Source organism: Pleurodeles waltl, chromosome 5 (genome assembly GCF_031143425.1).
Source record: "Pleurodeles waltl isolate 20211129_DDA chromosome 5, aPleWal1.hap1.20221129, whole genome shotgun sequence".
NCBI lineage: Eukaryota > Metazoa > Chordata > Amphibia > Caudata > Salamandridae > Pleurodeles > Pleurodeles waltl.
The window spans coordinates 1,217,341,511-1,217,485,689 of record NC_090444.1 but is presented as its reverse complement, the minus strand read 5'-3'; positions in this window follow the sequence as shown (position 1 = coordinate 1,217,485,689).

Here is a 144,179-nt window from a genome sequence, read left to right as displayed (position 1 = left end):
CTAATGTGGCCCAATGAGTCAAATTCACCATGCCATATTTCCAAAGTGGCGCAATGCAAGCATTGCACCACTTTGTAGCCCCTTGCACCACATTATGCCTGTGCCAGTCATAATATATGTAAGAAGGGCATTCCCCCCCTTAGGGGACTGCAACAATGGCAGAGAGATTCCACTGCGCCATTTTTAGCAGCCATTTTTAATGCCTGCACAGAGCAAGTGTTAAAAGGGGGAATGCCATTGTTTTCAATGGGCCCGTACTCTGCAGAACTTACAGTAATCATGCATAGTACATCAATAGTGTCAAATATTTTGATGCCATTGCCCTTACCCTGGGACATGGTGTGCCAAATATTAAATACGGCACACACATGGTGGCGGTAGGGGGCATTAAGGTGTGCAAGGAAAGTGCCACTGCATTGGATGCAGAGCCACTTTTCTTAAATTCGGGCCAAAGTGTTTGTGTGGTTTACTTTTTTTAGGAAGTCTTTTACAAAAAAATAATCACTCTGTGTTTTTTAATCTGGGTATATGCTGCCTTTAATTGCTTTCAGCTAGGCAGTGCTTATTTGAGGCATGTGTTGGTACAGTCATGTCCCTGCGACCCTAGTAATCACATCAAAAATTCCAAGCGTCTGAGGAGACCAGAAGTGAACTGAAACAGTTCCTCTTTATAATTGTAAACAAGTGTTTGCACAGAGCGTTATTTACAATTTTATGTTTCTTTCATGGGCCAGCTACTCCTGCTGGTCCACCACCACCAAAGTCCTAGCAGGAGATTGCAGCCCAGCTCTGATGGCAGAGATTGGAGGCCACCCAGGTGGAGTATCAATAGCTGGTGAAGGAGGAGGGTGAGGTACATGGCCCTGCTTCAGGGCCAAGATCTGCCAGTCAGTCACCTGTGTCTCCAGCCTCCAGGCCACATCAATGCCAGCACTGCTGGTAGCTTGCAGCCATCCACACCCATAGTGCCATTGTTGTCCCACCTTCAGACCATCTACTACATTGCCATGGGCTGCGTCAGCTGGCGCACCTGGGCTCCTGAATGGCATGCCTTAAGGCACAGTTTCAAGGCCCGTGGACCCTCCTGGAGAATGCCCTATTATAAGCCCTTTTTTAATTTGTTTTGCTGGGACAGAGTTCTGTTGTGTGTGGAGAGGGTGGGAATTGGGTTGGGCATTTTATTCTTTTGGACTTTATTTTGGACTTTATGGGCATTGTTTTGGGAGAGGGGTGGGCCTGTTATGGTTGGAGAGGGTGAATTTACTTTTGGATGTTTTTTAGTAAAGGGAAACATTTCTATTATTCTTTATGCCTGAAGAATTTTGTTGTGTTTTACTTTAATGAAGCACAGGTGCCTATTCATGCACCCTGTCTTTTTAAATCTCTTCTTCAAAGTGTATACCAGTTAGTTATAGTTAGTTATGCCCTTGTCCTACTATCCTATGTAATGATATTGACTAGAAGAGGGGTATGCTACTTATATTGCCTACAGAAACCTAGATAAACCATTACTTATTTAATCTTTAGTAGAAGTTAGTGACATACTAACTAAACTAGTTCACTCCACTCATAGTTCTCTTACCTGAATAACCTAAATGTTACCTCTCTCAATCATCCAACAACTTACTGGAGGGTCTCCCAAGGTGCCTTGTTAATGGCAGTGGTTGTGCACTAACAGGGAGGCATCTCAGGTGAAGTCCCACTCACACTTAGGCGAGCTCCAACTGTAAAGTTAATCAAATGGATTATCCATTGCCGGCAACGAAACTGAAAGATAAAAACAGAGTTAGTTGTTTATGCATTTAATTTATAGCTGTGGAAAGACTGAGACCAGACTGCTACCACCATGACACAACAAATAATATGTGATATTATAACAGAAACGAGTAATAGTAAATGATTCTAAGCAAAGGGGAGCATGGAATTTAATGAAAACCAAAGTTAAGAAGTTCTCAAGTCAGGAAAAGTGTTCTCAAAGTCTAGAGTGGACAAGGTTAAGCCTTTACACATAACTAAGTGCTGAATGATGATGGTTTCACATTTTACCACATCTGCCCCACCAAGTGTGTGATCCATTTAGATGTAAATTAAGTCATACCTCAATAAATCACACAGCCTGAGGGAAGTGGGTTTAGGGGTTTGATAAATGAATTGGGAAAGGGGATTTTGGGAAAGTGAAACCACACAACCACAATATTAATCAGATCAGGGCGAAGAGCAGCACATCATCATTAATCTTTTGTGGAAGAAAATGAAGGAATGAGTATGACACAGTTCAGTTAAATGCGTTGCAAACAGTCATTCTGCCCCAGAGACCCAAGTTAAATATTAGGGGCCTTATTTATACTTATTGGTGCAAAACTGCACTTACGCAGTTTTGCACCAAAAAGTTTTGCACCGGCTTGCACCATTTTTTAGCACCAGCTGGGCACCATATTTATGGAATGGTGCAAGCCGACGCAAAGGGTAGGCTAGCATAAAAAAAAGGACGTTAGGCAGGTTGGAGTCAAAATAAATGACTCTAACCAGATTAGCGTCATTTTTTGATGCTAAGGGGCATATTTATACTGTGTTTGCACTGAATTAGCGTCACTTTTTTTACTCTAATTCAGTGCAAAACTAACTCCATATTTATACTTTGGTGCTGGACCCGTTTAGCACCAAATTTATGGAGTTAATGTCATTTTTTTGGAGTGGAAACCTACCTTGCCTTAAGGAGATGCAAGGTAGGCGTTCCCATGCAAAAAATTACTCTATGGCCTTAACTCCATATTTATACTCCCATGCAAAAATGGTGCAAGGGAGGGAGGAGGGGTCAAAAAATAGGCCAAAGCTTGCTTTGCCCCATTTTTTAAAGCCTGGATCAGGGCAGGCGTTTGGGGACCTGTGGGCCTATTTCCATGGTGGAACACCATGGAATAAGCCCACAGGTGCCCTCCCCAGTCCCCAGGGGCACCCGCACCCACACCAGAGGGACTGCAGAGGATGGGGGACCCCATCTCAGGTAAGTACAGGTAAGATTGCATTTTATTTTTGAAAGTGCCATATGGGGCCCTGAAATGGGCCCCCATTCATGGCACAGGGTGCAATGGCCATACCCAGGTGACCCTTGTCCTCTATGCTGGCCATTGGGGTGATGGGCGTGACTCCTGCCTTTTCTAAAGCAGGAGTCATGTGGCATGGTAGGTTCAGCACCATAAAAATACGCTAATCTGGACAGAGTCATTTTGTTTTACTCTAACCTGCCTAAAGTCATTTTTTGGTGCTATACCCTCTTCTTCTATACTGCCAGCCCCACCCGACTAAAGTCATTTTTTTTTACTCTAGCCTACCCTTTGGTAAATATGGTGCCCGGCTGGTGCATAGAAATGGTGCAAGCCGGTGCTAAAGTTTTTGGTGCAAAACTGAGTTAGTGCAGTTTTGCAGCAAAAAGTATGAATAAGGGCCTATATTTTGTCATTTTGCGCCACTTTTGCGTCAAAAAATGACGTTAATGTGGCACAAAAAAGTATAAATCAGGGCCTTGGTGCTACACGGGTCTAGCACCAAAGTATAAATATGGAGTTAGTTTTGCACTGAATTAGAGTAAAAAAAATGACACTAATTTGGTGCAAACAGGGTATAAATATGCCGCAAAGTATTAATATGCCCCTAAATATGGCGTTAAGGCCATAGAGTCATTTTTTGCACGGGAGCGCCTACCTTACATCTCATTAAGGCAAGGTAGGTCTCCACTTCCAGAAAATGACTATAACTCCATAAATTTGGCGCTAGACGGGCCTAGCACCAAAGTGTAAATATGGAGTTAGTTTTGCACCGAATTAGAGTAAAAAAAATGACGCTAATTCGGTGCAAACAGAGTATAAATATGCCCCAGATATCTAAATTTTCTGTCATCTAGGTTTGAAAAATTCAAAGTATCGATGAGTGAATTGAACCCACCCAGTTCTAAAAATATGACTGATAAAAGTAAAACGATACTGTTTTGCCAAATTGGGTGATGCATCTGCATTCTTTTTGGAATATCCATTACTCTTGGGTGACTGACTGAACCAGTCTGGTAGGTAAGCAGGAGTGTTGAGATCAGGTTTCGCCTTTCGTTTGTGCAGGAGAGGAGAAGGCCTGCGGATTGTAAAACAGAAAGTGTATTGAAGAGTCAAGGAGAAGGATGGAAAGAAGGTCAGCTTCATGAGGAGTGTACCAAGAAGACCCAGAGGCAGAGCAAAAACAAGAGGATTTCCACTTTTGCCAGCAGAGCAGCAGATACACTCAGCGGCATTTCCCAAATCAACATGCCTCTCTCCATTCCACAGAGCTGACTACTAGAAGCTGTCTACTAGGCCTCAAAGTCCTCATCATCATGGTTTCCCTTTAAAACTGATAACTTCCATATTCTGGCTAATAAGGTAGTCCCGCCCAGAGTCCTTCCATCCTCCTCCTGATTCTGAGTAACTCTGTCCCACTCCCGACCTGAGTGAGATAGATCTGTAGCACACTGCTGTCAAAGAACAAGTAGAGAAGGAAAGTTGGAATATTTCTGTAGATTTGTGTTTGTTAACTAAAGTGACTGGTCTGGTCTCTGAAAAACCAGAAAAAAGGAGTGAACCCAGCAGTTAAATTTCACCCATCAGGCTCCCAACATTGAAAATCATCAAAATCAAGTTTACTAATTAGTTGAACACCTTCTCTCACTGTCTGCCACCACATAATTATTATCATCACTCATTAATCATGACTCATAATCACTGAAAAATATATTATCATTCATGGGTGCAATAGTTAGTAGCAATCACAGCTCACAGCACGCTGAAGGGATGGGAAAGCGCGTGGGGGGAATAAAATTAAATGTAAAACTTTAAAAATAAACACTCACCATGCGTGCCGCCACACCAGTCCATCTGCTTCTACTCAGCAGGCACAGGCTCCCAGCCTGCCCTTCGGCCAGTTCTGATGCTGCTCAAAGCAGTGTCAGGATTGGCTGGGAGCGCCCAGCCAGGGAGCTCCCTGTTAGACTCTTAGCCTGTGAATGCTCTCTACAGCCCGGCAACACACTGCTGGGTTGGAGAGAGCACACTGCGCATGTGTGTTTGTCTGACCCGAGATGGCCGGCCAGACATACATGCGCAGTGAGGGGGAGTGCACTCAGTGCACGTCACAACATGTGGCCCCGTTCCTTTTACCAAAAACGATAATAAACATAGTTTATTATTGTTTTTGGTAAAAGGTTTGCAGCTGTTGGGGGGGCAACACTCCTCCCCCCAATGGAGGAGCCATCCATGGTTAGTAGTTACCTCTTCCAATCCATGCATGGTAGTAGGTGCACAATTGTATCTCCTCTTTGATGCAAGCAACACATTGAATTTGGCGTTGAAAGTCTTGTAAATCAAAGATCGTCTGGAGTAGCCCTGTTAGGTGATGCAAAGTAAGGATAGGCATGTGAGGGAGGCATGCATTGTCTCCAACGTGTGAGTGTATGTGTGTGTGTGTGTGTGTGCAGTCCACACTAGGTAGTTATAGTTAGGGCCATGGTTCATTGAAAAAATGTTTTTTTACTCCCGTATATCTTTGGCACCATTCTACGAATCTTCATGATATTTTCCATATAGAGTCTCTGGTGATTCTTGTTGTGCACGGATGATCCATCAAGCGGTACCAGAGAAAAAGAGGGGGTAAAAAACATTTACTTCCCATGTTAATTCCCATAGGAGACTTGAACATGACTACAGCCCGAACCACTGGATGGAATTACACCAATTTGGCAGAAAGTTGGCTTTTGGTACCTAGATTGTGCTTTTACTTATTTGGTGTAAATCTGTTCAGTACTTTAGGAGATATTAAAGGGAAAACAAATTTGTATATCTAGGGCTGCGGATGCTCACTTACAACTTTGCCAATAGTAAGAGCTCATGCATGGAGCTGCAGAGCTCGGATTGGCTGCCAGCATTTCAAACCAGGAAGTGTTAGCAGCCATTTTGGGACACAGCTTCAGCCGAGTCCCAGAAAAAAAGTGAGAAAAAAGGGGCAAGGGTAGGTACACCCCGACCCCTTAGCTCTGGTGACCTCACCATGTCCAAAATACACTTTTTAAAAAAATGTTTCCTGCAAATGTGCAACGGTGGCTGAGAAAAACAGGAGTAAAAAAGTTGCATTTCCAATGTTAATTCCCGTAGGACCTTTAGACAGGACTGGAGCCCAAACCGCTAAACAGAATTACACCAAATTTGGCAGAAAGCTGGCTTTCAGTACGCAGTTTACACTTTTGCTTGTTTGGTGTATATCTGTTGAGTAGTTTTTGAGAAATTTAAGGAAATCCAAATTTGGATATCTCAGGCCGCAATGACTTTGCAAATAATTATGAGCTCATGAAGGAAATGCATAGCTCTGATTGGCTGCCAACACTTCAACCAGGAAGTGTTTGTAGCCATCTTCAGACTCAAATTCAGTTGAGTCCCTTAAAATATTGTAAAGAAAACAAAAGGGACCAGGGTAGAGGCACCCTGATCCCTTAGCTCTGGTACTGGGGACCCAGAGGGACCCTGCTAGAGCAAAATAAATATTTCACAAAAATTTTTTTGCCGCATATCCATGAAATCCGTGAATTTGCAGAAAAAAACAAAAGCAAAAAAAACAGGCGAAGGCTCCTGGACTTGTTTTTTTTTTAAAGCCCCCAGGTGGGACAGGTCCCGGGAGCAAAGTGAAATATAAGTAGGGTGTGCATGGGGCCCCCCTCCTGAGCTTGCTGATGCCTAGGGGACTGTCACATCCCCGGGGTAATTATTACATTTAAAGTTGTGGGCCACGCAGCCCCCCTGGAGCCCCAGGGACCACCACCTCCCAGGGCTATAATAGAAATGAAGGGGGTCCGTTTCTGACCCCCCACTGCCCTGGGGACCACTACCTCCCCGGGGCTTATTTGTATTGGTATGCAGAGAAGCTGTCTAGCCCCCTTGCAGCCCCGGGCACCACCACCTCCCCAGGGCTTAATTGTATTGGTATGCAGGGGGCCATGCAGCTACCCACAGCCCCAGGGACTGCCATCTCCCCCCGGCTTCACTGCAGATCTCTGCAGGGGGGACTGTGCATCCCCCTCTGCAGGCCCGGGGACCAGCACCTCCCTATGGCTTCTTTGTTTTTGTGTGCACGGGGCCGCCCACCCCCACTACATTCCCAGGGACCACCAACCCCCATGGCTAAGATAGAAAAATGAAGGGGGTCTGCTTTGGCCCCCCAACCCCTTGGATCACCACCTCCCTGGAGCTATTGATGTTGGGGGGGTGGGGCCCATTGTGAAGTCTGTAATGGCCCTAGTGATGGCCACTCTCCAGGACCAGCTCCTGCCATGTCCCTGTGTGCCCACCTCCAGGACATGGCTGTTTGCTTTTGCTTGGTGGGATCTGATAGCCCCCACCAAGCACAAGAAAATAGAGTCCCCTTTATGCAAGTGAGAGCTATCAAGCAGCTCTCACTTGAAGAAACCAGAGTTTTCATCTGTCTACCCTGCACGTAAATATGAATGTGGGGAAGACAGATAAAAACACTGCTTCCACAAGCAGGGAACTGCTATCAAAAGCAGCTTTCTGTTTGTGGGAGCAATGCTGCTCGAGGAGGATGCAGGCAGCTGACTAGGACCTCAGGGGCCTTGAGGCTCACCCCACGGTCCTATCACTCTTTCTCTCTCTTCCATCCCATAGTGGGATGGAAAAGAGGGACAGAGAGATTGTCATTGCTATGGTCTATTCATGCAGTGACTTCAAAGAGTAAGGCTAGCAAGATGTTTAGGACGAATGTTATAGTTACATCTCTTCTGGCCTAATGGTCACGGTCTTGACTGTCACTCAGGAGGCTGAAGGTTCAAATTGTGTTATCACTTGGCAGTGTGATTGTTTATTTATTGGTGTTTTGACTGTTAAACCTTCCTAGTGATGCAACATTCACATTTCTTGCCAATCACTTGCGTGGGTTTGACTGTCATAGGTATGTCTGGAAGCATCACAGTAAAGAGTCGCCTATGGCCTTACGGTTACAGTCACATACACTCACACTGAAAGTTGATGGTTCTATTCCAAGTGCGCCTGTGGTTGTTTTCTTTAATTTCTTTTAAACTTTAAAAGTTTAAGGTTCATACTGAAATGTGATCTCACTCTTTTTTATTGACAAATAAATGTTTCCTTTCAATTATCTATATTATCAACAATCAAAGCCTCAAAAATTATTCCTCTCTCCTCCTCTCACTCTCTTTCTCTCTCTGTCTTTCAATCTCTTTCTCACACACCCACTCAGACCTTTATGCACACACTTACGTACCCACTCATAGACCCACTCAGACCCTTGTGCACCCACTCACAGCTGCAGGCAGACCTTCTCACACCAACTCACAGACCCACTGAAACCTTCACGCACCAGCCTACAGACCCACACAGACACTGACAAACCTACTCACTGACTCACTAAGACACTAAAGCACTCACTCTCACACCCAGACAGACACTCTCACAGCCACTCTCACACCCAGATATACCCTATGACACCTATTCTCACACCCATATAGACAGGCCATGGCCAACTCCCGTAGCGCCCAACCTGGGGTTGAGTGGTTAGGGGGGTTGGCGCAGCATCTGGCCACTCCACATGGCCAAAGGACATGAGCAGTTTGAGTTTGGGTGGTTAAAGGGGTTGGTCACATTGGCCTAGCCACAGTTGAGGCCCTGTGGGCAACTCCTGCAGCACACGGCTAAAGGCCATTCGCAGCATGGGATTGGTTGTTAAGTGGGTTGGATGCAGGGCCTGGCTGCAAACCAGGTCCTGCGGCCAACCGCCATCCCGCCTTGCGGAAGACCGTGCACAACAGTAGTTGGATTAATGTATAGTAATGAAAATTACTCTACGTTAAAAAAAAAAAAAAAACATAGAAATTCAGTGAAAAAAACAAAAGTGACAGTATATAGTTAGGAAAAAGAATTTAAAACACATAGAAATTCACTTAAAAAAACAAAGTTTACAGGGACGTCACCCCCTCCAGGACCGGCTCCTGCTGTGCCCCAGAGTGCCCACCCTGGGACATAGCTGTTTGCTCTGACTTGGCGGGAGCTGTGACAGCTCCTGCCAAGTCAGAGCAAAAACTCTCCCTGCAGCGGGTGAGAGCTGTCAAAGTGTTCATGTCCACTGGAAGCAGAGGTTTCATCTATTTTACTGCACTTAGAGATGTGGGCAGGGAAAGCGATGAAACAATTGCCCCTGCAGACAGAGAGCTGCATGTTTAGCATCTCCCTATGTGCAAAGCAATGGCAGCTCCACATGAGGCAGGGAGCCAGGTGCGACTGCAGGGGCCTTGCTGCTCCTCTGCAGTCCCATTGCAAACTGGGTGCCCTGGGGGGCACCCAGGACAGATGAACGGGTCCCAGAGGATAGGGTCCCCAGGACTGAGATCGGCCAAGGGAGGGGGGCCATGCGGTCCCTCTCCTCCATTTAATGAAGGCTGTGCTCCAGGTGATGGGCTCCCTGGGGCTGAGATTGTCTCTGTGAGGGGGGCCTCATGGCACTCTTCCTCCATTTAGTAAATTCCAGGCCCTGGGGAGGAGTCCCCGGGACTGAGATCAGCTCGGGAAGGCGGGCCGCTCTGGCCCCATCCCTAATGAAATGCAGGAAGGGTCCCAGGGGATGGAGTTCCCGGGGCAAAATTCGGCCCACGGAGGGGTGCTACATGGCCCCACTCCCCTATAGTCCGTGGGTCTCCCTTTAAATTGCTATGAGTATGCTCCACCCACTTGGCCCCACCCTATCCAACTTACTAGTATGCCAAGGTCTTCCTGTCTTTTACCCGGATGATGTACAGCTTACGAAGAGGTCCCTCAGTGCATTTCCCGCTGGTTTTGGTGTTGCGTTCTTGATGCCGAGGAATATGAAGACTTCTCCACAAAACAAAAAAGCACTCACACCAAATAGATAAGAGGAGCATCTTGGTTTGGTGGAGGTTTACGTCTTGGTAGCCTCATTGGTCTCTCTATAGGAGGATTCATTTTATCACAGAATTCTGGAGAAAAATACATAAGGACGAATCACATTATTAAACACACACAAGGTCTCTGGAGACATTTCCTTGTGGTCCATTATGCAGCTGTTGAGTAGAATACACACTGGACATTTACCCAACGAGGTAGCACTTAATAACTAACCAGTAGAAAGTACTTCAGTAGGGCAAACATTTTGTTCGAAGCTGTGGACTCTTTTGGATAAGCAAGCAGGTGTGGTTCCTTTGTGGCTGTCACTCATGCAGCTACTGACACACCCACACAAGTACTCACAGACCCAATCGGACTCACGCACCCACTCACAGACCCACTCAGAAACTCATACACTCACTCTGACACACTCAGAGACTCATCTACCTACTCACAGACCCACTTAGACACTCATACACCCACTCACAACCCATGCAGAGACTCATGCACCCACTCACAGATCTACTCAAAGACTTACGCACCCACTCATAGACCCACTCACAGACTCACACACCCACTCATAGACCCAGACACTTACACACCCACTCACAAAGACACTCACACCCACTCTCAGACCCAGAGACTCCCTCTCACACCTACTCTCACACCCAGACAGACACTTTCACACCCACTCTCACATCCACATAGACCCTCTCACAGTGGTTGGATTAACGTCTAGTCATTAAAATTACTTTACTTTAAAAGAGCACAGAGGTTACAGGGACATTGTAGTTAAAAAATAGAATTAGAAAAACAGAGAAATTCACTGAAAAAAGTAAGGTTACAGGATTGTTATAGTGAGGTTCTGAATTTACTTGTAGAATACCTTTGAAATTCAGCAGTTAGGGTTATTTTAAGTAACTATAACTTGTGCCCTAAGGTGACTATAACTGGCACCCCTCACCATGCATTGCTAATTACCCCAGATATTACAGCACTCATGACAACTTCTACAATGTTAGTAAAAATATAAATAAAGCACTAGCAGTCAAATTAATGAAGGAAAACTGTGCATGGCAGGGGCATGAGTTATAATTACCTTAGGGCACAAGTTACATTTATGTGAAATAACTCTAACTATTACTGCTAAATTTCTTAGGTTTTGAATTGGTAAATTTAGAACCTAACTATAATGTTTCTGTATCATTTGTTTTCTTTCTGTGACTATATGTATACACATGTAACTCTAACCATAGCTGCTAAATTTCTAAGGCTGCAGAAAATGGCTGCTGGCTACATAGTCAAACAACAACAAAGAGCAAGGAGGCATGGAGAACAAAGAACACATGCAAGCCTATGACAAAACACATTGACTGAGCACACAAAATGGCCTTCGGCCACATGATCAAACCAACAACAGCAAGCCAGGGGGCATGGAGAACAAAAACAAATGCAAGTCTATGGCAAAAGCACACTAGCTGGCTGCAAAAAACGGTTGTTGACCACATGGTCCAACAACAACAGTGAGCAAGGAGGTATGGAAAACAAAGGGCACTTCCAGGCCTATGGAGAAAGCACACTGGCTGGCTGAACAAGATGACCACTGGTCTCATGGTCATGCCAAGCACAAACAATAACTGAGCTATAAGATTTTACAGCACACATTCTGGTATGGCATCAAATAATACCCCACATATACACTTTTTTCAGAAATAAAACATGAAATACAAACAATAGCCAAGATTTTTAATTTAATCCAGTGCAATCCCATCCCTAAATGATGTTTTAAATAACATTTCTTTCTTGCACTGATGGCTAGTACTGGGCCTACTGACTGGATGGTCGTTGGCAGACTAAGCTACATAGTAAAATAAATGAATATTGCAATGTAGCAAACATGTAGAAAAGGTACTGAACCGTGCAAAATTTTCCTATATAAAAGGTGAAAAATGAAATGTAAAAACACAACTAGGCCCCTAATGAAACTCCAGGTCACTCACCACACTGAAATAAAAAAATCACAGGAAAGAAATACTAGTGCATGCCCTATCAAATAAACAGCGCTCTTATACAATAGTTTTTTAACTTACTTGTATGATATCACTAAAACAAAGTCCTTAATCCAAGGTATGTCTTCAGCAGACAAAGATAGTGATCCTTCCCCCTTAAAATCCAAGTGAAAAGTGACCAGAAGATGGACAAAGCACTAGAAGGCACCTGCTGGACAGGAACAGGATGTCCGAGTCTCTGGAGCACTTCCTTCCTCTTGGAACAAAAAGGTAAACAGAAAAGGCTTCCATCACTAAAAACAACTTGAACAGCACTTTGGAGTAGAAAATCCACTCAAAAATGTCTTTTTAAGTAGATTTAACTGCTTCTCAAGTAGAGAATCTGCTCAAAGTTTCCACCTGCAGTCGTTCATACTCACAAGCAGCATTATATTGGCATTGTCACAGCCGGATGCAATGTGAACAGGTGTGAAATCTTCCATGTGCTCACAAGCAGCCTGAGGCTATCTTGGCACTCGAAAACCAGCGGCAAAAACACTTCTCGCACTTGCTAATGGGAAAACAAATTTCCGCCATGCCCCGGATGGCAGAACTTGGGAACTTCATGTTACTCCGCAGAGTGCCCGAAATCCACAAACTCTGCGAGCGGAGTGAATTATACTGCCCGGACCAAGGTACAAGACATATGCAGCAAGGTTAACACACATCGGTTTAAAATACACACTAAAAGAAAGTGAGTTGTTAATTTTAATGGAAGGAAGTCCACCACAAGTAATAAAGTCACTAACCACTTAGTTCCAGTTGGAGGATTCATAATTTAAATTTCAGTCCAGCCCCTTATAGGTATGGTACAAAGCAGACAGGTTTTGAAGAAATAAGACATATGAAACATTAAGCAGTACTAAAGCAGTTAAAAAGTCAAAGACATAATACAATAAAAATCCTACTTTAATTTATAAAAATAGAGACTCATTTAATAAGCAATATTACATAAAAACAGCAAGTATCCAATAAAGGGACCTGGAGACATGATTGTTTAAAGTGGAAAAAGAACCAAGAAAAATAAACCGGATAATAAGTCAATGGACAGTATAAACTGGGACCAAGGAGATAGAGCCCTGGTCAGATATACCAAGGGGCTGATTTCAGAAAAGTGGTGCTATATCCAGTGCAGCGCCACTTTCCTTGTGCCTCTTAGTGCCCCCCTACCACCACCATGTGTGCACCCTATTTAAAATATGGTGCACCATGACGCAGGGTAGGGGGCAATAGCATCAGAATTCCTGACGTTATGGATGTACTCTGCAGGAGTAGCACCAAATGTTTGACACTACTCCTGCAGAGTACATAGGGCCTATTGCATTCAATGGCATGTCTCCTTTTAATGCCTGCTCTGAGCAGGTGTTAAAAGTACCAAAAAAATAGTGCAAGGAAATCTCTTAGATTTCCTAGTGCCATTTTTTTGGCCCCCCTAACGGGGGAATGCCCTCCTTGCATACATTATGCGTAGGCATAATGTGGCTCAAGGGTTTACAAAGTGGCACAATGCGTGCATTGCGCCACATTGTAAATATGGTGCGTGTAAAAAGCCACTTTAGTGCCAACATAGCATCAAGAAAATGACGATATGCGGCACTAAGGTGGTGTTAGGGCCTCTTAAACAGGCCCTAAGTAGATTGATCCTGGTGCAAGTCTGGAATTCCAGAAAGTCAAAAAAGCTTTTAAGAGCCAATTCCGAAAGGAGATTTGTTACTTTTCTGTAGGAAAGCATTGCAATGTCTTCCAAGTCCCAATATAGAATGGGAGTAACTTTTTGAGAAGAACAATTCACCCCTTGTGGGCTGCTGCTGAAATGTGGCTGCCAGCGTGGAACTGAAGGCTGGATAACTGAAGCAGTTAGGGTGCGCTAGAGCTCGAGCTTTGGAAATTTCTTGCTGAAATTTTGCTAAGTCCCAGTGCAGAATGGGACTTGGTCATTTATTGGCGTGCAGAGAATTTTTAGTGGAACGAAGGTGGATCTGCCAGTCTGATACTTTTTTCCATGGGTCCCTTTGAAACTCAGCAGGAATGTTTTTTTAAAAGATACCAAGCTTTCTTTTGTCACTCAGACAACTATAGGAGTACACTTCTAAGACCCCAAGGACCTTAGGGTAGGCACTTAGAGACTTTCAGGGTGACAGACAGAAGTCAATAGCTGGGTCAAGTTCAGGTCAAGTTGCCCCTGGCCAGATCAGGAGAAAAAAGGCATCTTGCAGCATCTTGTGTCCATGTAACCACACATGAAGTCAACTAACTGACCCTTGGAGTGCACATCTTTGTCAAGGGTGCAGCTAGGAGCAGATCCAGTCCTTCAGGTTCCTTCACAGGAGATATGGTCATTCTTCTGTTTTTCCACAGGCCCAGAAAGTGTTCTGGGGATGGTGTCTTAGGTGTCACATTTATGCCTGACACAAGCTGTAGGTTGATGGTAACTCCTAGCTCTTCCCTAACCAGTGGGGTTAATGTTCCCAGGAGGAACCCCACCCACTTTTGCAGCAGTTTCTATATGTCCTACTGTAAACTATCTCATCCACGATGTGAAACCCTTCTCCACTTGTACAGACATAGAAGTATGCCCATGGTAATGAGCAGTCCCCTCCTTTGAGGTCCTTCAAAACTGGTCCCTCCCACCAGGTTTGATGCCAACTGGACTAGTGGGACAAAAGGCTGCTCCATTCACAACTCTTAATACATTTAATCATGAAGGAGCAGAGCCCTTTTCAAGTAAATGAAGCTCCTAGGTCCACACGTAATGCCTCCCACCATCCAGGACAATGTCTGTTCTCTGGGAGAAGTTTTCAAATATCTTTTACATTTAATTTAGGCCAAGTACAGGCTAAGCAATTGCTGAAGTGCTAATCCAAATTAGCCTTCAGCGGCTTCAGGTAACATAAAGATAACTTTTGAAAGTTATATTTCCCATATATTTAATAAAAAGAAGACTTCGCCATTAGATTTGAGTTTTATTAAATGTAAAAATAAGGGCCTTTTTACGGTGTGGCGGTCCAAGGACCGCCACACTTGCAGTGAAGGTCGGACCGCTGCAACTTTGGTGGTTTGACTGACACATTATGAGCCCGGCTGTCGGACAGACATGGTTCCCAAAAGCATGAATGCGCTATGAGTGGTACTCATCCAGTTTGGCATTGAACACAGTGCTGCACGGCTGATTACAACTCCTCTTACTGCTAGCCTTTCCATGGCGGTCTAACTGGTGGTAAGGGTCTGCTGGGGCTGGCAGGGGGGCCCACGCGCTCCCCATGCACAGCTACATCGGAAGGCAGACAGTGTGCATTCCGAGGGTGCTGGTTGGCCCCCTCTGTGCTACAGTATAGTACTCGGCTACCTTAGGGGAACAAGTCCTATATCGTAGCACTGTTCCCACCAGACTGACTGGCAGGAAGGTTCTATTACAATGTTCCTGCAACTCAGCCTGGTGAGAACATTGTAATAGGATGGGGGAGGAATGCCACCGGTATGACAGTGACGTCCTTCCTGCAGCATTTGCGGTAGGCTGTTCTGACTGCCAATGATGTAATGAGGCCCTTAGTCTTTTCCTATGTGACAGTTATAGCCTGGCAAGTGACAAAGCCATTTTGGGCCTAGACACTAGGGAAACACGCATTTCTAATGTCACACATGTTTCACTCTTAAATATTATGCATTCTCCTTTGTGGGAAGCAAGGTGTGATTAGGGGGACATATGTAATATTTAAAATCAGGTTTTCTTACATATCAAAAGTGTGATTTTGATAGGTGTGTGCAGTAGGGTAAAAGCTGCAGCTTTCAAGAAATGAAGACAGATTTTCACTGCCCCTTTGGGGGATGGCACAATAGGTGCTGTAGTCCACAGATGACATTTAACTTTCAGTGCCATGGGTGTAGTTTGTGCACAATGTGTAATGGCCATTTAGAAGAGTAAAATAATGAATCATGTATTAGCCTATTTCTATGTTTAAGAGACCAGATAAAATAGTCACTGCACTGAACAGCACTGCAGCAGTGTGCAGAGTCTAAAAAACATCAATAGAATTAAGCAAAAAATGGGGGTGACCATGTAAAACAGGCATTTTCTTCTGCACACCAAATGTGTCCACTTGGAATTAATCTCAAAAGATGTCTTTCGGAATCATGATAAGCTGTTCCTCCCTGGTCCCGTGATATTATTAGAATTGCTGGAAGACAACAAGATGAACATGCAAATCATCATACTGATAACATTTAGATTGACTTCTGCATCTGACCTAAGATTTACTTCTGTGTCTTCTAAGCATGAATATTGCCTTGTCCAAATATAAGTAATGGGTTCCATCTGAAACAGCATAACAACCTTAATAAATGTAATTAATAATCTTCTGGAATATATTATGCACTGGAAAAGACCTTGTGTTCATGCTCAAAAGGGATTTCCCCTTTGGGAGCCCACTACTGTACCCCAAAATCATGATATCCCAAAATATACCTTGACCAGTGTTCCCACATGTATCTGGATTATAAACAGTGTTAACCTCAGTTTCATGAGGCAATGTGTCCCCGTGTTAAGGCATGCTCAAAGCATCAAAATCAGGAAAAATACATTTTATTGACTAACTCAAATTTAGAATTAATTGTAACTGAGTTCTAGATAAAGAGTTTAAAGAGTTTTGTCACAAAATTCAAAAGTAAAGTGGACCAAATTAGGGCCCTCATTATGAGTCTGGCGGGCATGAGACCGCCAAAATCACCGTGGCTGTCTCACCGCCGTGCACCCGACGGTGAAGACCACCATATTACCAGCTGTGGGGTTTGTCTAAAGCCACATTTCTACAACTCCGCCTGGCCCGCAGTTACGGTCGCACTGCCGCGGCCGCGGGGACCACCTCCAATCTGGCGGCAGGCCTCAGGCCGCCGTTCGCATTACAAAGTTGCACACCACCAGGCTTTCCGTGGCGGTCACCCTGTCCTGAAAACCCCGGCGGTCACGCACCCTGCAACCGGTATCCCCATTCCTGTCACTGGCACAAGCACCCCAACATGTTCCCACACATTCACACATGCACCCACATACAGCCAAGCACATTCAGACACGCACCCCACTCATCATGAATAGGGAAATTACCAGCATCCCTAACAGCATTTAAGTCTCCAGGAAAATCTTCTGGCTCACTCCCCACATATAAGGGTTTTATACGTTATTCCGGCACATAAATCAACATTTCTGCAGATTCATCATAGTATTAGCAAATGTATAATTTCTTCATCAAATCACACCACATGTTAAAAAGCGTCATACTGCCTAAACTCCTGAGAACTATCCCATTTTAGGAATATTTTTTTTACATCTTCTGTGCTAATGCCATCTGGATGCGTTCGAAAAGAATTTGAGACATCAACAATAAAGTCTTAACTGAGTGATACAGATGAACTTGGGAAGGTTCATGTAAGCAAAATAAAAATAAGTGGAAAATAACTCAGTAAAATGCAACGTGACTGTTTTCTGGGACGCTTGTGAGGAGATAATGTGCACATGGGAGGAAGCACTGAATGAGAGAAAGAGACAACTTCCTTCTTGTACAAGATGGTGATTTACACAGAAATATGGCAAAGTGATTAATCATTTGAAAGACTCAATTGTGCACCTCAAAATCATTTCCAAGCCAGTTATTCTATATCACTCTGTACATGTGAACTTGTGTGCTTAAAAACATATTTCACACTGTTACTGATGCACAAAAATACAACCCCATGCAAATATCTAACATCCTAAGGGGAACTGGGACATCAGAATGCCATAGAAACTATCAGCTATACACATGCGCCACACATCCAAAAGGAACACAAGTTAAAGCATGAACACTTGGACTTAAACCCTTCTTCTGTGTGCTTGCAATCGCCTCTCAGTTGCAAATATTTTGCCACTTTGCACACATAACCAGACCCTGGAAAGTAAATGAGTATATGCTCAAAATGAAAAAATACAAAATGTATTTTTAGATATTTCTTTGGGCATGCATAATTTAGAACTTCCTTTTAGATAGATTTAGTTGTTAAGATTACAAATTATTAAACCCAGGCCAATGTTGAAAATATCTAGATTAATATTTACTATTAATAGCAATACCCAGTAGCATAACAAAGGCCACCGCAGCCCCCGTGGTTCTATGAAGGCAAACTCCAGGAGGCCCCTCAGCACACTAGTCTGGCCTAGGAGCTCCTCTGTGAGTCCGGAGAGGGTCCGTCCATGTACTGTGCGGGGGGGGGGGCTCAAGTTTCGTTATGCCACTGGCAGTACCATTGCCTTTGCGAAATACTATCTGCCCAAATTCCTTACTGAACATTTTTATGTTAGATGTTAAGTAGTTTAGTATAATATTTTAAACGAGCAAGATTGTAAATACTATTGAACATGTACCAGATTGTAAAACCCCAGGTTTTCATGGTTTCTTGTAGGAATTGCATTCATTACTCAGCGTGATTCGGTATCTTACTAATATTCTATAAATATGTATCCCAAAAAAACAAATAGCAAACACATTCATTAGAACCTCAGATGAGACCCGAAGAGGGTAAATATTGCAAAAATAGTCAGTGTCTCTATAATTCATGCAATTAATAGTAAAACGTTATATACCAGCTATGTTCCACGAATGAATAAACGAATATATGTTTGACCATAGTATTTAGGGCCTCATTACGTGTATGGCGGTCCTACGACAGCTGTACCCAAAGAGGTGGTCCGACCTCTGCAGTTTTGGTGGTCTGACTGCCAGATTATGATCCTGGCGGTTGGACTGCTACCACCACCAGGTTCATGAATCTTGATGGGTTGGCAGCGATGCAAGCCGTGGTCAAGCACGGCAGTGTCTATGTTGGCACATCCATGCTGATCACCACTAGCCTTTCTGCCAGCCTTTTCATGGCAGGGTTATAGCCATGAAAAGGCTCACTGAAAGGCAGATAAGGAACCCTAGGGCGGCCCCTACACATCCCAGGCGCATGTCGTGGGCAGTGCAGAGGCCCCCCGTCAGCACACTCAGAATATGCAATGTCTGCCATGGCAGAAGTGCGCATTCCAAGTGTGCTGCCGGTGCAGACAGTATGGCAGTATTGGCCTCGGCTCTCCCTGAGAGCCAAAGCCAATACCGCAACACTGTTTCCACAGGCCAGCCTGGCAAGGAACTCATGATACAGTGGTGGGGAAGCTGCTAGCTTGGCTGCTGCCTACCCAAAGCTGTATTGGCAGTCCGACAGTCAGACCGTCATAAGTAGGCCATTGGTCACAAGAAATAAACTTTTTTTCTTCCATGCACACTAAACTGTAATTTCTTGTTCTATGCATATTCATGATAGTTCATAGAGATAATGAAATGGCAACTGAAGCAGCACTCCTAGCAGGGCTAGACTGTTGCCTAACATCTGTAAATACATTTACTTCTGCATGTTACATACAATTGCCTAGTATGACGTGACAGTAAATCCCATGCACAGGTTACGGAGTGGCCAGTTCATCTATATTTTCTCTGATAAGTAAACCCCCTTCAAATTATATATGTTCATTTTATTTTGCAAACGTTTCATTTATTTTAATTAACTAGGATACCAAGAGTTTTTATGCAATGAGACTATTGTCTTTAGTCGATTAAATGAGGAGGGCGTATAGCCAAAGGATGTACACAGACTAAAAGCCTTCTCAGAGACTGATTTTACTAAATGTAACATCTGAGGTACTGCTTTTCATAAAAAACGAATTTAGTTGACCCACCTTAATTGCCGTTTGTTTATTGCTTTGACTCATTCGGCTCTGTTTCTGGAAGTCATGAGGTCTAGCGACCCAATTCGTAAAATCTTCACTAGAATGAGCACAATGTATGGGAAACCACTGGGCAAGGTGTTCAAAACCAGTTATTATAAATAGCCTAGTAAAAATTAAAAACCTTTTGTGGAAATTAGTGTGTAATCAAGAACAGCCTGCCTTATTAAGGAAGATGTGAGTGTAGCGCAGATGGGTATCATTGTGAATATGTGCAGGCTCAGACTATATAGACTTTTAGGGTTTCTTCGGCCACATTTCTACGCTGGGCAAGTGCAAGGAGGAATCTTATTTGCTTCAATCTAATCCTCATTTCCCCACCACAGAAGGAGCTGGTGTAAAGTCTCCAGTGATAGTTATGTGTGCCCCCTTCTCTACTGCTTTCATTTTGGATATGTGACTTGAAGTGCCCGGAGGACTTCTTTTTGATTGTTATTGTAGAGCCGCAGGAATGCGTGTCAAAACATTGTGGACAAAAGCTTATGAAAAGTATTATTTTGTAAGAAAATACTGAACATGTAATTGTCTAAATGTTGTCACTGTCCCTTCATCATGGTTATCCCCACGGATATTACCTTTGTTAGTTTTATAATTTTTAATTTATTTTTATCTTTTGAGGGACTCCTTCACATCACAGTTTCCATACTATATCGCATTTTTGCTTTTTAATTATGCCCTCACTCACTGACATTCACGTGCTCCTTGACACCAGCTCCTATTTCTATCTTGCTCCTCTGCCAGTGAAGCCCCTTACTTCATGTCTTCCTATTCCACCTCTGGCCTCTGCCCCCCTATTTTGGTTCAGCTCTGCTTCTGTTTTTCATACCTGATTCCTGTTGGAAATGGCCTTTTCTGCAAGGTCATCCCCAGACTTTTTGCCTGTTCTCTCCACTTTTTGCTGAATTTGTTTTTGTTGGCTTGAGGACTCTGGGCACTTTACCACTGCTAACTAGTGCTAAAGTGCATGTGCTCTCTGCTTAAAGCATGGTAACATTGGTTTAAACACAATTGGCATATTTCATTTACTTGTACGTTTCTATTAAAAGGCCTGTAAATTAAATGCTACTAGTGGTTTTGAAGCACTAATTGTGACACCCACTACTGTAGCACTTTAAACATGACTCGGGCCTGCCACTGCCAGGCAGTGTGTGCAGTGTTAAACTTCCATTTGGACTGGACAAGTGTACCTACCTGCCAAGCCCAAACCTTCATTTTTATTACACATAAGTCACCCCTGACGTGGGCTCTAGCTAGCCCCAAGGGCAGGACACAGTGTATTTTAAAAAATGGATATGTACTTTTAAGTTTAACATGTCCAGGTAGCGAAAAACTCCTACATTTGTTTTTCACTATTGCAAAGCCTATCTCTCCTAGAGGATAACATTGGCATTACCTTAAAACATCTTTTAAGTGTAACTCCCAATTGGCAAATAATAGAAATTGGAGTTTGGTGTCTCTGGGATCAAAATTTTAAAACACAACTTAGGGTAAAGTTGGATTTTAAATTGTAAGTCTGAAAATGTCATTTTTAGAAAGCTGGCATTGTATTACTTTAACCATTCTGTGCCTCTGCCTGCCTCTGAATACATGTCTGGGTTGGGTGACAGCTGGGCTTTGTTCATTCCATTCAGACAGCCACACACAATGGGAGTTTAGGTGTGACGTGATGGGCCTTAATGGGCCATTAACTGGCTTGATGGAGGTGGGTCTTAACACTGCCTCACTTACACCTGAACATACTTGTCTTGTTCACCCACAATAGGGCTTAACAACACTGTAGTGTCATTCTAGCAAGCTTTGAGCCAGGAAAGAGGGGAAGGGCATCTGTACATTTTAAAAAAGGCCTGGAAGTTTTTGCAACCTTCCAGAACCAGGGCACCAAAATATAAATACTGGATGCCAAACCCCACTTAATCAGATCTCTACCGGAACCAAGGACACTCTACCAGGAAGATGGTCGGTTGTGCTGCCAGGATGGACTGCCACTCTGCAACTGCATTGCTGTGTTGGCCTAATGCTTCTGTGTGCTGTGCTGTAGGAGGGATTGACACTTTGCTGTTTGCTCTGCTGTGTTGGTCCGCTCCCTGCTGTTTCTGTTCTGCAGTGAGAAGGACTGGACATGCTGTCTACATCCTTCCACCCAATAGTCTCCAAAGGGTTGCTAGCTTTCCCCCTGTTCCCCTGCAATCTCAGGGACAACAAAGACTACTTCCAAATCTCCTGGTGAAGCTAGACTCTGCCATCTGTGAGTCCTAGACTTGCCTGAGGTGCTGCCACTCCAGTCCTGGGCCTCAGATGTGGGTTCTGCACCTACAAACCTCAAAAAGCAACTCATTACCCCAAGTGTGGTAGAAGAATTGGCGCATCACATCTCCAACAGTGACACAGCGGCTGCCCGACGACAGTGGCTTCACACTGTGTGCGACTTGCCAACAATGGAGCGCGTCCACTTCTGTGCTGCCTTGCAACATCGCATCACATCGACTGCAGCAAAAATATCTAGGCATTGTGTCCTTGCCATCGACACATTGCTCCAACAAAGATATTGTTCAGCAGACCCTGAGTGGGTTCTGTAGCAGGCCTACCCTCTAGCGCAGCCACCCTGGATTTTGGATGTGCACTGGTCCCTTGTGACCTCAAGTAACCTTTTTACTGCTGTTGACCTCTAAGAGCTGTTTTCAAATTTAATCTTAAAAAATTCCCATCTCGACTTCTCCTGATTGGATTTTTGTTGTGTTGGAGTAACTTGTCAACCAATATCTAAATCAGGTCCTTAAAATTAAAAAATGTATTTCTCAACTTCTGCTGATGGGTTTTCGTCATCTTGGTCTTGTGTTATTCAGAAAAATATTAACTCTTTTTCTAAACTGGTGTGGAGTCTTTTTGTGGTGTCTTTCACTGTGTTTCTGTAATTTAAGTGCTCTAAAAAATACTTTACACATTGCCCTTGAGTTAAGCCTGACTGCTCTGTGCCGCTCTGTGCCAAGCTACAAAAGGGTGAGCAGAGGTTAATTTAGGGAGTGTATCTCACTTGCCCTGACTAGGATTGTGGCTCCTACTTGGACAGGGTGCATACCTCTGCCAACTAGAGCCCCAATTTCTAACAATTATTTCGGAGTAAAACCCATTTATCAATTACCTTTAATTTTCTTTTCCAGAAACCCTTTGTGCCAGTGCTCTCTTTTCAATATGTAGAGAATGAAAGAGGCATTTGACCTTGTCTGAAACAGAGTCACCTATACAAAATTCAAAACTAGAGCTGGCTGTGGCATTTTGTATTTGTTGAAGTAATTGCAATTTTTTTTGCTAGAAAGAAGTATACATTTTAAAAGAGTCTATTCATGAGTGGATGAAGGCATTGCTCACTATGGCTTGTAGGCAGTGGCCAGAAAGGAAAGCATTTTGCATAGAGAAAGTACATGAAAAGAGGAACAAATATACACTGAGGATATATGGGTTCCTAAGGTGAGACATGAATCAATAGGAGTGACATAATTTCTGGAAAGAAGATTGGCATTCGCTCATTGACTGATGCCAAATTTAGGTCCCCATTATCTGGGAGTGTGGTCTGCACTTCCATTTCAGAAATGTTCTACATCAGTTAGTCAATCTTCATTAAACTTCTATGCCCATTTAGCACCACCAGGAATTCATAATCCCCAATGATCAAGCGTATCTGGTTATCATTGGTGTACATGAAAAAACGTATGCCTATTGCTCACAAAAACAAGTAAGCATGCACAGGTACAAGTTGATAAAATTTTGAGTGAGTGGTAAACCCTGAGGCATGCTCCACAGGACCAGTCAGGACCACAATATGAAGGTCCAAGCTACTCACATTGATTTCTATCTACAAATATTACGACACACTTTAGCACTGTGCCTCCTATACTGACTTCTGCGAGCCAATGAAGAAGAATATCATGGTTGATGGCATCCCCGGTATCCAGCAAACTAACTTCAGCATCATCTACAATGTTTCTCAGCTCATCTAATACCAAAAGTACAAACAGCTCTTTACTGAGAAGAGGGAGAAACCTGGATATATGTGGGTCCAGAAGCGGACTGTTCTCTTTATAATCTTGAAGTTGTGCTGTCACTGCAATTTCCTAATGTTTTGAAGCATGTAAGAAATGGTATTGCACAACAATTCTATTGCTTGAAGGAGCACAGTGAAAGTTAAGTTGAAAGAAATCTTACACTCACAGTTTTAAGTTTGCATGGAAGATTTCCTGGGTACATAGATGCATTCAGATTACCTTGAAAGAAAGGGGAGATGGTTTTTATCACTTTGCTGGGGCAAAATTCCACATCAAAACTGAATGCTTTGCAATTATTAATAAATTCCTCAACTTCAATAAGGAATCAGGCCTTTTTGCTTCAAAAAGTTGTATTCTACAGTTAGATTGGAGTGAACCTCTCACACCTATTTACAATTGTTTTTTTTATTAGCAGGATAAGGGAATTAAGAGAATACTCATAATGCAGTTAAAAACATTCATGTGGCATGAGGAATCTGCAGAATTGACATAAGATGTTTTGGTGGTCTTGTGACACATAAGAGATAAAGGCCCTGATTTATGCCAAAGTGGCACACAGGGATGCACCGTATTTACAGGAACACTCCCCTGCATTTCCCCCTGCGACAGCGCTGAATTAAGCTGCCTGCACCAACTCAGGAATCCTTGAACCATGGTACAAGGGTGTCTGCATTGAGGGGATAGATTGTTTATGTGCAGGAAGGTGTCCCTTCCTGCACATAAACAATCTATAATGGCAATTTTGCACTTCTATGTGTGCTGCAAAAAGTACCAAAGTGTCATTTTGGAATGATTGTTTATGGGCAGGAAAGAATACCTTCCCGTACATAAACAATCAACCATGGCACTTTGCTCTTTTCATGTGTGCTGCAGAATTCAGCACACATGGAAAAAGCAAAAAACAGGGAGGAATAAAAGCATTCCTCCTTGTTTTGCCGTGCTAGCGCCACCATGTGTGGCGTTAGTTTTTGTAGCCGCTACAGATTTACGATATTTTGTAAATCTGGGGCAGTGTCAAAAGTAATGGGTGTTGCGGTGGAACTGCATCGGAGGGGCCAATATTTACAAGGAAGCGTAACACCATAAAAAGTGGCATTACACCTCCTTGTAAATATGGAGCAGTGGTTACCACCACTGGGGTGTCACGAAAAATGCCGCTAGGTGCTCTTAAATCTGCCCCAAAATATCTTATCCACACAGATTCTCCAGGGACCTGATTTTATGGACCAAGCCAAACTAATATTTGGACTACACACTTAAATTGACCATGGATTTGAAAAATGAATAGGAATACCTTCTGTGCTAAATATCATGTCTAATGCATACTGAGCCAATTGACTCGGCCCAAATACACATAAACAAGCTCCAAAGACTCTATATTGTACAAGGATTAAAGTGCAATGAGAGCAAGACGGGTTGTCAGCAATTTGCAATGGGTTCATCTAAAGAATAAAAAAGGGAATTAAAGGGATGATGAATTGAAGGCAAGAAATTCATCAAATATTCTTACAGGACAGGGTGTTTGATTGGAAGATTGTATTTAAAAAAATGAAATCATCTCATCACCATATCCCCACCCAAAATAAATGGGGCCCAAGTTGTTCTGCCCCCCGGTGGGCAGATGGGGCAATTACCCCTGATTCACTCCCTGGTTATGCCCCCACCCCAACTGAAGGGGGTAACAGTCTTTCAGCTCTCCCCCCGCACACTAAAAGATCTTATCCTACGGCAAGCAAGAGGACATTTGATTATTTTGGGTTTTTGTTTTACATTTGGGCCATGAGAGCTTGTCTAACTCTCAAAATCGTCCCACTTGGAATGGTCAAGGCTGCACTTTTTTGGACTTTGGGGCACTGCCATGTAGAAAAATCCTCAAGACCTAGACACATCTGAAAACTAAACATCTGGGTGAGTCCAGGGTGGTGTGCTTCACATGCACCATTTTCTTACCCACAATGCCCTGCAAACCTCCAACTTTGCTGGAAAACACACATTTTTCCCAAATTTTTGTGATGGAACCTTCCGGAATCTGCTGGAATCCACAACATTCCTACCACCTGGCATTGTCTTGTCTATTCCGATAACATTTCTGCCTCACTTGTCAGCCTAAATTTTTTTTTTTTAAACTGCCGTTTTGGACCCACTTTGGTTCCACCTCAATTTCGACATGTTTTTGGCTCTTCCCTGTCACAGGCACTTGGCCCACCTATACAAGTGAGGTATCATTTTTACCGGGAGACTGAGGGGTATGTTGGGTGGTAGGAAATCTGTCCCGGTGCGGTGATCCCACACACAAGGGTGGGAAAATGTTTATATTTTTGCAAAATTTAAGGTTTGCTGAGGATGCTGGGTAAGAAAACACTTGGGGATCCACGCAGGTCACACCTCTCTGGATTCCCTCGGATGTCTAGTTTTCAGAAATGTCTGGATTTAGTAGGTTTCCCTGTATGGGTGCGGAGCTCAGGACCAAAAACACAGGTCCCGCCCCCCCAGCAAAAACAGGTAGTTTTGAATTTTGATAAATTTGATGTGTCCATGTTGTGTTTCCTTTCGCGGGTAGTAGGCCTACCCACACATGTGTGGTACCATTTGTATTGGGAAACTTGGGGGAATGCTGGATGGAAGGAAATTTGTGGCTCCTCTCAGATTCCAGAATTTTCTGTCAACGAAGTGTGAGGAAAAAGTGTTTTTGGGCCAAATTTTGAGGTTTGCAAAGGGTTCTGGGTAACAGAACCTGGTGAGAGCTCCACAAGTTACCCCATCCTGGATTCCCCTAGGTGTCTAGTTTTCAAAAAAGCACAGGTTTAGTAGGTTTTCCTAGATGCTGGCTGACGTAGAGATCAAAATCCACACCTAGTCACTTTCCCAAAAAAACACCTTAGTTTTCAATGTAAAAATGTGATGTGTCCATGTTGCATTTCCTGTCGCAGGCATTAGGCCTACCCACGCAAGTGAGGTACCATTTTTATCGGGAGACTTGGGGGAATACATAATAGCAGAACAGGTATTCCTTGCAAATGCAAGACAGTGTGTGAAAAAGACGTCTTTTGGGAGATGCCCAGTAATTGACATGCTAGAATGGGCACCCTGGAATTTAGAGATGTGCATATAACCACAGCCTCTCAGCACCTTATCTTGTGCCCATTGTAGAAATAAAAAGGTTTTCTATATACCTATTTTTCGCTCTATATTTCAGCAAATGAGTTGCTGTATACCCGGTATAGAATGAAAACCCATTGCAAGGTGCAGCTCCTTTATTGGCTCTGGGTACCTAGGGTTCTTGACGAACCTACAAGCCCTATATATCCACACAACCAGAAGAGTCCAGCAGATGTAACGGTATATTGCTTTAAAAAATCTGACATTGCAGGAAAAAGTTACAGAGTAAAATGTGGCAAAAAATGGCTGTTTTTTACCTCAATTTCAATATTTGTTTATTTCAGCTGTTATTTTCTGTAGGAAAACCTTGTAGGATCTACACAAAGGACCCCTTGCTAAATTCAGAATTTTATCTATTCTTCATAACTGTTTAGCTTTCTGTGATCCAGCATTGGTTTCACACCCATTTCTGTCACTAACTGGAAGGAGGCTGAAAGCATAAAAAATAGTAAAAATGGAGTATGTCCCAGTAAAATGCCAAACTTTTGTTGAAAAATGGGTTTTTCTGATTTAAGTCTGCCTGTTCCTGAAAGCTGGGAAGATGGTGATTTTAGCACCACAAACCCTTTGTTGATGCTATTTTCAGGGGAAAAAAAACACAAGCCTTCTTCTGGAGCCCAATTTTCTCACTTAAAAAACAAAACAAAAAAATGCTGTATTTTGGCGAATTTCTTGATCTCCTTTAAGGGAACCCACAATCTCTGGGTCCCTCTAGAATCTCTAGGATATTGGAAAAAAAGGACGCATATTTGGCGTGTGTAGCTTATGTGGACAAAAAGTTATGAGGGCCTAAGCGCAAACTGCCCCAAATAGCCAAAAAAAGGCCCGGGGGGCCTGAGGGGGTGAAAGGCCTGGTAGCGAAGCGGTTAAGGATGTAAATTATATGAAAACAAGTAACTAACTTTTTAAATATACTTACATGTTAATTTCTCAACAAATAAAATATAATGTATTTCTTTCAAATCGATACGACTCATATCTTGCATCACTCAGTGCGTTTAGAGTAATTATACTTCATCGGAAGTCAAACAGTTCTTACAAATAAATAAAAACAATATGTGAGGAAAATATTTACACTTCAGAGCATAAATACACATTTCCATGCCATGTCCGCTAAAAGCTATACGTCTAGAAATTTCAATTTTTATTGCAATTTTTCTAGATCTCTTTCGACCGACCTACCAATGTCACATAAAAACATATAATAACTGCAACTTATGAACTGGACACAAGTTCCACATGAAGGACGCTGGCTCTCTATGTAGTATGCAAAGCTAGACATAATGTTCAAAGAGTCCAGGCAACCACATGGCCATCCTGAAGATTTTTGCTTACTTTCTCCATGTACTCAGCCATTCTTGAACATAGGCCTAGTACATAGTCCACAATATCTTGCTTGGTCTCTTTGAGAGGCTTCTCCCAGCCTTCCTCATAAGACTTTCTTGTCCCATAAGCGGGTGCACAAACAAAAGCTCAAACGGAGAGGAAACTTCTCCCTTTTGTGGCACTTTCCTATAGGCAAACAGCAGGCAAGGAAGACATCCCATTTCCTTCTGAGTTTTTTAGGGAGTCCTTCAATCATGCCTTTTAGTGTCTGGTTAAATCTTTTAACCAACCCATTTGTTTGAGGATGGTATGGGGTGGTGAAACTATAGGTCACACCAGATTCCTTCCACATGTGTTTCAAGTATGCAGACATGAAGTTTGAGCCCCTGTCTCACACTACCTCCTTAGGAAACCTTACCCAGGTGAAAATACCTGGGAGAGCTTTTGCAACTGAAGGTGTAGTGATGGTTCTAAGGGATATGGCTTCAGGACATCTACTGGCATGATCCATTACCACTAATATGTATCTGTGTCCTGAAGCTGTTTGAGTGTCAAGGGGGTCTAAATGTTGATCCCTACCCTTTCAAAAAGTACCTTAACCACAGATAGTGGGATTAAGGGGGCCTTTAAGTGTCCACCTGCCTTGCCACTGGCTTCAAAGATAGGGCAGGACTGGCAACCGTCTTTCACTTTTTGGGACATTTCTGGCCAATAAAAGTGGTTAACTAACCTACTCCAAGTTTTATTTTGGCTCAGATGCCCAGCTAGGGAAATTTCATGGGCTAAAGTGAGACAAAAGTCTCTGAACTGCTGGGGCACTACCGCACTTCTAGTTACACCAGGTTTGAGGTCTCTGGCTTCTATGTACAGGAGACTCTCTTCCCAATAAACCCTGTGGGTACCACTGACATTTCCTACCTCTTCCTATGAAGCTTTCTGCCCCAGGTCTTGAAGAGTGGGGCAGGTCCTCTGCCCCTGGCACAGATCTTCCCTGGAGGGCCCCCCCTGGACCCAAGAGCTCTGGGTGATAAGCCCAAGCTTTACAGGCTCATTTCCCTCCAAGAAGCATGAATCCTCTTCCTGAGAAGTGGGGTCCTGATCGGAGATCTATCTTGAAGCTGGTTCCCCAGTCTTCTTGCCTTTTCCCTTAGGAGGCTGGTCTACTATTTCAGGATCCAGCTTTCCTTTTCCATCTAAAGTTTGCCCCAAGCCCTAGTCTTGACACATGCCCATTCTGGGATCTCACGCATTGCTGCATGGGTCTTCTGTTCCACTTCAGCCCAGGGGGATTGGTTCAGGTCATTTCAAAGCAGGCAATCTACTTCGATGGATGAGGACACAACCACTTCTTTTTGCCCTACTACTACCCCCCAATCAAAGGTTACCATGGCCACGGGACTGAGCTTTGTCTCATTGTCATCATTGGTGACAGGATAAGCTTTCCCTACCCAGTACTGATTTGAGTGGACCAACTGCCAACTTACCATGGTAACACTAGCCCCTGTGTCCATCAGTGCTTCAACTTTCTCTCCATTAATCAAAGGGTGCTGCCTGTATTTTTGCACATTATGTGACCAGGCAACACAGGATAATTCTACATCACCCTCAGTGATGAATGTTGCCTCTGTGGGATCACTGACATGAGCAGGCCACACCTCTGATCCCGTCTGGAGATTAGCAACTGCATTTACTGCAGGCTGATTAGAAGCTCTCTTTTTCTTTTTACAGCTGAAGTCTCTAGTTTGGTGCCCTTTAGTTTTGCAGTCAAGGCACCAAGCCTTGTTGTGATCAAAGTTCTTACGTTTGTACCCACCCCTAGACTGTGAGGAGTCTCTTGGCCCACCCTCCTGTGCCGCTATTTGGGGACCTTGAGAAAACTCTTTGTTATTTGCTTTGGTTCCCATCTTTCCCTTGCGGGGCTTTTTGGTCTCCCCCACCAATGGTAATTATGGTTACCCTTGTCTTGACCCAATGGTCTTCTGGTTTCTTGTGGTTTTAGAGTGGTATTTCCACTTGGAGGAAGTTCTCTGGCAATTTTCAAAGTCTGGAGGTCCTCCGGGGTTCTCACAGTTCCTCACCTCAATCCCTAAAATTCCCATGGTGATAGATGATTTTGGTACCCTCAAACATCACCATTCCAACTCCCAAGGAAGTTGTGGAAACAAATCTTACCCTTCCATTGTTTACTCATACATTCCCAGTGTAAACACAAGAAAGATACAAATAAATGTTTTCAAACATTTATTGAAACAAACATATTCTTGCATAAGGAAAATGATCTGCAATTGTTAGACAGATGAAACAAAACACTGTAACCGGATTATTAAGATGGTGAACAGAATAAACAATCCAACTAAGGCAATATTATATCTATATCTTCGTACTTATCATTACCTACATAGGTAGGGTGTACCCTCTGCCAGATCTAGATGGATAGCCTGGTCCCCCATTCCTGGATAGTTGAGCCAGGGAGTCAGTCTAGGGTGAAGTTGGCAATCCCTCTATACAAAGTGAAGAGTCAGCAACAGCAGAGCTGCATATCGAACACAGGATCCCTTTTAGGACAATCATGGTTGGATTGCTTCTCTAACATCTGTAGGGCAGTGTACCATTTATATAATCAAACCACACTGTGTTAGAGGTGCAGATCTGATGATATGTCTAGATTCCGGGAGCTGTCTCCAAATGGTTAACACAAGCATTATGATATGTAGTTCTATGTTTCTAGCACTGAACAGTGTGCAGACTTCATGGTGAGAAATGCTTACTGGAATCAAGCAACATATACAGCATATTCTCAGAATAAGATTGTGCAAGCATAAACATGTAACATAACGTTTCTCAAACAATGTCAACCTGAAAACGTGTAAAATGGAAAACTAAAATGGAGAACCAAATTTGGGTCCAAAGAGGCCTCAGAACACCTTCCTCTTGGTGTGGGATGCAAAGCTCCATGATGAACTAAACTAAAAGAGGCAAACCTTTCAATAAAATGTTCAACTTAACAACCAAAGCAAACAAAAGCCATCTAAAAATTTGCCAATTAAAATATATCATTAAAAGAATATAATGAAAAAAAAATACAAACATGGTCCAAGATAAATATCAAAGGAGGCTTCCAAGATGTTTTTAAAGTTCTCACTGTCAATGGGATCGTGAATGGAACCTGCACCCACAAGGTATGGCATCCTATATTGTGCCTGCATTCGAAAAGCCAGTATTTAAGTATCCAGGAGCCATAACATCCATTTCCAATGCGGAGAATGGCTCATACAAAACATCCTGTAGCAAAGACAGTCTCATGGGACAAAACCGCAAATGATCCCTCAACGGGCACATTTGCAGATCAATGTCCATAGATTGTACCAATTGTGTTGCAAGACAGATGTCGAGTGCACACTCCAAAGGGCACCAGATACAGCAGAACACAGGCTGCACTCAGTGGAATCACGCCGGTCTGAAAGACTGGAACTAATTGTCATTCAGTTTCTCAAGCAAAGACTCTCCAAAGTACTGTAACATGCGTTCATGACACAACTGGACGCGTAGTAGTTCCATCACCATTTGGCCATGATGCGGGACATCGATTAAGGAGCAGCAAAAATAGGACCAAAATATGACAAACAAAAGTAGTATGCCTCCAAATATACTAGAAATCAAAATGTGTATAAAACACGGTATTACTCTGAAAACAGTCTGAAACATGCTGACAAAGCCAGACCCAACCGCTTTAAAAAAGTACATGACACTCACTGTGTTATAAGCGTTAAATATGTGATGCACAAGTTCACCAAAATGGCGAGAATAGTTTGTGCTCGGTAGCTTCTGTATTTCAGAGGACGACCTTGCAACTTGTAATTTAAATGTTTGATTAGAAGATGTAAGTGGTACGTCTTTCTGAAACAATAATGCTTAAAGTCTGCCCAATTTGTCAAAGTAACCTTAAATGTTGTACTGGAAAGCCACAGACTAACTATCCAACTGCATGCATTGGAGGGAACAGCACATTATTACAACATATCATGTGTGAGAGGCTGAAATAAGAAATGGGACACCTGTTGTCATCCCACAACAGCCTTAATCGTTCAACAGCAAATAACTTCCATTTGAGAGTAATGAAACACTGGGTGAATCAAGGGAATCAAGGAAACTGGTCCTCCCTTCAAGCAATGCACCACGTTGGCCCCTAAGTGAAGTTTAAAAAAAAAATATTCTAAGAAATACTTCTTTTCCCCACTCCAGAATTTGTAATTAAAGGGTAAATTCCACCTTGTGTATGACACTTTCCTACAAAGCTTCAGATCTACCTACTGGAAAATGTTTCAAACATGATGTGAATAAAAACATTGACAAAATAATGATAACACCACATGAATCATCCACACTGCTGACAATAGGTCAGCCAGTGTAAAGGGCAGTTTTTTTATATTTAACATTGCATCAGTGGTGTATTTCTTTGTAATTAATTGTTGCCTGTCTGTTAAATTAAAAGGCATAAACAATTCAGTTGCATTCAAGTGCTTCCAGGACACACGCTTTCATTTTAAAACCCAGAGTGTCCAACTTAATTGCACAATTGATCTATGCTGACTCTGCCCATGGTGTAAAAAAGACATGTTATTTTGTATAATATCAATTGTAGATGATACAATGTTGTTCAAAGTGTAAATTCGAGTTGACAATGTATTTATTCCATTATCAGTAGCAGCCAATGCTTTTTCCAAATTAGCCTGATCAATTTGCCTGATCCGAGCAGCAGCTTCTATCTGGGAAAGCGTCCATATTTCATTATAAAAAGCATAAAAAAATATTTTGGAATGTGGTGACTAGGACCTAACAAGAAATCATGAAAATTCATTTAATCAGAGAGGAGACAGCAAAGTACTTTTACTGCAGGCAAAGTAGAATGCTTCCATTTTCTTACGATAATGGCATTACTCCTAGTCCTACTCCCTCGCCTTCCTTTTAACCAATGAGGCCTCCCGCCTCCCCCCAAGACCCTCCCTTCCCCTTTCAAACCCCCCCCCACCCTTATCCCCTCCTGTACAAAAACCAAGCCCAAGCCGCAACTCGGACAGTCCGTACCGGGAGGGTGGGAGGGAACGGAAAAGGAAGGCGAGGGAGTAGGACTAGGAGTAATGCCATTATCGTAAGAAAATGGAAGCATTACCTCCCGTCCCTCCCTCGCCTTCCTTTTAACCAATGAGACATAGCAAGAAAAACACACAGGAGACGGACATCGAGTTGCAAGACCCTTATTTAATATCCTGCACCAAGAACATCCCAAACAGTATCTCATAGAGGATAAGACCCGGTGACCAAACACCGACTCCAAACCACCCAAGTCCGACAGCCTATAATGACGCACAAACGCCGAAGGAGAAGCCCAGGTGGCGGCCCTGCAAATATCCACCACTGAAGTCCCCTGAAGCTCTGCCACCGTCGCTGCCATGCCTCTGGAAGACCTCCCCTGAATCCCTAGAGGAGGAACCACCTCTTTCAAGGAATAGGCCAACAGAATCAAAGATCGAACCCACCGACTCAAGGAAGCCGTGGAAGGTTTCTCACCTTAGCGCGCCGGACCAAAAGTAACAAACAGAGAATCCCCTGTACGAAAAGGAGCCACCACCCGCAGATACTCCAACAAAACCCTACGTACATCCAACGAATGCAAACGGACCTCCTCCCCTGATGAGGGATCCGGACAAAATGAAGGAAGGATGACCGCCTGCCTGGAATGGAACGAAGAATTGACTTTTGGAATAAAGGAAGGCACCGGAACCAGAACCACCCTACCGGGAAAAACTTACAAAAAAGGAAAGGAACATGCCAATGCCCCCAATTCCCCCAACCGACGAGCCGAAGTAATGGTGTCCAAAAAGAACGTCTTCAAAGATAGACGTCGCAAATCACAGTCCCCCAATGGGTTAAAAGGGGCCCCCGTCAACACATCCAACACCAAGGACAGATCCCATGAGGGAACAGAACGTACCGGGCGAGGAAATAAATTAATAAGCCCCTGAAAAAATCCAGGCATCAATCGCCCTTCAACTTGAAGATTACGCCACGGTCCCTAAATGCCCGAATAGCCGCCCACAGTACCCGAAGAGAAGCCACTGACAACCCTAAACGAGCACCGTCCTGCAGGAACTGCATCACCTCAAAGAGAGAAGCGCAGGAAGGATCCAACTCACGACTTAAGCACCAAGATGAAAACACCTTCCACTGTCCACCATAAGAAAGCAAAGTTGAACGTCTCCATGAAGCCAGCAAGGTAGAACTCAAAGCCACTGGCACCTAACAGAAACGCCCTGAATAGTTGAAACGGAGGGAACGCATATAAAAAGGCCCTGTGGCCAAGGACATGACATCCCGTCCACCTCCCATGCTTGGGGACACCGAAACCGGGAGCAGAAGCACCCCACTATCGCATTCTCTACTGACGCAAACACATCCAGCACTGGAAGACCCCAAAGCCGAACCAGATGCCGAAAACAGAGACCTCTGGAGAGAGAAAAGTTGAGAGGAAGGAAACACTCTGCTCAGTAGATCCGCCCGAACATTTACCACTCTCGCCGAACGACATAGGCCACGGCCACTAAGACGTCTGTGCGAACCAGAACCGCCAATCCCCTCAGGAAATCCTGGAAATGGACCAGAGCCAGGAATATAGCCCGCAATTCTCGCCAATTAGATGACCGACTCGCCTCCCGAGGGGACCAAAACCCCCGAATCTGAGCTGACCCCATCCATGCCCCCCAACCGGAGAGGCTGGCATCCGTCGTCACCACCACGGGTCTCAGAGGTGACAAAGACACCCCTACCCTCAGGTGGTCTGCATCCAACCACCACTGCAACTCTCTGTGAATCAATCCGAACCCTGGAACCCCGTCCCTCAGAGAACCGGAACCTGGAGCCCACCTACTCAAGACCCACGTCACCAAGCACAGGGGATGGAAACGTGCCCAAGAACCCCAAAATATCACTGACGCCAAATGTGCAGTCGCAACCATAGAAGAGCTCGGGGAGCAGACAGTAACCATACCTTCGTTACCAAAGCCTGGAGAGCATCCAACCTATTTTCGGACACAGTCACCAACCCTAGAATAGGCTGAAACCGAGCCCCTAGAAAAACCAGATCCTGGGACGGCACATGATTACCCCCAATTGATCAAAAACCCGTGTTATTGCAGGACCCCCAGAACTTGGGCCACCTGCCTTTGCAAAAGGTCTCGTGAATGGGCATGAATCAAAATGTCGTCTAGATAAGGGTGCAGAAACACCCCTTCAGAATGAAGCAAAGCCACTAGAGGAGCCAGCACCTTCGTGAAAATTCAGGGAGAAGATTTCAGACCGAAAGGCAGAACGCAAAACTGGAAATGATCCTGCCCCACAGCAAACCTCAGGAACTTTTGAGAGGACCATGCCCCCGGTACGTGTGGGCAAGCATCCTGCAGATCCAGTGACACCAGAAAATCCCCTTGCCTGACCAATGGAAAAATAGTCTGAATGGACAGCATGCGGAAATGCACTGTCCTGATCCAGGTATTCACCTCCTTCAGATTGAGCACCGGTGGAAATCCCCCTGAAACTTTCCGCACAAGAAACAAGACCGCATAAGTGCCCTGACCTCGGGCCTCTAGCGGAACGTGGGAAATGGCCCCCATGACCAGTAAGTCCCGCACTCCGTCCCATAATGCTCCACTCCAAGACCCCTCTGAAGGCAGAGGTGTGGGATGCACCCCGGAATCTGGAGGAACCGCCACAAAATCTATGACATAACCATTGGTCACCATGTCCAGTACCCAATGATCGGTTACACTGGCCTCCCAAGCTGAAAGAAAGTGACACAGTCATCCCCCAACCGGCCCTCTGCCAGGCCCACAGCGAATGCCAGGACCCCTTCTTGAAACCACCCCGGGTCCCAGGAGTAGACTTCATAGGTGAAAAACGCGGATGAAAACGCCGTTTCCTAAACGAAAAGGATTTAGCAACCCTAGTAGGAGAAGAACTGGAATGCTTCTTCCACCCTTTACCCGAAGAAGAAACCCCTTTATAAGGTAAGGCATGCTTCCGCTCCTTAAACGCCATGGAAAGTATGGATGGTAATAGTTCTCCAAACAAGTTACAACCCTCAAACGGCAGTCTCAACAAGGCCGCCTTTACCCCTGGATCAGCCTTCCATGAACGCAACCAGAGGGACCTACGAGCCCCAATCAAAGACCCAGATGCCAGAGCCGAAGTACGGACTATATCTGAAGACACATCCGCCAATAATCTGGCCTGCTGTTCCATACCAGCCAGGAGCTCCGAACATTCCGCCCCTTCCTGGACAGCCACCGCCAGTCTATCAAAGCCTTGAACCAATGATTGTGACGCATAAGCCGAATAAATCCCTTCCTTCAGCGCCAGATCCTCCGCAGCAAAAGCCCTCTTAAGACCTGAATCCACTTTACGGTCTGTGGCATCCGTAGGCACACAATCCTCCGGATTGACTGCCGTTTTGCCAATCAGAGTAGCCAGAATAGAGTCCAGGCGTATTGAAGGAGGAAAAACCCCCTCACCCTCAAGTAAGTAAAGTTTCTGAAGGAATCGCGGAACCGGAGCCTTCTCCACATCCTTCCACTCACGAAACACCAAATCCTTCACAGGTCCCTGGAAAGGCATGGCAAACATAAAAGGCGTCTGATATTTGAGGAAATAAATGAGATTCTGAGTTTGTAGGTAGAAACACAGGGAAACCTAAACTGTCCCGAACATGTGTCATCACTGCCCACATTACCTCTTCTGGAAACCTATTTCCCCCCAGATGACGTTGATGGGGCCTCATCCTCACTCTCCGATGAGGATTTCCTTGCCGCTACCGATGAGTGCGCACGCTTAGACTGAACAGTCCTGGCCACGCCAGCCTGCAGTGCCCTGGTGACCGCCAATTCAACCATATCCTGCACCTCCTCACCAGACATGAGGGGAGTACCCCTGTCAGGTACCTGTGGGTTCACAGGAAGAGCAATGCTACCCTCCCCTCCCACCTCCGAGGAGGAAGAAGAGACAACCACGTCTCTTTGCTGGAGCTTTAGGCATGGTAACCAAAACAACACTGTCTTACATTCCAAAACACTATCCTACATATAGGACCCTGGTCCTCCCCTAACAGGGCTCCACCAAACCCTAAAAAGGTTACAATCCTTGTAAAAATCCAAAAATCCACGGGCAGAACGCCTGACCAGCATCCAAAAATTGAAGTTCCTCGGTCCTCGCGGCTCCGCGGCGCGGAAACCCGGAAACTAACGCCCCAGCCACAGAGGGCCGGCTGACCCCGTCAGCCGGCCCCCAGTACACGCCTCTCGAGCAGCCATGCCGTTCGCTCAAGACGTGACCCAGCCGCAGCACTCCTCGCGGAGCACCGCGTCCCGAGGAGTGCCTCCATCGACGACCTCCAGGCCCCGCCGTGCAGGTAAGAAAGGGAAAGAAAACCGTCTAGCGTGGACAAAAGAACAGGAGGGGATAAGGGTGGGGGGGGGTTTTGAAAGGGTAAGGGAGGGTCTAGGGGGGAGGCGGGAGGCCTCATTGGTTAAAAGGAAGGCGAGGGAGGGACGGGAGGTAATGCCATAACCATTGCTGGCATTACTTGACTATGTTAAAGGTAGTGACAACCCCTGAGTGTTGGGACTGGATGTAAAGAGGGTCTGGTCTGCTTGCTTCAAAACCCTGTGAGGAGTTTAAAAAATATGCATTGTAACCATTTGTTTCCACTGACCACAATAACCACTAGTATTGACCTGAAAGTGTAGATTTGTATGTACCATTTTGTACCATGTCATTGAGCTGTCCTTATGTTTATTTTAGAACGTGCTGCCAATTATCAAAAAGTACAATAGTGGGCATGTTCATTTCTTCAATCTTTGCTAAACCCAAGCAAGTTGTATGCTGAACTGTTTAATTCAGAAAACTCATCTGTATTGGAATCAAACATGTTCTAAATAAGGAATATGTGTCCTGCACTTGCCAGTATTTTGTTTAAATCAATAGTGTCTTTCTAACAGTCATAGCCTTTTATTGTCAGGAAGGAGTGAAATTGAATAAATCAGTTTTTTTAGGTCAGCATATTTTTCTTTCTTTTGTAGGGGTAAGGTTAGAATACAAATACATGGGATCTAAGGTATTATGACCAGGAAGTTATGCAATATTGCCCAAATATGTCTTGGATCTACCCACTGATGTTGTCCGGCAATGTTCCCATTGTGTGAAATTAAAAACTGCACGTGGAGTACTAGCTCTGTGTCAATAGCGATGGGCATAGTGATGGTAAAAAAAATGTCACCATAATTAACAGAGTTCACATACAAGTGCTCACTTTCAAATGCTGTATAATAGTCGAGCTCAGAAAGCATAGATGGTATGTTTTTGACATCCCAATCATTAGAAATAGAACCTGGGGTAATCACGTCAACCATGGCAACCTTAAATACATAAGAAATCTGCAGAGTTTTTCTAGAACCAAAAATATCAGATGGGACTTTATCCCACACAACTCCATGAGGGCTGGAAAAGCAGAAATGTTCACAAGGGACAGGTCTCTTCACACTGTGAAGACACATGAGGTCTTAACACCTCAGTTATTAGTTCTACGGTGGAGTGTTTTTGGAGATAATGTCCATTTATAAACAAGAAGAAAACAGTCACAAATCCAATTCAAAAGAGCAGGAAAAGCAATGAAATGGTAATTCACATTTGAGGCCATGGAGGGACCAGAGAAGAGCGTTTCAACCAGCGAAAAAAATCACATACATCAACATCATGTACCCTAATATGTGAATATTCAGCATTGATAAAATAGCCAAACTCAGTCTGTGTGCAAAACAGGGACCTCAATTGATGAAAGAAAACTGGTAGACACTTCCAAAGGTGGTTCATTATAAACAACTTTGTTGTTTGTAGTATCAGTAGAAAATTGTGGACTGACATCTGATGTATGCCTTGCATTTGCAGCTGTAACAGGAATCAACAAAAGTTCATTCTTTACCCTAACCAGCCAAGGGGAACTGATATTAGTATTATCCAATGCTTGTAGAGCTATTTTCTGTAAGGTAGTGAAAGGAGTTAGGGAACCCCTAGGAGTCCTCGTTACCTACTATGTAGGATGGGCCACATGATAAAATGTTACTTGATCAATTGACACAAATCATTTGTCATTATAATCAGCAAGTGGTGGCAAATCACAGTTCTGGTATCTTGAATGCAGAGGACTTGCACTGATGCCAGTTTGATGGTCCAAATTCCTGTCCTATAATCATATTTCCAGGCTACAAAAGGATGGTGCAGCAACAGGATCAGTCCTTCCACACTACCAAGCAGTGCTTCCCCAAGTTAAATATTAATTACATGCTCCTTTATCCCACAAAGCTCAAAGTGATCTACCAGTCGCAGACACATATCTTTGAATCACTGAGGGAGGTGTTTCAGTGGACTGATGAAAGGATTGATGTTAAACCTCGCTCCCCTCTGAACACAAACTCAGATTCCTCTCAAGGCAACAAGCGGGTCAAGACTGCAAAGACTCCGGCCAAATGCTGCAACAGGTCTCATTCTTCATGGAGGGTTCCAGATGAGCAGCTGACAACTCAGAGTCTGTAGAGGAGCTCTCAGACATTGGGTGTGGTTTTCACTGAGTAATATGGCAGGTAGCCACATCCTAGTAAATGCCATCCACGAAGTAAGACAAGTAGACACATATCGTGCAAGAGTACAAGTGTGCACTCGTTCCCCCAGATGGGTTGTTAGTGTGGGTATGGGATCCACTGGGGAAGGCTGTAGGTTAGGGTTTAACTATGGCAGCTGTGTCAGAGTAACCCCAGATTGTCCCCCTTCCTCCTAATTAGAGATCAATCTGGTACATTACTCACATACTGCAGAGAGATAGCACAAAGATTTGCTTCTCATTATGGGCGGGTGTATGCCAAGAGGAAGGTGTTGTCCAGGACACAGATCAAGGCATTCATGTGGGTGTTCATCCTTCAGATGCTCTCCATAGTGGCCTGTGAATCATTGTCATCTATCTCCAAAATGGTATCCCTACCCAGATTTCTCTACTAGGTACAAAACTTCCCACATAATACTCCACATCAAGGGTTCCGCAAATTGAATTCTATTCTTAATGCCTTCTTGTGGGAGGGTGGGACTCCTCGCATAGCCCTTAGCAAATGTTTCCAGTCCTCATACTGTGGGGGCTTGGCAGCAGCAGATGTTGAGACATGTTATCTTGCATCTCACATTCTGATCATAAAAGAGTGATGGTAAGATACAGAGGGTGCAAGAAAAGAGATTGAGCTACAACTAATGTCCACTGCTATCTACAATTGTAGAACAACAACAACAATCAAGATAACTGAAATACACAAAATGATATTTATTACATATGTATGTACAACAACAAAAGAGCATAATGATCAAGATTAAATATAAAATATTTACATATTCACAGGGAACGACACATACATTTATATATAATGAATAGACAGAGACAAAGAATAATGTAAAACAAAACACAACAAATAATGAAAAATAATAGAATCATAACATTGAAAAAAGAAGCAAAAAATCCAAGTTGTCCAAAATACAATACAATACAATTTAAATATATACTTTCTCTATAACATTATTTTAAAGCCTTACTAGTATTCACAGTTTTAACATATTAACTTAGAACCAGATCGCGTCTCCACCTAATTCAAAAAAGAAAAATTACTTGGACCCTAAAATTCATATTCCATTATAACAACTGTAGGAACTAAGCCTACGCGCGTTTCGGCGGTAAACCTCTGTTTTGTAAAGCCGCCTTCATCAGGGCAGTTCCTTTTTGATGTTAGGTAACTGATATCGCAGATCTTATAGATTCTCTTCTTTCCCATCCGAATCACATCGGATAAACATAAAAAGTAACAATAAGGAATACCATGGTCATGCATTTAATCTAATTCCTTGAGATTCCGCCATCCTATCTACATAGTACCACAAACCAAGAATAATCAAAAGAAATACCAAAGTGCACAAACGAAGAAATCAAGTGAAAAGATTAAAAAACAAAAATTAAAGAACAATAGAAACCAGGAAAAGATTCCACACCAGGAAACAGTGCAAGAAAATTCAAACACCCACTACATGCAGAAAACCATAAAACCTATGTGGTTTCCCAAACTACTCTCCACAATTAATGTATTAACAATATTAAATACCGGATGACAATGTTGATACGTTCTCTCTAAAGAGAACACGGAAAGGTTGGTTCTCTAGCTTCAACTTTTGGTCACACGGGGCTCCCCATATAGGCCCACACTCAGATTCACAAATCCATCTCTATTTCAAAACAGAAAACCTTCAAATCAGTCGAAAAGATCCATAAGTCTAATAGGCCAATCTTATACCTATAGGAGCAGTAGCTTGTTCCTAAACATACCCAAATGGTCTTCAAAATAACCGGATTCCTAGAAGGATAAATATCACAGCTTCCATCAGTCTTTCATCTATATATAAAAAAAGGAAAGAAAAGAAAAGAACGGAGAAAACGACAATCACAAATATAACAAAAATAAGATTCCCCTATCACAAATATTCTCTCTTATCTCTTATTTTATAACATTAACTAGAGTCCCTTATTCCTAATAGTACAGAAAGCAGCTCAGATATATTTGGAACTTTCTTAGATACAATTTCACCATCCAACTTAATTCAAGATTGAGTGGCCAAAATTCCTCAATGTATACCAGATAGTGATCGCATGCACTGAAAACCTGCTCCTTTCAGATTCAGCAATGTTATAATTCTTGAAGGGGAAATACCTTACCTTCCCATGCACCGATTCTAAATAGCGAGTGCTAAACAAACACGCCAGATAAAAGATTGCCGAATGCAGCGTTCTCCATTTTAAAGTCAGGCACTGAATTACCAATCGCGGTAGAAGCCGCGAAACGACTAAAAACCGCGAGATTTCGTACTAAAAGAGCCTCATGGGATAGCGTTGGCCATCTTGGAACGGTTATAGATGCAGCCTACTGATACGGCAAAAAGACTAAAATTAAGTCAAAGAGATAGTCCGGATTGCAACGAACATGCCGTCAGAAAACAATATCGGCCATCTTAGAATGGTCATAAATATAGCCAACTAATAAGGGAAAAGACACCTTACCATAATAGATACAGAGGGTGATCTGGCATTTGAAAAATAAGTGATGGGCACTACTCCACTGATAACATATATGTATGGTCGAGGCAAAGGCAAGCACCTCTCCCCAGCAACAAGAGTTGTGCTAAATATATGGCACCTAATACTTAGACGTATGAAATGGTAGGGCAGACTGATGGAGGAGACTCTGCTGTGGCAAACTAACCTTTATCCACAGATTCCTGCCTTGGAGAGATTCCAAAGGTAGGACCTTTTGGAATGTTTACCTTAGAGGATGTGATACAAGACACAGTACTCAAATTATTTCAATAACAGTCAGAATATCAATGTCACTGTAGTCAGTTTCATAGATATCTTCAGCTCTGCCATGCACTGACTCCATATATTAGCACCTATTAGACCTCCCCAAATGTAATCCCTTGGAGGGAAAACTATGCGGACCTACGTCACCACAATGTCACACAAATTTATCAAACCCTCATCTGTAAACAATCTGAGGTGTTTGGTGATCCTCATGCGGCATGGAAGACCAATGTTGGAGAGTTTGGGAATGACAAATGGACTTTGGTGCCCTGGGGATGCTGAGCGGGGCAGCCATAGCAGCCAGGCTTGGCTGATCCAATTCAGGTTCCTTCATCAGGTCTATCTCACGCAGCATCAGCTTTGGTGCATGGGGATGATAGCCTCCCCAACCTGTCTCTGACGCGGTGCTGGAGAAAGCACATTTCTTCACACAGCATGGGGTTGCCCTGATTTGGACAGATTCTGGCAGCGGGTATCTGCATGCTGGAGCTAGGTCCTATCATGGATCCAAGACTGGTCCTCCTTACCCTCCTGGCAGATGATTTCAGTAAAGATAGGTATAAATTGTCCTTATTATACCTCAGATTGACAATAGCCAAACAAGACTTTGCCAGAGAGTGGAAAACAATAGCCCTCCAGTCATTGGTGGTGTAGAAGAGGGGAATAGACTATTGCATGGGTTTCAAGACAGCGGTCTACAAGGCTAAGGGCTGCTCCCACAATCATCCCAAAATATGGAAAAGGTGGGCAGAATATAGGGGAGTAGAAATAGAATCAGTTCTTCCAATGACCCATCTAAGTGATGAAGACAACCAAGCATTCTGGGAAATTGGGGAATGTTTAGGGGTGAGGTTGTTACTTGTACTATATTTTACTACATCAGGGAATGGGAGAGGGGCGATGCGAGGGAGTTCAGAAGGGCAGATTTTTTTTTTGGTTTTATATATATATATATATATATATATATATATATATATATATATATATATATATATATATATATATGTGGCCATGCTGGAACCTTTAAATTCAAAATCAATAAAAAGAGGAACTATATAATTGAGCACGGGGTATTCTTGTTCATATTGGAGAACTTTTGGAGCTTGTAACATATGATCAAAGACATAGGGCCTCATTACGAATACACTCTTGTCATTCGACTGCACATTACGACCCTGGCGCTCAGACTGCCAGGTGACCACCATCCCCACCAGAAACATGGTTCTTGATGGGCTGACAGCAGTTTGACTTATGGTCAGCCACGGCGTACTGAGTTCAACATCGCCTTGCTGATCAGAAGTCCCCTTCCTGCCATCCTTTTCATGGTGGTTTAAACACCATGAAAAGGCTGGCAGAAAGGAAGTGCTGGGGGCCACAGGGGAGCCCGTGCACTGCCCACAACCATATCATGGGAAGTGGAGGGACCCCCCTGCCCAGCACTCTTGGAATACACACTGTCTGCTTTGCAGACAGTGCACATTTCAAGGGTGCTGTTGTATTATGATATTTGCCTCTGCCCCCTTAAGGGAGCCAATACCAGTTCTGTAGCACTGTTCCTGCTTGGATGAAGGCAGGAATGTGGTATTATGATGATCCCCCAGTCATCCTCGTGGTAACATTGTAATATGACTGGGGGTGAGGCCATCAGGTTGACAGTGGTCTCATCCCTGCGTGTTTGATGGTTGGCTCATCCGATGACCAAATTTGTAATCAGGCCCATAGTCTACATCAGCAGCTGTCAGGTGAGTGGCCCATTGTATCCATCATGGATGTAAGGATTGCACGTTAGGAACACAGGCCTTTGTGACAGCCTCTAAGGCTAGACCGGGAGTAGCGCCAATTATTTGTTTTCCTTGAGCCAAAGGTCTTTCTTTTATGACATACATCTGCACTGCAGTCAGTATTTTTTCAGTGGATGCAAAACACATTTCAGCATTTTAATATAAATGTGAGTTATATGCAATGGGCACTGTGTCATCTTCATTGAATGTGACATATGTGAAGCCAATGGCACCCACAATGATGCTGATTACCAAATGTATTTTATTGAAACGTGTGTAAGTGTTCAGATGCAAGCAAGTCAATGTGTAGTGACCTAAGAATTTATGTATGTTCGGATGTCCAATGTGTACTGGAGAAATCAGTGCAAAGGTTTTATGCATTGTGCATAATCAGGGATGTATTTTCTATCAAAGTTGAGGAAATGTAGTGATTTTTGGTGTTGGGAGGTTGTAAAAGAACTCTTTCACTAAGCAATGTGGTGCCAGGCTCTTGCCCTCATTTTATAGCCCGTGTCTTACAATTAAGACACTGAGGCCCATATTTATACTTTTTGACGCAAAACTGCGCTAATGCAGTTTTGCGTCAAAAAAATTAGCGCCGGCTAACGCCATTCTGAAGCGCCATGCGGGCGCCGTATTTATTGAATGACGTTAGCCGGCGTTACCCGCCGGCGCCATCTGGTGTGCGTTAAAAAAAACGACGTACACCAGGCAGCGCCGGCGTAGGGGGATATGGGGCTTGGGCGTCAAGAAATGGGGCAAGTCAGGTTGAGGCAAATTTTTCGCCTCAACCCAATTTGCGCCATTTTTTTTCACTCCCAACCCCCATAGAAATGACTCCTGTCTTAGCAAAGACAGGAATCATGCCCCCTTGCCCAATGGCCATGCCCAGGGGACTTCTGTCCCCTGGGCATGGTCATTGGGCATAGTGGCATGTAGGGGGGCACAAATCAGGCCCCCCTATGCCACAATTTTTTTTTTTTAAAAACACTTACCTGAACTTAACTTAATGTCCCTGGGATGGGTCCCTCCAGCCTTGGGTGTCCTCCTGGGGTGGGCAAGGGTGAAAGGGGGTGTCCCTGGGGGCATGGGAGGGCACCTCTGGGCTCCTTCAGCGCCCACAGGTCCCTTAACGCCTGCCTTTTGCAGGCGCTAAAAAACGGCACAAAATCGGCCGTACGTAATTTTTTTTGACCCGCCCACTCCCGGGCGTGAATTTTGCCTGGGAGTATAAATCCGACGCACATGCCTCGGAGTCGGTTTTTTAGACGGGAACGCCTACCTTGCATATAATTAACGCAAAGTAGGTGTCCACGCTAAAAAATGACGCTAACTCCATGGACTTTGGCGCTAGACGCGTCTAACGCCAAAGTATAAATATGGAGTTAGTTTTGCGTCTAAATTGCGTCAAAAAAAACGACGCAATACCGGCGCAAACGGAGTATAAATATGCCCCTGAGAACGGTAATTTTTGTTCTTCTGAAATTGAATTTACAGCAATGTTCAGCAAATCCCCAGGCAATATGATATCCTCTGGCTAAATGTGTATTTAAGTCACCATCCATGAGATATATGTAATCAACATAGGAAAATGTTTCTGGGATCAATTTCAAGAAGAATTAATGTTACTCAGGCAGCAAACAGTCCAGGACTGTTCTTGTACCCCTGAGGGAGTCAACAAAAGTGACTATATGAGCATAGCGCTGAGAACACAGTTAGGTTTCTTCTTTTTGGCACAATATTTTGGCAGAAAAAACCCTTGGTTGTTTTGTGGACAATATTGTTCACTAAATCTGTACTGTGTGAGTTTTGAATTGAACATGTGCATATATGACTAAATGCCGGTAATCTAAGACTATGCGATATGAATGATCTTTCCTAGTTACTAGGAATAAAGGATTGTTCATAGGAGATGCACAACGTTCAATTACTCCATAGCTTTTGCTTCATGTTTTATTGGCTATTGTGGTTGCACTTGCGTGATGGACCTTAAGGATATAATATGATAAGGTAAATCCTTATCCCAGCCTACATGGTCATGGTAAAATTCTGGGGCTTGTGCAAGAGTCCGTTCTGCAGCAAATGCTTATTTAACCTCTTCAGGGACAAACATGGAAAAATATGGTATTACTACATCTTCTCCGTGTGGGACTTTTCTTATAAACTATGGTGGGCAATAGACCTTAGCCAAGCTAAAGTCATGGTTAATTGTTCAATTTTCCCAGAATATTATGTTAACTGCACGCATTTTCACCCTCACTTTGTATATTTAGGGCCAGCTTTTAGAAAAGTGGCACTACATTACATTTAGCAACACTTTTCTTACAGCTGTTTGTGCCCCCCACCACAACCATGACGCACCATGGCGCAGGGTAGGGGGCAGTAGCAGAATTTCTGACGCTATTGACCTACTGTTCAGGGTTAGTGCCAACATTTTGGTGCTAACCCTGAACAGTGCATCGGGCCCATTGAAAACAATGGCATGCCCCCTTTTAACTCCTGCTCTGAGCAGGCATTAACAGTTCAAGAAAAAATGATGCAAAGAAATCTCTTAGATTTCCTTGCGCCATTTTTTCGGTCCCCCTTAAAGGGGGAATGCCCTCTTTGCATGCATTATGCATGGTGCATGCATAATGTAGCGCAAAGGGTTACAAAGTGGCGCAATGCATGCATTGCATCACTTTGTAAATATGAAGCGAGGAAAAAGGCATTTTTAGTCCTGCATTAGCATCAAAACAATGAAGCCATGGCAGTGCTAAAGTGGCACTAGGGCCTCTTAAATCAGGGCGTTCATTTGTATAGTCTGTCCGAAGGCTGACTAGCTGATCTGGGGTTTCTACTTTGATGAAGTTATTAGTTGCTTTTGCATCCTCAAATTCTTGAAGATTCTGGCGAACAATCATGACCTCAGCAGTGCTCTCTAGCAGTATCACTGCCCACGTCTTATTTTGAAGAAGCGTTCTCAATATGTGTGACATATTTAGCCGAAATACCTCCAACCTGCATCCTGAAAGGAATGAGAAGGATATGAGTGTACTTACCTATCAAGCTGTTTAATTGTATCACAGGCACGTAGATCATAACGTCAATCAGAGGACTCCGTTTGCACAGATCCACCTTTCCTTTATTTTTCAGTTTGTCCTAGTGTTTTTAGAATACCCAGATGCTTGTTTAGTATTATCTTTTTCAGAACTACCATTAAGCTGTGGCTTGTTTGGTCTAGCACCCAAATTATCTTGACCTATAGATGTCTAGGTGTCAGCAATAATTTTTAGTTGTTCATGCTCCTGGTCTGCAATTACGAACTGCTAAAAGCTTGGGCGTATTGCTAGCACTGCTGCTTCACCTTTAATATCACTTAAAATGACTGATGAGACATTAGCAAAATTGCCAGTTCATATCATCACCAAATACAGCGCAGAGGCCACCCTACATTCATTTTGAATCTGCTTTAGCAATTCAGGCAAAACAGCAAGTGAGAGTGTACTATGTGTTATGATATATGTTGTAGCAAAGACTGTACCTCAAGTTGCAAAGTCATCAAAAGGGGAAACCATTCCAAGTGGCAAGCACATGGTGAGAATTCTATGTTTATCTTGGGGCCCCATATGTGAAAACAATGATTCAAGCTGGTTTGTTTTTTTGTGCAATCCGTAATGGAATCTCCTCCCCTCTAGTGGGAATCTTGCCCATAATAGCATTGATAGTTACAGTACTAATCGCAGGCACAGCTAACTATGTCTAGACAGCTTGTACAGTCCATGCTGTGGCAGTTGTCATTGTGTGTATTACAGACAGTGTTGAAAGTGTTGAAGGTCTAGACAGTCTAAGCACTCCGTTTTATATTATACGTAATTCACCCGCATTTAGCGCTGCTAAGTTTGGCTATGGTATGTAACTGACTACGACTGGCCAGGTAGCCCCATCATTGCTGAGATTACCCAGTCTAATGTTTTGTAATACACGAGGTAGGGCATCTTGGAATCAATTTGTTTGTTCCTGATATGTTACTGGTAAATTTAAATCATTATAAGCTCTATAATGGCCTGGTATGTCAGCTACCGTGTATGTGTGAAATATATGTGTGTTCGCATTGACTGCAGGAAAAGTGACCCATGAGTAAAATACTTCAGTTATATAAGCTGTGTGAGCCTCAACAATGAAGGTAATATCTCCACCCCATTAGGGAGCCCATGTAATGTTAAATATGCTGCAACAGCATGTCTGCAATTAACAGGAAAAATTATAACATTCAACATTTTAATAAATGGAATTCAGAGAGGAAAATACCATAGAGGGTTATCTTTGTAAATGTTCAAGCTTCAACAACCTACATACAAAAATAGGTACTTTCTGTAATGCTGAAAATAATTAATCCCTAACACCATGGACATCTCCATTTTAAAGGTAAACAGGGGACCTTGGACACACACAAGAACTACACAGGAGACCAGTTAAATAAGTACATGTATTGGATAAGTATAAACATTGGTGGTGCCATGGTATATGGTATTAGGATAACAGAATATCAGGATGTAGGAACTGAGTCCATCTACACCATCAAGAAATGTTACCCCAAGTCCTAGCTAGCTCACAGTGCCTTACCTGACCCTCTAACCTTCCGATGGTAACAGATGGTTTTGTCGAACTCGAACATGACCACTCTGACTCCCAAGGAAGTTGTGGAAACAGATCATACCCTTTTGTTGTTTACTCATGCATGCCCAGGGTAAACGCAAGAAAGATATGAATAAAGGTTTTCGAACATGTATTGAAACAATTGTACCCTTGCATAAAGAAAATAAGCGGTGATTATTAGGCAGATGAAACAAAACAGTGTAACCAGCATTAGTAACATTGTGAACAAAGTAAATAATGCAACCATGGCAGTATTATATCTATATATTTCTACCCATCACTACCTATACTATAAGACCATAATGAGTGTACCCTCTGCCAAATTTTGACTGACAGCTTGACCCCCCATACCTAGATAGCTGAGCAAGGGAGTCGGTCTAGGATGACATTGGCAATTCCTCTACAAGGTGAAGAGTTAACATCAGCAGCGCTGCATATTGACCACAGGAACCATTCCAGGACAACCACAGCCAGAGTGCTTCTCTGATCCCTGTAGGACAGTTAACCATTTATATATTTAAAACCACACTGTGTTAGAGGCTCAGCTATGATGTGTTGACATGCCTAGATTTCAAGATCTGTCGCCAAACAGTCAACGCAAGCACTAGGACATCTTGTTCTATGTTCCTAGCCTTAAGAGTGTGTGCAGACGTCATGATGAGCAAGCCTTACTGAAAATAAGCAACATGTACAGCATATTCTAAGAATAATATTGTGCAAGCATTAACATGTAACAAGTAACTTTGCTAAAAACAATGTAAACTTAAAAATATGTACAATTTAAAACTAAAATGGAGAACCAAAGTTAGCCCAAGAAGACCTCACAAAACCCCTTTCTTAAACAATGGGATGATTGTGGAGAAGAAGGGCCAAGAAGAGGGGACACCAGCAGAGGGGGCTGCATTTAGAACATGGGTGTAAATCAGACCCCAGATAAATAAGTGTGATTTCTATAAATCACAAGGAACTCCTTTGGGTTGGGACCTTTTTTTTCAGTAACCTCAATATTACTTTGCTGACCTCCTCTAGGGTGAAAGTGATCTGATAAGCCCCGGATGTAGTAATTATACGATAAGTTGATGGTACAGTATCTATCTCTATATAATGTGTGTCAAAATAGACATTCCGGCTAACCTCAGAGATTTGACAAGTTAGTATTGGAGCATCCTCAATACCTAGCATTGGGTAATATATTAATTCCCACAAAACAAAGATATTTCAGAGCACACTAGGTTGGAGTAGCTGATCCCACATTTAATTTTCAAGTAAGTGTTTCTGCTCCTTGACCATAATTGTATATATTAAAATGCACGTTTTCAGTTCCCCATCTCTTGGCTTTATTTTAATGCCCTTAATTGTAGGCCATAGGACAAAAATGGTCAAACCATCTGTAATTTTGGTAGAGGCTACGTTTGGCACTAAGAGTTGGGGCCTTGTTTACCTTTTTACAAATATACCGAAAGGATGCTAACATTTTTGTATCCTTAGAACTCATGTTTATACATACTCTCAACTCAGGGTCACATCCTGAAAATAATGTAAAGCAAAAAGCCTATGGTATTATGTTAGTTCACTTTATTCTATAACCCTAGTCCTACGTTTTCATACCTGGGTCTAAAATGTCACTCATACTCCTGCATCTACGTTCATTGACAGAGTAAAAGGGTTATGGTCACTAAATCTACTACATATAACCTTAAAAGCACTATTCTTGTGATCCAAAGTGGCTGATACAAACATAAAACCAATAATAGAGGAGATGCTTCTTCCTGTGAAGGTTAGTCTAGCCAAATGAATATTATGAACACCATGGTCTTTAATAGTAAACACAGTATTAAAATCTTGAGTTAACATGTCACCTTGATGCATGTGTTCTAGATGTAAAGTGTTACTACAGTAACTAGGAAAATAGCTATTGAGTCTTTGGCAGCTTTCCTTACAGGGGTTAATGTTAAACTCACCCAGGCTAATCAAGGGTGTATTTAAGTGCTGACTCTCCTTCACTTGCTCGAGAAGGTCTCCTAGGGAATGCATATGCTCTAAGTGGTCCTCATAGGAATTAGGGCTATAGAAATTAGCAATTAACATCCCTTTACCATTTTGAATTTATAACAAGACTGTCCCCTAATACGGGGAGCAAGTTGATAACTGATTCATCCTACAGCCAATAGACAATGATACTAAGTTGACAAGGCCTCCCTGACTCTTCCAAAAGAGGATGTGATTCCTGCATAAAAAGGCAACTAAAACCATCCAGAAAGAAAGAGTTGTTGACCTTCCGCTTCTCTTGAACACAAATTGTATCGTACTCTTTAACAAAATCTACCCATAATGGATTATCCTGCTTTGGCCTCAGTCCAGCGATGCTCCTACTTAAAAGCCAAATGAAGGAAGACGTTCTACTATAATGCAAGAAGCCTACTCGGCCACCGGCAAAAGTGACTGTAGGCTGCCTTGTTTCAGTTTGACCAAGTCAATACACCTTCTCCAAGGGATTGAAAATACCAAACCTGTTGCTCAAGGTTTATGTTTATTAAACCATTGTAAACAGTTTTACAAAATCCATAACAAAATGTGAAATTTTTGAATTATTAAAACAAATTCAAAAAATTTAAAATAATTCAAATACAGCAATAAAAGAATTCTAAAGTGGAAGGAAAATAAATAAAAAAATACAGAATTTTAAATTAAATACACTATAAATATCTTAATAAACTTTTAGTAAGGTAGTATCAAAACACTAATCCAAAATGATAAAAAACAAATAAAGTATAATTCAAAAGCACTATTACACCTACAAATTTACTATTTTAACTACAAAGTAATAAATATTGGGAAAGTGAGTATGTGGCACTTTAACTAGTTTAACTCCAGTCTCACAATCATTAGAGAAAATACATAAATGGGGGTTGGTGGCAGGTTTAGGATTCAGTCTAACAAATATTAGGGAAAATGTATACAGTGGAGGAATCAGAATCAGTACACCCAGATAATTTAAGTATACTTTAAATTCATTTAAATACAAACATTTAAAACACCTACATTTCAAGCAAAATCCATAATATTTCAAACAATTATTGACATAAAATTTTAAAAAATACAGACATCAAATATTTACATTTTTCTTTTGTTTTTAAGTAACCAATATCCCCCAAACTCCCCATAAATATACAAACCAAAAAAGTCCTGCTGTACAAGTTTAAAATTTTACATATTTAATTATGTAATTGTAATTATATAATATGGGTATTCAGAAATTATAATCTATCCCCCATATATCTCACATCCTTTAATGATAATTTATTATATGTAACTATATATAGGAAAAACATGTAATGTCAAGCTTCAATAAGTGAAAAATAAACAAATTAAGCAAAACAAACTCATTCAAAAATTCACATAGTTTATAGAGAAAAACAATTAATATAGACTACTTAATTGTAAGTATTTAACCCACCAATAAACACCGCATTCCCCAAAATGAAAGTGAATGATAATACAATTATAAAAAATGAAAAATTACATTCTCAAGCTCCACAAATTAAACCATTAAGCAAACAATTAACAATAATTGATCTACACTTACAAAATGCCCTTTCTGACCAAACCGCAATACACCCCACAACTTGTACATAATACATTAAATATATTTTGCTCAATAATACTTATAAACAGAGTTTTATATTTTTTAAATTCATTATAGAAATGAAAAATAATTCAATCAATCAGTCACATCTTGTAGAGCACATGATTGTCACAATGGGGAGTCTTCAGGTGCTGTGGTGGAGCTGCATGTCTCATCCTGCTGGTTGCTGTGGTTGAAGAGCCAGGTCTTGAGTTGCTTCCTGAACACAGTAAGAGAGGGAGCAGTGCGGAGGTGAAGGGGAAGGCCGTTCCAGGTCTTGGTGGTGAGTTGGAAGAAAGATCGTCCCCCAGTGCATTTGCGGCAGATGGGAGGGATGTGTGCCTGAGCGAGGGTGGATGAGCGAAGCTCTCTCTTTGGTTGGTGAAAGGAGAGGCGTCTGTTGAGGTAGGCAGGTCCCATGTTGTGAAGGTCCTTCTATGTGTCGGTAAGGAGTATGAAGAGGCAGCACTGTTGTACAGGGAACCAGTGTAGTTCTCTGAGGTGGGAGGAGATCCTGGTTCTTCTGGGGAGGTCAAGGATGAGTCTAGCTGAGGTGCCCTGGATTGTCTGGAGGCGGTTGAGGATCTGTTTTGAGATTCTGGCATAGAGAGCGCTGCCATAGTCCAGATGACTGGTGATGAGGGTTGGGGTGACAGTCTTCCCGGTGTGGAGGGGGATCCATCAGAAGATCTTTTGGAGCATGCAGAGGATGTGGAAGCATGACAAGAAGGCATAATTGACCTGTTGCCTCAATGTACGTTTTTTTCTTTTGATGATTCCGAGATTGTGTGGTTGGCTCAAAGGAGTAGGCCAGCGCCCGAGTGTGGGCGGCCACCACAAGTCATCCCAAGGGGATGGTTTGCTTCCAAAGATAAGGATTTCAGTCTTGTCTGAGTTACGTTTGAGACAGTTGGACTTCATCCATTTGGCTGTGCCACTCCTGGTGGTTTGAAAGTTGAATCTATTTGCGTCTGTGCTGTCAGAGATTGACAGGACCAGTTGGGTGTTGTCAGCATATGAGACGATGTGGAGTCCGTGGGAGTGTGCGACTTCTGTGAGCATGGTCATGTAGGATTTGAAGATGGTGAGGCTCAGGGAGGAGCCCTGAGGAATACTGCAGATGATGTCCTTTGGGGCAGAGGAGTAGGGAGGAAGGAGGATTCTCTAAGTGTGGCCAGAAAGGAAGGAGGTGATTAATTTGAGCGCATTGTCCTTGATTTCTGTGCTGTGGAGTCTGGTGATGAATGTGTGGTGAGAGACTGTGTTGAAAGTGACCAAGAGGTCGAGAAGAATAAGGTCAAGGAGGCATCTGATGTAGTGGGCGACTGAAATGGGGGCGGTCTCTGTGCTATGGTTTGGATGTAAGCCGAATTGGGAAGGGTCTAGTCGGGTTTTGTGTTTGAGGTATTCTGTGAGTTGGCAGGTGGTGACCTTTTGCAGTATTTTTGTGAGGAATGGGAGGAGCAAGATGGGATGATAGTTCTTGAGGTTGTTGGGGTTGGATGTGGGGCTTTTTCAAGAAGACTTGACCTTCACATGTTTTCAGTAGTTGGGAACGGCGGGTGTGGAGATGGAGGTGTAGGATTTCTGTGAGGGTTTCTCTGATTAGTTCTTTTCCCAGGTTGTAGAACAGGTAGGGACAGGGGTCTGTGTGGGATCCAGAGTGGGTGGAGGATATGATGGAGACTGTGTCTTCAGTGGAGATCTGTTTCCATTCGTTGATCCGATGATTGGGGTGCAATGTAGGGCGATGTCAGTGGGCTGCTGGTCGAAGTTGCTGCAGATGTCAATGTTCTTGAGGTGGAAATAGTCTGTCAACTTGTTGCAGAGTATTTGAGAGGGGTGGATAGTAATCATGTATTAAACAATGTTTATTCACTGGGGGAAGTGATGTAAACAGCATTTGGAGTCATTGTGATTTCAAGCTAAAAGTTCTGATTTTTGATGAAAATCATTGGCCTATGGACTAACGAAACGCCTCAGGGAGGTAAAAATTTACTGTTTTCTGTTGTTTCATGTTTTAACTCTTTATGACTTGTTGACATGAGTCATCAGTTTTGGGGCTTAAATTACCATATTTAGAACTATTTTCATACTCTTGAGGGGCCAAAATGCATAGTTTTTATATTTTGTAAAAGTGAATGAAAATGGATGATTTGGAAACAATGAGGTCTTAAATAGTGTTTATACATTACAGAAAGTGATTTAAACAGCATTGAAGAAAAGGGCAGGAGAATTCCTTGACTACTCTGAAGAGTTCATTGGTGCGGTTTGCACTGGTTTTGATGCGGGTGGCCAGGTTGGCCTAGCAGGACTCCTTGAGTTAATGGTAGTAATTGCAGAGGGCTGACATGAAGTGGTTGAGGAAGTTGAGGGTTTTGTTGGTGTGCTAGTATCTTTCCAGCTTTCTGCAGTTGCGTTTGAGGGTCTGTGGTTTGGTGATGAACCAGGGAGTATGTTTGTTAGACTTGCTGTTGGAAGAGTCTTTGAGCAGGGTGACAGAATCGGCAGCTGTGGAGAGGTGGAGCCAGGTGGAAACGTTTGAACATGGTGTTCAAGGGTGTCGGTGGTGTTGAGTTTGGATTCTTTGAGGGAGGTGACCCATTGGGCTTCCTTCACTTTGGCCCAGCTGCGTCAGAGGAGATGGAGAGTCTGGATGAGGCGTTAAGCTGTTAGTCGATGGTGAAGTGTGTGATGTTGTGGTCTGTCCAAGTTACCTTGGTGATGTGGGAGAACTTTATTCTGTCACTCGAGGAGAAAATGGGGATGAGGGTGTGTCCTGCACAGTGTGTTGGTGAAGATACCAACTGGGAGAGGCCTATGATGTAATTTCCAATATAAAAATGCATAACTAATACATTAGTCATTTATTAACAATTTGTGTTTGTTTTATTTAAAACACTACCAACCTCATCCACCCATAAACCCCACAGACTAAAATTTATACTTATTACGAAATTACAAAATGTAAACAAACAGCAACTAAAATGATTGCCTAATTAGAATATTAAAGATTAGAAAAATCAATTATTATATAATTTTATTAAAATACTATCCTAATAATCTAATAAATTCAAGAGCCCACATGAATTCTACATTACTATAATACATTAAAAAAATAATTAAGTACATTTCACAGAAAACTATAATATTGAAATAAAAATTTAGGGCCTCATTAAGAGTTTGGTGCTCCTACTGTTGGACTGCCAAAGTCACTGGGAGGACCCGCCTGCCATTGCGGAGGCATCCCCCTCCCTATTACAATGTTCCCGACGGTCTGACTGGCGGGAACATTACGATAGAGCATTCCCACCGGTGAGACTGGCAGGAACAGTCCCTTGAAGGAGCCGAGTGCTACCCTGTGGCACAGAGGGGGTCTACCAGCACCCTCAGAAGATGGTGCTGAGCAGGGGGGCACCTGCACTGCCCATGCCATAGGCAGTGTAGGGGCCCCTGTGTCCCCCTCACACCCTCACTGCCAGCCTTTCTATGGTGGTCAGACCACCATGGAAAGGCTGGAGGTGAGGGGAGTTGTACTCAGTCAGGCGACGCGGAGTTCAGTGCCACCCTAGCTGAGTACAACTCTGACTGCCATCATGCTATCAGGAACCATGTTCCAGGTTGGGATGGCAGTCCCCTCGTGGGTCCACCCACCAGAGTTGTAATTGGGTGGCTAGACCACATGGAGTGAGGAGGTCCGACCATCAATAGAAATGTGGTAGTCCTCAGACCACAACACTCATAATGGGGCCCTTAATGTTCTACAATAAAATACAACAATACATAACATATTAGAGTAAAACATTTTTAGACATCAACAGTATTATGAAATCGTAAAAAATAATATTCTTATTTTGATATTTGTTTCTCCATGTTACTTTTGTAGTCAGAATATGTTGACCATGATGACATGGTCAGACAATAGTTATGAGTTGATATTTATCTATAATAACACCAGGTGTGGTAATTCTCCTATTTGTTTGGCAAAAGTGGAGTCAGGATTTAGGTGTTTACATATAACATTACTCATGCCGGTTCATCTAACTTATATTAGAAACATTCTTCACAACTGTCCAGGGCAAGTTGTTATGATACTCTCATTATTTAACTTAGTTCATCCACTTGTTCGAATGTAGCCAAGAAAATATGTATGCAAGGGGCCAGATGTATGAAGGGTGTTTGAATTTCTTAATGGTCTGAATTTGTATTCCGGGCTGTTAAGAAATGCAAACTGGGCTTTTCTAAAGTACTAAGGACCACATTAACAAAAATCAGGTGTTGCGACTCAGAAATTGCGAGTCAATGACACTGTTTGCGATTCCCAATGGGGTCGCAAATGACCTACTTCATGAATATTCATGGGGTAGGACGCAATTTGCGACTGCATTGGAAATGGCCGTCCGGACAGGGATGGTGGCCTGCTGGAGACAGCAGACCACCATGTCTGAGACTACTTTTAAATAAAGCAGTTGTTTTATTTAATGTAGCCCGTTTTCCTTAAAGGGAAACGAGATGCATTTCAAAATTAAAAAATGAAAAGTTTTCTTTTAATTTTTTCAGAGTAGGCAGTTGTCAATGGGACCACTGCCTGCTCTGAAAAAATATTTTCACTGCCATTCACAAAGGGGAAAGGGTCCCATGGGAAACCTTTCCTGTTTGCGAATGGGTTAGCACAAGTTTGAAACTGGTGCTAACTGCGATTGTTTTGTGACTCCATTCGCGGTCACAAAACAATCATACATATCATCTGGATGCGGTATTAGGAAGGGACGCCCTTGTCACGCCCCTTACTTATACCGAATCGCAAAACCCAAACTGCGATTTGGTAACAAGTTACCGAATCGCAGTTTGAGCTTTGTACATCCCAAATAGCATTTTTCAAGTCACAAACGGGCCGATTCGCCATTTGCGACTTGAAAACTGCTTCGTACATCTGACCCAAAGCCCTTTAAGGAATCGCAAATTGCGATTTTGACTCTGTAACATTTGCAATTTGTGAGTCTCAGAATGGGAAATGCAAATAGGGAATTCCTATTTGCATTTCCTATTCTGATTTACCATGCATTTCCAAAATGTGATTTGGGCATTTTGGAGATGCAATTACCACTGACTTGAAGTTGGTGGCAACCAGGTGCAATTTCAAAAAAGCACCTCAAGGTGCTTTTTTTAATTTGATTTAATAAATTTTTAATTGTTATAGAACACACATATGCCCTTTAGGCATATGTATGCTCTACATGTGCACCCCTATTTTTGGGGTGTAACAAGGGGGCCTCATTCTCATTGCCATCCCTGGTTTTACATTCCCTAAATAGCAATTTCTTAATAAGAAATCACTATTTAGGAAATGCAAAACCAGCCCATTGACTCAAATGCAATGGGATTTCCTAATACCGATTTCCTAATAGCCATTCCTAAGAAATGCAAAATTGCATTTTTGAACGTCTAGCCCTTAGTCTCAAAGTCAACGAAGCATGCAATCACATACTTTATGTACACCTTATGGAGTTATTTTTTAGATGATTTTCACCGTGGCCCTTTCTTTAAAACGTTAGATAAGAAGGCCTCAAAAGAATTAACTACTTACGGGGCTTACTTTACCCTACCTTATTTTATCTTACCTTACCTTATCTTACCTACCTACCATGATCCACTTTGCTACTGTTACACAATGCAACACAAATAGATAATAAAATGGTATATAATCATACAAAATGATAGCTTGAAATTTATATTCCTTTACCCTCTGGTTAAATAGCAGCACAACAGAGCCTATCCATATTCATGAGAGTGCAGATGGATGTCTGGACACAGAGGAAATCCCTGGCCCATCCCACTCCCCTGGACAGTCACCCTCCGGAAGCCCCACCCAGGACACGATTGACACCGCTATCAACCAGCCACCACCATCAGCTCTGGTCCAATGCCCCCACACCAGTGTTCCCAGGCCATGGACTGGCTGCCCACATGTACAGAGGCCTGAGTCCCCACCCACCACCACAGAGGATGATGAAGGGACCACTTCATGTGGAACTGCTAGACTTGTGCAAGGGACACCTGCACAGGGGGCTAGGGTCAGTGGGAGGGTATCAGTGGCCCAGGGTGGTGGCCCAAGGAGGGACACTGCTGCCCAGAAGGCCATTGCTGAGGTACTGGGAGCATACCACCATTCCCAGGACAGGATGGGCCAGAACCTGGCCACCTGGGAGCAGAATCAGAGGCTGCACGTAGCACACCACCAGGAGGCCATGGAGCAATGGAAACATGCCAATGATACCATGGCCACCATTGCAGGGTGCTGAAGTGCCAGACACACATCCAGCCTGAGTCCTCCACCCACCTGGAGGCCCCCTCCACTAGCTAGGACACTGCCCTGCCATTTACATCTGCAGCAGCTCCTGGACTGGTGGAATTGGTGGCACTGCCAGAGGACTCACAGGCCACTAGCACCCCTTCCCCTGCAGCCCAGCTTCACCCTCACAAACGTGACCTCAGACCCAGACAACCCACTAAAACACCAGCCAAGACCAAGTGTACCACCAGGAAGTGACTCTGCCCTGAACTGTCGACCCTTGGTTGCCACTGAGTAACCTTGTTGACATGCCACTTCCACTTCACCCTCTTTCGATGTCCCTAAGAACTGTGCCCCTGTGATACCCACAGCTGTGCAAATGTTTGTTCACCATGTGCCCACTCCCTTCCACTGTCCCATCGCTAATGGGTGTTTTGACTTGGATAAATATACTTGTGCATCCTAAATCTCTGTCCTTATTTATTATGAGCAATCAAATGTGATTGTGTGTGCAATAGCCAGTTACCATCATGATGTCGCTTGCATTGTAGGAGGGGGTCTAACAGACTGTAGTGTCTGAAGTATTCACACTGTACATTCCATAGCGTTAACTCACATCTGCCACTTCAGTTATGATTTTGCTAAATCATTGGTAAGGGACGCCCCAGCCCTTACTACAGGAGTCACCCTGAAACAATGCAGTGAAGCCATCAGCATCAGAAGAAATGTACCTGAGAGTCACTGGAAGTATACCCGTATTAGCTGGGTCCTGGAGCAGATGTCTTCCCCCTCTTCTTCACCATCACTCTCATTCCTCCTCTGAGGTGGCAGGGCTGGTTGGACAGCATCCTCCTCTTCCAGAAGTGGGATAGCTTTCGTCACAGCCAAGTTGTGCAGCATGCAGTAGGCCACCACTATCTTACACACCTTGTCAAGGACATGGCACAGGGATCCTCCAGAGAGATGCAGGCAACAAAATCTTGCCTTCGGGAGTCCTATGGTCTGCTCAATCACCCTTCTTGTTCGATCATGAGCCTCATTATACTGCCTTTCTCCATCAGTCCTGGGACTGTCAGGAGCCATTGCATGTTTGGGTAGCCAGAATCTCCTGCAAAAGTGGGTGAAACACACATTATCTTCTTGCATACAGGCTGCCTGTCAGCTATGTCACTGAACCAGTGTCATACACACTCACCTAAGAGCCAAGTTCTGTCCCCCTGTAGTTGTCCCATCATGTGTGGCACACTGCTGTTTCTCAGGACAAACGAATCATGGACAAATCCTGGGAACCTTGCATTGACATGTGAAATGTACTGATCAGCAGTACACACCAATTGGACATTCATGGAGTGATAGTTTTTACGATTCTGAAACACCTGTTCATTTACTCTTAGGGGTATGAGGGCTATGTGGGTACCATCAATGTCACCTGTCACATGGGGGATAGTTGCAAAGGCATAGAATCCAGATTTGATGGTGGTGAGATCAGACTTTTGGGGAAACTGGACATAACTTTGCAGATGTTTTACAGATGTATTCAGGAAATTGAACTGGATGCGGCTGAACACTGGCTGAGATACTCCTGCAGCCATGTCCACTGTCACTTGGAATGAGCCTGTGGCCAGAAAATGGAGCACAGATACTACCTGCACAGTTGTAGGTATGGCATGGTGATTTCTATTAGCTGGCTTCAGAACAGGCTCCATTTCTGCACAGAATTCATGGATTGTAGCTCGATTCAGGCGATAATTTATGATGATGTGGTGTTCCTCCATGGTGGCCAGATCTACCAGGGGTCGGTAAACAGATGGGGCCCTCCCTCGCCACATGGGTCTGTACCTATGGGGAGAAAGGAAGACACATTGAGTTGGGACACACACTTGCATCACATGGTGACAGAATTCATGTTTTACATGTGACACAAATGTACCGCTCACAGACACAAAGAAGGAGGTAATCCTGTCAGGCTAATGCGTGGTGAGATGTCTCAGTCATAATGGCATCACAGTGTAGACACACTTCCCACCATGGTTCTATGGGGAGGACCAGTACTCATGTCAGGACTCGATAAAGGGGAGCCATGGATGAGGCCCCTGGCCAGGCTATGGAGGCGTGGTGGATGCAAAATTGCAGCCTCCTGCCATACAGGTTGTATAGTGTGGAAGTTACCTAATTTTGCTGGCGCAACTCATCATGGCGGTAGGCAGTGTTCACCACTGTGCACCTGATCATTGGAAAACATGATTGTCAATGGGGAAGCTGGGCCAATCATGATCCCCGCCATTTTAACATGCCCTTGACACTTGACTCCTGCACTACGAGAAGGGAAAAACTCCACTGCATGTGCTGCTGTGTCCTGATTCTGGTCCCTGAGATGGCACTTGTTATAGGAGAACGAGCCCGGCCTTCACCGCGGAGGGGCTGGAGAAGCTGGTGGACAGGGTCTTACCCCTGTATGCCAAGCTGTATGGGTGACCAGAGGAGCAGGTGAGTTGCTATTTGTCCTCCTTAGATGTGTGAATGTGGTGGATGCCAGTATGCATTTTTGTTCGCTTTGTGAATGCTTTCCCGTAGTGTGTCTGGCAGGTTTTGGCTTGTCCATAAGTATGTCTCCATGGGCCATGTCAGTTTGAACAGGCATGGCATATGTGTATGGGGCACCCAGACTGATTTCTATTTCTTTACTCTGTGTGTCCCATGCAGGTCAGCACCCATCAAAAGAGATGACTGTGGCAAGCCATCACCAAGGAAGTGCGGACCCTGGTGGTCTACAACCGGTGGAGAACCCACTGCAGGAAGTGGTGGGAGGACCTGTGGCGCAACGAGGGAGGGGTACACATCGGACCCTGACCCCCCTAATGGCCCGCATTCTGGCGGTGGCCTATCCGTATTTGGATGGGCGCTTGAAGGCAGCACAGCAGCCACAAGTGGGTGAGTACCAACACTGTTATGATGCCACTATGATGAGTCTAGTTAAGTGCTAAGGAGTGCATGCATAGTAGTGCCAGGCACATAGACAGGTGTGTAACCGCACTCCTGCCCACCTCCACATCCGTGGGATAGTGTCCTAGGTAGTTTTTGCTGGGTCTGTAGGCCTGTGAGGGGTCCCCTGTTTGGGCCATTGTATCCAATGTAGCCTCTTGGACTTGCAGATGTGTTGGCTTGCCATCGTCTCTGATTGGTTCAGTTTCCAAAGTGTATCAGAGTAGTGGGGCAGAATGGGAATGTAGGGTACTGTGGGGTCATGCCTACTAGTCAGGGCACATTCATAACATGTGTTGTGTCTGCTGAGGGTCAGTGCCTGAGCTGGGTGGGAGTGTATGTGTTAACATGTACATATTTCCTGGAATTGACATATTTCTTTCTTGTTTTGTCCCCCCTTGCTCTTGTGTCCTTGTGTACATTAGCATCATCTGGCGAGGGAGCTGAGGCACCGGTGAGTCTGAATGCTGCAGCCCACAGGACCCATGTGGCAGAGTCCACCGACACCAAGGGAACCAGTAGGTTGGAGGGCGAGGGGAGTACCACGGGGAGGCAACTACCATTGGAGGTAGTGACTATGATACCTCCTCCAATGGCAGCTCCCCAGTGGTAGTGGACCCTACTGGGCCATCCCATTCTTTCCATCTTCTGCCAGCCCTTCATACCATCACCGCCCTCCCAGTAGATCCCCAACGAGTTGCCCGTACCCTCTCACCCAGGAGGGTGGGCGTCTTCTTCCCTCAGGCACCATATCCCGCCCCAGTCATCCCTGCTGCCCTAACAGAGGAGGATATTGACCTCATGAGAACCATCTCTGTAGGGTAGACAACCATTGTGAATGCCATCCAGAAGCTAGCATCCCAGATGCAGCAAAGCATTGCATACCTGGAAGGCATTCACAGTAACATGGCTGGCCTACAGAAGCAGCCAGTGTCCCTGGTCTCTATGTCCCCCCTCCCACCACCTCTACCCCTTCCAACACCCCACTCCCTTTACCCATCCCAAGCACATACAGACAGCCATGCACACAGATTAACACACAAGAAGCACACAGAGAAACACAAGCACCACACTTCCCACCACAGGCAGGCACACACACAACATACCAAAGCACACACAACAACATCCACTTCGCCCACTGTGTCAACCTCGCCCATCTCCCTGTCTGTCACCTCACCATGCACACCCACATGCACTGCACCCTCAGTCACTGCTGCTGACCCCATTCTTGCAGTCAGCACAACAGCTAACATCCAGTTATGCACCCCAGACACCACACCTTCACTCACCACGACTACATTCACAGACACATGCAATACACTCACCAGACCTGCAGGCACCCGCACAACATCCATATACACTGGCAGCATGTCTTCTCCAACTCTGTCCATCCCCCTCCTCCCAAAACACTGAAGCGCTCACACTCATCCACACCACACACATCCACCATACATAAGCAGACTAAACAGGCACCTGCATCCACGTCCAGCACACCTACACCTCGTGCCACCACTCCCTCAACCTCCACTCCCCAGACCTGGCTCCAAAACCACTCCTACTGCACCTAAGAAGCTTTTCCTCTCCTGTGTTGACCTGTTTGAACCCACTGCCCCCCCATCTTGTCCCTAAATGTTCCCATGCCCTAGCCCAGTCCACTCCTTCCTCTTCAAAGTCCTCAACAGTCTGCCCTTCCCATTCCTGTGCCTCTTCCCCAGGGAGGAAGAAGCACCATGTTGCCCCTGGTCCCTCTACCACCCCCGGCGCACTCCACCTCCTTCCAAGGGCAAGCCCAAATCCTCTCCACCTCCACCTCCTAAACCTAAGCCCAAGACCCCCACTTCCAAACCTGAGTCCCCAGCCCTGCCACCCCCTGCCACCCGCTGCCCCTGATCCCTGAGGTGCCTGGCTGCCCCATAGATGCCCCTTCTCAGTGGAGTTTCCTTTGCCATCGTAGGCAGGGATTGGGCAGAGGTAGGATAAGGAGGAATGCCGTCCTTTGTCTTGGAGCTCACCGTAACAGGAAGCCCTCATCAAGTCTGGATGATCGGGCCAGAGAGAACTGGGACTTCTGAATAGAAAATCAGCCGTAGATTGTTGTGTTCCCAGGATATGAAGAGTCTGAAAAGAAAAGGGTTGTAGGGCTAAGAACCACCTCAGAATATGGGGATTGGCATTTTTATGTCTTGCTAGCTAGGCCAAGGGGAATGGTCTATTAAGAGATTTAAAGAGTCTGCCTTACAAATAATATTGTAATGCATCTATGACCCATTTAATACAAAGACATTCTTTTTTGAAGATATGACGTTTTACTACCCGAGGTAATAGCGTGCGGCTTATGTACACTATAGGGTGTAGGTGTTCAGACTCATCCGGTTAAGACAAAACCGCACCGAGACCCTGGCTTGAGCGTCTGTTTGAAGTACAAAAGGTCGTGAAAAATTCAGACATTTGAGGACAGGGTCTTTGCAGAGACAAGTTTTCAAGTATTTAAACCTGGTTCTCTATTCTTCTGTGAGTGTTGATATCTTATTGGGTCTATTGTTCCTTAATAGATCTATTAAGGGGGAAGCCTTATCTGCACATTGTGGAACAAACCGTGGGTAATAGCCAACTAGACCCAAGAAGGACCTCACTTCTTTTTTTGTGGTGGGGGAAGCTATTTCTCTGTTGGCTGTGCTTTATAGGTACCTTGTGAGATGGTATATCCTAAGTATTCAATGTGGAGTGTCTGGCCAAATGACATTTCTCTGGGTTGGCTGTTAAGCCAGCCTGCCTTAGGGTATTTAACACTTGATGTAGGGGCTTTAGGCGAGAATTCCAAGATGGGCTGTGGATCACAATGTCATCCAAATAAAAGGCTGCATAGGGTTTATGTTTCTGAAAAAGAAGATCCAATCCATTGCTTTCTGAAAAATAGCCGGAGCACTGTGTAACCCAAAAGGCATCACTTTAAAGTGATACAGACCTGAGGGAGTGATAAAGGCTGTTATTTTGTAGTCTGTATTTGCTAGGGGTACCTGCCAATATCCTTTGGTTGAATCAAGAGTTGACAGGTAATGTGCAGTCCCTAATCATTCAAATAACTCATCAACACGTGACATGGGATACGAATCGAACTTGGAGATGGCGTTTAACTGTCGAAAATCAATACAAAATCCGACACTGCCATCCAGTTTTGGAACTAATACAACAGGTGAACACCAGGAGCTTTGGGACAGTTCGATAATCTCCCCTGTAGCATTTTTGTCACTTCCTCTTCAACGGCTATCCTGCTAGCCTCAGGGATCTGGTAGGGCCCGAGGTTGTCCACTTTTCCTGACTCTGTCCATATCTTATGTTGAAACACAGAGGTTTTGCCTGGTTTAGGGGAAAATACACCTTGATAGTCAATAATCAGTTCAATTATTTGTTCTGTTTGGGTTTTCAACAAGTTTTTTTCTATCAGGGGGATTTTACCATGAGAGTTTGGGTTGGTTGGTGGAAATTGAATTTCTAAGGCTAGATTGATGATGAGAGAGATAGCTCATCCTTCCAGTGAGGGTTTTTCTTCTTCTGCCACACACTCCTTCAGCAGGTTAATGTGGAATATTTGCCATTTTCTTTAGTGCTTGGCATCTCTATTCTATATGATACTGGAGTGACCTGTTCCAAGACTTTATAGGGTCACTGCCATTTTGCCAACAATTTCTTATTTGTTTTAGGGAGCAGTATTAGTACTGGGCTACCAAAGGACAACTCTCTAAGTTTACTTTTTTCAGTTGTATAGGCGTTGTTGTCTATCCTGACTTGCTTGGAGATGTTGGTGGATCTTGTCCAAAAGGGTGGATAACCTGTGTTTGAGGTCCCTAGTATACTCTAACAGATCATTGCCCTTGTCTGCCTCCTCCTCCTTCTTTTGTTCGGCTGCCATATCTAACAGACTTCTAGGATGTCTATAAAAAAAAACAGCTCGTTCATCTCCGCGTTTTCTTCCTGCTCTCTCTCTCCCTCTTCCGTCTCCTTCTCCTCTCTTTTCTTCCAGGCCGTCTGCACCTGAAGGGAACGTCTGGGGAGCTGCTCTTCTCCTGAGTGCCCCCAGGGTATTCTTTTAGTGGCCCTGAGGTGGGACAGCTCCCTATTATAGTGTGCTATGATGGCATTCCTTTCATAAGTTATTATGCAACATTTACTACATATTGTACAATATAAAGGCATGTGCGAGCCTGTTCTTGTGCATGTTAGTGCTATCTAGGCTCACTTTGACATAAAACAATAACATGTTCTGTGTCAGCCCGAATGCAGTTTGTCTTCATATATAACATTTTGATTAAAACCATTGTTTATTAATTTCTGGTAGGTAAATTATCTTAACACTAAAAGTGTAGCATATGGCATACATTATGGGAAAATCAAAACAATTATTAGATTATGATTATCTGTAGTATTCCAGTTTTGAAAACTTAGGACCTCAATACAAGTCAACCCATGGGGCGGAGAGCACCGCAACATGGCGGGCTCCTCCCCGGCGCCATTACAAGGTTTCCACTAGACTGACTGGCAGAAACATCTTAAATTGGATATTTTGTTGGTCAGTCTAGTGGAAACCTTGCAGCAGCATTGGCCTCCTGATGGTGCCTAGGCCAAAGCCATTGTACAGAGGGTGCTCCCACCACCCTCGAAATACACATTGTCTGCAGTAGCAGGGTGCTGGGCAGGGGGGTCCCCGCACTGCCCATGATATGGCTGTGGGCAGTGCAGGGGCCACCCTGTGTTCCCCAGCACTGGCTTTCCACCATACCTACCATAGCAGGACCCTGCTAAGAAGAGGCTGGTGGAAAGTAAATTTGTGATCAGCACAACAGTGCAAGCCCCATTGTGGCTGAGAACAACATCAGCTACTGTCTACCCATCGGAATCTATGATCCTGGTGGTGGGGGCAGTCCTCTGCTTGTCAAAACACCAGGGTCATAATATGGCAGTCAGGAACACCTGCTGTGCGGCGGTCCCATCACCATCGCCGGTTTGCCGGTTCTCGGACCGCCAAACTTAAAATGAGGTCCTAAAACGTAGCCTGCCTATAGCTCAGCTTCAGAGTTTCACAAATGATCATCCACATTACTAGTTCACCTTTTGTCAATCACATTCTAGCTACCCTAGGCTGGGTTGTCCAGCACCTGGACTTCAAAGGAATCCCACACAACAGAACAAAGCATAAGGAGAAAATGTACTCAAAGGCTTTTAAAACTCACATGCATGGAAATAGTCCCTCTGAAATGTTTTTTTTTTTTTTTTTATCTAGGAGCCATACCTGAATTATCAGTGCCACAGGCTATTGTGAGAGTAATTAGGTCCACCTTGGAGGCGCTTTGAAAGAAGGAACAAAGGTTGTATAACATTGATTTTTTTGTTGTGAAAGGGATTGCAATATAGCTTTAGTTTATGAGTATATCCCTGAAACCAGAATCCCTTTGCCAGAAGGCTTATAGAAAGCATTTGCCAATTTCACCCGCTCCAAGTAGAAATTTGACTGGAACAAACCAAAACAGAAGAACTTTTCTACTGATGCATTGAAGGTTTAATGAGTACATGAAGCTGTAGAGTGCAAAGGTTACTGGGAATAGAGTGAGCTATTAAAGAAAACCAGCTGCTCAGGTGCAACAGTAAATTTTTCAGGATTCCACCTTTGAAACTTCTGCATCCTGCCTGCAAAGTGCAGGTGTTCCTGTGGAAAAAGGATACTTGTGGTGTTGCAGGAAGATCACATGAGTCAGTTACACTAAACCTACACTAAAGCTTAAAATGTAAACCCTTTTTGAAAGTACAGAGACTTTGACATCAAGAAAACAAAGGTACAGCACATTTTTGTAAAAGTTAGGACTCTGCATGAACAGGATAAGGGGCCAGATGTAGCAAGTCGGCAATTTGCGACTTGCAAATTGCGAGTCCCTGTGACTCGCAATTTGCAAGTCGCAAATTGCTATGCAGTACGGTGTCTCAGACACCGACTGCGACTCGCAATGGGGTCGCAATGACCCACCTCATGAATATTCATGAGGTGGGTCGCAAATTGCGGCCCCATTGCGAGTATAGGCACTCGCTAACATGGAGGCCTGCTGTCGTCAGCAGACCTCCATGTTCGCGACCTGCTTTTCAATAAAGCAGTTTATTTTTTTTTTGAAGTGTAGCCCGTTTTCCTAACAGGAAAACGAGCTGCACTTCAAAAAAAACGAAACCTTTAGTTTCGTTTTTTTTTTTAGGGCAGGGAGTGGTCCCTTGGACCACTCCCTGCCCTGAAAAAATAATTTGGGGTCCAGTCACAAACTGGAAGGGGTCCCATGGGGACCCCTTCCAATTTGCGAGTGGGTTACCATCCACTTGAAGTGGATGGTAACTGCGACTCCATTTGCGACCGCGTACGCGGTCGCAAATGGAATTGCATCCCACTGCGAGTGCAAATAGGAAGGGAACACCCCTTCCTATTTGCGAGTCGGAAATGCATTTTGCGAGTCGGAGCTGACTCGCAAAATGCATTTCTGAATGGCAAAGTGGCTTTTGCGCCTCGCAAACGGCGATTTTCGCCGTTTGCGAGGCGCAAACACTTTGCTACATCTGGCCCAAGGTGTCTTCTGAAAAAAGCATGGTAGTGGCACTTTTTCAAGGTCCTCGCTTTTAACAGCAAATTGTAAGGCTATAGTGAGAATTTGCAACAGACTAATTTCAGCTTAGGTGTTTAACCTTGTCCATTGGGGATTTCTTGTTTGCTATTCAAAACAACGGGTTTATTACATGGGTAATGTATGTTCACCAGGCCAATGCCCATCACAATAGGTCACAAAGGTTTCCTAGGTCCTGGACTGCCCCACCTCAGAGACTAACATAGTTTCTACACTTTCCAGAGGTTTTATTTGAATATGTTTTTTGAGTTCCATTTTGATCTATGCACCCAAATTTCCCATTTGTTACATTTTAATCTCACATTTATCTCTTTTCAACTAATCTTGATTGGAATTATTGCTTCATAACAGTGCTGTTGTTTTGATGTTATTGCATATGTATCACATACTTTTCTCTGTGGAAAGCCTTTTAAGAAAGAAAGTGTTTGGGCTTGATGCGAAATTGTAATCATGAGATATTATACAATTCTGGACTGTGTGTTTACATTTCATGTGAAAGAGAACATGAAATCCACCTGTTTCTCTTGTTTCCACTGTATCTGCATCTTTGGAAGACATGGTTAATGAATTGTTTTAGAACACATAGGGCTTCATTATGACTTTGGTGTTCTGAATGATCCGACCACCAAAGCGGTGGGGAGGAGGCTGCCGTCATAGTGGTGGCCTCCCCCGCAATCATATTATGATGTTTCCACCAGGCTGACTGTCGGAAGCATCCTATTATGACATTTCCACCAGTCAGACCAGCAGAAACAGTGCCACAGCATTGGCCTCTGCTCTAGCCGAGGCCAAACCCATGGCACAGGAGCACCCTCAGAATGCACACTGTCTACACAGCAGACAGTGCGCATTCCGAAGGTGAAGGTCTGGGGGGGCCTGCACTGCCCATGCCATTGAGACCCCACCATGAAAAGCCGGAGGATAGAGGACTCGTGATAAGCATGGGGCGATAACTCAGCACCATTGTGGATGACCACGACTCCAACCACTGCCACAGGTCGGGATCCATGACCCTGGCGGTGGCAGCGGTCCCCTTGCGGTCCGACCACCAAGGTCATAATCTGGCAGTCAGACCACCAGGACTGCAGTGGTTAAACCACCACTGCAGGTTTGACAGTCCTCAGACCACCAAACTTGTAATGAGGACTAGAGTTTCAGAACCATTTGTGAGGCACCAAATTCCCTCTCTTTGCTCTACTGGTATTAAATATTTTTCAGCCTGATAATAACAAGAAATTCTATACACATTTTCAGGTCTTATATTTATTTTATGTTTACTTCACTCTATGGATCAATATTTGGGTATTTAATAGAATCCTGCACTTAACTAGGGCCCCTTTATCCTTTTATGGTTACTTGACAGGAGGCCATAGTTTTAAATCTACCTTTACCATCCGACCATTAAATGTTCTAATCAAAACTATGCACAATTTTTCAAAGATTTCTCTTTTACATTGTAATTTTAATAAGTATGGTGTGCTGTGTTTCTTTTGATTACTATGTTTTTTAAATGTTGCTTAGTCTGAAATATACAAGATATGATGAAATTTAAATTGTACTAAAAACTCTCTATATAAAAAGAAAATTAAATATGCAGGCAGTTCTGTGTTCATTAGATTGAGATGTGTACTTTAAGCATTGTACTGGCAAATCTACCTCCAAATATGTTTTGCATTCTTTCCTTCTAATTTCTTACTTTTACTTCTGACGAGGGCATTCATTCCTTTATCATTCCCATGCACTTCTACTAAATGAATATAACCTTCCTCCTCATTGCAACTCCCAACATTTTAAAGAATAGGATTAGGCATATTTGATCTTCTGTGCATCTAAATGTGGACCTACATGAAAATGAGCTCTTTGATCTTGATTTTCATCAGTTGACTTAGAGCTTGTACAACAGTTGTACTACTTTTAAATGTGCATTACAAGAACTTGGATTACTAGTTGAGAAGGATATGAGTATTTCACAAGTGATAGCTCCACACTTGTCTCCTTACTGGGATGCAAGTACCCATTGAAGCACTCAGCTGTCTCTGAGTAGTGAAGCAGAGCAGTCAAAGGCAACACTGGGGAATCCGTTTGCAACAAGCATATATGGTTCAAATGAGTGTATTACTTTTATCTTTTTTATCCTTTCTTTGGGACCTCAGCACAGAATCACAGGTACTTGAGTTCAGAGATCAAGGGTCTATGCCGCTCCTGTCCCCATTAAGGTAACAAAACAATTTTGCGGTGACTCCTGGGCCTTGGCCCACCACAGGCGAACAGTAAAAATGTCCTAACATTTCCCTGGTGGAAGATCACATTCTGTTTCTCAAAACAGAAAGGTGAATTTGACTTTTTAATGACATTCTGATTTTCAAATTAGGTTAGACAGAGCTTGATTCTAGGCGCTTTATTTTTTAGAAGATAATAGCAATACAATGTCATGAATAGCTCGACCCAAAATAGCCTATCGGTTTAGAGCTATCTCAGTTATTTTAATGCTTATTTTTGCAACTGGTTTATTTGGTAAAATCCTTCTGTCTGTCTATTTAGTTATCCCTGTAGGTCAGTGAATGCAAATGCACTAAGCAATTCTAGTATACCCCTGGCATCCAGGTGCATTTAAATAAGTTTAAAGCCAATCCTTTCTAGGCAAATATTGGAGTAATTATCTCACAGCCACATCTTTCTTGTTCTTTCTTGTGCCCATTACAAGAGCAGTGTTTGCCTCTATCCCTGAGCTGTACTATCTGCAGGACATGCTCTAACACAGAGAAATTTCAAGTTAAATGCATATGTTACAGCCACCATATACAAATAGGTGCACAGCACGAGCCCACCTGTCCAGAATACTGATCCTGTTCCCTTTCTTCAACTTTTAGTTTTACTCAGCTGAGCTCTCTAAAATCGTCAGTTGAGATGTGAGCACTGTACAAACCTCCGTAATAAATACACAAATAACTTTTCCTACTGAAAAACATTAATCCTGGAAGCAGTGTTACACAAGGCACAGAGTTTCTAGATGAAAACGTCAGGCTTGTGAACAGTTAGCAAGAACTTCAGTTCTGCCTTCGGTGAGAAAACACCTAAAAGCAAGGTCAATGATACGGCAAATTTATAATTCCATACATTTCAAGCACATCTCAACTGTTGTAACTAAAGCAGGCTCAGTGACCCTATATTATATGTGTAGATAATATCAATTTGCATTCAGTGGCATTGAATAACGCGTAAGGACCTCTTTCTGACTGAGCTGCCACTTCTAAGAGTACATTTCTGTTAATCATGTTTTGGATACCGTATTGCTAAAACCATTGCTAACACAACAGAATGTTGAGAATAGGGAATGTGCAATGCACGTGTTGTAGTGCGCAGGTATGGCCTCATGGCTGAGTAGATGGCTTTGTAGCCTGGATTTCTAATCATGGCACCTGACTGAAAATCGTGTGATTTGGGGCTAAAATATTCCTGTAGCAAATATGTGAGCTGCAACGTCATTGGACAATTTAAATGTGTAAATCTCAGATTTGTGTATACGACCCTATGCAGTGTCTCTGGCCCATGTGATGTACAGGGCTCCATCGCTATCCTGCTAAGGTCTCTTAATATAAATAACAATACATAAATACAAGTATTGGGCAAACCACTTGAAGGTGGCAGTAGCCGGTTTTATACGACAAGGAGATGTACAAAAAATGATTCGGAATACTATTTGAAATGTGCTTGCCTGCCTCTTCATGTCTTTAGGAGCATGTCAGAATAAGGCCTTGCAGAGATAATGTAAAGATGCTCAGCTAACAGTCCCTTACTTTCAGGCATGAATAATTCTATAATATTGTCATCTACTATTAGCCATTTGGTGGTTAGCAATTTAACCTTTTAACTCTGTTAGGTAATAATTAAGTTGCAAACAACATGACCTTTCGTTAAGTGCTAAATGAACAAATGTGGAGACAGATGCACCCATGTACACGCTTATTTCACTTTAGAAAAGCAACACCGTTCCCTATAATTTGTAATACCTTCTTTTCTGATAATGAAATCTAACCATCTGGCTGCACAGTTCTTGTAAAAAGGATTAACAAAAGCATGTGACCATCAATATGTTCCTGTACTCCAAACGTGTTCTTCCTTTTCTTAGGAATTCGTTTTTATAGAAACGCTCCCTAATGCAACCCCCTTTCTATGTGTGGTTGTTATTTATATGGTACGAGGTGTTACTTCTACATTCTCTCATCAAAGGAAGCACGACACACTGAGACAGGAGATGTGCCAAGCATTATTCAGTGTGTCAAGTCTGAAGGTAGCCAGGAATTGAATCCAGTCCTTTAACTAAAGGTATTATTTTCTTGTAATTGCTTCTGCCTACCGAAGAATTAACAGAAAAGTGAAAATCACAAAATGAAGAATATGTACAAAATTATGCATGTCCAGGCCTAGAAGAAACGGGTAAATGACTAAATATCGAGCATAAAAATATCATGGTACATTTCGGTAAAACACTGACCACAAAAATATTGACTTGTATGTTTATAACGTTCAGTATAGAACTATCAAGGGCAAAAATAATAACCAAATAATTGACAGATATAGATATTTCATTACAATAAAAAGCATAATGTAACATAGAGGTTACATTATTTTTCTAATAACAATATATTACATTTTATACATAGATAAACAATAAGCTTATTAAAACAATAAACAATATAAACAATAAGGGGCATATTTAAGTGCCCCAGCGCCACCTTAGCACTGCCACAGCGTCATTTTTTTTACGCTACGGCAGCAATAAAATTGTCTTTTCCCTGTGCCATATCTACAAAGTGGTGCAATGCATGCATTGAGCCACTTTGTAAACCCTTGGGCCATATTATGCCTGCATCAGGCATATTGTATGCAACAGGGCATTACCCTGTTAGTGGGGCTGAAAAAATGTTGCAAGGAAATCTCAGAGCAGGCGTCAAAAGGGGGCATACTATTTTTCATAATGGCCCCTATGTACTCTTCACGAGTAGCGCCAAAATGTTGGTGCTACTCCTGCAGAGTACATCAATAGTGTCAAAAAAATTACGCTATTCCCCCCTACCCTGTGCCATGGTGCGCAGTATTTTAAATACAGCGAACACATGGCGGTGGTAGGGGGCACTAAGGGGTGCAAGGAAAGTGGCACAGCTCTGGGTGCTGTGCCTCTATCCTTAAATCTGCCCCTAAATATATTAACAAGTTAAATTTTTATATGTAGATAAACAATAAAGTATTAACTTAATTTAGTAAAATAAATAACTTTATGAATTTATACATTTGATTACCATTTACATTATAATTTAAAATAGCAACTGTTATTTTTATAAATGTAATAATACATATACATTGAAAATATAATACAAATATTACAATATGATTTAATTTAAAAATACACATACCTTTCCAAAAAAAGTAATTAAAACGTAATTATAACATAATTAAAAATTGCAATTTAATAATAAACTGTAAAGTACACTTCACTATACACATATAAATATGTCCCAGATCCTCCCCCTGGGGGTCAGATTCCTTCTGGGACATGGCAGTTTCTCATGCCTCTTTCCCTTCCTGTTGTTGGTGGGAACCCTGGCCATTGTTTCAGACTCCAGGCTCCTGCTGACGCAGATATGTTAATTAAAAATATTAATGAGTGTTTATGCATTTTGATCAACAAGAAAATGGCAGAAATACATAATTTAGAAAAATTTTGTGCACATTTGAAAATGTGCCCACGGAGAGTGGTCACCAAGATCCACGAATTATACTAAAAATGACTAAACACATGTGAAATGTTGAAAATGCATAATAATAATGTAGTGATATGTCATATTGAGATATATAACGTATATATTGTAGAGCTAACTTAGCCGAAGTTATGGCCTAGTTTTTGCCAGGCCTCATGCAGAAGCTGAATAATCATGCAATGTAGAGAAACTAATGTGCTGAACTGATCTTGAACTGCTCATGTTAATAAAGCCTGCTTAGCTAGAATTTTCTGCAATGAACCGATGAACAGGAGAGGATGGAACTAGAGTTTGTATCAAAATCTGTGTAAAGCAGACGTGATGTACTTTCCCAGGACTGAAACAATAAAGACACTGACTAGAGAAGAAAATGCAACATTTTCGATACCTGATGAGCCGGATGATGAGGACATCATCCAGTGAACCAATCGACACCCTGAGAAGGGCGTAATATTAGAATTCATAGATTTGTAAAATTAAAGTTATTGGGTAAGGAAATAACTGGTGATCAACTGACCAATTAGGAATTAGTGGATGGACTGGGCAACTTTAATATAATGTAATGACAAAGGGAGAAAACTTCAGAGATCCGATGGAGAGATGTCAGATGTCAGAGGTTAGGCGTGGATGTTCAAAGAGATTCAAGATTCTGTCATTGGGCTCATGCTCCTGAGAGCCTGATGCGTTGCTGATCGATTGATTACCTGAAGACGAAGACTGACTTTGTTACTGATCGATATCGTGGATAGGTAGCTATAATAATGTGACTGGTTGACCTTTTCTGCCTTTTCTTTCTAGGTACCAACTGCACAGTTTTAAAGTTTTTCTCCTAGCTAGATATTTTTCCAAATTCATGTTCAAACTCTTTTCACATGAAGTCCCACATGCTTATGCTAATCAGGGTTAGGTAGGGTTCCTATTCTGAGACGTTGACATAAATGGTGACGAATGATTGACGGACTGATTTGCTGAACTCTGCAACTCGTGTTAACATACTCATCATTATTGGCTTATCTTGAGGCATTAGAACACGTTTTCTCAAGTTCTGATTAGATTATGTTATTGGTAGTCACTAATGAATTATTCTTGAATTGATTTGAATAAAGTTTGAATTAACCTCATGAATTAATATTGTAACTAATAGGAAAATAAAATTGATAAAACATATAATTGAGATGTGGTTATTCATGAAATGTTGACACTATTCACTGACAATTAATGTTTCTCTTAGTGGTTATTGATTTGTGTATTGATTACAGATGTACATTGGTTACTACATAGCTAGGATGCTCCATGCGAATCAAAAGGTTCATCAACCTATACACCTCCCCATGTAGGTTTACTTACTAAGGACCCGGCGCGCTAGCACTCCCTTGATTTCTCTGATGAGAGGTCTGAGCTCTTGTGGACACACATACCCACTCAAGCAAACCTAATAATTCCACGTTAGTCTTCCTTTTCATCTCAGAGCAAGCAGAGGTTTCTAGGTCTTTTCCCAACAGGCATTCCACTGAAATGGCAGGACTCACAGTTAACTTCTTCAGACTAGCAGCCACTTCTACTCAAGGGTGATAATTGCTATGAGATGACATTTCACCTTATTGTCAGAGGTGACTGCCCTATGGAGAACAACTGGGATAATCAGCTCTGGGGAAACCAGCCAGTCCACCTGTGCTTACACTAGGGCCCATATTTATACTTTTTTAGCGCCGCATTTGCGCCACTTTTTGACGCAAAAAGTGGCGCAAACTTACAAAATACAATTGTATTATGCAAGTTTGCGCCGTTTTTGCCGCAAAAAATGACGCAAATGCGGCGCTAAAAAGTATAAATATGGGCCTAGGTCCTGTGTCCTTCAGAGCTTCTGCCTTGTTCCAGTTGATGATTGCCCATTGCCTCTACTTTACCATGCTGGAAGATAAGGCAACCAGGGCTTCAACGTCCACCACACCCACAGAGAGTAAGATCGCTTCTGTCCAACCCATTGCTTCCCCAGGACAAACATCTGCCCCACTTCCTAGACTTTCAATACTTTGGGGCTGCCCACCTGTGGGGCACTTCTTGGAATGACTGTCATACCTGCCCTTCATGCGATCAAAAGTTTTACCCCCTTGTTCCCTCCCCACATGAGTTTGAAAAAAGCACACTTCTTCCCTGAGTAGACATTTGGGGTGCTTGTGAGAACTTCTTCTTTCAGCCCTTTTTGCTTCCCTCATTCTCCAGAGGAAGGAGGCTGAACCACCTTTTGGGGATCCCCACTCAGAGGAATTTTAGGCATCCTAGTGTGCATTCATACATCAATTTACTTATCATGCTTCTTGGGATCAGTCACTTAGAACCCACTAAATGCTGATATAACTCTGAATGACAATAATTCAAGATGTGCTCTTTCATGATCACATTGTATAGCTCTTCAAATGCAGAGGCTGTATAGTCTTTCACCTAGCCCTATAATGCTTCTAATGAAACTTCTATCCAGGATTGTTGTGTGCCTTTGCATGTATCCCTGAACTTCATTTGGTACTCTTCAGAGACCAAACTTTTACATAAGGGCGGCCTTTGTGTGAGTATAGGAGTCAGATACATTCTCTTCTTGAGTCAGGAGTGTTTCCCTCCTCAGTGGTGGTACTAAGTTTCACTGTAAGGTTCCACACTGCTGCTGGCCCACCCTAAGCATTCTCAATGCTCTTTCATAGGAGGCAAACAAATCTGTCAATATCTTCCCCACCACAAAGTTAGGCACAATACGTTTATGCAGACAAGGGTGGGCTTTTCCCCTGTAGACAACTCTACATTGCTGCCAACTTCTTCTTTGGACTCAGGAGTCTTTAGCAGACCTTCTCCTACAAAGCCAGTCTATCTTCATCCAGTGTTAGTGTAAGAAATTGGATTACTAGTTGGGGGAGGGAAGCACTGCACAAGCAGAAACTACAACCCTTCTGAGGGTGCAGCACAAGCAAACTCCAAAGTAACCTGGTTCAGCTCTCTGGTAGCTCAGCACAAAACAGTCAGTCTTAACCTAGAGGCAATATGCAATGTATTTATGCAGCAGTACAAACAGTAATAAAGTGAAAACACATCACAAGCAAAACCCCACACCAATTTAGAAAACACAGAACAAAATGTTATAAATAATTTGACAACAAAGTGACAAAAATTAAATCAGTAGAACTAGAGATATGCAATTTTAACGATTTAAGTGAAAAATAGCACCAAAAAGTGCAAAGCGCCACTCAGGGCTATTTGTTCATCCAAGGCAGAGAAAAAAGTCACAAGTTCATGCTTCCTACAATGGATTGTGGGTCAGATACAGGCTTAGATGCACTAAAAAGTCACCTTTTCAGTCCAGCGCAAAGAGTCACTTTCACAGTGGAGGGGGCAGTGAGAAGCAGGGAAGAGTCAGGGATGGTTGTCAATGTAACGCAAACAGTAGTACTGGTGTTGAGGATGGTTGTTGCTGTAGCGCGAAGATCCTGGTGTCATGGCAAGTGGTTCAGCCAGAGCTAAGCAATGGCATTCCCTTTGAGCAGTTAATATTGTGAAATGAAGGTTGGGGTTGACAGAACTTCGCATTCGTATACTATGCAAGCGCCACGTTCTTGGCACCAATGGGGCTGTTCATGGCTGCAAAGAGCTCACAAACTTCAATTCAGAGCAACTGAGGCAACACTAAGGGTCCAAGATCTGAGGGGCACCAGTTAGGCATTTACTCCTGCTGCATCTAGTTCAGATGGTTGAGAGCCTGCCTGTTTTGTCCCTGTGGCTCTCAACAGGAGGCCAACAGACTAACCCTTGGGGTGACTTTGGGAGTCCCTGTTTAAGGTGCAGGTCCAATCCCTCTGAGTTAGGCAGGAGGGCAGCAGGGCAGCAGGGTCTCAATCCAGCAAGGCAGCAGTCTAGCAAAGCAGTAGGTGAACAGGCCAGCAGTTCAGCAGAGTGGCAGTCCTTTCAGCAGCACAGTAGTCCTTTTTCCTGGCATAGTCTCCACATGTCCAAAAGTGTATTGAAGAGTTGGTTTCTTAGGTTTAATATTTATACCTGGTGAGTCCTTTAAAGTGGGAGAAGCTTCTAGAGGTATCCCTTTGAAGTGCACAGGTTTCCTGCCTCCCCTGCTTTGGTTCCAGACTGACTACGGATGTAGGAAGCCATTTGTAGAGAAGCAGAACACGGCCTACTCAAGTATAGGTAGAGCTGTGCCCAGGTCCTCCCTCCCATCCTGCCAGTGATAAGCCATTTACGCATATCTAAGCTCTCTACTGTGTGTGGTTGTCTAGGAGGAAAACACAAAGCCCAACTGTCAGCTATATCAGAAACAAGCTGAAGGCAATAAATGACTAAGACAGGAAAATGCCAGCTTTCAAAAACTGTAATTTTCAAACTGTGACCAAAGATCTGAATCCATCATAAGAGAGGCTGTTTCATTACAATTCCAAAGACATCAAACATGAACTGTTTACCTGTTCCCATTCAGAACTTACAGCCTATTCAATGTGATAAGGTGACACACATGTTATACAATGTTTTAGGTAGGCCTTGCAATGGTGAAAAACAAATGTAAGAATTTCGAATACCAGGACATGTAAACTTAAACGCACATGCCCATCTGCACAACCCTGGGTGTGACATATGTATTAAAAAGGAAGGTTTGGGCCTGGCAAAAGATTTATTTGGCAGGTTGACATGGCAGTGCACACACAGGCTGCAGTGGCAGGCCTGAGACATGTTTAAAGGGCTACTTCAGTGGGTGGCACAATAAGTGCTGCAGACCCACTTGTGGCATTTAATTTGAAGGCCCTGGGAAGGTGGAGTACCACTTTGCTAGGGTTGTACAAGTTTTTAATATGGCAATCGGGTATCAGGCAATTATACCAGCAGAGGTAAAGGATGCAGAGGAAAAACAAAGTCAGCAAAACGGAGACTTAAGGCAAAAACTTAGGGGGAAGACCACACCAATGACTCCAGGTCTAACAATATGTTTTCCACACCAACATACTCCTTTTAAATTTGTGAATATTTTTGAATATTTTAAATTTCCAAGAGTCCTATTGGGATGTTTGTAAGGCCAAAACTGGATAGTTATTCAAAAGAATATGAAACATTCTACGGGGGGACATTTGTGACGTATTCATCTAATACCAGGATTTAAGCTACTCTTGTTAAGCGTGCCTAACTGAGTCCCTGAAGCTGACTCACATTTGCACTTGCAGTCCAGCATAACAGACCCACAGTCAGCGCTTTGTGTGTTTTTTGGGTCTATTTTCACTGAAATATTTCAAATTTTATATCTCTGGTGCTATGGATTTGATTTTTGTCATTTTGGTTTTGTTTTATTTATTTATTACAAATTGATATATTTTTCTAAATTGGTGTGGGATTTTATATCTGTGATGTTTTTACTTTATTACCATTTGAATTGCTGCATAAGTACTTTGCACATTGCCTTTAAGTTAAGCCTGACTGCTTTGTGTCAAGCTACCAGAGGGTTTAGCTCAGGTTAATTTGGGTTTTGCTTGTGTCTAGACCTGACGAGGATTGTGGTTGCTGCTTGAGTAGTGTTTCACCTACCTCAACCATTTACCCCTTTCGGGCCACGGCTCATCCCGAGGGTCGCCCCCCACCCCTCCCACCCCCCCAGGTCAGGGTTAGACGGGGAATCGCTTCCCCTTCCACCCGACCACCCCAGCCACCCCCCCAGTGACGTCTGATGATGTCAGCACCCAAGAGCGTGCTGACCTCATTAGAGGTCACCTCCCATTGCGCTGGAAGCGGAAGAGAAATGCAAAAGCATTTCTCTTCCGCTCGGAAAGAGAGGGCCAGCAGAGGCATGAAAGGAAAGGAAAGGCCTTTCCTTTCCTGTCTCTGCAAGCCTTTCTGCTGCCCGATCGTGATGCAATCAGGCAGTAGAAATGCCCACTGGACACTAGGGATTTTTTTTTTTTGGGTGAAATAGACATGAGGGGAGCAGCCCCTTGGGCAATGGCTGCTCCCCAGGGGGGCAAATAATTAGGCCATTCTGTCCCCCCTTGGGGGCAGAAAACCCCTAGACTCCAGGGATAATTATTATTATATTTTTTTCTCATTTATGTGTGGGGAGCGACTCATTAGGCAAGGGTCATTCCCTGTGGGGGCAAATAGTTTGTAGGCCATTTCTGACCCCCCCAGGGGCAAATCGGCCTGAGATAATTAGGCCGATCTGTCCCCCGGGGGGGCATAAACCACTAGACACCAGGTAATTGTTTTGTCTATTACACTTATGCATAAGGGGAGTGGCCCCTTTGGCAAGGGCCACTCCCAAGGGGGCCAAATAATTTTGAGGCCATTCCCCCCCCGGGCCGATCTGCCACCAGGGGAGGCTGAAAACCCCTAGACACCAGGGATACTTTTTTTGTTTATTTTTTCATTTATGTGTGGGGAGAGACTCTTAGGCAAGGGTCGCTCCTTGGGGGGGCAAGTTGTTTTTAGGACATTTCTGCTCCCCCGGGGGCAGATCGGCCTAATACAATTAGACCGATCTGCCCGGGGGGGGGGGGGGCAGAAACCACTAGGCACCAGGGAGGTTTTTTTTTTATTATCCTTGCGCATAACAGGAGGGGCCCCTTGGGCAAGGGCCGCTCCCCGGGGTGGGGCAAAATATTTTTAGGTCATTTCTGCCCCACTGGGTGCAGATCGGCCTAATTATATTAGCGACTAGACACCGGGTTTTTTTTTTTATATACTAACACAAAAGGGGAGCAGCCCCTTGGGCAAGGGCGGCTTCCCAGGGGGGAAATGTTTTAGGCCTTTTCTGCCCCCCCTGGAGGGGCCGAAACCTCTAGACACCAGGGATATACATATATTGGTATTTATTTATGTTTTTATATATGGGGAGCGACCACTTAGGCAAGGGTCATTCCCCTGGGGGACAAATTGTATTTAGTCCATTTCTGCCCCCTTTGGAGGCAGATCAGCCTATTTATGGTAGGCCAATCTGCCCCCAAGGAGGGCAGAAACCAAAAGACACCAGGGATTGGTGTGTGTGTGTGTTTTGTTTGGAGGGTGCTGCCCCTTGGGCAAGGGTTGCTCCCCATGGGGACACATTCCTGTTGGCCATATCTGCCCCCTTTGGGGGCAGATCGACCTATTTTTGGAAGGCCCATCTGCCCCCAAGAGGGGCAGAAAGCCCACCAGAGACCAGGGAAGATTTTTTTTCAAAATAAGAAGGTGGGGGTATGGCAATACCCCCATCCCAAATAAAAGGGGCCAAAGTTGTTCTGCCCACCAGTGGGCAGATGGGGAAATAACCCGCGATCCACACCCCGGGGGCAGAAAGTCTACTAGATAGCATGGAATAAAAAAAAAAAATTGTGAGGTGGTAGCTACCAACCAGTTTGGGCCTGGTTATGCCCCCACCCCAACTGAAGGGGGTAACGGTCTTTCAGCTCTCCCCCGCACACTAAAATATCTTATCCCACAGCAAGCAAGAGGACATTTGATTATTTGGGGTTTTGGTTTTACATTTGGGCCATGAGAGCTTGGTAACTCTCAAAATCGTCCCACTTGGAATGGCGAATGCTGCACTTTTTGGTCTTTGGGACGCTGCCAGGTAGAAAAATCCACAAGACCCAGACACATCTGAAAACTAAACATCTGGTTGATTCCAGGGTGGTGTGCTTCACATGCACCCCGCCCCATTTTCTTACCCACAATGCCCGCAAACCTCCAACTTTGCTGGAAATCACACATTTTTGCACATTTGTGTGATGGAACCTTCCAGAATCTGCAGGAATCCACAAAATTCCTACTATCCAACATTGTCTCATCTATACCGATAAAAATTCTGCTGCATTTGTCAGCCTAAAAATGTGTTTTTAGAAACTGCCCTTTTGGACACGCATTGGTTCCCCCTCAATTTCAACATGTATTTGGCTCTTCCCTGTCACAGGCACTTGTGAGGTATCATTTTTACCGGGAGACTGAGGGGAATGTTGGGTGGTAGGGAATTTGTCCCGGTGCGGTGATCCCACGCAGATATGTGGTAAAAAAGTGATTTTTTAAGCTAAATTTGAGGTTTGCTGAGGATTCTGGATAAGAAAATATTGGGGGATCCACGCAAGTCACACCTCCCTGGACTTCTTTGGGTGTCTAGTTTTTAGAAATGTCTGGGTTTGGTAGGTTTCCATAGATGGCTGCTGAGCCCAGGACCAAAAATGCTCCCCTCCCCCAAAAATAGGTAGTTTTGAACTTGATGATTTTGATGTGTACAGATAGTGTTTTGGGGCATTTCCTTTAACTGAGCACTGGGCCTCCAAACACAAGTGAGGTACCATTTTTATCGGGAGACTTGGGAGAATGCTGGGAGGAAGGAAATTTGTCGCCCCTCTCAGATTCCAGAACTTTCTGGATTTCCCTAGGTGTCTAGTTTTCAAAAATGTGCAGGTTTGTTAGGTTTCCCTAGGTGCCGGCTGAGCTAGAGGACAAAACCCACAGCTAGGCGCCTTGCAAAAAACAGCTCTGTTTTCTTTGGGAAAATGAGATGCGTCCAGATAGATTTTGGGGCATTTCCTTTCGCGAGCACTAGGCCTAACCACGCAAGTGAAGTACCATTTTTATCGGGAGACGTGGGGGAACGCTGGGTAGAAGGAAATTAGTGGCTCCTCTCAGATTCCAGAATTTCGGTCACCAAAATGAGAGGAAAAAGTGTTTTTTTGGCAACATTTTGAGGTTTGCAAACGATTCTGGGTAACAGAAGCTGGTCAGAGCCTGAAAGGTCACCCTATCCTGGATTTCCCTAGGTGTCTAGTTTTCAAATATGTGCAGGTTTGCTAGGTTTCCCTAGGTGCTGGCTGAGGTAGAGGCCAAAATCCACAACTAGGCACCTTGCAAAAACTGCTCAGTTTTCTTTTGGAAAAAGTGATGTGTTCTCATTGTGTTTTGGGGCATTTCCTGTGGCGGGCGCTAGGCCTACCCAAACAAGTGTGGTACCATTTTTATTGGGAGACTTGGGGAACGCTGGGTGGAAGGAAATTGGTGGCTCCTCTCAGATTCCAGAACTTTCTTTCACTGAAATGAGAGGAAAAAGTGGGGTTTTTGGCCATAATTTGAGGTTTGTAAAGGATTCTGGGTAACAGAACATGGTCAGAGACCCACTAGTACCACTTCTTGGATTCCCCTAGGTATCTAGTTTTCAAAAATAGGCAGGTTTGGAAGGTTTCCCAAGATGCTGGCTGAGCTAGAGAACAAAATCCACAGCTGGCACTTTACAAAAGCAGCTCTGTTTTCTTTGGGAAAATGTGATGTGTCGAAATAGTGTTTTGGGACATTTTCTTTCACGAGCACTAGGCCTAACCACACAACTAAGGTACCATTTTTATCGGGAGACTTGGGGGAACGCTGCGTGGAAGGAAATTTGTGGCTCCTCTCAGATTCCAGAACTTTCTGTCACCGAAATAAGAGGAGAAAGTGTTTTTTTGGCCACATTTTGAGGCTTGCAAAGGATTCTGGGTAACTGAACCTGGTCAAGGCCCCACAAGTTACCCCATCTTGAATTCCCCTAGGTGTCTAGTTTTCAAATATGTGCAGGTTTGGTAGGTTTCCCAATATGTCAGCTGAGCTAGAGGACAAAATCCACAGCTAGGAACTTTGCAAAAAACAGCTCAGTTTTCTTTGGGAAAATGTGATGTGTTCACGTTGTATTTTGGGGCATTTCCTTTCGCAGGCGCTAGGCCTACCCAAAAAAGTGAGGTTCCATTTTTATTGGGAGACTTGGGGGAACGCTGGGTGGAAGGACATTTGTGGCTCCTCTCACATTCCAGGTCTCTTGTCACCGAAATGAGAGGAAAACTGTTTTTTTTAACCAAATTTTGATGTTTGCAAAGGATTCTGGGTAACAGAACCTAGTCAGAGCCCCACAAATCACCCCATCTTGGATTTCCCTAGGTGTCTAGTTTTAAAAAATATGCACGTGTGGTAGGTTTCCCTAGGTGCCGACTGAGCTAGGGGCCAAAATCCACAGCTAGGCACTTTGCAAAAAACAGCTCTGTTTTCTTTGGGAAAATGAGATCTGTCCATATAGTTTTTTGGGGCATTTCCTTTCACAAGCACTAGGCCTAACCACGCAAGTGAAGTACCATTTTTATCCGGAGACTTGGAGGAACGCTGGGTGGAAGGAAATTTGTGGCTCCTCTCAGTTTCCAGAACTTTCTGTCACCGAAATGAGAGGAAAAAGTGTTTTTTGGGCAAAATTTTGAGGGTTGCAAACGATTCTGGGTAACAGAAGCTGGTCAGAGCCCGAAAAGTCACCCTATCCTGGATTTCCCTAGGTGTCTAGTTTTCAAATATGTGCAGGTTTGCTAGGTTTCCCTAGGTGCCGGCTGAGGTAGAGGGCAAAATCCACAACTAGACACCTTGCAAAAACTGCTCAGTTTTCTTTGGGAAAAAGTAATGTGTTCACATTGTGTTTTGGGGCATTTCTTATGGCGGGTGCTAGGCCTACCCAAACAAGTGAGGTACCATTTTTATCAGGAGACTTGGGGGAATGCTGGGGGAAGGAAATTTGTGGCTCCTCTTAGATTCCAGAACTTTCTGTCACCGAAATAAGAGGAAAAAGTGTTTTTTGTTGGCCTAATTTTAAGGGTTGCAAAGGATTCTGGGTAAGAAACCTGGTCAGAGCCCCACAAGTCACCACATCTTGGATTCTCCTTGGTGTCTAGTTTTCAAAAATGCACATGTTTGGTAGGTTACCCTAGGTGTCGGCTGAGCTAAAGAACAAAATCCACAGCTAGGCACTTTGCAAAAAACAGCTCTGTTTTCTTTGTGAAAATGTGATTTGTCCACGTTGTGTTTTGGAGCATTTCCTATCGTGGGAGCTAGGCCTACCCATACATGTGCGGTACCATTTTTATCAGGAGACTAGGGGGAAAGCTGGGTGGAAGGAAATTTGTGGCTCCTCTCAGATTCCAGAACTTTCTGTCACCGAAATGAGAGGAAAAACTGTTTTTTTGGCCAAATTTTGAGGTTTGAAAACATTCTGGGTAACAGAACCTGGTCAGAGCCCCACAAGTCACCCCAATCTTGTATTCCCCTACGTGTCTTTTTTTCAAAAATGTACAGGTTTGGTAGGTTTCCCTAGGTGCCGGCTGAGCTAGAAGCCAAAATCCACAGCTAGACACTTTGCAAAAAACTGCTCAGTGTTCTTAGGGAAAAAGCGATGTATTCACTTTGTGGTTTGGGGCATTTCCTGTCACGGGCGCTAGGCCTTACCACACAAGTGAGGTACCATTTTTATTGGGAGACCTGGGGGAAAGCTGGGTGGAAGGAAATTTGTGGCTCCTTTCAGATTTTAGAACTTTCTGTCACCGAAATGAGAGGAAAATGTGTTTTTTTGGCCAAATTTTGAGGTTTGCAAAGGATTCTGTGTAACAAAACCTGGTCAGAGCCCCACAAGTCACCACATCTTGGATTCCCTGACGTGTCTAGTTTTCAGAAATGTGCAGGTTTGGTGGTTTTCCTAGGTGCCAAGTGAGCTAGAGGCCAAAATCTACAGCTAGGCAATTTGCAAAAAACATGTCAGATTTCAATGTTAAAATGTGATGTGTCCATGTTCTGTTTCCTGTCGCGAGCATTCGGCCTACCCACGCAAGTGAGGTACCATTTGTATCGGGAGACTTGGAGGAACGCAGAAGAGCAAAACAAGTGTTACTGCCCCTTGCCTTTCTCTACATTTTTTCCTTCCAAATGTTAGACAGTGGCCAAAAAAGATGTCTATTTGAGAAATGCCCTGTAATTCACATGCAGTATGGGCACCCCAGAATTCAGAGATGTGCAAATAACCACTGCATCTCATCTCCTTATTTTGTGCCTATTTTGGAAATACAAAGGTTTTTTTAGTACCTATTTTTCACTTTTTATATTTCAGCAAATGAATTGCTGTTTACCCAGTGTAGAATGAAAACCCATTGCAAAGTGCAACTCATTTATTGGCTCTGGGTAGCTAGGGTTCTTGATGAACCTACAAGCCCTATATATCCCCACAGCCAGAAGAGTCAAGCGGATGTAACGGGATATTGCAGGAAAAAGTTACAGAGTAAAATGAGGAGAAAAATGGCTGTTTTTTCACATCAATTTCAATATTTTTTATTATTTCAGCTGTTATTTTCTGCAGGAAACACTTGTAGGATCTACACAAATTACTCCTTGCTGAAATCAAAATTTTGTCTACTTTTCAGAAATGTTTAGATTTCTAGGATCCAGCATTGATTTCACACCCATTTCTGTCACTAAGTGGAAGGAGGCTGAAAGGACAAACAATAGTAAAAATGTCAAAATTGTATTGAAAAATGTGGTTTTCTGATTCCAGTCTGCCTGTCCTGAAAGCTGGGAAGATGGTGATTTTAGCACCGCAAACCCTTTGTTGATGCCATTTTCAGGGAAAAAAAACACAAGCCGCCTTCTGCAGCCCTTTTTTCCCCAGTTAAAAAAAAAATGAAATTTTCGCTGTATTTTGGCTAATTTCTTTGTCTTGCTAGCGCGCCTTGTCCTTACTAAGAAAATTTACAAGGGGACGCGTTTAGGCCGATTAACCTTTTGGATCACAAGGAGTATCCTAGCTTTGTAGTAATTGATGAACATCAATTATCCATGTAATCAATCAACAACCACTAAGAGAATCATCAAGCATGACACAATACATCAACATTTCATGAATAACCACAACTCACTTATACTTTTTATCAATTTTATTTCCCTATTAGTTACAATACTAAGTCAACAGGCTAGATCAAGCTTTATTCAATCAGCTCAGAATTAGTTCATTATTGACCACCAATAACATAATCTAATCAGAACTTGAGAAAACATATGCTCGAATGCTTCAGCATAAGCCAACAAAGATGAATATAACGGCATTAATAACAGAGTTCAGCAATCAGTCAGTCAATCATTTGTCACTGTCAATGTCACCCAAAGGACCCTTACCTAACCCAGATTAGCACTTAGCATGTGGGACTTCATGCAAAAACAATTTAGAAAACGTGAATTTAGAAAACTTCGAGCTAGTAGATCACCTATAAAAACAGCGCAGTTGACACCCAGAAAGGAAAGGCACAAAAGTTAATCAGTCACACTGTCATAGCCACCCATCCACAGAATGGATCAGCAACAAAATCAGTCTTTGTCCTCAGGTCATCAATCAATCAACAATGCATCAGGCTCGCAAGAGCATGAGCCCAATGACAGAATCTCAAATCGCGTCCTCTGGCCTCATCAACTCACCCCTCGCATCTAAAATTTTAACCCCTTGTCATGACTTTTTATTCGAGTTTTTCAGTCCATCCCCCTAATTTCTAATTGGTCAGTCACTCGGCAGATATGACTCTAGCCTATAATATTAACTGTACAAATCTATGCTTTCTAATATTTCCCCATCCCCAATTTGTTGATTGGTGTGCTGTACAATGTCCTCGTCATCCGGCTCATCAGGTATCAAAAATGTTGCCTCTTCTTCTCTAGTCAGTGATTCTATTGTTCGAGTCCTAGGAAAGTATATCTTGTGCACTCTTCACATAATTGTTTCAATTTTATTCCATCATCTCCTGTCCGTCGGTACATTGCAGAAAATAATAGCTAAGCTATCTTTAACATTGGGTGGTTCAAAGGTCAGTTTATCCTCTCAACTTCTCTCCAGAATGCTTTGAAAATTCAGCTTCTGCATGAGGCCTGGCATAACTAGGCCACAACTTTGGCTAAGTTAATTCTACAAATTAATGCAAAACATTGGTTATACATCTTAATATGACATATTACTACATTATTATTATACATTTTCATTATTTCACACACCTTTAATTCTTTTAGTACAAGTTCGTATAAGTGGCTGACATACCCTGTAGGCACATTTTCAAACATGCACATTAAGTTTTCTCTACAATGAATTTCTCTATGAACTTTTATAAATCATAACATATAAGCATGTATTAATAATTTCTAATTAGCATATCTGCGTCAAAAGTCTCCTTCAGGGGAACCCAAAAAGTCCGGGTACCCCTAAAATCCCTAGGATGTTGGAAAAAAATGACGCAAATTTGGCGTGGGTAGCTTATGTGGACAAAAAGTTATGAAGGCCTAAGCATAAACTGCCCCAAATAGCCAAAAAAAAGGCTTGGCCCCTGAGGGGAAAAAGGCCTGGCACCGAAGGGGTTAACCAAATTTGTTACACATATTAATACAGAATTTCCAACAGCCTGAACATTTTCAAACCAGATTCATAAAACAATTTGTTTACCTAAACTTACCACAAGTGCCCAAAAATATAAAAATGCTAGGTTCCTCTCCAGTGGTGGAATTCTCCCCTCACTTATGGGATTTGTACACAAAGAAATTGCACCAACATTGTGAAAAGTCAGTGAAAATATATGAGCTAGAGTCAGATTATTACCCATTCCAGGGTAAGATTCCAGCAGACATTGGTGGATACAAGCAATCTTACAACTTCGTGCCTATCCTTCAACCTTTGTCAGGTAATTTCCTTAGTCTTGAAGGGATGTTTTTTTTTTGGGTGGAAGTGGAGATAGAATACTGTCTAAAGTGAAAGGGGGTGAGGGAAGATACTTACGCATAGGGAAAATGTTTTTGTCAGGACGAAAAGGAAAAAAATAGTTTTTTAATGTACTTGGCGTCACATGTGCTTGTGCAGAAAGGCAAAACATATTACACTTCCACATGCAAAAATGGTTATGTATGTGAGGCATCTGGCAATCAGTGACAGTTGCCTATTTTCAGGAATACTCCTGAGATTGTTTGTGATTTAAAAAAAATGGCAGAAACTGTAGGTCTATGTTTTTACTTTTTACCTGAATGTTTGTGAATGTTCACTTCTAGTGTAAATGATGCAGAAAATTGCATTAGCAGGATTAAACTTTTTCTCCGTAGGGGAAGGCTCTCATTTCTGGCTTGTGGCGGGATTGATATTGCTTGTGTTTCTAGGGTGACAATCAAACTATAAGATAAATGTGAGTATGATCATCAAGATTTGTTTATCTACTTTTGCATGCCGGCCAACCAATAAACAACCACATTTGATTTCCTATTCCAATATAAGTAAATGCTGAAACTCACCATATTGATTGTTTTTTCTCAATTCTTATGCACATTTATATAATTTCAAATTGCACATCATTTACATGACTGTCATTTACATAAGATGTTTGCATGGATTAATTATGCTTGGTTATGATACAAATGTGTTTATTTAAATTGGAACAAATGCCATAAATTGGTCTGACCATTGGTCAGGCAAAATCTGAAAACTGTGGAATGTGGTGATTATCCTGGGATGGGGTATTTACAAGGTGTGGCATCTACCTCCTTTACTAAAGGCCTCATTACCAGTTTTTGGTGGTCCATGGACTGCAATGGTGGCAGTGTTGGTCCAGCCGCCGTCGGGTTGGTGGTCAGACTACCGTATTATGAGTCATGCGGGCCTATGGAGCAAAGACTGCAGTGGTTCCATCTGTACAGTCATGCAGCACAGACCGCCGCAGTCACGAGGCAGCACAAAAACGCCTGTGGAGACAGTGTTTCCACCAGACACATTATGAGGTTGCACAACACTAATGTGACAGTGGCGGTCTAACCACCATGTCTCAGCAGAGTATAAAGGGAGAAACTCACCTTCAGGCAGCCTTACACATCCTGTGCCATCATGGAGTCCATCACACACGTCCTGCTGATGCTTCTGCACATCAAAGGTGTGCAAAATCCACATCGCCGTAGTTGCAACCGAACGTAAGTACACACACCTAGCTGTGTCATTACGATCAACAACAGATCGTTACACCGTCATCCACATCATATGGGGGTCATGCTACGGGCATCAACTACATGTCATTGTGCTACAGTTCAGAATCATTCACAAAGATGGACACAGTCACAAACTGCCCCCTTTGGGCAAGTCACTAACATGGCACAGCAACACTACACAAAAACACATGCGTGCTAATCTCCTGCACAAGGACAGTGAAGTGTGCACAACATTGTGTCACACAACAACAAAACAAAACACCAACATCACCTCTGCAACTACAACCCACACACTCACATTGTGCCAATGCCATGAACTGCCATCACATTCAACACACATATGTATGGATGTGTCATGGAACACAAACCCCACTCCGATTAAACAGTCCAGCAATGGACACATGCATCACCCACATTGCAACACAATGGAAGGACAACGGAATGCACAGTGGTCACAGAGACAAATATACAAAGCTCACTATGAAAACAATACCTGCACAATAGGCATGGGGGCATCAGAAGCACTCAGGGAAGGATGCTGCACTGGGACAAATCACACTGTGCACACACCCATAAATCAACATTTGCACAGGAACTGGCCCGACATTTATCTTAGGGACAGATAATACTGAAGTGAAGCAACATGCCATTATGCACAGTTTTGAAGTGCAAGTCAACAAAGCAAACACAACACCAACTACATGGGACATACATCTGCATGAAGTAGCTGCAAGGTACACACAGCTAAATTGACACATGCACAGTGAAATGCAAACAGAGGTAGCACAATTGAACACCCTTCATATCTGCACTATGACAACCCAAGCTGCCACACATGAGATGAATCTACAATCCAAATCAGAGGACAAGTCTAACACCATACATGCTCACATTGTACAACACAACACGAAATACTTATCATACCAAACAGAGCACAATGGTAGGATACCACAATTGCATTTACACCAACATATCTATACAGTCAACGGCTACATTCGTCCCGGGTGACACCAGCACTGCCCACAAAGTCAGCTTTTGCTATCAACAGCAAATGGATCTGCAAGCAGGCCTAAACACACACAACTGTAGGCCGACAACACAAGTTAATCAAGAACAACATAGAGGTAGAAAAGGAATTGCAGGACAAATGTGTAGCCAAAAAAGGCAACTATTTGGATTTAATATTAGTCATTCATAGCACAGTATTGTGCCAACACCCGGCTCTTATTACTGCCAGGGAACCTCCACGGGAAGGGGCACCAAGTGGGCGGGCAGGCAACTTAGGGATCATCCTTGGGGGATGTCTCAGATTTGGGACGGTGGGTTTGGGCTTGGGAGGGATGGATTGCTTCTTTGGAAGGGTGGGCTTCCTCTTGGGGGACTGGAGATAGAAGGGATGGGTTGAGCGGTGGGCCGGGTCTCTTGGGTTTGAGACAAGGGTGGAGGCAACAAAGGAAAGGGCAAGGTCAAATAAAAAAACTTTCTTAGTAACACAGGAATGATCAGCAGAAGGGGTGGGGATTTGAAGGTCGAGGGAGTGGTTGTTTGCTGTGTTGGTGTGGATGTCTTGGGTGTATGCGTGTGTGAGGTATGCTCATGTGTGGGTGGTACCTGTTGTGTGTGTGAGTGTGGGCATTTGCGTTTCTTGGCAGCTGAGAGGTGTATTAGCTGGGTGATGGAGTGGTGGATGTGTGTTTCTGTTGGAGTGGTATCTGCTGGTATGCTGTATATGGTGGATCTGTGTGTGTCTATTGGGGTGGTGTCTGCAGGTATGGTAGATGTGGTAAATGTCTGTGTGTCTATTGGGGTGGTGTCTGTGGGTTTGTGGATTTGGTGGGTGTGTCAAGTGGCGGCTGATGTGTGTGTGTCTGTTGATTGCTTGTGTGCCGGTGTGTGTTTTGTGGTGTTTGTGTTTTTGTGTGCTGCTCTTGTCTGTTGAGGTGGGTACATGCAGATCGGTCTGTGTGCTTGGGATAGTTAGGGGAATGGGGATATGGATTGGGAAGAGGGAGGCGGAGAGGGGGAGAAAGGTGTGGGGGTGACTGGCTGCTGTCAGTGAGGAGGCCAGAGCCTGAAAAGAACTCTGTAGGCCAGACATTGCACTATGAATGCCTTACAGGAATACATTTGTGTGCTGCAGTTGACCTGCCATTCAATGAATGGCATTCACAATGGCAGTCTGACTGACAGAGATACTCCTCAGGAGGTCAATAACCTCCACACTTAGGGCAACAGGAGTAAAAGGGTCTGGAGCAGAGGTGCCTCCAGCAAAGGAAGTGTCCACCCTCTTAGGTGCGTGTGCTTGGCCAACTGAGTAGAGATAGAACTGGGGGTGGTAGACAAAGATGATACAGGAATACGTCTCAATGGGTCAGCCACCACTAGGAACTGGCCACTTGATTAGAAATCTGATGACAGGGATGTAGATTCGGTCTCCCCGTGGCACTAACTCATCCTCCAAACCACTGGGTCCCTCTGTGTCACTGGTGCCTTGACCCGATGTCGAGTGGCTGGATGCTTCCCCTCTGGGCTGTGCCCTGTCTCCTTTGCTTCCCTGGGCTGATGTTGTAAATACAAGGTGAAATAGGGTCATCACATGTTCATGATCAAACTTGAACAACAGTTGTGATTAGCAAACATTACCAGGATATCAAGTAGGCCCCAGCAACAAACTCAGCCTAATTGGTCCATGCGTGTGACATACCATATGCATGCATGACATCTGAACTATCAACAGTTGCCCACAGAAAAATCTGGATCTCACACCACTACTATTGCATGGCTGAAGTTGTACAATAACAATAATCATTGAGCAAGTAGGAGACCACATCACCTTCAATGATTTTGCCTCAAGGAGCAAACAACACTTACCTGTTGTCATACAATAGTAGGACAATGCCAACTCCATTTCCACAGATCCCACGCAAAGTCATGCAGACATCTATTTGTCACATACACAATAACACAACATGAAGAACCGATGCTCCCAGAGCATATTATTTTGCTGACTACAGTAAAATAGCCTGGAGAGAGTGACATGGAAATACTTGTGTCACACTGGAAACCTCCACAATGCACACTTCACCAAGTGAATTTTGTCCCAATGGAGTCAAGGAGGTAGTCCTAATGTTGCTCAGATAAGCCACACATTTATCATGGAAATGAACACTATAGCCAAAATGTGCGAAATGTCAGGGAAATATGTCTCTAAAATCCAAAACACAATGAGTCAGCAAATCCCAGGGAAATCACCACTAATGTCTGGCACTCCTTGCAATGATGTACTCTGAGTGCATCATTAGACACCATTAGTCCTTTGGATGTTGGAGAGACCCAGAGATTTGCAAGTCCATGTACAAGGCACTCAATATGTTGTCCAACGAAAGGCCATATCATTGTCTCCATGTTGGTCATGCAAACCCAGATATCTGTGGATGAATGCTTGTACACAACCACATGTGATTGCAACATAACTGCAAGTCATTCCATGGTGCATGCCAACAGTCAGGTACAAACCTTCCCCATTTTACATGTGCAAAGCATTTTACTTTATGATTCTATATCAATGACATAGAAATTCACATTGTGTGTAAAAACTCTAGGTCTACCCTCCATGTCCCTCATTACTACTGCACTTGTACATGCCAAATGACATGCTATGATGGGTGAGGGTATGTGTCAGTCAACGATCATTGGTGATACACCCTTGCCTGTGGCACCACATGAAATGTACCCCCATTGGGTGAGACTCTTGAAATGCCAAGTGAGGACGACAGAGGTGAAGAGGATGGAGCGGACTTGCTGAAAGATCTCATCAAAAGGTACTTTTCATGAGTGTAAGTATGTCATGTGATGTATTGACTGTGAGTGTACAACGAACTGTAGTTGTGAGAATGTGCAAAGTTTATTGTTTTAAGAACAGCTAGAGAGCTGATGATCTACAATATTCAACCAAGGCTGCTTGATGAGATAGCTTTTGACATATCCCCATCTAGGTGATGTTACTTTGTTAATGCCAGTTTCATTGCAACGTACTTTGTTTTCCAGTTGCTTGCTATGTGATTTGTGTCATAGGTATGTATTCAAGTCCATACTCCTTGTTCTGTCTTTGTACAGGTACATTCACCATGACATCTTCATGTGGGCTTTACAGAGTTGTGACATTGGCAGGTTTCTGATGCTGTAACTATCACCCAATCATGACCATGGTGGAAAGAGCTCCAAAAGACAGCCAATGTACCGCACTGACCACCAGGGTGGAAACAACAGCCGCCACAGCCAGACGGATGTCAATGTTATGCCCACCATATTATGACCTAGGAAACCGCTACCTTTTCCGGGGCGCTACCAATGAAATCAAAAGCCTGGTGGAAACACTGCACAGAAGGGAACGGACTCACCATTGGAGACACAGGGAACAACCACACCGCCATGTAGCCTGAACTGCATGTCTTTCCCATGATCTTCTAAGTTCTTCTCCACCACTGACACAAACGCTGGCGAAGACAATGAAGGTGAGTACAGCTGCCTAGCACATAAGGGAGGCAGGTAAACGAGTGACACACACACATGCACAACACAAACCCCCCCAACACCATACACACAATCAGCTGCAGTACTAAAACATATTTACCCCGTAGCTCGGATGAATAATGCAAGGACAAAACATTTTTGGAAAAGTGAATGTAATGAGATCAACACATCAGGGTAAATAAGTGAGGCAAGATTATAGATATATACATATGTACATAAAAAGGGACACAATGTACGATGTCGACATGGCCACAGGCCAAAATCCAAGGCCACACATGGCACCAGCCTCAACACAGAGAGAACACTGCAGGGGCATCATTTGGGATATAGGCAGGCACCTCAGGGGGATTGGAGACAGGGAGCACCTCAGCCGGATTATGGAACAAGACCACTGGTTCTGGAGGAGGCAACATGCCCTGTGCTTGGTTCTGGGAAGTGCAAGACCACAGTCTCTCAGATGGGTGACTTGCCTAGATGCCCTGGCGGGGGCAGCATGCCCTGTGCTTGGTCCTGGGGAGTGCAAGGCCACAGTCTCTCAAGTGGGTGACTTGCCCACATGCACTGGAGGGGACAACATGCACTGTGCTTGGTCCTGGGGAGTGCAAGGCAACAGTCTCTCAAGTGGGTGACTTGCCCACTGGCTCTGAAGGGGGCAACATGCCCTGTGCTCTTGATCCTGGGGAGGATGGGGTCGGTGGGAGTCTTACCCACTGGCTCTGGAGGGGGCATTATGCCCTGTCCTCTTGATCCTGGGGAGGCTGGGGTAGGTGGGTGACTTACCCACTGGTTCTGGAGTGGGCATTGTGCCTTGTGCTCTTGATCCTGGAGAGGCTGGGGTCGGTGGGTGTCTCACCCACTGGTTCTGGAGGGGGAATCATCCCCTGTGCTCTTGATCCTGGGGAGTGCAAGGTCACAGTCTCTCAGGTGGGCAGACCACACAGCAGCCAATGGAGGCAGGATTATATGCCATCCTCTGGCGGTGACGGCTGCTCAATGGTGGTGGTGCTGCTGCTGGTGGGGGGAGGCTCCTGCCCATCCCCTGCAGCCTCGGACGGCTGCCCACTGGAGGTGGTGGTGGAGCGGCTGCTGGTGGGGGGGCGCTCCAGCCCATCTCCTGCATCCTCGGACGGCTGCCCACTGGAGGTGGTGGTACTGCTGATGCTGTTGGGGAGAGGCTCCAGTCCATCCTCTGCAGCCTTGGATGGCTGCCCACTGGAGGTGGTGGTGCTGCTGCTGCTGGTGGGGGGAGGCTCCAGCCCACCCCTGCAGCCTAGGACGGCTGCACAACCATGGTTGGTGGTGGGGCTCCTTCAGAGTTCCTGCCCCAGGCCCCTTGCCCTTCCTGCCTGCTGGCGCTAGCTCCTTGGTCTTCCTCGCAGCTGGGGCAGGCTCCTTAGTCTTCCTGGCAGCAGCTGGGGCAGGCTCCTTTTTCTTCCTGGCAGCAGTTGGGGCAGGCTCCTTTGTCTTCCTGGCAGCAGTTGAGGCAGGCTCCTTTCCCTTCAGGCTGCCTGGTGCAAGCTCCTTCACCCTCAGGACATGTGCCCTGGATCCTTTCTCACCACGAGTGGGTGTGGCGACTACTGGGCATGTGGACTGGGTGGCTGAGGTGCTTGGCTGAGTTTTTCCACCCTGGCCAGACGTGCAGGATGGGTGGGGTAGGGGTAGGAAAGTGGTCAATGGTGGATAGGAAAAGTTTTTTAGGGACTTTGGGGTGGGAAGAGGGAGAAGGTTTGGCAGTGGAGGAAGAGGGAGTGGTTGTAGGAGGTGTTAGTTTGCTGATTTTGGATGCATGGGCTGTGTTCTATTGATGGTGGATGGCCGTTGGGTATCCGAGTACTTGCGTTTGTGTACCTTGGGAGGGGGGGACAGACACAGTGGGAGAGGACAAAGAGGACGTGTGCATGGCTGTTGTGGAGGTGTCTGCCAGTGAGGTGTGTGTTCTGCTAGGTGTGGTGGTGATGCTGGTAGTGGATGAGGATGTAGTGCATGCAGGTGTGAATGTAGACGGAACTGGGAGGGAGGTGGAGGAGGAGGAGGAAGAGGAGACAGTGGAAATAGTGGATGTTGATATGTCTGCATCTGGATGGTGCTTGTGTTTGCCTGTGTCACTCCTGTGTGTTGTCTTGTGTGCATGCTCGTCTGCCTGTCTGCTTGGGATAGGTTGGGGTTGAGGGGAATGGGATTGAGAAAAGGAAGTTGGAGGGGGGAGTGTGGAACAGGGACCATGGCTGCCATCAGAGAGGAGGCCAGAGCCTGGATCGATCTCTGTTTGGCCGCCATGTCAGTGTGAAAGCCCTCCAGGAATTAATTAGTCTGTTGCATCTGGGCTGCCAGCCCCGGGATGCCGTTCACAATGGTTGACTGCACTTCAGAGATGGATCTCAGGAGGTCAATAGCCTCCTTACTCAGGGCAGCAGGGCTCACTGGGACAGGACCTGATGTGACAGGGGCGAAGGAGATGCCCACCCTCCTGGGTGAGCGGGCACAGGCAACTCGATGAGGGGCTGCTGGGAGGGCGGTGCTGGTACAGGGATGGAGGCTGTAACTGTAGCTGGGGGGGTCACAGAGGTGTCCGCTACCACCAGGGAGCTTCCTTCGGAGGAGGTATCTGTGTCAGAACTGTCCCCTCCAGTTCCCACCCTGGTGCTCCCCTCGCCCTCCATCCCACTGATGCCCTCAGCGCCGGTGGACTTCGCATCCTGGGTACTGTGGGATGCAACTCCCTCCGTCGCCGGTGCCTCTGCTCCTCCACCAGATGATGCTACTGCACATAAGGGCAGGGTGACAAAACAAAAAGGTGGGAAGACAAAGGATACACTTGGTCAATGGCTGCACCAACACCACTGTTGGCATACCCAGCACACTCACACGCAAGGAACAGCACTATGCATTGCACTACCAGTGATATTGCTAGCCACCAAGGCATGGGAGGGGAACACACCGGCAAATCCAGCACACCTGGGACCCACGCATCCTTGACCAGTAGTGGATGCCTACGAGCTAGGTAGCAGAATTATTCCTTCAGAACCCTTGCCACCAGGGGATCTACGCTGCCATGTCAGGCCTGGCCTAGGGGAACCCACTGACACACATTCCCCACCCGGATACCCCCATACCATGCGTATGTTGTAATGATGGGCACTATACTCACCCCCTTGTGGCTGCTGTGATGCCCTCAAGTGCCCATCCAGCTCAGGATAGGCCACCACTAGTATGTGGGCCATCAGGGGGGTCAGGGTTCAACCAACACCCCTTCCTCATTGGTAGGCCATCCCCAGCTGGGCCTCCGCCATCTTCTGTGTCCAGCGTCTCAGTCCTCCCACCGTTTGCGACAGTGGATGCTCAACCTGTCATAGACCCCCAGGGTCTGCACCTCCTTGGCGATGGCATGCCATATACCCTTCTTTTGATGGGCACTGACCTGCAGAGGCAATACACACAGGAAAATTTAATTACACAAAGAGTTCTACCTGTTACACATATGGCCTACCATACCTGTTTCCATCACCATTGGCACACACATGGCCCAGTACACAACATGTACACCCCCCAGAGGACATCCACCCACCCCCCTTACACGAGGCCTTCACACACACCCCTCCATGTATTCCTGCCACATGCATCGTGCCCACAATGTACTCACCTGTTGGTCTGGAGACCCATACAGCAGCCCGTACTGGGGTAGAACCCCATCCACCAGTCTCTCTAACTCCTCCGAAGTGAAGCCTGGGGCCCTTTCTCTAGTCACATGGGCCATGGTAGGTTCCAGACACAGTTCACAGCAGCACATGCAGTGTAGGTCCTCTCCTGTGGAAGATCAGTTTGCAAGTGAGGGATCAGATAGAAAATGGCTGTCACGTCCGCTGCGGTGCATACCGTCACCGCCTGCATAGATCACCATTGGCTACTGTAACCCATAGGGCCCAATGTTAACCAATGAGGAGTTGCATGACATTTCTCGACCGCCTCCTGCAACGGCACCCAACGTCAGCGGAATTACCTCACTTCCACCTGTCCCTCCACCCAGGACAGACGGATGCCATTTCAGGGGGGGGGCAGGCCCTGGAAAACTGCGGCGTCCCTGGTGAAATTAGGAGATACTGGACAAATCATACTGGCCCATTACAAGTTAACAGCATGCAAAGTTCTGTTGTATCTCCAGTGTTCAGTTTGTGACTGGCTCCTCACTCTTTTGCCTCATAGATTCCTACTGCTGCGGATGAATAGGAGATGGAGACATAATCCGGTGTACAGACCCCTTGTGGACTTGGCAACACTGGAGGACAGGCACATAATACTCACCTATAGACTTGACAGGGCCACAATCACAGAGCTGTGTGCCCAATTGGAACCTGACCAGATATCTGCTATCCGTCACCCCACTGGGATCCCCCCTCTTGTGCAAGTTCTATCAGTGCTCCATTTCCTGCCAAATGGTTCTTTCCAAGTGACAGTGGGCTTGGCAGCAGGAATGTCACTGCCAATGTTCTCAAGCGTGCTGACAAGAGTGCTGTCTGCCCTGATTAAACTCATGTGCAGCTACATTGTTTTCCCCCAGGTTGAAGATTTGGCCACAGTGCAGGCAGAGTCCAATGCAATGGAACATATCCCCAACATAATTGGGGTGATTGATGGAACACAGATTGCATTCCCCCCCGTCAGAATGAACAGGTGTTCAGCAATCGGAAGAGTTTCCACTCTTTGCATGTACAGATGGTGTGCTTGGTGCACCAGTACATTTCACAAATCAATGCTAAGTATCCTGGGTTGGTGAATGATGGCTTTGTTCTGAGGAATAGTAGCATCCCAAATGTGATGGGCCAACTACAGAGGCACAGGGTGTGGTTAATATGTGAGTTCTGGTTCCCACCCAGTAGATGTTGGTGTATGGGTATGCTGGGGGCCATATAGGATAGTGTGTGGCTAAGTGTTGTCCCTCAATATTTGCAGATGACTCTGGTTACCCAAATCTATCATGGCTGCTGACCCCTGTGAGGAATGACAGGACAAGGGCAGAAGAACGTTATAATGAAGCCCATGGGTGAACCAGAAGGATATTTGAAAGGACCTTTGGCCTACTGAAGGCCAGGTTCCGGTGCCTCCATCTGACAGGTGGATCCCTGTGCTACTCACCCAAGAAGGTCTGCCAGATAGTGGTGGCATGCTGCATGTGCATAACCTGGCCATAAGATGCCATCTCCCATTCCTGCAGGAGGAGGAGGCTGGAGATGCCTGTGTGCCAGCAGTGGACCCTGTGGACAGTGAGGATGAGGAGGCAGAGGATGAGGACAACAGAACATCAATGATCAGACAATACTTTCACTGACACACAGGTAGGACAGTGTTACTTCACATTTCAATGACATTTGTTTGAATTTCTGTGGCACTGGCATGGTGATCTGTGCCCACTTACTGTTCCCTCTGGCAATTCATTTTGCAGATGTTGGTGACCTCACATACACTCCTGGTGTGATCACTGCAGCCAGCTACAGGTCATTAATCTATGTTCATTTTCTGTACATTTGAATTGCAATGTTTGAACCTTTTTAATGAATACATAATTGATATATATGACATACTCCAAACTTTTTTTTTTTTCCCAAGGGTGTTTATTGAAGTGTTAAAATACAGAGGGGCAAGTGTAATAGGATGTGGTGATGATGGAGGAAAGTCCAGGGTATTGTTCCGGTCTGTTTGTAGAACAGGTGCATTGTCCAAGGGGACATAGGAAGAGGAGCAATGGCAGTTCAAGGTGGACAGGGTGACAGATTAGGACACAAGGGTGACAATCAGGAGAGTCTCACTTCCTGGTGGGGTCTTGGCAAGTGTCTCTGGCTTCTGTTTGGATCACAGGGAACATTTACTGGGTGGTTCTCCTTCTGCAGGGGGTGGGGTGCTGGTGGCCTGTGAGTCCTGTGGTGGGGCCTCCTGTCCACCGGCGGCAGTGGAGGTGGAAGGCTGTTCAGATGTCTGGCTAGTGGCAGGGGCCCACTGTTGTGTGACTGCCTCCCTCATAATATTGGCCATGTCTGCCAGCACCCCTGCTATGGAGATCAGGGTGTTGTTGATGGCCTGCAAGTCCTCCCTGATCCCCTGGTACTGTCCCTCCTGCAGCCGCCTGTTCTCCTGCACATTGTCCAGGATCTGGCCCATCATGTCCTCAGAATGTTGATAGGCTCCGAGGATCTCTGCAAGTGCCTCCTGGAGAGTCGGTTCCCTGGGCCTGTCTTCCCCTTGGTGCACAGCACTCCTCCCAGATTCCCTGTTAGCCTGTGCATCTGTCCCCTGAACCTTGTGTCCACTGCCACTGACCCCAGGTCCCTGATTTTCTTGGGTATGAGGTGTGGCCTGGGGTCCCTGTAGAGGTGGACACACTGCTGATTGACATGTCCTGGGGATAGAGGTGTGGGTACGCTGGGTGGGTGCTGTGGTGGTGTTTCCTGATGGGGAGGCTCTGTGGTGGTGTATGACTGAGCCTGGGTAACCGACTGTCCAGAGGTCCCTGATGGTCCAGGTTGGTCATCCAGATCCTGAAGACCAGAGTTGCTGTCATCACTGTGGGCCTCTTCAGTTGGGGGACTGGATATTGCTGGCACCTCTTCTCCGCTGACATTGGCTAGGGTATCTGTGGGAATGTAAATGATGTGTTATGGTATCTGTGTCTAACATATTGTGAATTTGTGTCTTGCCCTCTTTGGTTGTATTTACCCTGGCAGCTTTCACTTGTGTATGTTGGTGTATGGTGGGATGATTAGTTCTCTATAGTGTGCATGCTTTAGTGATGAGTGTCCATGAAGAGCTGTGAGGGGTGTCCATGCATTGGTACAGCATGCAGGGCTTGGCATTGGGATGAGTGAGATGTGATGGTGGGATGTGTGGGAAGTGGTGGAGTGATGGGAGTGAGGGTGAGGGTGGGGGTATGTGATGGCATGCAGGTAGGGGGTAATAGAAGTAGAGAGTTGACTTACCAGATACCAGACCTCTTCCTACTCCGGCCAGGCCCTCAGGATGCAGGATTGCCAAGACTTGCTCTTCCCATGCTGTTAGTTGTGGGGGAGGAGGTAGGGGTCCACTGCCAGTCCTCTGTAGAGCAAGCTGGTGTCTTGCTGCAATGGAACACACCTTCCCCCGTAGGTCGTCTACCTCTTCCTGATGTCATCCCTAGTTCGTGGATGCTGTCCCACAGCGTTGACCCTGTCCACGATTCTCCGCCATAGCTCCATCTCCGTAGCTATCAATATCTGCTGCACCTGCATAGCTGTAGCTCTACCCTGATGATTTCCTTCACCATGACCTTTAGCTCCCCCTCTGTGAAACAGGGGTGTCTTTGTGGTACCATGGGTGTTGTGTGAGGTATGTAGGTGAGGGTATGTTGGGTAATGTGTTTGGGTGTGTGACGTGGGGTGCGTGAGTGGTGTATATGTGTGTATAGTGTCTGGCTCTGGTTGTGTCTGTGGTCTTGATATCTCTCTGTTGGCAACGCTTTGTTGTCGTAAAGGGCTGTGGGTACTGTGGGTGTGTGTTTTATAGTGGTGTGGGTGTGATATGAGTATGGGTGGCAGGTGTGTTGTTTGAATTGTCCAATGTGGTATTGTTTTGTCTGTGGATGTCCACTGTGAGCACGGTGGTATGTACCGCCAATGGTTTACCGCCGTTAAATGTCCGTCATGGTGATTCGTGAGCCGTAATGTAGTGGGAGTTGTTCTGTTGGCGTAACTGTGTGGGTTTAGATACCGCCAGTTTATCACTGACCTTTGGTGTGGCGGATTTGTATATGTTGCTAAATACTGTCGGATTGGTGTATGTGTGTCATAATATGGTGTACGGATATCCTCGGCGGTGGCAGTCAGCATGGCGGTAAGTGGTATATATCACCAATGTCATAATAACGGCCACAGTGTTTGGGTGAAAGTCCAGAAGTGCCCATTGGACTTGTTTTGTGTGTTGTGGTGGTCGATTGCATCATGTGTGTTATCATGTGGGTATGAAATATGTAGTCATAGATTGCAACAAAGTCATACTATCTTCACATTGGGTACACACTTTTTGTATGTCTAGTATGTAGGTGTAAATATGTTACATCATTGCAGGCCACAGTAACTGTGCCACAACACTGACATATGTTTGTATCATGACACCAGATGGGATGGGAACTGGATTAAGATGGGCCTGTGATCAGGGGCTGTTGTACTGCCATCAGTCTCTATCTTGGATTATGTGATGTTGGATTACTTTGGTGTGGTATGTGACAAGGCTCAATCAATCTGGTGACATCATCCACTTTAATGTTTGCCTATTCTACAGGACAATGTCTGACAGATCGCTTCCTTTCGTGGTCTGGGGGCATTACCTTGGAATATGTACTTTGACTCAGTATAGTCACACATTTTTTAGTATAAACATCTAGGCATATAGACAGCCTTTGTGCTATACCCTGAAATACAACTTTTGGTTTACCCAGACACTTGCACTAATGTGTTTGTGTGCAATGGTTGTGATCCTGAGCTGGACACTGTGTACCTGTAACATATTCATGCTTGCACAAGTAGCTTGTGTCACATAGTTCACATGGTCTTAAATCTCTTTATAGCTAAATTTTTAAATTATGCAAGCAGACAATGAGTTTACATTGGGTGCATTTATTCCATTGTAAATTCAGAAAGGAAATTGTTGACAAAAAGGAACAAAAAAGAAAAGTGAAGGTGTCAGTCACCATGAATGAAATCTTTAGAGCAGATGCCAAACCACTGGGAGTCCAAAGTCCAGAGTACTCCTCCCATTGAAATGTTAGGTTGATGAGGATTAGTCAACAGAGTGAATATGTGGCACACAAAGGAGGTCCTGATGTCCCTCAGTACCCCTGCCAGGGAGGCCATGTTGGTCTTGTGGGTCTCCATCTGGTCTTGCATGTCCCTGTGTATTTGCATCTGTAGCGGCTTCATTTCCTGAAGTTCGGTGAAGACCTGGCCCATCTTTCCTTGTTACTCCTAGTAGACCCCACAAGACGTGGCTGGTGGTGTCCTGGCCAGGAGCAGCCCCAGTGGCCTCACCCCGCTGGGCCACAGTACCCCTCTCATGCACCCTACCCCCACAGGCCTATGCCCTTGCCACAGAGTGCCCTCTCCTACTAAGTCCTGGACCTTCATTGTCTGAAATTTTATGCTGCAACTCAGGATCCAGAACTGGGGAAAAAATCAAGAACAGTGTCCCAGACTGGGGGGAACAAGATGTTAGACAATGTGCTTGGTACACAGGTTGGGAGGGAATGGCTTTCTGTGGTATTGAGGCAACTGGGCTGGGAGGTGCTGATGTGGGCACAGTAAGACTCACTGTTGCCATCTGACCAGTTTGCCCCGATGGGCCAGAACTGTCCTCCACATCCAGACCTTCAGGAGTGTCTCCTTCACTGAGGGCTTCATCCAGGGGGGTAGTGGCAGTCTCTTCTGTGGCCACCGTGGGCCCAGTGGCAGCTCGACCTGTTGATGTGAAGAATACAATATTACTGGTTGTATTGTGACATCTACCTCAAACAATTTGGTGTTACAGTAAGTACATACCATGTACAAAGTTAGGGTACAGTTAATATTATTGTGCCAACTAGCCATGCCATTGGTTGTATTGACATGACATTTGTGGAGCATGCCAGATCTTTTTGACTGAAGCTTCTGCTGAAATATACAGGTCATGAACTCTTGGGAGGATGGACTGAGAATGACATCTTGACACCAGTACAGGCATAACAGTGGCTAGGCAAGATATGGCTTTGACCATTTTAAGGCCTAGTTTAGTGTGATGCAGGCAGACCCAGGACTTTGTTGTACATGTGACTGGAGTCATCATGTGCATAGTGCAGTGTAAATGTGTGTGTCTGCTGCTACCAATCTGGTGATACACTGGGTAAGGTGTCATTCCTATTCTCAATAGTTTCATCTTGTGTTGGCAGGTCAAGATGGAGCTAGGTAGACAGGCACATCTCTGAGTTGGACATGATCTGTATATTGGTCACTCCCAGGTGAGTAACCTTCAATTCAGAATTAGCAAGCAAGGGTCTTTGGACAAGTGACCACTGGTCTGGTGTTTGGAGTTAGGGAACAGTGCCTCCTGGGCTTTGCAGTCATGGTATTCTCTATACTATATACACTTGATAAATATTATCCTCCCAGATGAGTAAACTTCATTTGAGAGTTGACTAATAAAAGAATTTGGACAAGTGAACACTGAACTTATGTTTGGAGTTAGAGAAACTGTGCCTATTGGGCTTGACATTCAGGTCATTACATCTACTTCCAAACACTATACATTGGTATCCTCCCAGGTGAGTAAACCTCAATTGCGAGTTAACATACAAAAAAGGGTATTTGGGCAAGTTTACACTGGGCTTGTATTTGGGGTTACAGAAACAGAGCCTCCTGGCTTTAGCAGCCATATCACTCCCTCTACTTTACACACTTGATAAATGTTAACCCCCAAGGTGAGTACACTTTATCTGTGAGTTACCAAATAGGAGTCTTTGGAGAAGAGAACACTGGGCTGGTGAGAGGAGTACCATTAACAGAGCCTCCTGGACTTAGCAGTCATATCATTCCCTGTACTATACATACTGTAGAAATGGTGCCCCCGGTGGGTATACTTCTTTTGGGAGTTGACAAAAAGGGGAATATAGACAAGTGACCAATGCTCTGGAGTTTTGAGTTACAGAGTGTGATAGGATTTGCAGTCAGGTACTCTCTAGTACACACACAATATAAATGGTATCCTCCCAGATGTGTACACTTCAATGGAGAGTTTACAAATAAGGGTATTTGGGTAACTGGCCACTGGGCTGATTCTGAAGTTACTGAAACTGTGCCTCCTGGAAGTTGCAGTCATGTCACTCTCTTTACCACACACAGTATACAAATGTTAACCCTCCCCCAGGTGAGTTCACTTCAATTGATAATTGTGAAATAGATCTATTGGGGTATGTGCCCACTATGCTGGTGGATGGAGTTACAGAAACAGGGCCTCCTGTGACTTGCAGTCCGATCACTCTCTCTACTACACACACTTGACCAATGATCTCCCCCTGGTGAGATCACTTCAATTGAGAGCTCACTAAAATATGTATGGTATCATATGACCACTGTGCTAGTGTTTGTAGTTACACAAATAATGCCTCCTGGGAGTTGTAATCATGTCAGTGCCTGTACTACACACACTTGAGAAATATTATCTCACCAGGTGAGTACCCTTAAATTGATATTTAACAAACAGGATTATTTGGACAAATGAACACTGATCTGATGTTTGGAGGTATAGAATCAGTGCCTTCTGGGAGTTGCAGTCATGTCAATCCCTGTACTACACATACTATACAAATATTATCTCCCCAGGTGAGTATACTTCATTTGAGAGTTGTCAAATAGAGGTCTTAGGACAGGTGAACAATGGGCTGGTGAGCAGAGTAACCATAAAAGTGGCAAAAGCTGAGCTATGATCATACATGACATTGCATTTTGGTGAAATTTTTAGTGTTGTGACTTACCAGACTCCACTCCTCCAGGTATTCTGTCAAGCACTCAGGATGCAGGATGGCCAAGACCTTCTCCTCCCAGGGATGGAGTTGCAATGTGGGAGTGGGAGTGCCACTACTGATCGATCTTGGCCTGAAGCTGGTGTCCGGAGACCAGGGAATGGACCTTGCCCCTGAGGTCTTTCCACCTCTTCTTGATGTCCTCTCTTGTACGCAGGGTGCTGCCTACAGCATTCACTCTTTCAACAATCCTGTACCACATTTTGATTTTCTTACTGATGGGAGTATGCTGGACTTGTGGCCCAAACATTTGGGCTCTACTCTTATGATTTCATCTAACATGACTCTAAACTCATTTTCTGAAAAGCGGGGACTCTTTAAATGTGACATGATGGAGAAAAAAAACTATGGGTGACACTAATTTACTAAACAGGGTAAGTGCAAAAGGGTGTGAATGTACACAAATGTGTGCAGGGTGTTCTTTGCAGTTGTGTTCACTGTGGCAATGTGTATCAGCTTTTTTTCATATTCTTCCAATGTGCAGTTGTCTATTACTTTACTGACCACAGACCGCCATTGGTCGGACCGCCATTGGCTGACCACCATGGGTGTCCACCACACTGACTGTGTGCTTGTAATCAGGTTGGTGGTTGGTTGCGGTGCTGTCGACGCTGGAGGTTGGACCGCCTATATCCAGGCTGCTGCGTTGCTGGCTGTCTGCCTTTTTTGCTTTGCAGTCAGCGGTCCTCCCTGTATTATTCGAAATAGGTCGATCCTTTCAGGACCGCAGTCCAGCCACCAAACTCATAATGAGGCCCTAAGTTTTCAGCAATAAAACGAGGCATAGCATGCAGAATCAGTATTTAACACATCACACATGCTTTTCCTAATCCCTGGGCAGTTGCACCAAAATAACTTCCTGAGTTTTCTTCTGACAGAATTTTTCAGTTAGTAGTGGACTCAGGGCCAGATGTCTCAAAGGGTTTTACCCATTCTGTGTCTATGGGAAAATGTATTTGTACATTTGGTCATCGGTGATTTAGCAGAGTGACCTGATCAAATGAATTATTTAACTGGTGTTCAAAAAGTAGGGCTACTATGACAAAACCTCTTTTTTAGCTCTTTCATGAAAATACATAGAGTAGCTCATTTTAAATGATTTTACCACTATGAAAGTCTACCTGCAAAACATATAAATTGCTGGACAAATATCTCTGAATTAGTTTAGTTTAGTTCCTACAGAATATGAATAATATGTTTTGTGGAAGAGAAAGCAACTGCTAAATCCCCTATTTTTTTTATAAAATTAGGATGGGATAAAATAAAATAGTTTCTTTGAATTACCATCCCATTTTCAGAATTTTATGACTGTAATAAAGTTTCCAACATGAACATGTCAAAAATGCTTAAAGCAGAAATATTCTATGTTGCCATTTAAAGTTTGATTTACAAGATTTTACAATGCAGTTTATTTGTTACAATAAAATATAGTTGTAAATCCAAAAAAGAAAAAAAAAAACTGTTTGCGTTTCTTAGAATGCATCAAGAGCTAATACTCAGCACCGCCTGTGCCCAGCGTTGTCGAGCCTGCAAGAAGCTTGAGGCGAATTAATGAAGAAATGCTAGTGGTCATGCAAAAGAAATTATTTGCAGTTACACAATATGAAACTAAAGAAACGCAATGGACCCTGACAATAAATATATTGTCATGGTCCATAGATGTTGAATATTAAATCTGTACTTAACAATATGTACTGACCGCACAATATTTTGGTTGTCATTGTTCGTGGTATAATATACTTGTAGAGAAATATTTCTATAGTCGATAAGCTGACGTACAATATACATATCACTGTCATAGATCCTACAGTTCAACTTGTGTTTCTATGATATTGACTTGTCAAAAAGCTGCGTTTCAGCACAGTGACACAGAACATTTTTATTGTATCATTCTAGGTCTCCCCAGACTCAAGTAAAGCTGGGCAGTCCTGTTGACATATTTCCTATTGTCCTCGGAACCACAGAACTTAAATAGAATTACAAGCAGGGACGGCTCCTCTGAAATGGCGGAGGAGCGTTGCTCGCCTGGCCAAGAGCCAGGAGATGAATAATAAAAGGATATCTACACTATTGTTTTATTTTTCATCTGCTGGCTCTTATCCAGCAGTGCAGGGAGGGGCAGGGCTGGGCCATGAGAGGTGGGAGAGGGGAGGGCAAGTGAAGTGCACCTAAGTGCGCATGTGTGTTTGGCCGGCTGTCTTAGACCCCAGGGCTGTGTCTAAGCGGCTGGCCAAGCCACTCAGACCAATCCTGATGCTGCTTTCATGCGATGTTTAGCATGAAAGCAGCACAGGATTGTTGGGGAGCCTGTGCTGGTGTCCCAGTGAATGATGGGACACCAACCATCAGGAGCAGAGGAGTGTGAGGCAGCAGGAGACAACGGGAAAGGTAAGTGTTTTTGTGTTTGCTTTCCTGTCCCCTTCATCCCCGTCATCCCCCCACACACCCTCTTGACATTTGAAATGGCTGCATGTTGATTTGTCAAGTAGCTTCTTTCAGGGTTTTCTAAAGAGAGATAAAACATTGACAGTTGATTCTCTGCTACTGGCTAAGGTCCTTTTAATTATGCTGTGCTTAATTAAGTTACTAGCAAAGCTTGCTGAGCTGGGGCAGGAATGACTGAGGTGGCAATAGAACCTCTGAAAATGGCTGATAGGAGATAGCACAGACGTAGGGAAGCAAAGTGGCCACAGCCTTGGGTGGCACAGGAGAAGTAGTATAGAATGGATGCAAGCTGGGAATACAAAAATTGGGGGAGAACAGTCACAGGGAGGAGTAAGACAGGTTCTGTCAAATGGCATCTTCAGCAGTAGTCTTTCACAAAGGCTTTTTACTTCTTCCTTTCCTGTCTTCCAGATGACAACATCATGATATTTATAATCTGTATTTGGGAATTGTACTGAAAAAAAACAGAAGTGAATAACTCTCTTCGGACTTACCCAGGCATTTGCCCTGGGGGATCATAGTGTAGCATGTTATGACCTCGGTGGTGAATGTTAATCTCTGATATGGTCTATTTGAGGTATTCAACATGGAGACTGCTTTGTGTGAGGACAGACACAGGCCTATTCAGCTCCATCTACCACTCTAGCACAGAAAGAACCATCAGCCTGGGAATGAAACATAAGGATATGCAGAGCACACCTCAGCTCCCTTTGTGTGACTAGCTAGAGTGAATGCACAAACAGCCCAACTGTCATCCTGATCCAGAAGTGTATTCAGCAGACAGGCAGAGGCACAGAATGGTTAAGCAAGAAAATGCCCACTTTCTAAAAGTGGCATTTTCAAACTCACAGTTCAGAGACCTAAAACTCCATATCTCTATCTGCTCCCAATGAGAAATCACACTTGAAAGATATTTCAAGGCAATATTTCAAGGCAATCCCCATGTAACCCTATGGGAGAGATAAGCTGTGCAATAGTGAAAAACAAATTTAGCCGTATTTCAATATTAGTACATATAAAGCAAAGGGTACATGTCCTACCTTTTAATTTTACTGCAACCTGCCCACAGGTGTGACTTACATGTAGTAAAAGGGAAAGCTTTAGTCTGCCAAGCGGGTACACTGGCAATTTACAACTGCACACAGATAGGGCTACTCATGTAAGTGGAACAATCAGTGCTGCAGGCCCACTAGTAGCTTTAGATTTACAGGCCCTGGGCACACATAGTGCACTTTACTAGGTCTAACAATTTTTACCAATGATCTGAAATTAAAAGTTAATCGCCTGAAATCCTTTCTTATGTTCAGTGGGCCAAAAAATAGTAGATCTAAATTGCATGTGACAGAAGGGACCACAGTTGCTAAAGTGAACAATTTGAACTATCTAGGTATTATCTTTGACTCTAATATAAAGTGGGGCAACCTATTAAATCAAAGACCACATAACCTCTCTTTGGCAATGGAAGCAACGTTCAGGTTAGCCGAAACGTTAAGCCATAAACACATCAAAGAGATGATCCAACTATATAAAAGTAAATCTCTATCTGTGGGATCTTCAGGGGTGGAAGTGTAGGGCTACATTAATTTTAGGATCCTGCAAAGCCTAGAAAACAATTTATGTATGTAGGTTGCTTCCTGTCCCCAAGAGAGTTGCAAGTTATATCATGCACTTTCTAATTAGGTATTTCCTACATCGAGGATACCATTAAAATAGTACATTTTCTTCTCTGGCTTAAGATGTAGGCCCTCATTATGACATTGGCGGTAAATCCCACTTACCGCCGTGATAACGGCCGCCAACATAACGCCGTGGTGGCGAATATCCGTTTGTCATACTATGACACACACACACACCAATCCGACAGAATACAGCCACATACACAAATCCACCAGCCCAAAGGTCAGTGATAAACTGGCAGTCCCAACACCCATAACGTTACGCCAACAAAACAACGCCCACCAGATTATGACTCACGAATCACCACGGCGGACATTCAACGGGGGTAAACCATTGGCGGAACAAAGCACTGCGCTCAGAATGGACACCCACATACAAAACAACACTACATTGGGCAATACCAAAAATACACACCTGACACTCATACACACACCACACCCACCCACCCACAGCACTACATAACACACACCTACATTACCCACAACCCTTTACAAACAACAATTACTGCCAGGAGATTGACACGAACAGCACAGAGACAACTAGACACACACACACCACTTACACCCATTTATCCCTCATGCACCCCATATCTCACACCAGTATATTACTCAACACAGTCTCACCAACACACACCTCAAAACACCCATGTTCCCAAAAAGGCACCCCTGTTTCACTGGTGAGGAGTTAAGGGTCATGGTGGAGGAAATTGTCAGGGTGGAGCAACAGCTGTTTGGAGCACAGGTACAGCAGATATCCATTGCCAGGAAGATGGAGATATGGCGGAAAATCGTGGATAGGGTCAACACTGTGGGACAGCACCCAAAAACAAGGGAAGACATCAGGAAGACGTGGAACGCCCTACGTGGATGGTACGTTCCATTGCAGAAAGGCACCAGCTCGCCATACAGAGGACTGGCGGTGGACCCGCACCTCCTCCCCCACAGCTCACAGCATAGGAGGACCAAGTCTTGGCAATATTGCATCCTGAGGGTCTCACTGGAGTAACCAGAGGACTAGACACTGGTAAGTCAATATTTACTACTTACTACCCACCATACCTGCATACCATCACACCCCCTCACCCTCACTCTCATCACTCCACTCCATCCCACACACTGCACCTACACATATGACTAACCTCAATACCAAGCCATGCATGCCATACCAATGCATGGACAGCCCTCCCAGCCCTGCATGGGCACCAATCACCAAAGCATGCACAGCATAGGGGAACTAACAATCACACAATATACCAACATACAAAAGCAAAAGGTGTCAGGGCAACACCAACGATCGAGGGGAAGCCAGGGATGCACACTATCTCATAGACATGAAGCATAATACAACATTTACATCCCCATAGGTGCCCCAGCAAATGTCAGTGGAGAGGAGGTGCCACGACAAACCAGTCCCCCAACAGAAGATACCCCCAGTGATGACAGTATCTCTGAACTTCACGATCTGGATCAACAACCTGGCCCATCAGGGACCACTGGACAGTCGTTCACCCAAGCCCACTAACAGTCCACCAACGAGCCTCTACCATCAGTTACCAACACCACAGCACCCACCCAGCGTACCCACACCTCTGTCCCCAGGACATGTCAATCAGCAGTGTGCCCACCTGTACAGGGACCCCAGTCCTCACCTCATACCCAAGACAATCAGGGACCTGGGGTCAGTGGCAGTTGGCACACCGTTCAGGGGACAGAGGCATAGGCCACAGGGACACTTGGAGGACCGCTGTGCGCCAGGGGGAGGACAGGACCAGGGAACCGACTCTCCAGGAGGCACTCTCTGACATCCTGGGAGCCTACCAACATTCCCAGGACACGATGGGCCAGATCTTTCATTACGTGCAGGAGAACAGGAGGCTGCAGGAGGGACCGTATCAGGGGATCAGGGAGGACTTGCAGGCCATTAACACCACCCTGATCTCCATAGAAGAGGTGCTGGCAGACATGGCCAACATCAGGAGGGAGGCAACAGCACAGCAGCGGGCCCCTACCACTAGCCAGTCCATTGACCAGCCCTCCACTTCCGCTGCAGCTAGTGGGCAGGAGGCCCTACCACAGGACCCACAGGCCACCAGTACCCCTCCCCCGGCAGAAGGTGTACCACCCCGTAAACATTCCCTGTGAACCAGACAGAAGCCAGAGATACTTGCCAAGACCACCGCCAGGAAATTGGACTCTCCTGATTGCCTCACTTGTGTCCCACCCTGTCACCTTGTCCACTTTAAACTGCCTTTGCTCCCCTTCCTGTGGCCCCCTTGTACACTGGACCTGTGCTACAAACAGACTGGGACAATACCCTGGTCCTTCCTCCATCATCAGCCCATTCCATTGACATCTTCTATTAATTTCATAGCACTACAATAAACACCACTGAACACAACTTGACTACTAGTATTTTATGTTTTGAAAATGTGCATTTATGAAAAAAGTCACATCTTTGGCAAATGATCTAAACACTATGAGAGCATAGAAATAAGGGCCTGTAGCTGTCTGTAGTCAGCACATCAGTACACAGTTGTTCTATCACCAACATCTGTAAAATGACAAGCCTAGGTGACAATACGTTGTGATGCAAAGGAAGGTAATGCCATCATGCTAGAGCCACACAGAACACACCAATAGTCAGAGGAATGGTCAGTTGCACTGTCTCACCTGTGTGTCATTGAAAGTATTGAGAGATAACTGATGTTCTGTTGTCCTCATCCTCAGCCTCTTCATCCTCACTTCCCTCATGGTCTACTGCTAACACAGGGGCATCTCCAGTCTCCTCCTCTTGCAGAAAGGGTACATGCCGTCTGAGGGCAAAGTTGTGCAACATGCAGCATGCCACTACTATCTGGCAGATCCTCCCGGGTAAGTAGCACAGGGGTCCACCTGTCAGATAGAGGGACCTGAACCTGGGCTTCAGGAGGCTGAAGGTCCTCTCGATGATCCTTCTGCTTCGCCCATGTGCCTCATTATAATTTCCCTCTGCCCCTGTCCTGGCATTCCTCACAGGGGTCAGCAGCCACAATAGGTTTGAGTAGCCAGAGTAACCTGCAAGTCTTGAGGGATAACATTTAGCCTCACACAATGCTATAGGGATGACACCTGAAGGCATACACTAACATAGGTTGGGTGGGGACCAAGACTCACCTATTAGCCATGCCCTACGCCTCTGTAGTTGGGCCATCACATTTGGGATGCTTCTATTCCTCAGAACAAAGGCATCATGCACCAATCCCAGGATGCTTAGCATTGATGTGGAAGATATAATGGTCAGCTAGGCACACCATTTGCACATTCAGTTAATAGAAACTCTTACGATTCCTGAACACCTGTTCATAGTGGCGGGGGGATGACAAACACAATATGTGTTCCGTCAATCACCCCAATAACATTGGGGATATGTCCCATTGCATAGAATCCGGCCTTCACAGTGGCCAAATCTTCCACCTGGGGGAAAGAAATGTAGCTGCGCATATGCTTTACCAGGGAGGACAAGACTCTTGCCAGCACAAATGAGAACATTGGCTGTGACATTCCTGCTGCCAAGCCCACTGTCACTTGGAAAGAACCAGTAGCCAGGAAATGGAGCACTGATAGCACTCGCACAAGAGGGGGAACCCAATCAGATGACGGATAGATGAGATCAGGTCTGGCCCCAATTCGGTACACAGCTCAGTTATTATGGCCCTGTCCAGTCTATAGGCGAGGATAATGTGCCTGTTCTCCAGTGTAGCCAAGTCCACAAGGGGTCTGTACATGGGGGTATGTCTCCACCTCCTATTCATCCGCAGTGGTCGATATCTAAGGGACACAAGAGTGAATAGGCTGTCACAATTTGAACAATGGAGCCACAACTTCAGTGTACATAGTGCATATATGTTATGGGCAGTGGGAATGGCGAGGTATGTGCTAATCTAGGCTGTGACGCAGTTAATGTCAATATGACCATTGTCCTCCCCTATAAAATGGTGACCGCCTGTCCTATATGTAGGGAGATGTGGAAGTGAGGTAATTCCGCCAACATTGGGCGTCATGGCCGAAGGTGGTCTTGCACCATCGTGCAATTCATCCTTGGATAACATGGGGCTCTATGGAGTACAGTGGCCAATGGAGATCTGCGCAGGTGGTGACGGTGTACACTGCTGTGGACGTGACTGCCATTTTCCATCTGATTACTCACTTGTTTCCTGACCTTCAACAGGCGAACACCTACACTGCGTGTGCTGCTGTGACCTGTGTGTGGAACCTACCTTGGCCCGTGTGACCAGGGAAAGGGCCTCTGCCTTCACTTCGGAGGAGTTGGAGTGACTGGTGGATGGGGTCCTACCCCAGTACGGTCTGTTGTATGAACCTCCAGACTAACAGCTGAGTACACTTTGTGCACAATGCAAGTGGGAAGGATGCATGGACATGTGTGTGCAAGCATTGTGTCACGGGGGAATGTCTTGTGAGGATGTACATGATGTGTGCTGGGCGATGTGTGTGCCAGTAGGGATGGAAACAGGATTGGTGGGCCATATGTGTGACAGGCTGGATTGTTTGGTTAATGGTGTTCTGCAGGTCAGTGCCCATCAAAAGAAGGGATTATGGCGTGCCATCGGCAAGGACATGCGGACCCTGGGGGTTTATGGCAGGCAGAGCACCCACTGTTGGAAACAGTGGGAGGACCTGAGACGCTGGGCATGGAAGACCACGGAGGCGCAGCTAGGGATGGCTTCCCAGTGTGGAAGGGGTGCCCATCGGAACCTGACCCTCCTGATGGCACGCATACTAGTGGTGGCCTACCAAGAGCTGAATTAGCACTTGAGGGAATCACAGCAGCCACATGGGGGCGAGTACAGTGGGCATTATTACTAAATTTGGCAGGTGGGTGTGGGATATGGGTGGTGGATGTGAGTTAGAGGGTGCCCCTAAAGCCAGGCCAAATATTGCAGCGTGAGTCAACTCTAGGGTGATGGGTGTATACAAATGCAGGTAACCTAGCTTGTTAGCATTCCATTTCAGTCAGGGATTTGTGGGTACCAGGAGGGGTGCAGTTGGCGGTGTGTGGCCTCATCTTGCCGTGGCATCTAGCCAAATCACTGGCAGTGCAATGCATAGTGCTCGATCCTGATGCCTGTATGTGACAGTGCTGTGTATGCCAACTGTGATGTTGGTGCAGTAAGTGACCCAGTGTTTCCTTTTTCTCTTCCCCCCTTTTTTTCTTCTGTCATCCTGTCCATGTGTGCATTAGCATCATCTGGTCGGAGGAGCAGGGGCACCGGCGACAGAGGGAGCTGCATTCCACAGGACCCAGGAGGCAAAGTCCACCGATGCCGAGGGAACTAGTGGGACGGAGGGCGAGGGGAGCAACACAGTGGAGACAGGAGGTGACAACAGAGACTCAGACATCTCCTCCGATGGAAGTACCCTGGTGGTGGCTGACACCTCTGTGACCACCCCAGCTGCAGGCACAGCTGTCACCCCTGTACCAGCACTGCCCTCCCAATAGCCCCCCAGTGAGTTGCCCGTGCCCGCTCACCTAGGAGGGTGGGCATCTTCTTTGCCCCAGGCACCTCAGGCCCTGCCCCAATGAGCCCTGCTGCCCTGAGTGAGGAGGCTATTGACCTCCTGAGATTCCGCTCTGTTGGGCAGTCAACATTGTGAATGCCATCCAGGGACTGGCATCCCATATGCAGCACTGCAATACATTCCTGCAGGGCATCCACAGTAGATTGGCGGCCCACCAGAGATCAATTCAGGCTCTGGCCTCCTCTCTGATGGCAGCCATTGTCCTTGTCCCTACTGTCCCACCTCCAACTACCACTTTGCAGTTTCCACTACCCCAACCCATCCCATGCACACACACGGACGAGAATGCACACAAGACAACACCCAAGAGTGGCACAGGTAAACACAGGGACCACACTTCAGCCCACAAGTACTCAGGCAAACACCAGGCAGTTGCATACATAACCTCATCCACTGCCTCCACTGTCTCCCCCTCCTCATCTTCCACTTCCCTCCCAGTAATGTCCATACTCACACCTGCATGCACTGCATCAACACCCACTACCATCATCACCACAGAAAGCAGCACATACACCTCACTGGCAGACACCTCTACAACATCCATGCATGCTTCCCCTGTGCCCTCTCACACCCTATCTGCCCCCCCAAAGGACATAAACGCAAGCACACACACACCCAACAGCCATCAACCTCACATCAGCATACTGCCCATGCACCTGCACCCAACTCCAGCAGACATACACCTCCTACAACTACTCCCTCTACCTCCTGTCCCATGCCTCCTCCCTACCCCCACCCCACCGTCCCTAAGAAGCTTTTTCTTGCCCAACTTGACATCTTCCCTGCCCCCCTGTCCTGCCCGTAAGAGCAGGGCCCCTATGACCCAGCCGAGCACCTCAGCCAAAAAGTCCACGCGGACAGTGGTGGCACCATCTAGTCATGGTGGCAAGTCAGTGAAGGATCCCAATCCACCAGCCAAAAAGAGGAAGGATCCCACACCTCCTGCCATGAAGGGGAAGGAGCTTGCACCTCCTGCTTTGAAGGGGAAGAAGCCCTCGACTCCTGCCCGGAAGGCTGAGGAACACATACAACCTGCCATGAAGGGGAAGAAGCTCTCAACCCTTGCCAGGAAGGGGAAGGATTCCATGCCTCATGCCATGAAGGGGAAGAAGCCCTCGACTCCAGCAGAGGCTGTCAGGATGACACCTCCACCACCACTTGTGGTCACGGGGCACCCACCGCCAGCTGAGGAAGTATATCCCTCACCACAAGTAAAGGCTGCCCAGGAGGCACCTCCCTCTGCCACCACAGTGCATCCATCACCACCAGCAGACGCCATGTATGCCACCCTCCAGGGGCTACTGTACAAGGGGCCACCTCCAGAACCAGTGGGAAAGAGACCCACCTGAGAGACTGTGGCCTTGCACTCTCCCGCACTGAGAAGTGGGCATAGAACCCCCTTGAGAACCAGTGGGAAAGAGACCCACCAGAGAGACTGTGGCCTTACACTCCTCAGGACAGAGAAACGGGCATGGAGCCCCCTCCAGAACCAATGGGAAAGTCACCCACCCAAGAGGCTGTGGCCTTGCACTCCCCAGCACAGTGAAATGGGCATGGAGCCCCTTCCAGAGCCAGTGGGAAAGTCCCCCACCTGAGAGACTGTGGCCTTGCACTCCCCAGCACTGAGAAATGGGCATGAAGCCCCCTCCAGAACCAGTGGGCTTGTTCCCGACTTCGGCTAAGGTGCCCCTCACCCCCATCCCCCCAGGTGCCTGCCTACTTGCAAACTGATGCCCCTGCAGAGTTCTATCTGGATGAAGTCAGGATTCGAGTTGTGCCTTGGACTGTGCCCTGTAGCCATGTGGGCCCTTAGTACTTTGGATTGGGCATTGGCCCTTTGTGTACATTTGTACATATCTGTTTAACAAACAATTGGATTATTTATTGGATTATTTATTGGCTATTATAAATAGATTCTCCTTAGTGCATTCTTGTTGTCCTTGAATTATTCTGCCGTGTATCGTGTGCCATTTTTTTTGTGTGCAGCTGGACGTGTGTATGGTGTGTGTGTGTTGGTGAGTGTCGTGCATGTGTGTGTCACTCTAGTTTTCCCCCCTCCCTTGTGTGCTAGGCAGCTGTACTCACTGTCATCGTGGTCATCTGCGTTGGTGTTCCAGGTGGAGCATGACGTAGAAGAGCATCAGGAAGGCTTGCAGTTCTGGTTCCATGGCGGCGTTGTTCTTCCCTGTGTCTCCGATGGCGGATCCTTTCTCTTCTGTGATACGTTTCCGTCAGGCTTTTGATGGTGTTGGTACTGCCCCGGAAAACATGGTGGATTGATGTGTCTTACTATGGTTGGCGGTACTTTGACTTCCACCTGGCTGTTGACGGCTACCGCTGTGGTGAGTATTATTTTCGCACTGGCGTTGGTGTGGTACATTGGCTGTCTATGGGAGTTATCACCGCCATGGTCATAATTACCATGTTGGCTGTATTACTACCACTTTATCACTCACCGCCAGGGTCATAATGAAGGCCTTGGTATATATTTATGAAGGTCCATTTTTAATTTTTAAAACTTAAGGATTGTATCACGTTGGACAACATGGACAGGATCCCAGAAGCAAGCATTTTTTCAACTGGGGATTTCAAACTTTTTTCATTCTCCTGATGTACTAAATAACAATCCCAATGCCTGTATCAAAAACACATAAGTTTTACCTCAGCCATCTCTGCCTATGCACAGTGCGCTTTCTAGTAACTTCTCCTCAGCAAGGAACCTGGGTTTGTGCACTACCCAGTTGTCCCTCCAGTCTATGGCATATGTTACGCATTTTTTGTAGGCGGTATACTGTGCCCAGTATTCAGTTTTTGCACCCAAGTTTTCATATTAGGTCTTCCAAGTGAGGTTTACAGTTTCTTCAGTGTCTAGAGTTGCATTCTTTCTGTTGTGCATTCACTAGATTTATTCACTGGGCATTTCTAATTAGCCAAAATCATGCCTTTTAGGATTCAATTAAGTAATCTTCACATATTTTAACCAGCTGGTTTCATATCTGGATAACACCTCAAGGTTACTTGAAAATCTCCTATTCAACTATAAGACATTCATTTTGACACAAATAAAGTTAGCAGTCTAGTTGTTCATCAACTTCTAAGCTGCTGCTGTTATTGAAAATATGTTTCATTCAGCCTGCTAGACTTATTTCTGACATGAATGAAGAAAGTTTTTTAGAAACTATAAAAAAATGTTTCATTTAGGATTCAAGAGAACTAACCATAACAATATAGAATGTTGTAGTTGATCCTATTTGGTTTTATTGAGAATCAGAAGATAGCTTAGCCTTTTGGCTTGCAGGCCTGTGCCCCCGTCACCTAGTGATTTTTAACCTACTGAGCCTGCTCTGTTTTAGTACATTTATTTAATTATTTCTTCCAAAATGGCTGCTATGCTTATAGCTAGTAAGATGTTTTGATTTCACATTGTCAGTGCCACTCTGTGAAGGTGTCACTATCAGCATCAAAAACAAGTGATCTACATAGGTATTCACATCATGTTCTTTCCCACTTATGTGTGACAGGAACATAATGTACCTTTGTAGGGAATTGTTTATGCAATTGCTGCCCCAAGCATGCGTTCTTATCTATTGTTTGGGAGCATACCTGCATCAGGGGTCCTACTAAATGTGTACAACTACATCTCATGCAGACAAAGTTATCAGAGGGATTTCAACCAGATGCCAACAATGCTATCTGTGCTACATGTCTCCTTGATGCAGACCTCCTCCAAGATAATAGGGGTTGGGGGCTCTCATCATGGACATGGTACTGACAGATGAGATTTATCACACCTAGCTCTTTTTTATGCTAGAGATTAGGTTCATCATGTTAGAGTATTAGGGCATATTTCACAACTCATGTTATTGCAAGATGGTGGGGGTCTTTCTATTCATGACTCTCGTTTTTACATTTTACAGTAGATTGTAGTCTTGTTAATAAAACCTATTGAAAACTTTACTGTGTCACCTTGATTGCCTTTCTGTGCCTGAGACTTGTTACTCATGTGAAAAAAGGGTAATCTCCATTTAACCATGACTCCCCTCAGATGTCACACTCTTGAGTCCATGCATAAAGGATGTCACAAATCACCTTTCACTATTTGGGTTTTTGGTGAGGTACTTCTTGTGAGCCGGGAGGGCTGAGCCGACAGTTGCGACTTGTTGTAGGATTGGCCGAGTTGCCTACAAACAAAAGTGCTGTCATCCCTAAACCAGCAGTCTTGCCTAGAGCAATTAGTCAAACTACTACAATGTTAGCGCTGTGGTCGCTTATTGGAACTCTGTGGGGAAGCTGCAGTAGAATACTGAGAATCAACTGGCTGTCTGCTGATCCTCTAGCAAGTACATGTTTTACTGAGCATATTAAAAGCTTTTCTTTCATGGCTGATGAAGATATTTGTGAAAGTATAGAAAATGTTGCTTCATTTTAACTTCTGGGTCACTAACCACCATTTACATTAGAGAATCAAACTTTCATCCTAGACGGTTCTATGATAAACACACCATCTAACAAACAATTTTATGAATTTCATCCCCAAACAGCATGATTTGTTCCAGCTATATTTTTGAAGGTTTGGGGCACTCCCAAGTATGTACTATCTACAGTGGTGTAGGCCCCTCAGCTTTTCCTTGTGACCCTCTGATTTCACCCCAGTCAATACATCACAGTCAGTGCACTCCCTGCTTACTTAGAATACTGGAATTCTGAGAAATCATTTGAACACAATGGAATTGCTCATGGCCAAAAATGACTGGTACATACCTTTGGTTCCAACAATCGAATGCTTCTTCTGTAAGTGGAATGTTTTAATTGTATAATAGCCCTTCTGCACCTGGCTATAATGGTTCTTAAATGCCATCTTCCTTTTCATAGACCCTCACATTTGGCAAGGGTATATAAGTGACGGAGAAGTCATTAATTGACTAACATAGCCCTCTGCAATGAGCTATAATGCTATATTAGCTGCAGTTAAAAGGCTGTTTCAATATAGAGTTGTCTCTGTGATGATTGCATTGAGAAATAAGGCTATAATTCCTCTGATAGCAAACAGTTGTGAAACCATCTAAATCTTAAAACATTCAGTGATGTCATCAAATATGTCAGTTGTAATATGATATTTAACATCAACAGTGATGTCATTGATTAATTTCTGATGTCCTCACTGAATGCAAAGATGGACATCTATTGCTTTTAGACACAATAGCATATATCTGTATAGAGAATATATGCAATTGAAAGGTTATAGTTTTACTTTCAATATATGAAAGATAGTGCAAACAATCTTCAGTGATCCAAGACTGTTCTGCAATGGTATGTGAAAAAAATAAATATTTTTTTGTTGCAGCAATATAACCAATCATGTGAATGTGACGTGATGTGTAATTTCTTGCGTGAGACAATTGATTATGTCATTGAAGATGTGTTTAATATATATAGAACATACTGGCTGCTACCGTTACACTCAATAGCAATAATTATCCTGTTAAACACTAATGAAAGAATCACTGGAGAGGAAGTAAAATCGCAGTGGGCAGGGCTACAGTAAGGTGAGGCCCTACTGCTGTTGAGGCAGAAAAGCAAGAGAGCAGCCTGAGAAAGGCACCAGCGATGCGGTAGCTGCATGCTGATTACTCATTGCCTCACTACAGCTGCTTTCTTAGATGGCCAAACCACTGACTTACATGGGGAGGGTATCTTTGTAGACTACAGACTTCTTTACTAAGGTATGAGGGATGATGTTTTCCCAGGGGGAAACCTGAAGGGCTGATTAGGCTTATTATGCTGTGCTCAAAAATAGCGTAGGTAGGAGAACTATATCTCACTCATAGTGACAGTATGGTGGGACTGTTTTTGTGTTTCACTCTCCTTGTCATCCTCTTGCTTTTATTGTGTTTTATCATCCTAGTTATTGCAATACATACCATTTTATCTAAAATGCATTCACTTCAATTAACCCTTAAGGAACTATATTCTGCCTCTGTCTTTGCTTGTGTGAGACCAATGTAACTGAAAGAAAAGAAAGAGATCTGATCCACATGATTCTCCTGAGGATTCTTCCTTGTTATGCACCAGGTTGTCATAATCATCCCTGCTCTTGGGTAGAGATGAGGCGCTGGTAGTTAGCTGGTAAAACCAGGATTCTGCAGCCCAAATTCAGTAGCCTCATTACCATAATGAGAACCTACATGACATGGTGCCACCAACGTTTGGTCAGGCACTAATTTTCGGATCCTCCTAAGTGTCTCTGTCTCACTAAAGGCTATAGACATCTCAATACTAAATATGGAGACATCAGTAATATTTAGGATTACATCCTCAGCTAAATAGGTAGTACTTATCTAAAGCTGCAGGTTGTTCAAGCTTAAACATTAAAAGGATCAATCCCTAATTGATGTCTTTATCTCTGAACCTTCGTTTACCATTAACATGGCTAACCTGCAAAGGGTTGTAATTGCAAAATTGCAGTAAATATGAGACCGCCCCTTACTGCACACTTATTGGCAAATGCCCTAATGGCCAAGGGGGGTAAGATTTGTTGTTGAGGCTCATTCAGCCTACAGAACAGATATTTTCTATTCTTGGGTCACTTTTTCAGCAGTTGATAGAAACACAAACACATTTCATCACTATCCACCTGCAAACATACCTGCACAATAGAGAGCTTATGCATATTTAGAAATACCGACCTGGCCTTTATTGGCCACATATACACCACACCCTGATGCAGCAACAATAGCAGTAGCTGAGGTAAGCTCCTTAAATATAGAGCTCACTGAAATATACAGACTATTAGTACAGTTCGTAATCCAAACACTAAATACTAACCCAGTACGAGCTGCCCCAGTACAACCACGTGCAGTTACGCCAGGTATTAACCCGGCAACTGTACATTCTATCAAGTGGGAAGAAATTCCATTTTGGGTAGCTCCAAAAATAAATGCTCTGGAAGCAGTCTTTCCCCATATGGGTCCTCAGGACAAATATAGAATACGTGCTGTGTGTTTGCCATTTGGGATGGTTCCCACAGTAGATAACTACAGCACATTGGGCACGTTATTTGCACGCTCTACACTACCGCACACGGTACACCAACACTTGCCAATCTTGTGGAGGTGTTAAAACAAAATCAAAATGAATACGGGGCTGCCCTGGCCCTGGATTTGGGGATGCAATTAATGGGCAACTTTGCCACTGTGTCTTCAATTATATTAAGTAACCTTAAAGGGGAAACAGTTGCACAAGCAGTGCGCATGCGGCTCAGGGACGGTCCTTAACAGGACCAAGAACGTGAGCTGCCAAAGGTTATCGCTGAGACCTACCTCTAGTATTGGTCGAGATAGACTGGGGGCCAGACCAATCAAACCACAATTTCAAGGTAGATCTAATCTAATAAAGATTCAACTAAGCAAGCACCTGATGGTTCTAAACAACGCTGGAAAAAAAAAATCAAACACCTAAAAAAGAAAGGGGAGAATCTCCGCATTCAGAGACCCCTCAGAATAGATGTGATCTTACAAATAGAGATAATATAAAAACGCCTGACAGATATTACAATACTAATACACGCAAATCTCGTTCCTTTCAGGACTCACCGGAAAAACACAATGAAAGATGTGGGTGGTCAGAGCAACAAACAGAGTATGTGAAACCGAGAAAGGACTCACAGCGCCCATTGAAGTTTCTGTTAAGAAAGAAGAGAAACTTTCCCAAAAAAAAAACAGTTTAAAAAGAAAACAGTGGCAGCAGTTGCAACATGACATGCCATTCAGGAAGAGGGCTTTACTGAAGAACAGGAAGTGGGCACTGGCACTGCTAGAGAGTGCAGCAGTGGTCACAATAGTTTGCCGGGATCTTCAAGAGCATCTGGAGTTGAAAGCAACTAAAGACTTCTTACAAGTTGAGATTGCCGACATGCGTGTCTCCACGCCTGACAGGGTGTATAAAGTAACTATACAGTTAGAGGGAGACATCGAACGCACAATCAATGCTATCTTTTGGGACCACGTTGTTACCATTTATGATATTTTATTGGACAAAAAAGATTGGCCACCAGAATTTGTCTGTGATCTCCCTCAAGGAGAAGAGGTTATTGAAAACTCCTTCTCGCCCCTTGTTCCCAGAAAGCTTGTTGAACTACACGCCATTGATTGGGCAGTGACACAGTACCTGCGTTCTACCACAGTCACGTAGGGTGGGATAAAGATTCCCCCTATCATGTAATACCAATTGAATCCCAACCTCAACCCCAATATCCAATAAAGTATGAAGCTAAAGCACCTATGAGGGAAATACTCAAACAATTAGAGGTTTAATTGAACCCTGTGTTTCACCAATGAACCATCAATTGTTTCCTGTTGCTAAACCCGTTCATTAATATAGAACCGTTTTAGACTACAGACATTTAAACAGTCACACATGCACATTTGCGGTACAAAATGCACACAGCACAGCACTTATGAACAATATAGTGTGCAAAAAATACAAAAGACCCTGGATATTTCCACCGGGTTTTTCTACCAAAACATAGCACCTGAAAGAAGGAACTTAACAAGTTTTAGCTCTTTAGGCTCTCAGAAAAATTCTGCCAACTCCCACAAAAGTATAAGAACAGTGCAAGGCTGTTCTCAGCTTGTCTTATATCTATTTTTCATGATATTGACCCTGAGGCGTTGTCATACGTGGATGACATCTATCTCACGGACAACGACCTCATGCAACATATAAGACGGGTAGCCTGCATTGTCATGGGGTTTGCTGAATTTGGCTACAAATTCAATAAATTTTTATTTAAAAAATAGCATTCCTTAGTGTCCTGTTTTAGGGGATGCAAACTATCAGATGAAGGCAAGAGCCTTGCACCCCAATTTTTTATAAAAATGGGCAATATTACAACCACTAAATACAATAAAAAAGCTACAGTATTTGTTGGGCTTCTTAAATGTTGGCAGAACATACATTCCAGATTATGTACAACGCATTAAACCATTGTATGACTTAAAATGTCCTGACATTACCAACAAATACTGGACAGTCGAACACACACGTATTCTCAGAGCATTACAAAAAGACATGCTTGAAGCAAAACACCAACATACAAGGGCCTTCAAAAAACACCTGGTCATCAGAATAATTGCGGGTGTCATTGGTTTCACCTACATGACATTCAATGAGGGTGAGACTGTCCCGATTGTATACAAATAACATTTGTATTTCACAGCAGAACAATGCTTTTCACCCACTGGGAAAATTCTCACTGCTGTTCAGATGGCTGTCATTAAAGAAAGACCTCTGGCTCAGGGGAAACATATTGTTGTCGAATCCACCATTCCAGCCCTCAAGGCTGTTACCAAAGCTAGCGTTCCTAACATTAAAGCATTGCTTCCATGTTTGATCCAATGGGCAACATCTCTGATGGCCAATGATGTTGAATATGTTTCTGACTCAAAATTACAAACCCAAGGGTTTTTGCAATATGAACTTGAATATCCAGTTCCATCAAACACATTGCCTATTAAACAATATGAGACAATTTTGTACACTGATGGTTCTGTACAACCAGCTATAGGCACCAAACATCAATATTCCGCCGCTTGCGCAGTTGTGAGTGGATACATGAAGGGAGGCAAGTTTCATCCTCAACATACTTACGCGCAAACCCTAGCACTGTTCAACTTGCAGAGCTCAAGTCTCTGGTGATGGCACTGGAACATACGGATCCTGAGCAGATGACACTGATTGTTTGTGATTCGTATTATTGTGCCAAGTCCTTTAATGACTATCTGCATTACTGGTGCCAGATTGGTTTCACAGATTCAAAAGGACACACAATTAAACACAAACTTATGTGGGTTAAAGTAGTGGAACTGAAGGAAATGCTATCCAATGACATGTTGTACATACACTAGAACATCAGTGTGTTGGAATACATGTTGCAGGCAACACCTTTGCTGATGAAGTAGCCAAATCAGCAGTAGCTATGGCTTCTGTTGTTGCACTCATTCTAGGACAAATTGAATGGTGAAACACTGGCAGCTGTGAAAGTTTCGGCTGATGGCACATCCTTACCAAAAGTATATCCTGCTAAATATTCCTACTGCATCTGATGCCTTAATACAGCCCTAGTAGTGATACCAGGGGTGGGAAATCGTGTGATTCCCAAAAAAGACTAAAGACAAGACTAGATTAAAGCAAAGCATGATGGAGTTGCTTCTTCTTATACTCATGTGGCGGCTACAACTTCATTGTTACAAACATGTTTCTGGTGGCCATGTCTCTATAAATAGACCAAGCAGTGTGTCCTTTGTTGTGACATCTGCCAGCAAATAACACGATCCACTGTCAAACGCCCACCGCAGATACCCCTCCTTATATCCAACACATCATTATAATGTGTGCACTTGGACCATTGTGGTCCCCTGACACCTGATAGTGCATACAAATACATCTTAGTCTCGGTTGATTCATGCTCCGGAATTCTATAGGTTTGGCCACTTTGCTCTGCTGATGCAATACTTTATCGGCACATGTGCTGTTACGGCTTTCCACTCGGACCAAAGCCCTACTTTTGCCTCAAGGGCTTTGTTAGGGGTCCAACTCCATTAAACGTCTCCATTTCATCCCAATGGAAATAGTGTAGTGGAGTGACAAAACCGAGATTTAGAGCAATCCTTAACAGCCAGAGTATTAGGCACTGATTGTTGTTGGCTTACACACCTGTATGGAGATCACTGAATAGTCTGCCTAGAAGATCCCTGGGGGCATACTTCATACAAATGCCTATTCGGAACACAAATGTATGTTCCAAATCTTGATGGTCCTGGTGCTGATGCAGCAGATACACCTTTTGACATAAATGAATGTGTCACTGTCTTGCAGGAATTACTACAGTTCTGTGATGACAATGGATCTGCCAGCGCTGCCTCCTTGGGAATATGAAATGTACCAGTAACATCTACCGGTTGGATTCCAAAACTTGGCGATCTAGTGTGTGAAAAGATTGCTGTGAAAAAGTAGTTCAGTCCTGCTTATCGTGCACCAGTTCCAGGTCTCCGAATACACGGTACCAGAACTGTAATTCTACCACTGCAGCCTGGTTTTACTAATCAACACGAAGATGTCCCAGACCACCAGATTGTATTTCTACACTGGATCTTAGGTACTACCGACCTGAATCTTCCCAGTCCTGATGATGACCCACCTTTGATTTGTTTCTGCAATTGGGTCGAAACGTCGACATATCTTTGAGTGTTGAATATAAAACTGTAAAGAAATCTTATGTGACTTCAGGGCTTCCTGGACTGACAGAGCCGTTAGAAGTCCATATTCTTCTTAAACCACCCTCTGTACATATTGTATATATCACCTTCACTTCTCTGCACAATTTTCACTTTCACTGCTTTTAATTAGGATCACCTATTTAGACAAGTATAACCTTGTGCCTACAATAACGATAAAAAAATAATAAAAAAAGATGCATAATGCAATAAATCACTATTGATATTACAAAAATATTTTGTACACTTAGAATTATTTAATCACTAAATTACAGTGAAAGTCTAGGTTACTTCCCCCTTGCATTGAACATTAATTTACTTGCATGGTTTTGAAGAAAATCACTTGCCTCCATCAACAATGTCAAGCTACACCATGTTGCAGATCCTGCACAGCAGACCTACGGGACTTTTGGGTAGTACCCGAATGCCTCTCACTACAGATCAAGATGTTCCTCTACAGGTTTCAGCAGCAACGCTGACACCTCTGCGAGCCTGGGGAGGGCAGAAAATTAGCTTTCATTGGTTCCACTAACTTTTACTAGGATGAATAACACTAATAATATAGATCAATTTTATTTAAATTCCACACAAAGGGATGGCTTAGTCTACTATGAACCACCAAGGGAGTCTTGCAAGTTCTCCACTCCCAAACACAGCTCCAGTTTTTGCACAAACTGCTTCTGGATATTTTGCCAACATTAAAGAAACATTCACTGACTCATCTGCCTGTGCTGCAAGAGAACTGTCAAGAGCATGTAAGCCGATAATTTGGCTCAAAATTAATTACTTTATTCTTCAGTGGTACTACCTAGGGTTCTTACTAACTGCACTTGCCTTTGTCCTTTAGATTGGGTTTGTCATTGTTTTTGTTTTACTCATACATGTTAATTACCTTCCTGAAGGCTCTACAGCTGAATTTGTGGATGAAGTCCTAAAACCACATTTTTCATCACACGAAGTCCGCAGAAACTCGTCCCTAGTGAACATTTCTGCCATACCAATTCCTGATGGGATTGTTTGGGATAAAGTATTACTTGATATACTTGGCCCGGCAGAGGTCATTCAAATTCCATATGTATTCAAACTTTCTATGAACTATGTCATTACACCAGAGTAGTTTCTGATGATTGGGATGTGAAAACAGTTGATTCCATGATGTCTGATTTACAGAATTATACAGTATTTGAAAATGAAGATGTGTATCAATCCAAAGAAAGTTATGGTGATATGTTCTGTTATAATTATTATGGACATCATTTCATTCACAGAGCAAGTAGCACAAATACTATTTTTAATTATATACAGTGGGACCTGTCCGACTCCATCAGTGGGGAGTTCCAAAACGTATACTGAAAAAGTTTGTATATTTTTCTGGGCACAATGTCAAAAATGCTGAGTCATATTATTTCAAATTGGCAGTGAGGAAAGTCAATATATTCTATTGACAGACACAAAACTGAGTTATTCTGATTCCTTTGTTTCCCGGTTGGCTATAGAAGGCTATGAGTAATGGTTGAAATCGATAGACCTGAAAAGTGTGTGGGGAACTAAAAATCTGCCTTATATCTGTTTAAATGATATTTTTAAATGAAACAGTACAACAGACAAGTTATTTAGGCTTAGCAAAAATTAAAGAATTGAATGCGCCCAGCATCCCTACCCCTAGAAATTTTTACAACTGGCAAAATATATATAAATGCTTCTGAACAACAGCACGATGAATGGCTCCAAAATGGAACATTTCACACATCACTTTCACGTTCAGGTGGGTGGTTGTTGTGGCCAGTAGACACCAATGGGGGCCATACACGTTTTGTAAACTACACGGGGGTTTTAGAACAAATAGGCCGGACCCTCGCTATGTGTCCTCAGAACACTCAGGTATAGTGACAACATCTAGGGCCTCATTACAACATTGGTGGGCGGCAACATCCGCCCGCCAAGTTTCGCGGCCGCACTCCCGCGTTGCCCATTTTGACATCCCCGCCGGCCCAGCTGGGATGTGGGCCGCAACATAGGAGCCGTCTCCAAATGGAGCAGGCGGTGTTGCGGCCGTGTGACGGGTGCAGTTGCACCCGTCGCGCTTTTCACAGTCTGCATAGCAGACAGTGAAAAGCCGCATGGGGCCCCCAGGGGCCCAGCGACTCCCTGTACCGCCAGCCTTTTCCTGGCCGTTCAAACTGCCAGGAAAAGGCTGGCGGTAGCGGGACTCGTAATCCCCTGGGCAGCGCTGCTAGCAGTGCTGCCCTGGCGGATTACTACCGCCGGGGCCATTGTGGCGGGAAACTGCCGGCCCCGGCGGTGCGACCGCGGCGCTTCCGCCGCGGTTGTAATGACCCTGGAAGCACCGCCAGCCTGTTGGAGGTGCTTCCGTCATTTCAGCCGTGGCGGTCCTGTACCGCCAGGGTTGAAATGACCCCCATAGTATAGGGAAATTATGCCAACGATAGTTGAAAAGTTCTTCATTAGATGCTGGTAAAGAACATCTCAGTCTGCTGTCCAATTAAACAGATTGACAGGATTTCCTGTTAGGCCCCAGAAAACAACACAGAAAACGTTTCTTACATGCAGTATACAATGAGATTTGGAAGCTTTCCCAAGAAGAAGCGGCTGCCCGGTTAAGACAAATTGATCAGGAAAACATACAGACAGCATTAGCCATTGTAGATAATGAGATTAACACCTTGTTCGATCGGATATACACTTTAAATGGCATTGTATCCTCTGCAATAGATATCGTTCGGAGTGACATGTCATCTTTACACCATGGACAACGTCAGCTAAGGTCCATTATGCAGTTGGTTGGACACTACAAACTCTGAAGGCAGGTCGCGATCCCTGGCAACACATTAGTGCAAGGGATAGTTTTTCAACATTCAATATAATGTGACAACAACAAATAATGGCTTAGAAGGAAGCAACATACGTCATGCTAAACATTGAGAAATAAGAAAAGTTGCCTTTTACCTTGTATGAAATACTATCTGCTGAATGGTTAATACACTGGGTTATAAATCTGCCTATTTCAACACTTCAATTCACATCCTGTTTGAAACACATTCCAGTAGGTAGATATGAAAGGCTGGGAGATAGTTATATACACAAGGTGTGGGAGCTTCCCTTTTCATACAAATGTTTCATTGGCTTGAAAGAGTTCTTTCTTAGCGGTGGTAAATGCGAGACTTCTGTGAGCCATTCAATGGTTTGTAAACAGCTGTCCTTGCTTGGGGCATGTAACACCTCAGCAGCAAACTTAGCTTGTTATCTGAAGGGAGTTCCAGTCCCCTTGATTAGTCTTACATTACAGGTGCTCTCAAATGGTAGCTATGTGCTTCTTAACAGTGAGGACTGTTGTGGAATGCAAGCCGGAATAGCTTATGTTGTCTTGGTCTCCCAAATTGTTGCGTGTTGGGGGAATGTCCTGTTTCCCCCTACGCAACTAAAAGGAGTAGCAGACATTTGGCCTCATATTGCAGGGTCTCTAGTTGGCAGAGGTATACAGCCTTGTCCAAGTAGGAACCATAATCCTAGTCAGGGTAAGTCACACACAATCAAAATCATCCTGTGCCCACTCTCTAATAGCTTAGCACTGAACACTCAAGCTTAACCTAGATGGCAATGTGTAAAGTATTTGTGCAATAAATCATGCAATAACACAGTGAAAACACTGCAAAAATGCATCACACAGGTTTAGAAAAATATAAGATATTTATCTGAGTAAATTAGGTCCAAAACTATCAAGATTTGATAAGCACAAGTTGAAATATCACTTTTGCAATGATAAGCAGAGTCTTAAGTCTTTAAGAATCAAATAATGTGTCTTGTGTGCACAAAGTACCTGGTTGCATAACAATTACACCCACAAAGACTGCATAGGAAGAGATGTGTGGAAAAAGGAAGGTGTGCTTTGGATTTCCCGATGCGCCCAGAGGATGTGTTGATTCTTGCAAAGCAGCAAGGGCTTTGCGTTGATTTCTAGGGCGCAGTCTGGGGTCCTCACTGGGATGCGGGGTCTTTTGACACCCAGGGACGATGCGTGGATATCCTGGGCCTGCAGGACAAAGTCACAGGTGCTACGTTGATCCAGTGTGGTGATGCGTGGGAGTTTCTGTCACACAGCAGGCACTGCATCAATTCCTCATGCAGGAAGTCAGGCTACGTCGTGCCAGCTCGGTGATGCGTCACTCCGATAGGGCAGTGTGTTAAAGTTCTGGACACAACGTAGGTGCTCTGTCGATCTCCACTCAGGGAGCTGGGCTGTGTCATTCCAGTTCGGCGATGAAGTGATTCTTCACCCCTGGGCAGGCTGTGCATCAATTCCGGCAGGCTGGTCATCAATTGACTCCAACAGGTTTCCTTGAAGAATTGAAGTATTTTTGGCCCTGAGACTTCAGGAACAGGAGGTAAGTTCAATACAAACCCTTGGACAGCACTTCTCATCAGAGCCAGAGGCCAGCAAGGCAGCAGGGCAACAGCAAGGCAGCAGTCCTTCACAGCAAAGCGGTCCAGGTGAATCCTTTGGGCAGCCAGGCGGCTCCTCTTGGCAGGTTGCAGTATCTGGTTCAGAGTGTCTGTCCCAGGAAGTGTCTGAGTTGGTGGGTTCAGGGACCCAGGTTATATATCCAAAAGTGCCTTTGAAGTGGGGGAGACTTCAAAGAGTGGTTTTAAAGTACACAAGGTCCCCTTTCAGTATAGGTCTGTCTGTCAGGGTCCCAGTAGGGGGTTTGGTAGTCCATTGTGTGAGGGCAGGCCACTAGCCTTTGAAACGTAAGTGTCAGGCCACTCCACCCTTCCAGCCCAGGAAGACCCATTCAGTATGCAGATGACTGCAGGTGTGACTAAGTATCCTGTGTTTGTGGTTGTCTGGGTGAAAAGCACAAGGGAGCTGTCAACCAGCCCAGACATGCATTGTAGACAGGCTGTAAGGCACAGATGGATTTTAAGTGCAGAGAAATGCTCACTTTCTAAAAATGGCATTTCTAAAATATTAATATAAAATCTAACCTCACCAATAAGCAGGAATTTGTATTACCATTTTGGCCATACTACATATGATCTGTTTACCCCTTTCTGATCAGAATCTACCACTCAAACAGTGTATGAGGGTAGCCCTAATGTTAACCCATGAAAGGAGCAGGTCTCACAGCAGTGGAAAACGAACATAGGAGTTTTCTACTACCAGGACATATGAAACACACAGTAGATGTCCTCTACACAGCACCCAGCCCTATGGATTAGCTAGGGCCTACTTTAGGGGAGACTTATATGTATAAGAAGGGGGGTTTAAGGCTTGGCAAGTACTTTTAAATTCCAAGTTAAAGTGGCAGTGAAACTGCACACACAGGCCTTGCAATGGCAGGCATGAGACATGGTTAAGGGGCTACTTAAGTGGGTGGCACAACCTGTGCTGCAGGCCCACTAGTAGCATTCAATCTAAAGGCCCTGGCACATGTAGTGCACTTTACTAGGGACTTACAAGTAGATCAGGTATGAACCGATGTTACCATGTTTGAAGAGAGAGATCATATGCACTTTAGCACTGGTTAGCAGTCGTAAAGTGTGCAGAATAAATTGGATAAAGATAATTTTTTAGTCACTTTGGAATCTCTTAAGTCCAGTGTCATGAGTAAGAGGGGATCTGAAGTTGAAGTTTACAGTGACTGGATCACTGAAAGTCTGACATAGTTCTTCCCCTGAGGAAAACGCCTGCTCCACGTAGAACAACTAGTGCCCATTGGTTTACCCCCTCATTACTTCTCCTAAAAAAGGAATGTAAAAAGTTAGAAAGAACTTGGAGAAAGCTGTTTGTTCCATCAGATAGGAAAGCTTACAAGGGGGCTATCAGAAGGTATCATGCTGAAATTAAGGAGGCACAGAGGGTTTTCTACCAGCAGAAAATTTAGGGAGCGGCAGGTTCCCCCAAAGTAGTTTTCCAAATCTTAAAAGATATCCAACAAGCGCCGGTGAAAGACAATCCATTAGAGGCTTCCATAGAACACAGCAATTTACTAGCTGAATTTTTTCACCAAAACATTTTGGACATCTATGCCACTTTTGGGGAGAAAAGTCCTTCACTGAAGCAGGAGGAGTTTGTTAATGGTGTTAATACAGCCTGTCTTTCTCACCTTCACCCTCTTTCACAAACTCAAGTGTTAAATTTCTTGAGTGCCCTGAAATCAGGATCCCCCCTGGACCCTGCCCCTCCTCACATATTTGTGCAGGGGGCAGAACTTATTGTTCTGATGCTGACACATTTACTTAATGATTCTCTTTCCAAAGGAGTAGTACATAACTCTTGGAAGCATGCTATGGTGAAACCGCCATTAAAAAAACCTTCTCTTGACCCAACAGTGTTGAAGAATTTTAGACCCATTTCCCTTTTTGCCCACCACCCACAAAAATTCAGGATAAATACATTAATTGGCAACTCTCTACCTTTTTAGAAGAGAATAGGTTGCTCCATCCCACTCAGATGGGCTTTAGAACTGGTCACAGCACGGAAACTGCATTAATTGCAGTTACGGAAGAGGCTAGAAAGAGGGTTGACCAGGGTCTTACCACAGTGATTATTACGCTGGACTTCAGCACAGCTTTTGACACAGTAGACCACCAGGTATTGATCCAGAGAATGAGGGAGCTCGGAATTAAGGAACAGACACTTGCCTGGTTTGCTTCCTTCCTACAGGACAGGTCCTTTCAGGTCCTAGATCGATCGTGCCTATCAAACAAACTGCACTGCAGGTGTGGTGTACCTCATGGCTCTGCCCTTAGTCCGACACTGTTTAACATTTATATGGCTCCCTTGGCCTCTTTGGTGGAATCATTTGGGTTAGCACTAGTGTCCTATGCTGATGACACCCAACTGGTGGTTTCCTTTTCTGCTAATGAGACCTCAAAAGGAGCCGCTTTCCTTACTTGTATGCAAGCAGTCTCAAGCTGGATGACTCAGAATAAATTGCAACTAAATGAGGAGAAGTCGGAAGTCATGATACTGGGCCCTGAACCAAGGCCTGGAATTTCTTGCACCTGTCCTTCGGCACTTAGTGAGTTCCCTCCTCCCAAAAAGCATGTTAAGAGCCTGGGGATCAGTCTGGATCCCCTTCTGACGCTAGACCTGTAGGCTACGAACATATCTACTACTTGCTTTGCCTTACTGAGACTTCTTAGGAAGATTTTTGTTATTCTTCCAGCACTGGGTAGAAGACTCATTGTGCAAGCTGTTATTCTTTCAAGGCTAGACTACGGGAATGGACTTTTCGTAGGCTCCCCAGTATATGTTAAAAAGAAATTACAAAGAGTTCAAAATGCTGCAGCTCGTTTATTACTGAACATCCAGAGAAGGTCTTCTGTGAAAGCTGGATTGGCCTCTTTGCACTGGTTGCCTTTTGTACAGCGGATCAAATTTAAGGCTCTATGTTATATCCACAGGTCTTTGCATGATAGGGGACCTATGCTTCTTAGGAACTTGGCCACCTTTTATAGGCCGAATAGAGATTTGAGATCCACTACTCTTGCTTTAGTAACCGTACCGAAAATAAAGAAAGCAAGATGGGGTGGGTCTTCTCTGATGTTTTTAGGAGCCAAATTGTGGAACTCGCTGCCTCTTAATCTTCGGCTGATGGAGCAAGAACTGGAATTTCGAAAGGCCTTGAAAACCTGGTTATTCTAGGTCCATTTGTTTTGATTCCTTTCTTGTTGCTTATCACTCTCATCCCCTCTGTGGTTAGGGTTTAGTAGCGCTGGGAAACCCGAGGGTAGTCATGTGCTCTATAAATTATGTAACATAACATAACATAACAGAGTCCTAAAACTAGCAAAGACAGTGTCAGAAAAGTGGAGGGTGGCATGCAAAAAGTTGGGGGATGACCACCCTAAGGCAGTCAGGTCTAACAGTTGTCTCATCCTTGCAAAATATGTAAATATGCCTCATATTAAAATGTTACCCATGAAGAACTTTGTGATTATCAGTGGCAAGTAACTCTTCATAACAGAGGCCTTTCATTGCAAAACATGTCTTTGTTTTGGGATGATTTAATTGCTGAGCATAAAGAGTTTTCAGCGTTTTTCGGGGGCTAGATGGCCCGCTTGACGGAAAGGTTTTACAATGAATGATTAATGCTGCTGTTTTTCATATCAGTGGAGGGGCATGGGAGCAAAATCTATAGACCATTTGTACTTTTACAGCCTTTTTTAACTAATGTGAATGAGGAAAGTATTCGGGTATGATTGATTTTGATAGGAGGTATTAATGTAGGTCCTTCTACATGTGATATAGATATTCAATGAAATTGAATAATAATTTGTATAGATACAAATAAAAATAATCATGTTCAATATATTTTTTTGTAAGTATAAGTTTATGCTCAATGTTTAGAGAATCACTATAATGTTTTCAGTATTGGAACCAATTAGGAGGTGGGTTGTTTTTCTTTTTCTGCTCAGCTTTTCCCTGTCCCGCTCCTTCATTTTTGCCTTCAGAGTACCCTTTTTTTGAGTGACAGAGTTTGATCCACACAAGAAGCCAAGTGCCAGAAAGCCAAGGGCCCTGAAACTTGGAGTGAGTGGTCAGACATAGCCTTGATACAGGCTCAGGAGCAGCAGACACCTGGGAAAGGGGAGTAGGTCTTAAGCTGGTCTTGTCAAAAGAAAGGGCAAGCAGGAGAACTGCCCTCCAAGATCCCCATTTGTCCCACCAATCCTGGGCATAGTGGGAACAGTTTAAACACACTTCAAACCAATAACATGAAGTCAGTAAAGGACAGATGCTCACCACTGAAGTGGAGCAAATGGAGGAAGTTTACTCCAGAGACCACAGTCCCCAGGAGCCCAGTGGCCTGCCCGACAACCAACCCCAAATCATTTCAAAATTCCAGATCTTGTGGTCACATCTAAAAGTGTGGGCCTACCAGCCCCTCTAACACCAACCATAGTTGTATGAACCAGGACCACATTCCAACTCCCGGACATGGTCCCCGCACCTGACACTTGTCATGATGGGACTGCTAACTCTCAGTTCCCACACCTGGGCCATCAAGGTGACATGGGTAAAGAAGAAGGGGGACATCCAACAAGCCCGGCCAGCAGGGACTCAGAGCTGGGCCATCAAAGCAGCATGGCCAAAGCAGAAGGGGGACATCTAGCAAGTCCAGCAAGCAGGGTTTCAGAGCTGGAGGAGATTACTGATCCAACTTCCAACCCAAACAGCCCAGATGGGTGAAAATTAAGCACAGTTCTTTGACTGCATGCAACCCCAAGGTGAAGGACAGCACTATATTCTAAGACCTATGCCAAGCAGCTAATCCTATGGCCCCAGCAGTTCTAAATGAATCAATGGCACTCCAGGACTGTCCCCCTCTGGCTGGAAGAAGAAAACACCTCAGAACCAACAAGCAGAAGTGGAAAAGATACAGGCAGAACCCAGGTAATTCCCCAGCAGTATACAAAGTGCATGGAGCTCTCCTACTTAGCATAAGAAATGAAGTATGAGAAGCTAGCTTCTTACAGCACTGGAAATGAAGAAGAGGTCACATCATAGAAAACTCGATCCCCAGCCAGGACACCTCAACCAGGGAATGTTGCATAAGGGAACAACTCCCTAGATAAAAAACCCTGGCAATGCTTGTGACTGGGATTGATGGCAAAATGAGTCAATGGAGCTAACTCCATGGGTGCACGTTCCCCCATCCTTTTGAAACTCACTGCACTTCCTGACACCTTAAACACCTTCTTTTGAGATCTGAAAGATGCCCTTAGGCCTCAAGCAATCAAGGAGAATCCACCCAGGTCAGTTTCTGCAAAAAGGAGACACCCCAGTGACGAAACACCCCGAGTCAACCTCTAACATCAGCAAGTCCAGTCCCCCTGCAGATGGCCTATCTCCATCTTGTCCACAGTTATCTTCCAGCCCACTGCAATAGGACCAGAGATAGCAGGACAACTCAGAAACACCAGAGATAGCTGTAACACCAATGCCAGCAGCTAAACCAGGCCAAGCCAACTTGATACTAAGCGATCTCCCTAAAACACTCTACTTGTCATTGCGGCCACAGCTGGAGTGGTGGAAAGATTAAAACGACATTAGAAAACTAAATCAATGAACAAACACTTCCCCAAAACAAACTTCAATGCCAGAAAGGCAAGGGGAAGACACCCTCCAAGAGAATGTTGCAATAATGTACTGTGCAACTCAAGAAAAACCATCCCCTATCATAACGGCATCAGATACAGAGGATCCAGAGGCCATGCCACTGGGCGTAGATCAGCCCAAGATCTTGCACCTCAAGATCAGTTTATCTTCTTACCCAGCTGCCCAAACTTTTAGCACCAGGCCACCTCCCACCCACAGGCCCCTGTTAATCATCTCAGTGGAAGTGAACCTTGATGGGAAGGCTAGTGGTATGCCTGTTCCATCACTAAAAAGACGCAGTAACCCTCCCGGAAACATGTTCTGTAACAACAGCCAAATAAATAAAAAGAACTATCCAAAACAGACCGAAAAGTACCTGGCCCATCCCAGGGGTCTAGAAAACATACCCCTGAACAAATTTCCCAATGGTGGACAAGAGCATACAGGCACCACATAAGAACTCCCAAAAAAAAGACTAAGCGCAACTCTGTTTCACCTGATTTACAACTGAGGCAACATCATTAAACTTTTGAATCAGATCCCAGCATTTGCTGAGGTAACTTCCACCAATATTGAATGTTTCTAGTTTTTAAACATGAACCAAGGGCACCAGAGAGATTCAACAAAGACCATTTGGGACATGGCCAACAAGGTTTACTGTGAAATCAAGCACTTTCTGGTCTGTGGCATAATAGTAGATATATGTATCAAGTAACTGGGTACCCACGCCCACTGAGAAGGGCCCAAGGTACTGAGTTGGGGAAAAATGAGAACACCACATTTGACCTACTCAATCCTAAAAAATGCACTAGGTGGAACTCCATCAAACAAGGAAAACGCAAACAAATCAAACCTTAGCACTCACTCTATGATCCACTGTGAATGAGAATACATTGCAAGGTCACTAAAGAATTCACAGCCTGTAAAGTGACCTAGGGCAGTACAAGCAGACTCCACAGAACACACAACATTTTATTTCTGACTCTGCTTGTGGAACATACATTGCCTGGCAAGCAAGCTCGGTGACCAGGACCTCCTCAGCTTCCTTCAAACTTTTTCTGTGAATGCTCTACTAGAGACATGGTCTCAGGAACCAGTCGCAATCCCGGGCTTCTCACACAATATAATCCAGGCAAATAAGGAAGCAAAGTTTGGTCACAGCAGAGGGGGACTTGCAATCTATCTGTGATGGAGCTCCATCAACCTTCAGCCATCTTCTATGGGCACTAAGCCATGACCCCTTTCTTCAGCAGTCCTGTCAGGATGGTTTCTGTAGTTCTCTGTACCTTCTTTTGGTAATGCTACATATTAACTGTCCAAACACTTTCTCCTGCTTAGCTTTGAAGTACCTTCAAACCGTTAAGGGAACAAAATTGTTTAATCTCTTTGTCCTCTACTGAAATTTATGTTTCACAGTTTATACTTTATCTTTCATGAACTCAGTTTTTTCTCTCCAGGGGCATGGGTAAAAATCTCTCAAACTATTCGGGATTATTTTATTTTTCCCAGTTTCCCTGTGCAAATGACGTCTTCCTCCTCTTATTGAGCAGCAGATGGTTAATCAAGCTCCTCCTCACCTGAGTCAGACATGGTTGTAAGGCAGAAAAGATTCCCAGAATCAACTGCCAGGCTCACTAGAAACACTACATATGACTCCTGTGCTGAAGAAGAACTGTTTTTTCCTACAATGAAAAGTTAATTTCATTTTCAGAGTAAGTAGGTACAATCATGGTTACTAATTGAAATTCATAAGTTATGGTTAGTTAATTCTGGAAACCGTGTCGACTTGACCCACTATGCAAATTACAACTTGCGAAGCCAAATGTAATGCTCATAATGACACAATATGTGCACAAAAAATTAATGGCACCTAAAGGCACAACATAATTCAATATCAGCTCATTACTAAAGAATTAAATCATTCTGTAATCATTATTGCATAATTGATAACATTACATTTTTATGTCATTTGTAATGGTCAGGTCAGCAGCACTGTAATTTTCAAGGCTTGTTTTGTTGATTTCTTCAATTTGGTTTTAGGAAAGGTTTTTTTAATTTTGGAAATTCCCAAAAATGCAGTTTCACCAGCCCGGTGGAGCCAAGTTTTCTTTATTTGGTGTTTTCTCTTAAAGGAGGTCCAGCCAAGACATCATAATACAGCAATCAGTGCCATCAATGAATGCACAAAGTATTGTTTTCTTCCATATGTGTTCACTCAGAGTGGAAAAGTCTTGCACATCTGTATGTGTACACTGCAGGCACTTCTAAATTCAGAAAACTCTGCTGCCATCTGCCATTAGAGAGTAAACGTTATTGTTCGATTAATTAAAATCATTACAATATAAGTCATGTGAAATAAATAAATACAATAGGAATGATTGTATTTTCGTTTTTAAACTTGTGAATAAACAATCACATCCACAAGGTATTGTCACGGTTTACTCGTCGCTTACGGCTTGAACTCCAGGATGGTCTCGATCTTTGTAGGTCTTGCTCTGGGCAAGGTAAGGGCGGCCCTTTCTGGTAGCCACAGTACCACAGTGCTACTGACAATGGGACTTCAAAAGGCAGTCCATGCCCTCCAGAAGGAGTCCCAGAGGAAAGTCCCAAAGCGAAAAAACCTCTATGACTGGAACTCTCTAGAACAGAGAATAAGCACAAGAAAAAGGTAAGTCTTCCAATAAAAAAACAATAACTGGAAGACACTGGAATGAGTGAGGAAAAAGGCTGGAGGAAAAAACAACCAGAGCGTGATCACCACCAAAGGAAGTGTTGCAGCACAAGGAAAACAAGAATCCCACTCCTTAAATACCCCAAACCGGAAGTGACATACAGGAAAGGTAAAAGACGCCATGTTGGATTGGGAAAGGGCTATGGGAGAAAATAGATGAGGACGCCATTTTAGAAAAGGAACCTAATGCATGCAGAGAAAGAGGTAGAAGAAAGGCATGCTGGGACACAGAAGAATATGGCCCCTATTTGGAAAATTGAAGGAAAGAAAAAAAGAAGAAAGAAGAGAAAAGAAGACAGAGAAAAAGAACAGGTAAACACCAGGTAAGTGAAGGGTAGGAGCCCACTTCTAATTCCGAGGACGTGCCGCGCCATGAAGTCTCCGAGGCCCGATGCCCAATTTAGGGCCCAGTGCGAGATGAGGCCGAAAAAAGGGGCTGCTGCGAGCCCTGCGGCCAAGAAAATGAACTGTGTCCCCAACCATGTACTGAGTCGTCTTCCCGCTCGGGCGCGGCAGTCCGCAGTGCAACAGGTATTTTCTTCCACATACCTCTATTGTCACTGCCAGACTGCTTCCTTCGAGTTGTTCATGGTTCAGAGTACCTCAAGCATGTGCTAAACCATCAGTTTGCTGGCATGTTTATTGCTTTCTCTGCAATGACTGCTTACTTTGTCGTTGTTTGAGTTGCGACCGCCATCTTAAGTCCTCTCATGAGGTATTTTTTTGGGACTTTGCATGCATCACTCTCTGTTGCTAATGGCATAACTAATGACCAAGTCTGAATATTTCATTACTCATTCTGTACCTCTGTGTTCTTCATTAGACATTTCTATCTTCAGCAATTTATTTCCTCAAATCTGCTTTTGTGTTTTCTGACAAAATACATTAAACTGTCTTGCAAGAGTGTTTGCTCGTATATTAAATACATTTCACTTGGTGACAATTCTCTATATAATTTCCTTTATCACAATAATTATGTTTATGTATGGGGAAAACTAGAAATGTAAAGCTGCACACCCCTGACATGACCAGTTATCTATTCACAATGGAGACTAAAGAGTTTTTTCTCTGCACTGGAATCCCATAAGACCACCCTGATACAGTATCTCAGGTCTCTCACCCATTGTGCTTCTCCTGTATTTCTACAAGCTCTTCCAAGCAACCTTACAGGTTACCAACAACAACTCAGTTAACAACAAACAAAAGTTGGAAGAAAGACCCTTCATCTCCTTTTAAACCTATTTCTTCCATCTCTATAGAGCTACCTTTAGAAGATATCAGCACCTTTAAGCCTTATATGGAGGAAACTAATGATAAGCTTCAGAGACTGGATGGCAAATGGTCTTTGATGGAAAATCGAGTCACAAACATAGAGCATTAGATGCTTTCATTTCAGGACACAGTTCAAGATGTTAAACAACTCAAAGCAGAGGACACATATCTTAAGAAAGTCACTGAAGATTTCGAAAATCTCAATAGTTGCAATATTCTTAGCATTTATGGCCTTGCAGGAGAGACGGAAAGTTCTCAACCCATTTTCTTTTTCCAAAATTTCATTCCAAAAATTTTGGACATGCCTAAGCCCATGAAACTCAATGTACAACGTGCTCATAGACTTGGTCACTGAACTCAGCACGCCTCTTCACAAAAACCTTGAGGCATCATAATATTCTTTCTAGAGTATCAATATCTCCTCCTTGTGATCAAGGCAGCTAAAACCAAAGGTCATATTACTTGGTCAGGAAACCAATTATATTTTGTTCATGATCTCGCAAAAGCCACAGAAGACAGAAAGAAGAAATTTCTCAACATGCATCCCACACTACTTTCCCTCAGAGACAGATTTTGTGTTTTCATCAGTGCTTCTTTAAAGCTACATACAACAATAAAACAATGACATAGGAAGAACCCTCTATGCAGCAGAAATGTATTGACAACTGTAAAATGAAAACAATGGACACTTCTAAATTCTTATTAACTTGTATGCATTTTACAATTTTTCTCTGCATGTCCCACGTTTCTTGTCACATGCATATTTAATTTCTTGATAACCTTACTTTTCACCCTCATGTTTTACTTATCTTTTATGGGTATGTTTTGTATGACACAATAATGTATCTTCTTTTTTCTTTATCGTTATTGCTTAGGTAACTGTTTGTGTTACGCGTACCACAGACACCTCTAATTTTGCCCCCATAGCTATGGTTTGGATGACTTCCCTCCTAGCTGCCTCTGGAACCCAGTTGTTGTCGTCTTTCCTTTTGTGGTCGTACCACAACTGATTAATTTGTTCTGGTATTTGGTATGTCTTTTGTCTTATTTTGTCCTTATCAAAATACGTATTTCTATGTTTCCTTTCATGTTTGTTTTTCTTTCTTTACATCTCTTTTTCCTTTCCTCTTTTTTACACTGTCAACTATCTCTCTTCTATTTTTCTTTTCATATTTTCTAATTAAGCCCTCCTCTTTCATTGCTTAGAAATAAACAGCTTCAACTTTTACTCAAAGATGGATTTGATATGCTTGTTTGTTCTTCTCTTGTAGAGTATGTTGATATAATTGTAATTTCATATCTATGACTTTACATGTCATTACTTGGAATGTTAAAGGGTTAGGTTCTCCTATTAATGACAGAGAGTTTTTACTCATTTAGCCAATTTGAAGGCTAATTACGCCTGGCTGCAGGAAACACATATTACTGAAATGGTGACCGAAACACTTGTTAGAATTGAGTAGAACATGCATTTTCTTCCCCTGGTTATGGGAAACGTAATGAAGTTGTAATTTTCTGTGAACAATCTTTAAATATTACTTTATTGTCACAAGAATTAGATCAAGAAGGTCAGTGGTTTCCCCTGAGGCTACAAGTAAACAAGATACCAATATCTAGTTTCAATAGCTAGGCACCCACTCAGTCTGATAAAACATTTTGGCCTTCAATTACGTGCAAACTCATGTCTATTTCTGATGATTACTTGAAGGAGATTGTAACCTTGAAATGGGCCCTTTTCTAGATAGTTCCTCCAAACTATCTTTTTTCCTTTCCTCCATTTGCAAACAATTCACTACTGCCGTCAAACAAAGATCCCTCACTAACACCTATATAATTTGCATCCCCTATTTACAAGTATACACTTTATTTTCACCTGTACATTTCTCTCAACCTAGAATTGATCACACTTTTGTTTCAAAACCTTTATCTCAACATATCTTATGAGATAAAATAGGTACCATTTTAGTCTCTGACCATGCACCAGTATTTTTATATCTGGAACTTCTTCCCCTCATCCAAAAGTTAGATGTTGGTGCTTCAACACATCTCTTTTATTAGATACCAACTTTACGCAATGCTTTGATACTTTTATAATGGAATTTTGTACTTTATATGAATCTCCTGAGTTATCATTTCAGACCATTTGGGACACTTCCAAAGCTGCTTCTAGGGATTTTAACATTACTTGCGTTTCCACAAAAAAAGAAAGTAAATTCAAAAACGTGTAAGATCTTATGAAATATATTAAATCCTTATAACAATCCTATTTCACAGCCAAGATATGTTTAAATAATTTGATTAAAGGCAAATCTGATTTCAATAAACTCTCCAAAGAAGATACTTCCTCTTATCTTCTTAAATCCAGTTCCACATATAATGGTAGTCAAAAAAAGGCAGGTAAACTCTTAGCAAATTATCTTAAAATCATAAAAATAATGAATTAAAATATAATCTATTTTAACAGATGACTTCACTCCTCTTTTCAAAGACACAAAGACAGAGATATTTTTAATGAATTCACTTAATTTTATCAAACTCTATATACACCAGAATTAGCTCATGTAGAATCTGACATTAACTCATATCTCTCTTTAATACCTAAAGAATTGGATTCAACCACAGATCTTTCGTTCTCAGATTCTGATTTCACAACTCATGATATTCACACTACTATTAACTCCATCA